At 40.1% G+C, this 144,179-nt stretch overlaps 2 protein-coding genes and 2 pseudogenes across 8 annotated transcripts; 2 read left to right on the top strand and 2 right to left on the bottom strand.

Annotated features, from left to right (window-relative positions):
- Positions 1-20,866: 20,866 nt before the first annotated feature.
- LOC132232443 (speedy protein C-like) lies at positions 20,867-21,881 on the bottom strand (annotated as a pseudogene).
- Positions 21,882-50,065: 28,184 nt separating this feature from the next.
- Positions 50,066-131,461, top strand: KIF2A (kinesin family member 2A). 5 transcript variants are annotated; one of them, XM_059694556.1, is made up of 21 exons: positions 50,066-50,198; positions 93,948-94,042; positions 94,698-94,817; positions 96,924-96,978; positions 98,219-98,284; positions 98,830-98,930; positions 103,078-103,173; positions 104,763-104,817; positions 105,153-105,315; positions 108,771-108,861; positions 108,996-109,059; positions 109,851-109,942; positions 110,305-110,447; positions 110,791-110,995; positions 111,734-111,844; positions 113,633-113,700; positions 116,971-117,084; positions 117,959-118,109; positions 120,200-120,301; positions 123,078-123,213; positions 125,916-131,461. In XM_059694556.1, exons 1-21 carry the CDS (start codon positions 50,135-50,137, stop codon positions 125,999-126,001), a joined length of 2,178 nt encoding a protein of 725 aa, XP_059550539.1. In that variant the 5' UTR covers positions 50,066-50,134; the 3' UTR covers positions 126,002-131,461. The 5 variants fall into 5 exon arrangements, with proteins under 5 accessions (XP_059550539.1, XP_059550538.1, XP_059550536.1 ...); XM_059694555.1 differs by having other exon boundaries at positions 98,812-98,930; XM_059694553.1 differs by having other exon boundaries at positions 98,219-98,341.
- LOC132232442 (ATP synthase-coupling factor 6, mitochondrial-like) lies at positions 99,752-100,242 on the top strand (annotated as a pseudogene).
- Positions 129,152-142,910, bottom strand: DIMT1 (DIM1 rRNA methyltransferase and ribosome maturation factor). Of its 3 annotated transcripts, XM_059694559.1 has the most exons (12): positions 142,699-142,910; positions 142,293-142,366; positions 141,069-141,155; positions 139,120-139,181; positions 138,943-139,036; positions 138,809-138,858; positions 135,494-135,617; positions 135,266-135,358; positions 133,905-133,969; positions 132,926-132,989; positions 131,317-131,423; positions 129,152-129,555 (listed from the first exon to the last, which is right to left on the bottom strand). In XM_059694559.1, exons 1-12 carry the CDS (start codon positions 142,772-142,774, stop codon positions 129,513-129,515), a joined length of 939 nt encoding a protein of 312 aa, XP_059550542.1. In that variant the 5' UTR covers positions 142,775-142,910; the 3' UTR covers positions 129,152-129,512. The 3 variants fall into 3 exon arrangements, with proteins under 3 accessions (XP_059550542.1, XP_059550543.1, XP_059550544.1); XM_059694560.1 differs by lacking the exon at positions 142,293-142,366 and having other exon boundaries at positions 142,699-142,903; XM_059694561.1 differs by lacking the exons at positions 138,809-138,858; positions 139,120-139,181; positions 141,069-141,155; positions 142,293-142,366; positions 142,699-142,910 and having other exon boundaries at positions 138,943-139,032.
- Positions 142,911-144,179: the final 1,269 nt, after the last annotated feature.

The following is a 144,179-nucleotide window of genomic DNA, read 5'->3' as shown; positions in this document are numbered from 1 at the left end:
TTGTGTGTGCTGTGTTTTTATACCACTGGCAGTAGAGTAGGTTTGTTTCACCACAAACAGGTAAATAATGCATTGTGCTACAATGTTATGACAGCTATGATGTCACTAGGTGTCAGAAATTTTTCATCTTCATTATAATATTATAGGACCACCTTCCTATATGCAGTCTGTTACTGACCGAGATGCTATACGTTTGTTACATCTTCAATTTCAAATAGCCACCTCTAGGGGATGCTGCTAAATACTTCACTGGTAATTCTCAGATTCTGAGTCACAAAATGCAGATTTCTAGACTGGATAGAATCAGAATCTTTGGTATGTGAGATTTGGAAGTTTGTCTTTTTTTAATATATTTTTATTGATTTCAGAGAGGAAGAGAGAGGGAGAGATAGAAACATCAATGATCAGAGAGAATCATGATTGGCTGCCTCCTGCACACCCCCTACTGGGGATTGAGCCCACAACCCAGGCATGTGCCCTTGACTGGAATCAAACCAGTCCATAGGTGAATGCTCTATCCACCGAGCCAAACTGACTAGGGCAGGAAATTTGTCTTTTTAGTAAGTTTCCTGAGTGAAATTAAGACAAGATAAGTTAAACAACGGTAATTAAACCCTTTTTAACTGGTATAATTTCCCTAAACTCCTTCCACAAAAGAAAATCCTTGTTTAGAAAACAAAATCATTCTGATTACAAAAGAGAGTGTGAACATCCACATTAAGTGTATCCATGCCAACCACTGTTCATACCTCTACTAATCACTGCCATCCCTTGGCTAGGTTATTGCAATAGCTTCCTAACCAGTCCCCTGGCTTCCATTTCACTGGAATCAAGTCTCCATGTAGCAGCCAGAGTGATCTTTTAAATCCAAATTTCTTGCCATGGCCTACAAGGCCTTCTGTGAACAGGTACCTGACTGCCCCTTCAGTCAGCTCCTCAGCACCAGAGAGGCCTTCCACCCTTGCTGCTCTTCAACAAACCTCGGCCCTTGAGCCTGCTGTTCCCTCTGCTCCTCCCCAGATCCTCTAGGCTGGCTGCTTCCCTTTTTCTTTCAGGTGCTGATCAAATGTCATCTCCTCAGAGAGGCTATTACTCACCACCTTTCATCAGTCCTGCCAGTGGTATCTGGGGGCCCAGGGAGGGACTAGGCTTCAGCAAGAGAGAGATTACTATAGGGCCTTTTGTAGTTACAAAGTGGGAACACAACATATGTTTGTTAAATAAATTAATAGATAACTTTACCCTAAATCTAGGTACAAAGTGGAAAAATATTAAGATATGAAATCTAGGTGCAAATTGAGGCCCTACTATTTTCAATTATTCAATGGCTTTTTAAATATGTTTTCATAACACTTAACTTTAACACAAGCAGCCCTTGTCTTGTTTCCTAGGAGTGATTTTCAGTAGGAGTTCGGGGAGAGACACATCCTTCTATAAAGGCTTTTCAAACATCAAGGTATTTATGAAGTTTAAACTGCATATTCAATATAATCACATTAATATTTTAATGTTTAGATAATATCTTTAATATTGATATAAACTACAGAAAACAGATTTCAACAAAATCATCTGGCACTGTCTAATCCTCCAATGTTAACAGGGGCCTTTTCCTGTAGTTAAAGATGTTTGGTGTATGGCCCTCCAGATCCATACTCCACCCTCATCTGCCTAGCTCAGGGGCCCAGGACACTGACCGTCACGGCCTGCATCATATGGGTTCCATTGACCTCTATCTTATTTGCGAGTTTGGCCAATAGGATCATCAGCAAGAGATAAGAGGATGAGAGAAAAGAGAGTGGGTTATTCATTCCCTGGCTTCCTCCCTGTGGTTCTGCTTTCCTTGATCAAAGGAACAAGAGGAGTCAGGCAGTTCTGCTAACATACAGTTCTCTCTGGGTTCTAGTAACTGTCCCCTCCTCTTGCCTCTCAGGCCTGGGGGTGGCAATGAATTCCTGCAGTTGCTAGCTCCAAGGTGTTTCCCTTAACCCTGCCTACACCTTTGTTAAAAGGTCCTTCATTAATCTTTCTTCTACCACTCTATTTGCATGAGCAATCTTTCCACTACCAGGACTCAGACTAATAGAGTTTGTTGTTGTTGTCTCTTTCTAGAGTTAAACACACCTACACTGCCTAAGTGACTATTTTTTAGCCTTTTTCCCTTATTGTCTCATTCCCCTAATTTCCTGAGCTATTCTCATCCACAATTCCAATAATGCTGACCTATGCTTCTGCCCAAGCCAACACCCTCAGAAAGTCTTATCATTCAATAGCTCTACAGGAAAGGTCTTGGCTTTTATTTTCTTTCAAATACTTATATTTTAAGCATGGAGAGCTTTTAAAAAGAATCAACTACTACAGCACCTGTCATCCTATTTATTCATAACACCCCATACGCGACACTGCCTTAGGCAAGACTGGTTGTGTGAGCATTTAACCAACAAATATCAGCAACTGGGAAGCCCAGAAATAGCAGCAGAGAGGACAAACAGGATGACTCAGTAAGCCTCTGAGTCAGATGCAGGGACTGGCCTTCCTTCTTAATTATGGGGCTCTAGACCCATTGTCTCTGAAGTCACCTAAGTTTCATCTAACAATCAGACACCCAGTTTCCTTTGAAGATGTGCAACCTTCCTCCTTGTACCCACCCTTAGAAATTAAAGTGCTTGGGCTGACAGGCCTCCTAGAAGAGTCTTTAGCAATTAACCAGTCAGAGATCAGCAGATGTTCCTGCTATTGGCTGGTTCTAGTTCTGGCTTTGGCACTCTCAATTTGTGGGACCTCAAATATGTCACTTCACCTTGCAAAATGTATCCCCTCTACCTAACTATAGGACTGTCAGGAAAATTTAAATCAGTTTGGCTAACTATATGACATTGTGGAAAAGCAAAACTATAGAGACAGGACAATGATCAGTGGTTGCCCAGAGGTCAGGGATCAACAGGTGAAGAACAAGGCATTTTAGCCCTAGTCAGCTTGGCTCAGTGGATAGAACACTGACCTGTGGACTGAAGGGTCATGGGTTCAATTCCGGTCAAGGGAACATGCCTGGGTTGTGGGCTCAATCCCAAGTAGGGGGCGTGCAGGAGGCAGCCAATCAAACTCATCATTGATATTTCTATCTCTCTCCCTCTTCTTTCCTCTCTTAAATCAATAAAAATATATATTTTTTTAAAAAAACAAGGCATTTTAGAGCAGTGAAACTATTCTGTATTTTGTAATGGTGGACACATGACATCATATATCTGTCAGAATTTTACAACCACAGAGTGAACCCTAATATAAACTATGGATTTTGTTTAATAATAATGTACCAATATTTGTTCAATAATTAAAATAAATAATACCACATTAATAAAAGATGTTAATGACAGGAGAAACTGCAGGGGGAGGGGAGGGTATATGGGAACCTTTGTACTTTCTCCACAATTTTTATGTAAATCTAAAACTGCTCTAAAGAATAAAGTCTTACTGTATTATCTCAATTATACGTGAAATCTAGGAGGAAAAGAAACCTCATAATACAAAGAACAAATTGGTGATTGCCAGAGGGAGGAGGCAGAGTAATGGGGTGGGTAAAATAAGTAAATCATGAGGATGTAATGTACAGTGTGGTGACTATCCTATCTAATAAAACAGTAATATGCAAATTGACCATCACTCCAACACATAAGATAGCTGCCCCCATGTGGTCAATGATGGCCACCCCCATGTGGACACAAGATGGCCGGCAGGGGAGGGCAGTTGTGGGTGATCAGGCCAGTAGGGGAGGGCAGTTGGGAGGGACCAGGCCTGAAAGGGAGAGTAGTTGGGGGCAACCAGGCCTGCAGAGAAGGACAGCTGGGGGGATCCAGGCATACAGGGGAAGACAGTTGGGGGGAACCAGGCTGGCAAGGAAGGGCAGTTAGGGGTAACCAGGCCAGCAGGGGAGAACAGTTAAGGGCAATCGGGCTGGCAGGGGAGTGGTTAGGGGGTGATCAGGCTGGCAGGCAGAAGCGGTTAGGGGCAATCAGGCAGGCAGGCAGGCAAGCAATTGGAAGCCAGCAGCCCTGGATTATGAGAGGGATGTCCGACTGCCCATTTAGGCCTGATCCCACTGGGCAGTGAGACATCCCTCGAGGAGTCCCAGATTGGAGAGGGTGCAGGCTGTGCTGAGGGACACACACACACACACACACACACTCCCATGCACGAATTTCATGCACCGGGCCTCTAGTAGTTAATAATACTGTATTGCATATTTGAAAATTGCGAAGAGAGTAAATCTTAAAAAAAGTGATATCACTAAAAAAATATTGATCAAGAAAAGTTCTCATCACAAGAAAAAAATGTAACTATGTATGGTGATGGATGTTAACTAAACTTGTGGTGATTATTTTGAAATATATGCAAATATGGAATCATTATGTTGTACTTCTGAAATTAATATACTCTTAAAGAAGTTACTTTCAAAAGTTTATTCCAAGGTCTGCTGAGAATCTATTCCGCATCAGTTTTTTATAGTCTGTGTGCCTATGAAGCTGGTCAAGATGAAGGGGAGGGTGGGACATCCATGGCAGTTTGTCTTCACTGCCGACCGAAAAGATTTCTACAAAATCCAACATCATGCTACAATGATTTCACCTTCATGAGACCACTCCTGTGAGAATTCTGCATCAAACACCTCTTTTAAATAGTCCAGGAAATTTTATTGCAAAATATTCCTCAGCACTTGTTCTTTAATTCTCTGCCATCCCATTCTCACTCTGCCCAATATTTAGCAGTCATGTTTCATTAAGGACACATTTTTCAGAGGTGTGAAAGCTATGAGAAGACTTAGGTCAGGATTAAGTTCAGTTAGGTTAAGAAGAAAATAATTCCTTCTTTTAAGCCAGAGAATGTCTAAAATAGACAAGGCTTCTTACAGTGTTGTGGGGAAGGAGGAGGTGGGAGGATGGCTCTTGCTAGAGCCTTATGAACATTATCTCTGATGCCCATCATAAATAACACTGAAAGGTGGGACTATAAGTTATAGAGAAGGAAAGAGCATCAGTGAGGTGACAGAACAGGGATTCAAAGTCAGGACAGAGGAAGCTATCTGGCCTTGCCAAGTAACTAGCTAGCTAATTTCAGCCAACTTATTCTTTAATAATGGTGACCAATTGCATTACCTCTCCTGGATAATACATGTTCTTTGACAAGAACCTTCAAAGCTTTTGACAAAGACCTTCAGTGTTCACTACATATGATTGTTAGAACTCTTTTCTAGGAGCTATTATTAGGCTTGTTATGAAAAAAAAAAAAGAGGTCCTATTGTCAAATAACTTGGAAATGCTAAACATGAGGAACTCCTTTGTGAACAGTTATGATGTATACTCACATGGTAAAGGTTCTGGGCAGCCTGCAGCTAAAAAGCTACTTAACCTAGTTTAACCCCAACGTCTACTAAATATACATGAACATTGAGCACTTCCTGTGATATGTTTATTAACATTTCCTTGACCACCAGTATGGGAAAAACTTGTTTAAAAAAAGTAACTAATGATGGAAGTTATAGCCACCCTGATATGATTATGAAAGAACCATTTTGGGAAAACAATCTCGTGTCAGTAGCTTTCCCACCTATCAATAGATGAATAGGGTGTACTCTCCACAAGGTAAAAATAAATATATTGCCCATGTCCTATGTCCATGATTCCCCTTATTGTTGTTTAGGTATTAAAAGTACTCTCAGCCAAGGAGCATTTAGAGGTTATTTCAAGTTTCTGGGGTAAAACTAAACTATTGTCAACTGGAAAACAAAGGTGTTTGAAGAGAGGATAGAACAGTCTGATGATAGAGAACAAAAAAAAGAAGCTGTGAATTTGACATCTCTTGTCTTCCTCCCATTCAGTATCTGAATATGTAGACAGAAGCATCTATGCAAGCATTTAAAGATCATCCCTAATGAATGATACCTGAAATTTGAACCACTTTGAATACAAACAGGATAGATCCTATTTGCACATAGGAGGAAGAAAAAACAGACAAAGGGAAAGACTTCTTTGCTATATCTAACTATAAATGGGTGTGGAAGCTTAAATCTTGGGAATCTAATAGTTGAGGTCACTTTTCAAAACTACTCTGTTTCAGAGACAGACAGTTTCAGTCACACAATTTAGCTAAAAAATGTGACTAAAGCAAGAAAGCAACCATTAGGTTTTTCAGAGGTTGAGAACATGTCCTGCCTGGGGACATACATGCATGCCCCTGTGCAGAGTGGGCCCCACAGCTGTCCAGTCTTGGTACAAGCCTTGTGGGGCATGGGGCCAAGAGGGTAGGCTGCTATGGGCAGAATGAGGCTGGGCTGCACTGGAATGAGCCACTCCTTCAGAGAGTCTAAATGAGGATGAAGAATTTCTGAACCAACTAGAGACCCAAAGCCATCCAAGAATAGTCCTGGAAGGGACAGGGACTTTTTAAGTTTCTTCAATAGCAATCCAGATTAGAATGCTATTACTAAGAAGGCCTTAGTTTCCCTTAGAAGAGCTCTGGTTTCCAAGTGGCCTTTCTTGCACAAAGAGGCATTCAATAAAAGTTTGTTGAATGAATGAGTATTAAGTTTAAATGTAGAGAAGAACATTAGGGTCGCAAGCATGAGTTGCCACAGGACAGAGAGATATCTCAGAAGCCAGAAGTGAGTGATTCATGAGAACACTAAGATACACAGAGTAGGACATTAGCCATGTAGGAAGATGACCATGCCCAGTGGTTATGAACATGGGCTCCAAGCAAGATAGACAAGTTGGAATCAGCCTCATCACTTACTAGCTGTGTGATCTTGGGTAAATGAATGACTTTGCTGATCCTTAGTTTCCTTACTATAAAGTGAAACTAGCTCATTTGGTGTTAAATACAATAACACACATAATACAGCCCTAGCTGGGTAGCTTAGTTGGTTAGAGTATCGTCCTGATACACCAAAGTTGCAGGTTCAGTCCGTGATCAGGGCACATACAAGAATTAACCCTCCAAAGGCAACAAAAATCTCAGACATATGCCGAAGCAATTTCTTCACTGATACAGCTCCTAGGGCACTTGAAACTAAAGAAAAAATGAACAAATGGGACTACATCAAAATAAAAAGCTTCTGCACAGCAAAAGAAACCATCAACAAAACAACGAGAAAACCCACTGTGTGGGAAAACATATTTGCCAATGTCATATCTGATAAGGGCCTAATCTCCAAAATTTATAGGGAACTCATACAACTTAACAAAAGGAAGATAAACAATCCAATCAAAAGATGGGCAAAGGACCTAAATAGACACCTTTCAAAAGAGGACATTCAGAAAGCCAAGAGACATATGAAAACATGCTCAAAGTCACTAATCATCCGAGATATGCAAATCAAAACAACAATGCGGTACCATCTCACACCTGTCAGAATGGCTATCATCAACAAATCAACAAACAAGTGCTGGCAAGGATGCGGAGAAAAAGGAACACTTGTGCACTGCTGGTGGGAATGCAGACTGGTGCAGCCACTATGGAAGACAGTATGGAGTTTCCTTAAAAAACTGAAAATGGGCCATAACCGGTTTGGCTCAGTGGATAGAGCGTCGGCCTGCAGACTGAAAGGTCCCAGGTTCGATTCCGGTCAAGGGCATGTACCTTGGTTGCGGGCACATCTCCAGTGGGGAGTGTGCAGGAGGCAGCTGATCAATGTTTCTCTCTCATCGATGTTTCTAACTCTCTATCTCTCTCCCTTCCTCTCTGTAAAAAATCAATAAAATATATTTAAAAAAAAAAAAAAAAAAACTGAAAATGGAACTCCCATTTGACCCTGAGATCCCACTTCTAGGAATATATCCCAAGAAACCGGAAACACCAATCAGAAAGGATATATGCACCCCTATGTTCATAGCAGCACAATTCACCATAGCTAAGATCTGGAAACAGCCTAAGTGCCCATCAGTAGACGAATGGATTAGAAAACTGTGGTACATCTACACGATGGAATACTATGCTGCTCTAAAAAGGAAGGAACTCTTACCATTTGCAACGTCATGGATGGAACTGGAGAGCATTATGCTAAGTGAAATAAGCCAGTCAATGAAGGAAAAATACCACATGATCTCACTCATTCATGGACAATAGAGACCATTATAAACTTTTGAACAATAATAGATACAGAGGCAGAGCTGCCTCAAACAGATTGTCAAACTGCAGCGGGAAGGCCGGGGAGGGTTGGGGGGCAGGAGGGAGGGGGGTAAGAGATCAACCGAAGGACTTGTATGCATGCATATAAGCATAACCAATGGACATAAGACACTGGGGGATAGGGGAGGCTAGGGGACTGTCTAGGGTGGGGGGGAAAAATGGACACATATGTAATACCCTTTGTAATACTTTAAGCAATAAAAAAAAAAAAAAAAAGAATCAACCCATGGCCAAAACCGGTTTGGCTCAGTGGATAGAGTGTCGGCCTGCGGACTGAAAGGTCCCAGGTTCGATTCCAGTCAAGGGCATGTACCTGGGTTGCGGGCACATCCCCAGTGGGGGATGTGCAGGAGGCGGCTGATCGATGTTTCTCTCTCATTGATGTTTCTGACTCTCTATCTCTCTCCCTTCCTCTCTGTAAAAAATCAATAAAAATATATTTAAAAAAAAAAAGAATCAACCTATGAAGAATGCATAAACAACAGGGACATCAAATAGATGTTTTTCTCTCTCAAATCAATAAATAAAAGTTAATAATACACATAACATACTTAGCATTGTGCTGGCCACAAAGTAAGGGCTCTATATGTTATAGTCATTATAAGAGTCAAATTTCTCTCCAGGATTAGGTTAGGAGATACAAAAATTGATAAGCAGGTAGGAAATGAGGAAGCAGAGAAAGTTAAATTCTCCTATGACCTGATTAAATGTCTATGGGAGAAGACAATCTCAGCAGGGTTGCATCAGGTAAACTGAGTGGGTCCCCCGCCTGTATTTGTGACAGAGTTTATGGCCTCAGCATGATATTGAACTGAGATGAGCAGAAGGTGTTGGAGGAATGTAAGGATGGGATGTGACTGAATTTGGGGTGGGTGGTTTGCTTTCCAGGAATTGTTTGGTTTTGGGGGAATAAAAGTGCCAAACTGTGATTTATCATGAAACTAGCATTTTAATCATTTTAAAATTTCTGTTATAGTTTTAAATACATTTCAGAAGTCCAGTCTTCACTTTTTACAATATGTCCTTCAAAACAGGGTTAGAAAACAGAAAAGAAGACACCAAATTCCTTCCCCAGGTGTTTGGAAAGACAAACTAGAGGTCCCTCTCCAAGCTTGGCTATCCCTCATTTCCCAGTGTCCTTTGTTCCTGTCTGCCACTCAGACACCCACCACAGCACTTTCAGGCTATAGGGCAAAAAAGAAAAGCTTGAAGATATTTTTATAGATTACAGTTTTCAGATCAATGGAATGGTTTTGAATGCATTTGCTTGCTAAGGAGAATTTTTATGAGAGGGAAATAAAAGAGCAATTAGTTCAAATTTCCCAAGACAGATGTTTTAAAGAAATCCAAGCCTTCTAAAATGCTACCAGAAAGCTTTTCTATTCTGAGAATGAAACAAAATTGTTGTTAGTTAAATGCTTAATGTTTATTATCACCAGTATATTAGTTTTAGAGCAAATTTACACTACATTGGTGTATATATCATTAGTGTCCCAAGTGTAGTCAAAGAAACAATAGGCCCATTTTATAGAAATAATTTTACTATTTTTTATCAGTTTAGAAACGTATTCAGTTATGTATATTTTTAAAATAATATTGTTGGGTATTTGGCCAAATGCAGGCAAAGTAATCTTTTATTTTTATTGAATTGATGGGAGTGACTTTGGTTAATAAAATTATATAGGTTTCACATGTACAATTCTATAATACATCATCTGTATATTGTATTGTGTTCTTACCACCCAAAGTCAAGTCAAGTCTCCTCTGTCACCACTTTTTCCCCCTTTACCTTCTACTACCTCTCCCCACCTCCTTTCTCTCTGCTAAGCACCATACTGTTGTCTGTATCCATGAGGTTGTTTTTTATGAGTTTTTGTGTGTGTGTTTCTTTTTTGTTTGTTTAATCCCTTCACCTATTTCACCCAGACCCCCAATACCCCTCCCCTCTGACAGCTGTCTGTCTGTTCTCTGTATCTATGAGTCTGTTTTTATTTTGTTTGTTTACACTCATTTTTAAATTTCAAGTCTAATGCCCTTTCCAGACTGTCAAGTTGCCTCTTCTAACAACTACAGTTTATTTTTGAACAACAGGGGTTTGAACTTTGAAGGTCCACTTACATTAGGATTTTTTTAAATAAATACAGTCACTCCTTATATCTGTAGGTTTCACGTCCAGATTCGACCAATCACAGATCAAAGCAGTATTTTCGTATTCCAAACCACAGATTCCCAATTAAGGACCAAAAACAGTTTTTGTTTTGCAGTGGGTTTAGTCTATGGATGCTAAGGAACAACCATTGAGTCAAAAGTTATATGAGGATTTTCTACTGCACAGGGATCAGTCCCCCTAACTTGGTTTTGTTCTAGGGTCAACTGTACACAACCTAATAATGCATAATTTCAGATAGGCAGGTACAGACAAACAAAGCAGAAATATAAGGCTGAGTATGAGAAGGCCTAAAGTTAGCAAATTAATGTGATTGATGTACCAAAGGAGAGGTGCATTTTCAGGAATAGAGATTGATGAGCAGTCATAGGTTATTCAAACTTTATGAGAACAATGGAGCTCTGGAGGCCAAGGCCTGCAGGAATGAAGGAGATGTGTGGTTACCACATGACTGGGGGTAGGGGTATGGCCAGCAGAGGCAGAGGACAATGCATGGCCACCTTGACAAAAAGTTGAGGCTCATATCTGACCCAATCAGAATCAAGAAACAGACCAATGCCTAAGGTAGGTGCCATTGGGAAGACCTAAGAACATTAGAAATTAAACACACTACATGATCTTTTCAAAAACTCTGGAAGAAAAGATGGAAAATATTATGGAAATGGATGCTGGTGATGGCTGAACAATAATGTAAATGTACTCAATGACACTGAACTGTACATTTAACAATGGCTAAAGTGGTAAATTTTATTATATGTATATTACCACATTTTTTTAAAAATCATGAGGTAGCCCTGGCTGGCATGGCTCAGTGATTTGAGCATCAGCCTGCACACCAAAGGGTCTTGGGTTTGATTCCTGGTCAAGGGCATATACCTGGGTTGCACATTCGATCCCTGGCCCCGGTTGGGGTGTGTGTGTGGGAGGCAACCAGTTGATATATCTCTCCCATATCGTTGTCTCCCTCTTTTCTCTCTCTCTCTCTCCCCACCCCTGCTCCCTCTCTCTCCCTCTCCCTTTCTCTTTCTCTCTCCTCCCTCCCCCATCCCACTCTCTCTAGAAAAATCAATGGAAAAAATATCCTCAGGTGAGGATTAAAAAAGAAAAAGAAAATCATGAGGTAATTCAGGTTGATGTAGTTTTCTCCACCAGAGGCAAATCCTTCTAGGTCAAAAAATAATCTGTTAAAGTAGTGGTTGCAGTGAAGGTAGGAGAAATATACTCCCCTAAGGGGACATTTTGCAATTTTGTGGATGTTTTGGTTTGCACAATGAATGAGCTATAATTGGTCAGATCCTGGGATTAGAAATGTCTAATGATATGTGGGTCAGTAATGCAAACAAAGAGCTGTCTCATGTCAGAGACAAGCTTTACATGTGTTCGTAGGTAAAAACCCTGTTTACAATGAACTTTATTTTATACATAAAACACAACGTATTTTTGAATGGTAAATGCACTGTATTTTCTCAGTATGCAACTAACATATAAATGCAAAAAAGAATGGATGTTGTCTCATAACTTCACATCACCAATGGCAATGCCACATGTGGTGTTTGAGTCATTAACACAACATCCTGTCAGTCTGCATTTGTAGCTGTAAACAGACGCTTTGATTCTATGTGTAAGTGCAAGCATCTGACTACAATGCCTATTTCTTTATGATAAATTACTGCCTTAAATTCTCTTTTATGTTACACTTAGAGCACCATTTTTTATAATTATGTATGAGGTTAGGTTATGTTATTTATTCATTTTATTTTAGAATAGAAGATATTTGCAATAGAAACAGGGTATTGAGACTGGTGAGCTGTATCTACATCCAGTCAAGATGTCTTAGAGTTCACAACTGGGGGTGATTTTCTAAATTTTTTGAGGGAATCTATGCATTCTGTTGTCTATAAAGAGACCACACACTGGCCTCTTATATCCTTTTGTGTTAATATCAAGAGTCTATCCTTGTCCAGAAATATCTCTTCCAAGTACTCTTTGTAATCTTCATTGGGGAAGAGGAATTTCGGATATTTGACTAGTAGATGCCTGACAAGACTGTAATTAGTAAGAATTCTGAGGAAGAGATCAATGATGAGTCCAAAAAGTAAAGTCTTTAATATATTGTCTAGTCCCAAGGGTTGCTTCTAAATTAAGTAAAAATTTAAAAGTATGTACGCAAAAGATTCCTTGTATACACATCAAAAAGAATCAAATGAACAAAATAAATTGACCAACAAAATAAGATCTGAAGCAGGAATGCATGGAACAGACTTACATAACTCAATGTGGGGTTGGGGGGAGGGGAGGTCAAGAAGAGATAAACTAAAGAATATATATATATATATATATATATATATATATATATATATATCCCATGGACATGGACAATAGGGTAGTGAAGACCTGGGGGTGGGTAGGGGCTGGGAGGAGAGAGGAAAGGCAGGGAGAGGGGGGAGGGGGGAGGGGGGAGGAAATGGGAGATATCTATAATACTATTAACAATTAAAAAAATTTAAAAAAGAAAAAAGAAGTTAAACTTAACTATGATAGTAGTTATTCACAAGCTTGATCAATGCCAAGGTTATTTTGAAGAGTTGATCACATTTTATGCTCTTTGGGGAGATACTGAAAAAGTCATGAGAGCAAAGGAATCCCATTAGGAAATGTGGTCTCTGTCCTTGTTAAAGATAGACAGTGACTCAATTCACAGAGAGTCTCCATACTACCTTTTATTTTAATATATTTTTATTTATTTCAGAGAGGAAGGGAGAGAGAGAGAGAGAGAGAGAGAGAAACATCAATGGTGAGAGAGAATCATTGATCAGCTGCCTCCTGCATGCCCACACTAGGGATCGAGCCGGCAACCCAGGCATGTGCCCTGACCAGGAATCAAACCATGACCTCCTGGCTCATAGGTCAAAGCTCAACCACTGAGCTATGCCAGATGGGCATCTATACTACCTTTTTAATAGCCATGCCAATTTCCTTTATAATTATTTTCCTCCAATGTACATTTATATCAGTTTGTTCTCTTACTTGAGAATTGAAAAGAACACTATATATTTCTTTCAGAGCACTTTAGAAACAACGGTTCTTTGTACAACCATTTTATAAAAAGAAAGCATGCCCAAATTTGATTTCATAATCTAAATTATGCTATGAAAAAACCAAAGGTTAATTAGTAAATTTAAATTCTAATTACTTTATTACTGTGTTGTTTATAAAAGTAAAAAGAAAAATGGAAACAACCGAAATGCACACAGCAAAAACACAGTTCAATAAAATACAGCACAAAAATGTAATACCATGTAGTCTCCAAAATGGTCTTATGGAATTATTAATGTTATGGAAAGATATGCAAGATATATTTGGTCATGAGAACATTACTCATATACATATGCTTAGAAAAAACCCTGAAAGTATATATTCCAAAATATTACAAGTCTTTGTAAGATTGTATTTGGGTAACAAAATATTATTTTGCTTGTCCTTATTTTCTAAATTTTCTGCATATATATATATATATATATATATATATATATATATGTATGTATATATATATATACATATATATACATATATATATATTGCTTTTGCAATAAAAAGAATAAGCTTTATAAAAATAAATAAATACATTTCGTTTTTTTGACAACAAGTATTTTCTCTGGAGCTGCCATATTTTTTCTAACACTACATAAGCAACTAGTCAGAGCTGAAAGGTAAAAAAGCTCATTTTCTTTATTAGTTACTCTTGGCAATCATTATTTGAATTGATTACCTCCCCCAAACTCCAAACTGGCTCTTCCCCTGGATTCCCTACTCATGATGAGTGGCACTACCCCGCTAGCTGCTCAAGAAGAACTTGTCTCCTTTAAGCCAAATCTAGTTGCCCACATCTGTCTAATGGTTTCTCCATAATAGCTCCCAATTCCTAACCCCCTCCTTTCCCATTCCTACCATCTTCTTGCCCCAGGACTGCAACAAGCACTATACTTAGCCATCCTGCCTCCAGTCTTGTCCTGACTTAAAGTTACCCACATTGCTGTCCTTTTTGAAATTCTTTACTGGTCATGTCATTCTCTGCTTAAGATCCTTTCGTAGCTCCCACCACCTTCAAGTGAAGGGATTTACAAAGCCCTTCAGATTTGGTCCTCGCTTACCTCTCCAGGCTCATTTCTCACTGCTTCTCTTAGTACTTCCTATCATAATGAGTTATCGCTATCCTTCCAAAATGCTCTTCTCTTGAACACAGGGATTCTTCTGCTTGAACCACTTTTCCTCGTTCCCTTCATTGATTCACTCTTTAGTCCTTCAAAGTGACCAACTATCTTCACTATCCTGTAAAGCATCTTCAGGCAGCAAGCTCTATGCAGGGGAGGTAAGCAACAAGCCCATCTCTTGTACCAGAAATCAGAGAGAGACGACTCTCGAGTCAAACCATCCTAGTTCTGTCTGCTGCCACTGCCTGTCCAGACTATGTGCTTTGGACAAGGTGTTTTAACCCCTGAGGCTCAGCTTCTCATCCAAACATGAGGATAAAACTACAACCTTATAAAGCTATTCTGAGATCAAACATGACTATGTATATAAAAGGCAAATACGCTCACCCCATGTTTTATCTAATTTTCTTTATATCTTGATCTGTGTTTTTCTTAAGCCAACCATCTTACTTCCTTTTGTAGAATGCAGCAGGATAGACATAAGTAAATAGATACCCAGGTGTAAAATTCCTCAGACTGTGTTATCTCTGCCAGGAAGTCTTCCTCAATGGCCCCTCCCCTCTGCCTGAGTCTCATTTAGAGGTTCTCCTATGTGCTCACCTATCATCTATGCACATCTCTATGACTGCAGGGCAAAACAATGACTTTCTTCTGTGGCCGCCTTTTCCACTCCCTTTCCTTGCAGGAAAGGTTCATGTCTCACTTTACTTGGCACCAGCAGATCTAGAGCAGTGCCTGACACATACCAAGCCCTCAATAGTAAATGTTTGTTGAAGGAATGAATAAATAGCCATTCACAACTCATGCATCTTACAACCCAATGAACTCTCTTAAGGTGCTTCCACAGGTACTTGCCTAGGGCAATTTTGGAATTTTTAGAAATCTCAGAAGGGTTCCCCGCCCTCCTACCAAGGGAAGATGTGTTTCAAGTTGACCCCTGTGCTCTTCCTTGTTCATGCCATTAATCCAAAGAAGGCCTGCCTTTCCTTTTTGCCACTGAAAACCTCTCCTCTTCCATAAATTGTTTTTCAGATTCTTCCAGTCCACTGTGATCTTTCATCCCTTGAACTCCTTTAACATCTAGGGCAGTGGTTCTCAACCTTCTGGTTCTTTAAATACAGTTCCTCATGTTGTGACCCAACCATAAAATTATTTTCGTTGCTACTTCATAACTGTAATGTTGCTACTGTTATGAATCGTAATGTAAATATCTGATATGCAGGATAATCTTAGGCGACCCCTGTGAAAGGGTCATTTGACCGCCAAAGGGGTTGCGACCCACAGGTTGAGAACCATTGATCTAGGGTCTATCCATACCATTAATCCGACAATCACCATATACTGCTAAGCACTTCTTTTATATTGTTGTATTCAACTGTTATTTCTTTTCAGTCTTATAGTTTAACTCTCTTGTGGTTATTTCTATTTCTCCAACAACAAAATAATATATTCCTTGTAGTAGCTGCCAAGTGTTGCTCATCATGGCCTTTCATGTAGTGTTTTGCATACATGTGCTCACAGATGTTTCTTAATGTCTCTCTGAAGACAGAGAGACTCCACTTAAGAAGTTGTAGCCTTTGTTGGCCACTTCCAAACAACCCTGACTCTCTGACCCTCTCCATCCATTCTCTTCATTTCTCTGCCTTTTCTCCCAGGGAAGTGAACACCTTTTCACTTTCTCATCAGGGCTCCTTTGCTATCTGGCTTCCACCTGGGTTCAGCTAATAGAAAGCACAGACAGGAGACCAATGGTAGGACAGAGTGGTAGGGAATTGCTTCCCTTGCTTTGCCAGTTTTGCTGTGTTCGAGTCCTTCCAAGGGTGTGGCTTCTCTAGGGTTGCCCCAGTCTGTCCTAAGGCTCTGCCTCTTAACTGGGCTCCCATTATATCATTTCCTTCCTTTGCCTTTTTAGGCCTGGTGCTTCAATATGCTTTGAGGACTCCCTTAACCCTGCCTGCACTTTGGTAAATAGTCCCTTCATTAAAATCTCTTCAAAACCCCAGAGAGTGTGCCATTTCTTGCTAGGATCATGACTGATACAAGAGTTTTCAGTTTAGCTGGGGAAGACTAGGGTAACCTTTTAAATTATCATTCAAACCAGGACATGTTTGAGAGTGAAAGGCGGCACTATTAATAATTGTATCATGAAAAATAATAATAATAATTGTATCATGTCCACAGGCATAATTCAGAACTGCCCCAGGCAACCTGGAATGAATGGATCCGAGGGAAGAGAGACAAAATTGTTCTAATGAAGAGATAAAACATTTCTAAAAGAGATAGCATTACTGGATAGCAAAAGATAAGTGCCCAAACAAACAAAGGGGATATCTGTAATACTTTCAACAATAAAGATAAATTAGAAAAAAAAAGATAAGTGCCAAAGGATAGAAGATGCTTTCAACACTATAGCCATTCCAAGACAGATCATTTCTCCTGGGGAAGACATCTGCAATCAGCATGATGCTCAGCACTCCTTCTCCAACTAAATGAAGTCACACAATCCATGTGTGCTTGGCCTGCTTTGTACATTTTCTCCAAGAAATTCCATTCCCAGTTTAGACCCCACCTCCATCCCTCACACACAGCCACATAACTCTCACCATTTTGTTAGCTTAGCTCTGGGTTTTTAGGGAAAGCAGATTAACTTAAATTTTAGCCAATTAGTCCTTATAAAAAGCATCAAACGCATTTCCAATTCAGCTATAAATCACTGTGAATGTCTAGTGTTTTTTATTCTTTAGACCATGTTTTAGCTTCATTTTGCAAAGATATCTGAAAGATAATTTATAAACGTTCTTTACAAACTCAAACATTCTTACTAATAACAGCATGAAGTATAAAAAGTAACCAAGAAACCTTTTTTTATGTGTATGTGTATATTTTGCCTCTTTAAACAAAGGACTGGACAATTAACAAATACTCTGAAACTTTGTCACCCTCAGTAAAGGGAATCTAGATTCATTGCTCCCCTACTTGTAGTTGATTCAAAGCCGCTTGGCAAGGAAGTATTTCTAATCCTCATGTTGCTAGTAGAAGCAAGTTGCTATGAGGCCCAGTATGTGACTTCGGGCTTGCCAAAAAAAACACCGCTTTGTTCAGGCATTTTCTACTAATGAGAATAGTTCATAAAAACACCCACACCCCTACCCAGGAGAGGGGAGACCATGTTGATTACTAGCAAGAATTTCTTTTCTCCTACGTCCCAAGCAGCCTATTCTGGTTAGGGTTAGACCAATGAAAGTTGGGTTGAAAGGGTCCTACAAGACAAAAATAAACAGGAGAGGGAGGAAAGCAGTAACTAGAGATAGAAAGCAGGCACAGAAGTTTAAAGAAAACGAAACAGATCCATTCAGACAGGTGGGAGTAAAGGGAAAAACAAAGTCAGCAAGACATATAAGAGATACCAGGCACACAGACAACCTCTTATACCACGCTGGCAAGCCATTAGATCTGAAAGGAGCAGTGTACATAGAGCAATTTTAGCAGAACAAGGTTCAGGCATGAGACAAGAAAAAGCTGCAGTGTGACTTTGAAAGCAGAAAAATTAGAGCTTACTTAAGTGGTTTTACGGATCTGTTCCATTTCAGGCCCTATTTAAATTCTTCTAAGACACTCTCAGCCTCCTGCTCACCTTTTTACCAGGAAGCTCTCCAGCTACTGTGCTGATGGAAGCAGAAGCTTTCTTTGCCCTGGTATACAGTACATGTAGTATTCTGTAGGAGGAAAGACAGTACTGGAAACTCCCTGATGCAAATTTATGGGTCCATATGGGGTGTAACATTCTATCAGCCTGTGAATTTTATAAACCACCCTAAGGCCCGAAATTAATCCTTCAATTATGGGCCATTGCCTGCTGTGCTTTGCAAGCATTATGTGAAATAGCTTATAACTAATTTTTCAAAGTCAGCAGATTATTATTTACCCATATGTTAACAATCAGTTTGAAGAGGCAGAAACTGTGTCAGCTACTCCATGAAAAACATACACCTACTCAAAAGTCTTCATTAGCAACATCTACATTGGCTTTTCCTTTTAAAATTATATTAACAATTTTATATTACATATTCATTGTCTATATATAAATACTTTTATAACATGTTATATAGCTATAGAAATTTATATTACAGTATAATAAATATAAAATTACATAAAATAATTCCTATCATCCTATCTAATAAAAGAGAAACATGGTAATTAGCATATGACCACTACCCTTCCCATTGGCTAATCAGGGCGATATGCAAATTAACTGCCAGCCAAGATGGCGGCCGGCAGCCAGACAGCTTAAAGCGAACATGAGGCTTGCTTGCTTCAGTGACGGAGGACTCCAACGTTCCCCGCCTGACGCTGCCGGCCTCTAAGCTGCAACTCTAAGCAACTATGTTACAAATATAGAAGCTAAACAAAACCCCAGAAACCTGCTTTAGTCTGCCAGGCTTCAGCCATCAGGATCGCAACATTGTTTCAAATACAGAAGGTAAACAAAGGCCAGAAACCTGCTTTCAGCAGCGGAGGCCTAAGAGCTGGAGCCAAGCCTCAGAGCTAAAGCTGGCCCAGAATAAAAAGAAAAGAAAAAGAAAAAAAGGAGCGGTTGGGAGCTTCAGTCACCCGCCAGCCTGAAAACAGCACTCAGCCCCTCACCCAGACTGGCCAGGCACCCCAGTGGGGACCCCAACCCTGAAGGGTGTGTGACCAGCTGCAAACAACCATCATCCCCTCATCCAGGCTGGCCAGGCACCCCAGTGGGGACCCCCACCCTGATCCAGGACACCCTTCAGGGCAAACCAGCTGGCCCCCACCCATGCACCAGGCCTCTATCCTATATAGTAAAAGGGTAATATGCCTCCCAGCACCGGGATCAGCAGAGCCGCGAGGCCTCCTGGCACCGGGATCAGCAAGACAGGGGACAGCACCCAAACCCCCTGATCGCCCTGCGGCTCTGTGTGTGACAGGGGGCGGGACCACAATCTCCCTATCCACCCTGCTCTGTTCATGACAGGGGAAGGCGCCCCTACCCCCTGATCAGCCCTGCTCTGTGCCTGATAGAGGGGAGCTCCCTAACCCCCTGATCGGCCCTGCTCTGTGTGTGACAGGGTGCGGCGCCCCAACGCCCCCCACGGGCCCTGCTCTGTGTGTGACGGGGTAGAGCCATAACCTCCCCATCGGCCCTGCCCTGAGTGTGACAGGCTGCGGCACCCCAACCCCCTGATCCGCCCTGCTCTGTGTGTGACAGGGGGCGGTGCCCCAACTCCCCTATCGGCCCTACTCTGAGTGACAGGGGGGAGCTCCTCAACCTCCTGATGAGCCCTGCTCTGTGTGTGACAGGGGGGAGCTCCCCAATCCCCTGATCGACCCCGCTCTGTGCGTGACAGGGGGTGGCGTCGTAACCCCCCAATCGGTCCTACCCTGAGCGTGACTGAGGGTCACATCACAACCTTCCAATCTGCCCTGCTCTGTGCATGACAGGGGGCGGCGCCCCAACTCCCCAATCAGCCCTGCTCTGAGCCTGACCAGGGGCTGCACCTAGGGATTGGGCCTGCCCTCTGCCACCCGGGAGCAGGCCTAAGCCAGCAGGTCGTTATCTCCCGAGGGGTCCCAGACTGCGAGAGGGCACAGGCCGGGCTGAGGGACCCTTCCCTCTGCTCCCCCCCCCCTGCGCCCCAGTGCACAAATTTTTGTGCACTGGGCCTCTAGTAAATATTATAATTGATATAAAATAATTTTAAATTATATATAAAATATGCATATAATAAATGTTATTTAGTATAAATTTATATGAATATAACTTTATAGTATGTACAATTTTGTGTTATATACATGTTTTTAATGCAAAGCCAATATAGATGCTGCTAATCTGTGTGAATGTGCTTTTTAGTAACCTACCATTACAATAGTTCATTGAAAAATAATTATTTTAAAGAAATTTTTTTAAGCCCCACCTGAGGATGTTTTTCATTGCTTTTAGAGAAAGAGAGAGAGAGAGAGAGAGAGAGAGAGAGAGAGAGAGAGAGAGAGAGAGAGGAAGAGAGAGAGAGACATTCATATGAGACAGAAACATTGATCAGTTGCCTCCAGTACACGCCCTGCCCAGAAATCAAATCTGCCACCTTTTGGTGTACAGGATGTTGCTCCAACCAACTGAGCTACACCTGCTATGGCTCACTTTTTTTATAACTTATTTGCATTCATCTTACAAACACAATTATGGAGGCTACTATGCAATAGGCACATATACAGCATAGTGCCTATTGCATAGTAGTTCAATTTGAGACAACTAGTTTCTTTCTTTTTTTTTTTTTTCTTTCTTTACAGTGGACATGAGTTTATTAGAGGGGGGCAGGGGCAGGGTGGGTGCAAGTTGCAGGTTGGGAGGAGGGGCAGGGGGCTTGGGCAGCACTGACAGCCTGCAGTCAACAAGACAGGAGGGCAGCGGGCCACAGGGCAGGCAGGCCAGCTGCTCTTCACCCTGCGAGCGTCCGTCCATCCGTCCATCCGTCTGGGCCTAGGGCACTGGCAGCGGCTCCGAGAGGATGTGAAGGGTGTAGGTGCCTGGCTCCAGAAGTAGCTGGGAGGGCAGGACCATGAGGAAGCCCCCAGCCCAGGGGTCTTCAGCCCCTGAGAGACAGGCCTGGGAAGGAGAGCCGTACCACTTGGGGTTTGGGGCAGGACTCTCGGGTAAGACAGGCAAGGGGTAGGGCTGGTGGGAGTAGTGACTATGGAGAGGGGGCGAGCCACAGAGGGAGCAGCGGGGTGGTGAGAAGCCGGGCCCCCGGGGAGGGTGATCCCGGCCTTTGAGTAGCTCCTGTGAGCCCCGCCGTGGTGGTTGCCCCGTTCCCGAGTCCAGGCCCAGTGGATGGCTCCATGGCCATGACCTTCTCACAGTGCCGGCGGCTCACTAAAGCCCGGAAGCCCATCCTCACCCACAACTTGTCCCTCTGGCGCAGGAAGTCTGCCACCTGATTGTGCCAGCCCTCGCCCAGGGCCCACGGGAAAATCATACATTTGGCTTCTTCCAGGTCCTCCTCCATATCGTTTGCAAGGTACAGTGCCAAGAACAGGTTGCTGCAGGTGTACTCGCTGAGCTTCAGGTTGGCGCGCCGGACGTAGACCAGCACCAAGGCCAGGAGGTATTTATCTGAAACCTGGAAACAAGGGTCTCTGGCGAGGAATTCCTGAGGCAGCTGTGTCCAGCAGGTGGAGGAAGGCCCGGGGCTCCAGGTGCTGGCCGCAGCCAGAGGCCCACTGCCGCCATCGTGACAGCTCCAGCCCCACAGCTTCACCCGGATGGCAACCTCCTGGGCAGGGGCTCGGGCTTTGCTCATCTCACAGAGGGTGGGGGCGGGTGGGGCGGGGCGGGGGCGGGTGGCCTGAGCTCAGGGGTTACCTACAGCGTCTAGTTTCTTTACAGTATGATAAATGCCTTGGTAGATATGTGCTCAGATGCCAAGAGAGGGGTGTCTGGGAATACTTTTCCAAAGGTGGTCTAAGCAGAAGCTGAGTTTTGAAGGATAAGAAAGAGCTAGTTGCCCTGACTGGTTTGGCTCAGTGGATAGAGCGGCGGCTGCAGACTCAAGGGTCCCAGGTTCAATTCCGGTCAAGGGCATGTGCCTTGGTTGCCGGCGCATCCCCAGTGGTGGGTGTGCAGGAGGCGGCTGATGGATGTTTCTCTCTCATCAATGTTTCTAGCTCTCTATCCCTTTCCCTTCCTCTCTGTAAAAAAATCAATAAAATATTTTTTTAAAAAAGAAAGAGCTAGTTGATGAGAAGATGAGAGGAAGCAGAAAGGGTATTTGTGCAGAGGCTAGAGGGAACTGTGTATTGCTAAGCCACTAGAGCAGTGATGGCGAACCTATGACACGCCAACTCATTTTTTTTTATTTTTCTTTGTTAAATGGCATTTAAATATATAAAATAAATATCAAAAATATCTTTGTTTTGCTATGGTTGCAAATATCAAAAAATTTCTATATGTGACATGACACCAAAGTTAGGGTTTTTCAAAATGCTGACACGCCGAGCTCAAAAGGTTCGCGGTCACTGCACTAGAGCATGGCTCTGCCTGATGCGTTTATACACAGGGCTCAGAGTAGACATTGAAGAATGACTGCCAATGAGACTAGAGGCAAGGTCCATATCATTAAAGACCTTGCACGCTAAGCTGGCAGTCATAGGAAGATTTTTATTTTTATTTTTGCAAGCCAGCCAGGAGAGTCATGAGATTTCAAGCACTGACAGTGCATGAGAGTAGGGGAAGAAAAGGATGAGTTTAAGGAGAAGACAATATTGGAGACTTTACAGCACCCATGAAAGAAGGGGTAAAAGACAGTGGAAAGAAAGAGGTGAAATGACTCAAGCTTTTTAGGAGGGAGAATCTAAGGTTTTAGGACTGCTTGGATATGACAAACTAGTGAGAAGAAGAAATCTAGAACATCTGTCAGAATTCAGGCTAAGATTATAGGGTGAATAGTCATGTTATTCATACAGGGCTATTGGAAGATGAACAAGTTGTCATTGTTGATTATTTTCATTTTGGAAGGAAGGATGTGAAGATAAAAACATTCCACTAGGAATGTTTTGAGAAACTATGACTCTAGACCTCAACAGCAAGGTCTAAACTGGAAATTCAAAAACTGGACATAACTAGCATTTGAGTGATTATGAAGCCAATGTAATAAGGTCTTCGAGGAAAAGTGAGTATAGGACAGAATCTTGGAGTGTACCACCATAAAGCAGGAAACAAGCACAGATGATAAAGTAGCAGCCAGAAACGCAGAAAGAAAAACATAGTCCAGTTTTTCTTTGAAATGAAATAGAGAAAAGGGCTCAAGGAGAGAGGGGCTTAGAGTGGCATATGCTACACTGAAATCAAGAAGGATAAAAAAAGCAGAAAAAGTGAGTATTGTTTTAGCAATGTATTTCAGTGTGTTGAAAAAAGTTAAGTTTCTATTAATGTGGCACTTTAGTACTGAAAATCACCACTGGACTTTAATTCAATATATATATTCAACTCTCAAAAATAGGATTGCTTTAAACAATTCCTTTTACATGGCGTCACAGGTTGGGTTCTCTAGCAGCAGATGCTGAGAAATGCCAAGCTAGAATCTGGGGTGTAAGATGTTTAAGAGAGGTCAACACTGAAAGGAAGGAGAGGGAGGAAGAATGTGTTCTATAGCAAGACTTGCCCCTGAGAATGTCTCATACCAGCTGATATGCCTGGGCCTTTGTACCTCCACCTCACTCAGTCACTCATGTGGACTACCCCCAGCAGGGCATTGAGTCAGGAGGTAGTTTCTATAGCTGAGTCAGATTCTGAAGGAGCAAGCAAGCTGAAGTGCTCTCTCATAGCTTGGCAACAAGCCCTTCCTTGAAAGGGGTCTGGGCAGCACACATTCATTCGAACCACATGTGGCTTGCAGTGTCTTTGGCCAAACATGTGAAGCAGAGCCTCATACAGCTATGATTACAGGTAGTTAAAGGATCCAACTATTGGATCTTTACCCCATATCACTATTATAAAGCTATTTCTCTGTCAATACAAACATGAAACAATTTTTGAAGGTAAAAAGATTAAATTATGGAACTACACTGTGGTTAGGTAAGAGTAAAAACCTGCACTATACAAAAATATCATAATCATATTTGCTTTTAGAATTAAGTCCTAGACATATTTTACATCTGAACAAGTAGAAAATAAATGAAATATAAGACAATAACGCAGTTAAGCTGTTCCAATAATATCTAAAACAAAGTATAGGTTACATAGGTTGACAGGAACAAGAATTAATAAAAGCTTTTTCAAAAAGTGCTCTGTAATTGGACAGCCCTGAGGAAATAGAATGAGGCGATCATATTTGGTTATATAGTGCATTTATAACATTTGACATCTCCTCTTTTGCAAAATAAATTTCCTCTGTGCCAGCTGTAATTAGGTGCTGAGATAAAGCTGCCTTAATATTCTGCATATTTGATCAGGGCTGCCAGCAGCTGTCAGTTCACTGGCTCTGTTCTCATGTACAATGAAAACATCGAAGACATCTGTGGCTTGCCCTAAAATTAATGCCAGAATTAGCCTTCTCTCCTTTATTGTGTAACCATCTTGGCTGTTTGCATAACTAACAAGGAACCTCCAGATATGGTTGCTGTATCTGTGAAGGAAAACTGAAAAGTAGCCAAATTGTCCTAGTGCCCAGCATAACGCTTCAGTGCATGGGGTTTGAAGTCACACAGACCTGGGATTCAGACTTCAGCTTTTACTATTTACTTGTGACTTAGGGCAAGTAATTTACACTCTCTCAGCCACAATGTCTTTTTTGGTAAAATGGGAATGATAATAAGGCCTACTTCATAGGATTGCTATAAAGAACAATAAAGAAAACCTATGTAAAGCACTTAGTGTATGCTCAGGGCTTAGTAAGCACTCATTAAGTGTTAGGAATCTTAATTCTTTTATCTAGTGCCCTTCCTAAGAAATAATAACTGCAGTGGCTACAGTGGTTCTCAACCTGTGGGTCATAAACAATGAAAATACATCCTGCATATCAGGTATTTACATTATGATTCATAACAGTAGCAAAATTACAGTTATGAAGTAGCAACGAAAATAATTTTATGGTTAGGGGTCACCATAACATGAGAAACTGTATGAAAGGGTTGCGGCATTAGGAAGGTTGAGAACCACTGCTTTAAAACATTCATTTTCTAGCTTCTGGTCAGGGTGGTAGAGTAGGTAAACGTGTGTGCATGCGCACGTGTGTGTGTGTGTGTGTGTGTGTGTGTGTGTATGGTGTTCCAAAAAATGTATACACACTTTAACAGCTGATAGCTCAATTGATGTTTCTTTCTTTTCAGATTTAACCCATTGGAATTAATAATGTATAATAAGTGTATACATTACTGGAATACCCTGTATATTTATGCATACACACATATATTAGGATTCTAGTCTTAACTTCTAATTTTTTTCTCACTAGGATTTAATAAATCCTCTGGCAGATATTGAGTAGGGATTAGTGTTTGGTCTAGTTCTCTTTTCTTTACTGGATAGTTTCTGCTGATTATTTCTTCTCTGCAGAAATAATTACTTACTTGAATTATAGTGGCTAATGCCATTGTAGAGAAAATCAATCAATTCCTGCTTTGGGTTGTTTTATTTTTTTCATCTGAATTTTGAACAAATTCAGACAAAGTCCTTGTCAACTGATTTCTAAGGACATTTCTGCAAATGTCTGCCACAGTGAGCTGCTGTGGTGGGTGGTTTCTGCCCATTCACTCAGCTTTACAGCTCTTGGTGCTCTGAGGGCTCCCTGCTACTAATGCTCTGTGCTATGATAGGGTGAGTTCTAAAGCCTGTTAGAGGTAAGAAGAGATGTACAACTTCTAGACTCAGTCCAAGCTGGAAAAGATTCTTCTGTTTGTATGTAGGCATTTCATGACACACTCTGAGGGGCACCATTGAACACATAGCATTTAACCACCTGGAATCCACAACATATCAGGCTAGCTTCCAAACATGGCATCAGAATCACCTAGAGAACTTTTTAACAAAATGCAGGCACCCTCTCACTCTAACCAACACTGTAAACCAATCATTTTCTTGACAATAATAATTTTTATATTTACCACTTAAACTTTTAATGTTATTGTAATTTAACAGTTTTAATTTTTCCAGATTTCACTTCAACTATTCCTTCATACCTATTTTATAAAAGAAATGCAAGAGATATTTTCATTCTCCTTGACCATTTGCATGTGCTATTAGTGAGAATGTAAGCTGATGTATACATTTTGTAGAACAAATGACAATAGATGTCAGCTTTAAGGTGTTTTAGGCCATTTAGGCTTAGTGATTCTCAAAATCCATCCTACAAAAATACTTACAGAAGAACATTACAGGTGTGTATTATTTAGGATAGACTAACCAATAAAGAATAACCTTAAAATCTCAGTGGTTCAATACAATAAATGTGCATTTTGTGCTAATATCACAGTCCTATGCAAGGGGGCTCTGCTCACAAAGTGATCCGAGATCTATCTGGCACTCCACCATTCTCCAGGTGCTTGGAGTCCCCTCCCTTAAACTGAAAGTTGAAGGAAGAGAGATTGCATTGAGGATGGTGCAGGAGACTTTTATAGACTAGGCCTCGTAGCAAACGTCACTTGAACTCACATTCTTTTGCCAGCACTTAATCATTACACCCTATCTACTTGGAAGAGAACCAGGGAAATACAGACTAGCTGTGTGCCCTGGAGAAAAAAAAACAAGGTATGGTGCACACTGCCATAAGGAAGTGGAGGGAGATGTTCACTGCAGTTTTACTTATGAAAGCAAAGACTGGAGAAAACCTAGGTATTCATAAACATAGGTTTGGTACCTTAGCTGTTTTGACTCAGTGGATAGAGCATCGGCCCGTGGACTGTCGGGTCCTGGGTTTGATTTCAGTCAAGGGCATATACTTCAGTTGCAGGCTCGATCCTCAGAATGAGAAGGCAACCAGTCGATGTGTGTTTCACACATCAATGTTTCTTTCTCTCTGTCTCTCCCCCTCCCTTCCATTCTCTCTAATAATCAATGGAAAAATATCCTCGGGTGATAATTAGCAACAAACATAGGTGTGGTCAGTCCATATTATAAAATATTAAGGCTGTGATTAAAAAGAAAGGGGTAACTATGTGTGTACTAATATATAATGTCCAAAACATAATCATGGGTGGAAAAAAGACAGTTGTATGATGGTAAGCCTGGTGTGGTTCAATTTTTATTACTTATAATATAACTGGGATGTAAATAGTCTAGCCTTGGGATAGGCCAGTGATGGTGAACCTTTTGAGCTCGGCGTGGCAGCATTTTGAAAAACCCTAACTTAACTCTGGTGCCGTGTCACATATAGAAATTTTTTGATATTTGCACCCATAGTAAAACAAAGACTTATATTTTTGATATTTATTTTATATATTTAAATGCCATTTAACAAAGAAAAATCAACCAAAAAAATGAGTTCACGTGTCACCTCTGACACGCGTGTCATAGGTTCGGCATCACTGGGTTAGGGTCTACTTAAAAAAAAAAATTAGCCCTGTTCACATAATGAAATGCTATGCAGTAAAAAGAATAAACAGCTCTATATATATACTAGTATAAAAATATCCCCACCAAGGGTCATTAAGAGAGAAATTCAAGACACTGATCAGTGGATAAAAAATGCTAACTTTTATGTAAAATGAAAAATATGTGTATTCACATATATTTGTATGCACAAAGAAGATAAAAACCCAGATAATGTTTTAGGGGAGGAAAACTCAGTGGGTGGGAAACAGGGAAATAAAACCTGGGTTAGGACAGGCACATATTTTATAATGATTAACCTTTTGTACCTTTTAAAATTTGAATTGACTAGGCAAAGTATATTTTTTTAAACTCCAGTCCTGTAAAAGGAGAGGTCAGGCAATTAGAAGAAGAAGGGGTAAATCAAAACCTTTGTTGTAGGCATGTTGACTTTGAGATTAGACAACCAAAGGGTGATGTCATGGAGCCGTTGGTCATACAAGTATGGATCTCAGGAGAGAAGTCTGAGCTAGAAATATAAATGTGGGAGTTTTCAGCATACAGATGATGTTTAAACTCAAGAGAATGGATGATATCACCTAGGGAGAGTGTAAATAAAGGAAAGAAAAGGGGAAAGACCAAGCTCAAGTTATTGCAAAATAACGCACAATCATGTCCAAATTTTGAAAATTGCCCAAAAGCACAAATAAGAAATAAAAATCATCTATAATCCTACTTTCTAGACATTAAATCTATTATCATTTTGTTATGTTTCCTTCCAGTCCTTTTTTCTCTGCATCTAAAAATATGTCATTATGAACCTCCTTGAATAAAAATCATAGTACATATTTGGAGATGAAATACAATCTTTACTGGAGTGTCTTGCAGACCATTAAAAGAGCATTCAATTTATATTCTGTAGAACATTTCTTTAAAATCCCTTTTTCCTACCTCTCCATCTTTCTCCCTGTCTCTCTCTGTGTCTCTCTCTGTGTCTCTCTCTGTGTCTCTCTCAGCTCTCTCTCTCCCTCTCTCTCTCTCTCTCTCTCACACACACACACACACACTCACACACACACCACAACAGCAGCAGCAACAATATAGTGACAGAACTCAAGAGTCCACTGCTTTCCGGAATACCCCAACCCTTCTTTTCCTTTGTATTCAGGGCTCTGGCAGTTTTTTCCATCCCTCCTCCTGCCTCCTAAAATGTATATATATTCATAAATAGCTGCACTGGAGATCTTCCATTGCCCTTCCAATCCCCTTCCCTAGCCTGTTCTGTGGCCTGGGAGGCTGACCTAAAAAGATGGTATCACCAGTCGCCTTTGCCTCTGGCTTCCTGTTGTGTCTGCGGATGCAGACCCTTGGCAGGAAGTTAGAAGAGAGGAAGGTGAGGTAAAGCTATTTTTTGCCTTGAATCCTCCATGCTGAGTTGTCAGCACCGGTTCCAGCAGTAGTCCCCACTCCTTGCCACATGAGGTCTAGGGAAGGTAACAGCTCCCAGTTGTCATTAACCCAGGGATACTTCTGCATCTCTTGTTAGTGGCTTTAAACCTTGCGCACCCCTTCATAAACAGTTCCTTAATTAAGCACTTCTCAATGACCCAGCATGAGTGTGCCATCTGTTTCCTGCCAGGACCCTGACACAAACAACTCAAGCTCCTTTAAGTTCTCTTTTAACTCTTTTAATTTTCTTCATCTCCAAAACCAAAGCCTGTTGTCTTCACTGCTTCTACTAGGACAGAAACTTGAACTCGAGGCTTGAATTAGAGCTATGTTCTTGATACCTGAATCTTGCCTAACCTTTTTCCTGACTCTACTCCCAAATCCTACTTAGACTAACGCTGCTCAACTCCCTAAGCCCTTAGCCTTGTTCTAGGATTCTCTACTAGAACAGATTTCTGCCCCCCAATTTTCCTGTCTGGCTCATTCCATTGTCCCCTGAGCCTCAGTTTAGAAACTACAATAATTCTCTTCTCAAACACCTTCTCTCTAGTGTTTAAATAGCTTTTTAAAAATCTGAATTTAACTTGATTTTCAATCCCTATTCATATTTGGCCTTTTTTTTTTTTTCTTGAGCAGCTTCCATTTGGAGATACATGGAGTATTTTCATATTTTCCTTGCTGTAATGGTCATGACATAATGTCACTAAATCATCTCTGCCATTTCTAGAATAGTCTTATCTAAAAAAAAAAAAAATAGAATACTCTCATCTGCCCCAACCCTGATTCAGCAACCTAACTTTTTAATAAGCCATTTTATTTTGAGCTGTTATAATTTCAAAGTAGTCACTGAAAATTGAATATATATTTTTCAAAAATAAGGAAGTATCCTTATGTCTCTTTACTATAAAATATTTTTAGAAATGATAAATACTATGTATGTATGTGGCTGTCTCCTAATTTGTGAAGGTTTCTGAAGAGAGCTGAGGTTTACAGTAGTTCTCTGGCACAGTTCCATTTGACTGTCCCTAAAACAAAGGGGGGCAGGAACCAATCACATCTCATCTGTGATTCTCCTGCAAAACTTGCCTCGCCTCTTCTGGAAGCTCGACATCAAATAACAAACTAAGGCCCCATTCAACTTTGGTTCAGTAGACTCATATTCCATTATCTCTCCCTCCTACATAGGAGCAAGATTGAGTTACTCATTAATTTTTAAGGGGATTTCCTAAGAGACACCAGGAAAGATTTGCTAGTGATGGGGGCTGACAACTATGGAAGTACTAACAAGGGAAGCCATAAAATCTCTTCCCTGGGAGTCTTTATGAAAAGCAAAATCAAATGGGTGTTGTTGAGAAGCAGTATTAGGAGGAGGTGGGAAACTTGAAAGAGGTGAGGTGTCATCTGATTCTATGATTTTGTAGTAACAGATGGACTACTAATTAAAAACAAGAAGCAGCAATCAATTAACAGAGTTGGTGGTTCCTGCATTCCCTGGGTCCTTTAACCACAGATTTATGCTAACTACATTCTCACCTTCTTCAAGCTTAATAAAATTTCCACCTGAGTTGCAGTGCAGTATTCACTATTATACAAATAGGAACTTGCTCTTTAATATCTGATAGTAACCTATTTCCCTCCTCCCATGTACTTTCGATCTCTGGTAGCACACAAAGATTTTTGATGTGGGTAGAATGTAGGATGTGGCTCTTTATTACACAAGTTATTACTCTTTATTACCCTCTGCTCAACCTCTACCCCTCTTGTATAGGAAAGTACAAGGCATGAATATAGCTTGCCCACATCTCTTATTAATTCAAAACAGAATTCAGCTTGACACAAACAGTTTCCGTAATTGACCTCTCCATACAATTTACTGTATTAATCACATGCTAGTAATTACATCACTGGATGGCAATCAAATTGTTGCCATCCAGTAGACATAGCAGCAATCTTTATCTTTACCTGTGAAATCAAATATTTTTTCACTTACATGTTTTATAGGTTTACCATCATTACTATGTACAAATGCCCACATAGGACCATATATCTGGGTTTTTTTTAAGGAAATTTGTTGTTATAGGAAAGATGATTTTAAACTATTTAAGTAAAAATGTTATATAAGGCAAAATATGTATATGCTTTGAAAAGAAATCAGAGTATAAGTAAAAATGTTTTATAATAGTTGAATTTCAAAAGCCAGGTAACTGCTGGAGAAGAATCAGGTAAGCCTCAAGTGCTGTGGACCAGAAACATCTGTGCCCCTCTCTCTCCAGAGCCCTTAACCAGAACTCCTTCCAGTGCCACGACAGTGATGTGTGGTGATATTTATTTGTTGTACACTGAGATTTTTGAATTTTTAAATTCACAGTAACCAAATAACATTTCATTATTGAGCATTAGTATATGCCAAACACTGTTCTAAGTGCTTTCCTTGTTTTAGCTCATTTAAGACTCATAACAACCCCATGAAATACCACTAGTGTTTTTTAAATATATTTTTATTGATTTTAGGGAGGAAGGGAGAGGGAGAGAGAGATAGAAACATCAAATGATGAGAGAGGATCACTGATCAGCTGCCTCCTGCATGCCCCACTGGGGATCGAGCCCAAAACCCAGACATGTGCCCTGACCAGAAATCAAACCATGACCTCCTGGTTCATAGGTTGACACGCAACCGAGTCACAATGGCCAGGCGAAATACCCCTAATATTATCTCCATATTACAATGAGGAAAGAGGATCAGAGAGATGAGTAACTTCAAAGGCACAAGAAAGGGAGTAGTGAAGCCAGGATTTGCACCATCCAAGGTCCAGGTAAGCTTTTATTATCTGAGGGGGCTTTTGTATACAGAAAAGCATATTTACAATTGCCTACATTTTGGTTCATATTCATTATATTAAAATATAAATTTTAAAATGCTTTTCTTTATAAATTTTATATCAGATAAGAGCAATCACTATACTTCTTTGATTAATGCTGAAATATCTCTTAAATTAATAGCTCAAACGCATATATATATATTCTGCATTAAGTTTTTCCCCCAAGAACAATGGAAATAACTTAATTTGCTTTGTAGTGTAGCTTTTCCCAAAATAAAGGCACTATCTGTTACTTTCAGAGATAAGTTTATGCCTCATTCCTTAGAAAGTAAAAAATGCCTACAACTATGAAATGGCAAATCTTTACAGCTGCCACACCCATTAAGTTTTCTCCCCAAACTACCATTTTAAACACCCCATTATACCACAACACGCTCTTGCCTAAATTTGAAACCTTTTGAAATTAAGTTTGCCCTAACCGGCTTGGCTCAGTGGATAGAGCGTGGGCCTGCAGACTGAAGAGTCCCAGGTTTGATTCTGGTCAAGGGCATGTACCTTGGTTGCAAGCACATCCCCAGTAGGGGGTGTACAGGAGGCAACTAATCGATGTTTCTCTCTCATCAATGTTTCTAACTCTCTATCCCTCTCCCTTCCTCTCTGTAAAAAATTAATAAAATATGTTTTTTTAAAAATTAAGCTCGATTTAAGAGGGGGTAAATGCAGGATGTTATTATCTATCTTTGATGACATAAAGAGTTGATACTGCCCAGCTGGTGTGGCTCAGTGGTTAAGTGTCAACCTATGAACCAGGTAGCCACGGTTCGATTCTTGGTCAGGGCACAGGCCTGGGTTGGGGACTTGATCCCCATGGTGGGGTATGCAGGAAACAGAGCAGCCAATCAATGATTCTCTATCATCATTGATGTTTCAATCTCTCTCTCCATCTCCCTTCCTCTCTGAAATCAATAAAAATACATTACATTTTTAAAAAAATAGTTGATACCCATGCCCAGGCTTTATACCAAAGGACATCTTCAAGATGGAAGTCTTGAAATATGAAACTATTTCCAACTCACCAATAATACCCACAAACTTTTCCCCATTAAGTAGGCTAAACATTTCCAGAGTGAAGGCTCTAGTTCACTGCCTCCTTGATACCGCTATTACCTAGGCCCCTGGGCATTTTCTTAGTGAATGGCACTATGGTGGCCACAAATGGAGTTGTCTGCCTAGATCCTCTTCTCTGGAAATTGATCTCTAGCCTTGGATTGTTTCCCAGAAGCCAAGTCTGTGTTATATAACCTTGCAGCCCTGGCAACAGTTTCTTGGACTGGGGGCACTGATTCCAAGTGGGTCAGCTGGACTCTCTTAGAATTAGGAGAGAAAGAGAATGTCTCTCCATGTAGCTGAACCTGAAATATGCAAATTTGGAGGCTGTGGGTCAGCCATGAATTGTCTATCCCTTGTAGGTTGGCAGACAAGGAAGCCCATCTACACAAAGACATGTGAAACTTATGTTCAGAGAAGAGAAATGCTTCCTGCATTCCTACAACAGTTACATTCCTGGCTTTGGGTTCTGTGGGTCACCCCTTGAAGCCTTACAATAAATTGTTTTGGGGGGCTTAAGTTAACTCATAAGAGTTTTTGCTACTTGCAACTATTCTTTTTTTTACTTACAACTGTTCTACCTGGAAGAGTGCCACTAGCGATGCACTTGCTTGCCTTGACTCCACTCTCTCCTTTACACCCCAACCCAAAAGTCAAGAAGTTCAATCCATTTTAACTTTTTATATCGATTCAGTCTACTGCTCCTCTCTATCATCACTTATACATCTTAATTCAAGGTGCAAAACTTGAAGTCATATAGACCTAAGTTCAAGTCCCAGCCCTGCCATCTACTAACTGTGTAACATTAAGTTACTGAACCTTCCTAAAATGGGGATTAATAGTAGTATTTACCTCATGACATAGCTGTAAGGATTGAACAATAGTGCATATAACAAAATGGGGCTGGGGATCGAAACTGCAACCCAGGTACAGTACATGCCCTTGACTGGAATCAAACCCACGACACTTTGGGTGCACAGGCTGGCACTCTAACCACTGAGAAACACCAGCCAGGGCTCCATGTTTATTTTAATGACTAAAATAATGTACATACAAAAGGACTTTTGCTTTATTACACTATATCTAAAGTTAATTTCATTTAATTCAGGTCTTCAAAAGGTAGGAAAATATTTATATTTATTAGAGGCCCGGTGCACAAAATTTATGCAAGGGGAGGTCCCCTCAGCTAAGCCTGCACCCTCTCCAATCCAGGACCCCTTGGGGGATTGGGCCTAAACTGGCAGTTGGACATCCCTCTCACAATCCTGGACTGCAGGCTCCTAATCACTCACCTGCCTGCCTGCCTGGTCGCCCCTAACTGCCCCCCCCCGCCGCCAGCCTGATCGCCCCTCACTGCCTCTGCGTGCCAGCCTGATTGCTCACTGCCCCCCCTGCCAGCCTGGTTGCCCCTAACTGTCCCCTCCCTGCCGGCCTGGTTGCTCCTAACTGCCCCCCCACCAGCCTGGTCACCCCTTACTGCCCCCCTGCCACCCTGGTTGCCCCCAATGGCCCCACCTGCTGGCCTTGTCACCCCCAACTGTTCCCCCTGCCGGCCTGGTCACCCCACGCAGCCCGCTGTTCAGTCTTTTGGTCGTCCCTCACTAACCCTCCTACCGGCTTGGTCGTAGGCAGCCTTCTTGTGAGGTTGTGAGGGTTAATTTGCATATCACCTCTTTATTCTATAGGATATTTATAATGGACCTGATGTATCAGGTACTCTAACTTTTTACATACATGTTTTATTTAATTTTGATGTTCTGAAAGTTATAAAAATGAGTTATACTGTAAGAAAATAATTTATCTTAAATGCAAATTCAGATGATAAAAATATTGAAAAATGTGCTGAATGTTAACAGATAAGCATCATGTTTAATAACTAAATTTAATTTGCTTCAATCCAAGAAGAAGAAATAAAGTTAATCTCATTCTTTAAAAACTTGACTAGTAGGCAAGTCACTTGGCCTAAATAAAGAGAATATAATTTTTCCTACATAATGTTTTATGTTGAGTCCTGAGAATGCCTCTGCAACCATTTGTGTCTTATCTAACCAAAAAAAAAAAGTTTGAGAGTGCAATTTTATTGTAGTAGTAAAATAAAGACTCAGGAATATTTTAAAATAGAAAAATATCTTTAGTTGAGTATGTTGATTATACTGCTACTATTGGTATTTCCTAATCCTATTTCCCCCATCCATATGCTTCTTCAGTGTACATTTTCTGTTAAAATTGAGGGTCAAAGAAAATCACACTTCTGGTTCCTTCTGATAGTGTGAACCCAAAATAGCAGCCAAAGAAGGCAAACATCTGTGAAGGCTTAGTCATAGCATTTACTCACTAGTGATACCTCCAGAAGTGCCATTATTTTTATTCTCAGAAAAAAAATTTACATGCTTCTTTAGCATCTTGACCAACAACCTCTAACAACCAAAGCAATCTTCCAGGCAAACAATGTGTGCAGAAAAATAACCCCCTCCTCAAAATTTGAAGTGGGAGATAATGCATGCATCCAAAGGATATGGAAATACACTAGTATAGGCATCAATCAATAAAAAATGGGATATAAAAATCAGATTTTCAAATTCAAAATATTTTACAGTAGTATTTTAAGGCAAAGACCTACTTTCACTGAATATAATCATATGTAGTAATGTAAATGTTGTTTTCATGAGGTAAATGTCACTAGTTAAGTGTGACATATTAATATTTAAATTAACAATCCACTGTTGTGAAAAAGTTCTGTCTTAAAACAGTTTTGTTGATTGTCCTAAAACATTGAGGGAAAGCACTGACTGTCCCATCACAGTTTCCAGCAATATCACAATGCCCATGATATCCATTCATTCATCCACCATTAAACAATATGGTAAGCCAGGTGGCTTAGTTGGCTGGAGCATCAACTTGTACACCAAAAGATATGGGGTCAATCCCCAGTCAGGGTGCATACAGGAAGCAACCCATCAATGTTTCTCTCTCATATCGATGTTTTTCTCTTTCTCTTCCTTCCTCTCTCTCTAAAAATCAATAAAAACATATCCGTGGGTAAGGATTAAAAAAATATTTTAATAAGAAAAAAAAACATTACGGTATTCTGAGAAGGGTCCATAGACTTCATCAGAGTGTCAAAAGGGCTGGACACAAAAAAATGTTAAGAACCCATGGATAAAAGAATGTATTATTCTGGCCTATTTATATTTATTCAACTAACAAATATTTATTAGAACTTACTTTGTTCTATGAACAAAGTCCTAATCAAAAATATTTTGAATGAATTTTGGGGAATGCGTTTAGAGAGGAAACATAGAACATAGTAAAGTATTAATTTAAACCACAATATAAATGGGACAAAAATAATGACACAAGGAAAGCCATAAATTTAGGGACAAATCCATTTGAAGGATTTCTTAGCACTATGTAATTTGTTACTGCTAAGCTCTGACTACTATATAATCAGGCTGACAAATGACTACTACTGGGCAGGTCCAAACAAGTAAATTCTAGTTCTGTTTAGGATTCTGTCTCCCCATCTTTGTACAGTCTTACAAGTTAATGGTCCTACCTCCCTTTGGGTTGTCTGTCCCTCTGTTCGTCTGAAAAAGCTTTATAATTTTTCTCTTCTAAACTACAAACACTGCATGGAGTAATTACCCAGAAGCTTAGAGCACATTTACTTTGTTTATGGGGCATTTTAAAATATTATATTCACGAGGGTAGAAAACACACAGATTTTAGAAAATGTGTGGCATTTTGATAATAATATATCTGAAAAGAAAGATAGAAAAATGTAAATCTGCCAAAATTCATAGAACTCAGTTTTAGGAGTTGACCACTGATTATTTAAAAGAAATAGAATCATAATTATAATGGAAAGTAAACATTGGTATTAATGAGTTTGAATCGAGATTATATCAAAATTTGAACTTCAAAGCAGAAACCAAGTGAATGAATGACAAGTCTGAAGATGAAAGCTAACCCTTGATGGAAAGAGCTAACGGCATAACAGTGGTTCTCAACCTTCTGGCCCTTTAAATACAGTTCCTCATGTTGTGCCCCAACCATACAATTATTTTCGTTGCTACTTCATAACTGTAATGTTGCTACTGTTATGAATCTTAATGTAAATATCTGATATGCAGGATGGTCTTAGGCGACCCCTTGAAAGGGTCGTTTGACCACCAACGGGGTCACTACCCACAGGTTGAGAACCTCTGGCATAATATCTAGTCCTAGCAATGTGAAAAGGCATGAAGCCCAGAAACATAGTAGCAACAGAAAAAAAGGAACAAGCCAACTCAACAGACAGTGGAGGAGGTTGGCATATGCTTCCTCCTCCCTCAGCCCACACAAAGGCAAGAATGAGCAGAGAACACCAGTGCAGCTGAGATCATGTTTTCCTGGTTCTTAATGTTATCTTAATGTGGTCTAAAAGATGGTGAATGCAGTACGTGATAAGTAATAAAACTGAATGTTTACCTTTGGGGACATTGAAGAAGTGATCTAAGAATAGTCTTCATTCTTCCCAGTCCCCCCACTACACACACATAAAATGTCCCTACTAATCAGAAGCCATTCACCTAATAGTAACTTCAGGTTTGAATGTCCCTTCTCTGATAGTAGCAGTCAAGGTCTTTGGAAGGTGATTAAGTCATGAAGGCAGAGCCCCTATACATGGAATTAGTGCCTTTATAAAAGAGGCCCAAGAAATCTCCATTGCCCCTTCTGCCATGTGAGGTTACAGCAAAAAGGCAGACATCTAAGAAGCCATCTTTCACCAGAAACCAAATTTGCCAGCACCTTTATCTTGGACTTGCCAGCCTTCAGAACTCTCAGAAATAAATTTCTGTTGTTTATAAGCTACTCAAACTCTGGCATTTTTTTATAGCAGCCCCAATAGACTAAGTTACATTTTACAGAGATAACTTCACTCTGATCATAATTTCTCTTCCTTTTAAAAACTAGATCAGGAACATATTCTTCTACACTTTCACATTCAATAGTTTTGTTTTCTATTTTACCATAATAACAACATTTGTAATGACAGTCTTTACACCTTTGAGAGATGCTTTCTTTTCTGCCAAAGTACACAAAACAAATAAAAGTAGCATCAAAAAGCATTCAAATTTAAACATAGGCATTACACTTCCAGATGCTGATGTCAGTTGTCAGTTATTAGCAAATCTACTACTGTTGTCATCAAAATCTTGGAAGGAGGTAGGTGCTATAAAAGCCACATGAATCCTCCTTCATGGCTAAATAAAGTAGTTAAAACTGTAATCTATAGTTTATCTCCTCAGAAACCTTCTTCAACACATCAGCAAAGGAAATTAAAATATTAATTAAATCCTTTCATTAGATGTAGCCATGAAGACAATGCTTTCATGCTACCCAGATAATCCTATCTAATAAAAGAAAAACATGGTAATTAGCATACGTCCGCTACCCTTCCCACTGGCTAATCAGCAAGATATGCAAATTAACTGCCAGCCAAGATGGTGGCCGGCAGCCAGGCAGCTTGAAACTAACATGAGGCTTGCTTGCTTCAGTGATGGAGGACTCCAACATTCCCCGCCTGCCTTGCCGGCCTCTGAGCTTGCAGTTTGAAACATTATTACAAATATAGAAGCTAAACAAAACCCCAGAAACCTGCTTTCAGCCCACCAGGATCTCAGAGCTGGAGTTGATACAGTGTTTCAATTATAGAACCCAGAGAACCAAGATGGCGGCATAGGTTAACGCCGGAGTTTGCTGCTTTGAACAACTACTTCAAAAGTGAAACCAAAAAACGGAAGGGACATCACCCAGAACCACAGGAACGCTGGCTGAGTGGAAGTCCTACAACTAGTAGGAAAGAGAAACGCACACGGACACTCAGAGGAGGCGCAGTGCTGAAGTCAAATTCTGAGGTGCGGAGTGCGCGGAGCGGGCTGGCGGCGGAGGGCGCGGTTGGCGTTTTCAATCAGGAGGGAGTCGCAGACTCTGAGCTCCAGATCCGGACGAGTCTTTAGGGACCCAGACTCAAACGGGAGAAGCGGGACTGTCTGGCTTCGGTCAGAGGGAGTGCAGCTTTCTCTCCGAGCTTTGCAGCGGGTGCTGGGACTCAGAGAGGCAGAGCCCCTGGGGACAGGACTGAGAGCCGCCATAACTGCTCTCTCCAGCCCACCCTGTTGATCCTGTTCGACCCGCCCTGCCCAAGCCCTGCACAGAGGCATTTGCGGGATAGCCTCAGGCAAAGGCTAGATTAGCACCTCCCTAGAGGACAGAAGTTCTCTCACTGCTGACACGGCTGATTCTCATAGCCACTTGGCCTGGAGGTCAAACCCTCCCTGGAATTAGCTACAACAATCAAGATTTATCTATAAGACTGCGAACAAAGACCACTAGGGGGTGCACCAAGGAAGCATAACAAAATGCGGAGACAAAGAAACAGGACAAAATTGTCAATGGAAGATATAGAGTTCAGAACCACACTTTTAAGGTCTCTCAAGAACTGTTTAGAAGCTGCCGATAAACTTAATGAGATCTACACGAAAACTAATAAGACCCTCGATCTTATATTGGGGAACCAACTAGAAATTAAGCATACACGGATTGAAATAACGAATATTATACAGACGCCCGACAGCAGACCAGAGGAGCGCAAGAATCAAGTCAATGATTTCAAATGCGAGGAAGCAAAAAACATCCAACCGGAAAAGCAAAATGAAAAAAGAATCCAAAAATGCGAGGATAGTGTAAGGAGCCTCTGGGACAGCTTCAAGCGTACCAACATCCGAATTATAGGGGTGCCAGAAGATGAGAGAGAGCAAGATATTGAAAACCTATTTGAAGAAATAATGACAGAAAACTTCCCCCACCTGGTGAAAGAAATGGACTTACAGGTCCAAGAAGCGCGGAGAACCCCAAACAAAAGGAATCCAAAGAGGACCACACCAAGACACATCATCATTAAAATGCCAAGAGCAAAAGATAAAGAGAGAATCTTAAAAACAGCAAGAGAAAGAAACTCAGTTACCTTCAAGGGAATACCCATACGACTGTCAGCTGATTTCTCAACAGAAACTTTGCAGGCCAGAAGGGAGTGGCAAGAAATATTCAAAGTGATGAATACCAAGAACCTACAACCAAGATTACTTTATCCAGCAAAGCTATCATTCAGAATTGAAGGTCAGATAAAGAGCTTCACAGATAAGGAAAAGCTAAAGGAGTTCATCACCACCAAACCAGGATTATATGAAATGCTGAAAGGTATCCTTTAAGAAGAGGAAGAGGAAGAAAAAGGTAAAGATACAAATTATGAACAACAAATATGCATCTATCAACAAGTGAATCTAAGAATCAAGTGAATAAATAATCTGATGAACAGAATGAACTGTTGATTATAATAGAATCAGGGACATAGAAAGGGAATGGACTGACTATTCTTGGGGGGGAAAGGGGTGTGGGAGATGTGGGAAGAGACTGGACAAAAATCGTGCACCTATGGATGAGGACAGTGGGTGGGGAGTGAGGGCGGAGGGTGGGGTGGGAACTGGGAGGAGGGGAGTTATGGGGGGGGAAAAAAGAGGAACAAATGTAATAATCTGAACAATAAAGATTTAATTTAAAAAAAAAAATTATAGAACCCAAACAAACCAGATACCTGCTTTCAGCAGCAGAGGCCTCAGAGCTGGAGCCAGAGCTAAAGCTGGCCCAGAATTAAAAAAAAGAAAAGAAAAAGAAAAAAAGGAGCAGTTGGGAGTTTCAGTCACCCGCCAGCCTGAAAACAGCCCTCAGCCCCTCACCCAGACTGGCCAGGCACCCCAGTGGGGACCCCAACCCTGAAGGGTGTGTGACCAGCTGCAAACAGCCATCATCCCCTCACCCAGGCTGGTCAGGCACCCCAGTGGGGACCCCAACCCTGAAGGGTGTGTGACCAGCTGCAAACAACCATCATCCTCTCACCCAGGCTGGCCAGGCACCCCAGTGGGGAACCCCACCCTGATCCAGGACACCCTTCAAGGCAAACCAGCCGGCCCCCACCTGTGTACCAGGCCTCTATCCTATATAGTAAAAGGGTAATATGCCTCCCAGCACCGGGATCAGCGGAGCTGAGAGGCCTCCCGGCACCAGGATCAGCGTGACAGGGGACAGTGCCCAAACCTCCTGATCGCCCTGCGGCTCTGTGTGTGACAGGGGGCGGGGCCACAACCTCCCTATCTGTCCTGCTCTGTTCGTGACAGGAGAAGGCGCCCCTACCCCCTGATCAGCCCTGCTCTGTGCCTGATAGAAGGGAGCTCCTCAACCCCCTGATCGCCCTGCGGCTCTGTATGTGACAGGGTTCGGCGCCTCAACCCCCTGATCGGCCCTGCTGTGTGTGTGACAGGGTGTGGCGCCCCAAGCCCCTGCCCCCTACGGGCCCTGCTCTGTGTGTGATGGGGTAGAGCCATAACCTCCCCATCAGCCCTGCCCTGAGTGTGACAGTGGCGGCGCACCAACCCCCTGATCGGCCCTGCTCTGTGGGTGATAGAGGGCGGCGCCCCTACCCCCTGATCCGCCCTGCTCTGTGCGTGACAGGGTACGGAGCCCCAACCACCCTGATGGGCCCTGCTCTGTGAGTGACAGGGGGCAGCGCCCCAACCCCCTGATTGGCCCTGCTCTGTACATGACAGGGGGTGGCGCCGCAACCTCCCCATTGACCCTGCCTTGAGTGTGACAGGGGGCGGTGCCCCTACCCCCCAATCGGCCCTACCCTGAGCATGACTGAGGGTGGCATCGCAACCTCCCAATCCACCGTGCTCTGTGCATGACAGGGGGCGGCACCCCAACTCCCCAATCGGCCCTGCTCTGAGCCCGACCAGGGGCTGCACCTAGGGATTGGGCCTGCCCTCTGCCACCCGGGAGCAGGCCTAAGCCAGCAGGTCGTTATCTCCCAAGGGGTCCCAGACTGCGAGAGGGCACAGGCCGGGCTGAGGGAACCCCCCTCCCCCGCCCCGAGTGCACAAATTTTTGTGCACCAGGCCTCTAGTCTATAATAATAAAAGTGTAATATGCTAATTAGACCAAACAGCCAAATGACCTTCCAGACACCTTCCGGACGACCTTCCGGACAAAGCCACGGAGGCAAGCCACAGAGGCAAGCCAACGCAGCTGCAAGGACCTAGCCCCTTGCATGAATTTTGTGTATTGGGCCTCTAGTGTTGTAATAAAATGAATAGAACATGAGAAATGTTACCCTATCTCACAGCAAGCTTCCAACCAGGCATAATCAATTGGTCTTATTAAGAGTGGGCACCTGGCCCTAACCGGTTTGGCTCAGTGGATATAGCGTCGGCCTGTGGACGGAAAGGTCCCAGGTTCGATTCTGGCCAAGGGCATGTACCTTGGTTGCGGGCACATCCCCATTAGGGAGTGTGCAGGAGGCAGCTGGCCGATGTTTCTCTCTCATCGATATTTCTAACTCTCTATCCCTCTTTCTTCCTCTCTGTAAAAAAATCAATAAAATATATTAAAAAAAAAAAAAGAGTGGGCACCTGACCTTAAATGGGTCTATTGGTCTCTTTCTCAGGAATTTTAAAACTGGAACTGAGAGGAACAGATCCCTAAATTACCCCCAAGAGTCTCACCTTCCAACACTGAAGGGGGCTAACTTGTATAACTATATTAAAGAAAAACAGTATTATTTCCATGTCTAGGTCATAGAAAATGTTACAGATTTATAATGCTGTATATAAATTATACTTTAATAAAAATTTAAAACTAAAAATAAGTAGAATAATAAAATTTCAAAATAAATTACAGCTTCTGTCTTGTTCCTTTAATCACTCACTCTGTTTTTTGTAGGGGATTTTAATACTCATCCGAGAATATTTTTCCATTGATTTTTAGAGAGAGGGAAAGACAGAGAGAAACATCCATGTGAGAGAAACATATTGATTGGTTGCCTCCTCCACGGGCTTGGCCAGGGAGGAGGCTGCAACCCAGGTACATGCCCTTGACTGGGATCAAACCCAGGACCCTTCAGTCCACAGGCCCACGCTCTATCCACTGAACCAAACCGGCTATGGCTAATCACTCATTCTAGAGGAAGCCAGATAACATGTCATGAGAACACTTAGACATCCCTATGAACATGTCCACATTGTATGAAACTGAGACCTCCTATCAACAACCAGTATTAACTTAGCAGGCAGATAAATGAGTCCCCTTGGAAGTGAATCCTTCCGCCTAGTCAAGCCTTTAGATGACTGCAGCTCCAGCTGACATCTTGAATGTAACTTCATCAGAGATCCCTCCAGCCTCTGCCCAAGATAGAACCACTCAGCTAAGCTATCCCTAAATTCCTGTTGCTGTCCCAGGCCACTAAGAATAAAGGCTACATAATCTAGCTTTCCTTGATTAGGTTCTAATAATAGACTACGAGCAGAAATAGTGCATATAACTACCAGAACATTCCCTTTTCCTTCTTTCTCTTTTTCTAGCTGGTTAGAATGCTGGAATTAGACCAACCTTCATGGACCACAGATGACCTGGGGCATGCCAAAGGGATTAATACCTAGATGTACTTTCTAGCAATTCCTTCAATGAAGGCTGTTGGGAGTGATGTCAGTAGACAGCCCACCACTCTAAGCAACTTCAACTACAGAGAGCCACCTTGATCAAGGTCATAGCCATTCCTGGTGGCCTACATCTGATGACTGTTTTAGCCTAGCTCAAGACAATTCTGAGAGATTGGCCATGGCTATCACAGCTTGGCTATCCCTCTGCTTACTCCTCCTCAAACCAACCAGACGAGCCTTTGTGTGGCTGCTTCTCAGGCTGCAATGTTCTTTATCCACATATTCATTGAGCTAAACTCCATCTTATCCTTCTGGTCTTTGTTCAAAACTCACTACCTCTGCCCAGCTGGCATGGTTCAGTGGTTGAGCATCAACCTATGAACCAGGAGGTCATGGTTCGATTCTCAGGGCACATGCCTGAGTTGCAGGCTCAGTCCCCAGTGGGGGGCATGCAGGAGGCAGCAGATCAATTATTCTCTCTCATCATTGATGTTTCTATCTCTCTTTTCCCCTCTCTTCCTTCCTCTCTGAAATTAATAAAAATGTATTGAAAAGAAACCTCACTACCTCAATGAGCCTTGCCCTGACTATCTTACTTAATCTTGTAGACTATCTGTCCTACCAACACTCCTGATCCTCCTCCTCCTGCTCTACTTATTTTGTTTTTATATTATTTCTCCTCTAGTAGGATATAAGGTCCTAATAGCATGGAAAAAGGGATCTTCGTTTTGGACACTGATGCATCCTACACACCTACAATAATGCCTGGCACATAGCAGGTCAGAAATGTTTGTTGAGTTGGTGAATAAATGTATAATTTTCAAGGAGAATTTTGCAGATATTCACTGTTCAGGACCCTCAATTCCAAAAATAGTTTGTAAATAATTCTTTGATAGCAGATTCGCTGTGTATTATATAGTCGATATTATCTAATAAGAAAAAAATTGGTCAGATATTTTTAGGACGTACCCTAAACCAGTCAGTCCTTTTATAGTTTATATTCATTAGCATTTTTACACACACACCTCTAAATATCATGATGCCTTAATCAATGATTCTCTCTCATCATTGATGTTTCAATCTCTCTCTCCCTCTCCCTTCCTCTCTGAAATCAATAAAAATATATATTTTAAATAAATAAATAAATAAATAAATAAATAAATAAATAAATATCATGATGCCTTATTTTCCAGGTAAACCCTGTGATTTCTGTTTCAAAGAGATGGTCATTGAAAAGAGTGATGTTCCCCAGAATAGGAAACTTAGAAAAAGCAAACCTGAAATTCTCAAGTGTGGTGATTCAGGGCAGCTTGCTGGGTTACATGACAGGGTATGGTTACTTCTAACAGGAACTGTCTGTTCTCAAGTACAATTCATTGCAACTAAGTTGTTGGAAACTTTGTTTTGTTTCATATTACCAGCTTCTGAAAGAGGTCAGTATTTGTGAGGTTTCAAGAAGTTTCCTCTGAAGTCAGCATTCCAATAAAACATGAACTAGATCAACTCAGCACCCATGGAGTTGGCCTGAGGACTTATTTCTGTAGCTCTGAAATCTCAGGGGGCTTTCCTCTCCTGGGCAAGTTCCCACTTTTTCACCATTTATCTTAATAGTTAGTAAAGGTTATCTAAATGTCACCATGTGATTAGAAAGGTAGTCATGAGATTATGCTTGAGCATGATTCCAACCAATGATTTTTTATTTTAAAAGTTTTTTTTAAATACTTGTAAGTTTTAAGCTTTAAAAATTAAAAAAACAGATAAATTGAAAGAGTTTTATTATAAGTATGACTTTTAATCCCAGAACTACTTTAAAAGATTAGTAATTAAGCTTTTGGGACTGCATCTGGGTTCTCAAAATTCTAAATGCTCTTGTTCTCTAAAAGAATTAGTTTTCTCATTTCTCTAATAAGCAATATTATAAGAGCATCTAAAATCTTGACAGTAAAGATAAAAAAAATACTTGTAAGTAAAAAATATCATTGGACTATGAATAAAATATTTATTTTTATTTATTAACTAATTATTAGTTATTAATAAGGGATGGTGGGAGTACAGATGATAATTGTATTACTCCTCTTGTTTTGGTGGTATGTTGATAACTTCAAGGGGAAAGGTACATACTCCATCATAAGTTCTTTCGTTACTCCTGAGGCAATGTTGCCTTCAATCAATCTACCCCTCACTCACTCAGGCTCTGTGAAGCAAGCAGAGTTCACAATGTAATTTTAAAACATTAGACTTAAGCCCTGACCAGTTTGGCTCAGTGGCTAGAGCATCGGCCTGTAGACTGAAGAGTCCCAGGTTTGATTCCGGTCAAGGGCATGTACCTTGGTTGTGGGCACATCCTCAGTAGGGAGTGTGCAGGAGGCAGCTGATTGATGTTTCTCTCTCATCGGTGTTTCTAACTCTCTATCCCTCTCCCTTCCTCTCTGTAAAAAATCAATAAAATATATTTTCCAAAAAAAAACACATTAGACTTAAGTTCCAAATGGAGTTTATCTTTAGGCAGCTTTTCTATCCCCTTGCAGCAAATAATAAAGATTCATTAAGGGAAAGATTGCCATCTTTAAAAATGTATTAAGAATCAAGTTTTTAAAACCTCAGTGAACCTCCTTTTGATAATTTTACCAGCCTCCAACTGGTTTTCAATGAAACTGATTAGCATCATCAGAAAGCCAGTGAAGGAAAACATTGGAAGCTGTATTTTCTTTCTTGCTCTTATCTTTAGCCAAGTCTCCCTCTCAATTAGAGCCTCAAGGAAGATTCTCTTGCTTCTTCTATCTACCATCTCTTGGTATCTTGATGTTAATTATTTTCTTAAACTCCTTGGCATGTAATACAAACGTTACTTATCTCTTGGCCCCAGTAGGAAGTCTTTTTCATAAATCATATATAGCTCTTCGGCCTATTCATTAGAAGCATATTGCCCCTCACAAACCAGCTTCTTGAATATCCCTCAAGTGGATGTGTGTTGCACTGCCCAGATCCACCTTTATGACCAAGACACTCATTTCCATGGTTGCAGGAGTTTTGGCTACTGAGGGCTCACAACTCAATTCTCCCTCAGGGATTGCTCACCACCCAAGGAAGCTGCCTCATCCAAGGCCCACTCCTCTTCCCCAAGGGGTGCCCATATGCAAAAAGTGGCCATGAGCAAGATACAATTGTCCCCTCTTCTCAACTTAAGACAAGTCTGAAAGAACATCCTAGCTCTAAAGCTACCCATGGAATTCACAGAGGCCTTTGTTGTCCCTGCCGCACAGGTCAACTTCTCCTGCCCAGTCCTGCTTCTTTACTATCCCAAAGGTGTCGATCCCAAAGACACTTCACAGTGGATTGCCTACATGCTAATCTCTGCTTCAGAGGCTGCTTCCTAGGAAGCCTAACCTGTGAGAATTCTTTTGGTCCTATTCAAACCACCACTTTCTGTTATCATTTAATAATCTCAAATTTTGGTGGTGACTTAAATAGTCATGGTAGACTAACTTCTGTAATAATTCCAAAATGTTAGTGGTTTAACACAACAAAATGTGCTTCTTACTCATTTTGTGGTGCATTGAAGTTCAATGGAGAGAGGAGCAGTTGTTTAGGGATCCAGACTCCATCCAGTTTTTGGCTCAACTCTTTTCTAGGAGTCTTGTCCTGCTGCTGAGAGATAAGGAAAGAAAATAAGAAAATGCATGGAAGGTTTGATGGCTTGAAAGGGTACAATTAATTCTACTAACATTCCATTGGCCAGAATGCAATCATATGGCCACACTAAGTCAAGGGAGGCTGATGATACCTAGCAGTCTTTGCCACTCATTTATGGAATACTTGTGATTTTCAAATATTTCCTTTCCATGACAGGTGACATCTTTGTATCACCCTTCAACTTGTAAAGACTGAAAACTCTACCTCTATTAAAGATTTTAAAAAGAGTCATGATCCCACCACTTGAAAAAAAGTCAATGTAGTTTTGTGTGTGTTATGTAAGCGTCTGTGAATATCTTCAACAAATAAAAGCTTTTTAAAAAAGAAAATCATAATATCATTATCAGACCTAATAAAATTGATAATTACTTGCTATTTCTAATATTCAGTATGTGTACACATTCATCTGGTTGTTCTTCAACAGTCTTTTTCTGAAGGTTTTTAAATTCCTGGACAGTTACTGATAGATATGTCATAGTTGCAGCAACTGGCCATGTCAATGTTCCACCTAAACCACCTTCCTAAAACGTCTGTGGGATCTATTTACTCCTCTTTGAACTACTCTGATTTTGTCACAGTTATAGCCAGGCCATTTTCAAAACCATAAACTAAACCTTCTTGGATTCTCTGAGGCCAGCTGGTAGTTTGTGCTTTCTTTTCAACAGATAGTCTTAATCCATTTTCTTAATAATCACCCTTTCAACCATGGTACTACCTAGTCCTTCAATTGCAACTCTTACAAATGCCACAAGGCTTGTGGCCACTCCTGCTATAGTTCCTTCAGGACTAATGTGATTTACAGGAAACTGCTTCTATACTCTCAGAAAAATAAATCACTTCTTTAAAAAATTCCCCAGTTCAAAAACACAGACGTTTACTCAATAGCTTGTTTCAAATAGCACCTGTGCCTTCAGGTTATAGTTTGGATGCTATATAAAACTGTGGTACATTTACACTATGGGATACTATGCAGCAATAAAAAAGAAGGACCTCTTACCCTTTGAAACAGCATGGAGGGACCTGGAGAGTATTGTGCTAAGTGAAATAAGCCAGGCAGAGAAAGAAAAGTATCGCATGATCTCACTCTTATGTGGAATCTAATGAACAAAATAAACTGATGGCCCAGTCCGCATGGCTCAGTGGTTGAGCTTCGACCTATGAACCAGGAAGTCACGGTTCGATTCCCGGTCAGGGCTTGATTTCTTTGCACTCTTTAAATAATTTGCAAGCAAATAGATGCTTTATACCTCAGTCACAGAAACATAAGAGAATGAATTCTACTGGACTGGAAACTCAGAGTTCAGATAAAACTCCTAAGATTTTTAAAAACTGAAAAATAAAAACTTGGTTTGGTCAACCCCTATTTTGAAAGAGGACCTGAAGTGACATTTACAGTAATGTCATTTCTGGAATGTGAAAGAAGTTATTTTCTCAGTTGTCTTGCCAGTGCCTGTCTGTTTTTTCCACAGAAGTTATTCCTACTTTAGGATGAAGAAAGTGTTCTTTTGACAAGTATGCCTTCAGTGTTTAAATTACAGATGCAACATTAGCCTTTCAACTATTTTTTTTTTTAGTCTACTTGACTTGATCACTTATATTAGGCTGAAAACTCCAGGTTGTGTGCACTTAACACACATACATATCCAGTTTCCCGTTTCATATTTTTAAAAGTGTCTATTTTTTCGTTATTATTACAGAGATATTAACAATGACTAGAGAAAGTAAGGCCCAAAAAGTGTGCTTCCGCCTATCAAGTCCCAACCCTGGAAAGAAAAGGCACAGCGTGTTGGTTTTTGCACGGTGGTGTCAACAGTTTCCATGGTCCCCGTCCGCATGGACTTCCAGCTGGGGAGTCTTGCTCTCCACGTGATGTGATCAAACTGGTCAAGTGACTCTGAAGAAAAGGCACATACCTCGGTGTCAACCTCAGTGTCTGCCCTCGGTCCTTGAGTCACAGTTATGGCTTTATGGGCCAGGGGCAAACAGTCAGGAACCCTACGGCAGAGGCAGGAGCCCAGCCACGGAGGCACCGCACGTGGAGCAGTAGAGGCTGCGCCACCACTTTGCGAGTGTCCAGGAGTATAAAGCCCGGCCAGGAAGAAGCGGGTCATCCCTCCGTGTTTCTTCCCTTCGTCCATCACTGGGTGGGAAACCTGGCTCAGCTACGGGGCTGGTCGCCTCTAAGAGCCAACAGAGCGACGCGAGGATGAAACTGCGCCCGTGCGGTCAACTGGTCGGCCCCTACGCCCCGACATTCGTATCCCTTAGCCCCCTGCTCCACTGGGAGAGCCCTGGAACCACAGGCCCTGACCCATTCCCGCAAGAGCGCCAATGCCTGGAGGCCGCGGAGCGGGGAAGGCCGCGGCGCGCGGGCGGCCGCCCCTTCCAGACCGCGCGCTAAAATCAAATTCGACGCCGGCTCGTTGGGGGCCGGGCCGCGCGCGCTCCGCTCCCGCCTCCGCCGGCCCAGCGGCGGCCGCCGCCCGCCGGCCCACCAGTCCCGCCGCGGCGCTGGGCGGGGCCGCCCTGAGGCAGCCGGGAAAGGCCCGCCGAGGAGGAAGAGGCGCGGAGGCGCGCTCTGCGCAGGCGCGCGGTGCCCCGCCCCCCCCCCCCCCCCCCCGCGTCGGCTTAAGGCGGGCGGCGCGGGCCCTCCCACTCTTCCCCGCGCCTCCCGACGCCCCTACCCCGGCTTCACCCCGACGTCCCGGCGTGCGCGTCTTCCCGCCGGCCCGCAGGACCCGGGCCTCCGCCTGCCTGCCGGCCCGCCCGCCCGCCGCTGCGCCTCGCGGCCCCCGCTCGCGTTCACGCTGTCGCCAGGGCCAGCGCGGCCGCGGGCAACCGCTCCCCCTCCCGCACCCACCCCGCCCCCTCCCCGCCTTTTCCGCCCTCCCGTCCCCCTCCCCCGACCCGCGGCCGCTGCTCCAGATGAGGTGATGGCAACGGCCAACTTCGGCAAGATCCAGATCGGCATTTACGTGGAGATCAAGCGGAGCGATGGTGAGCGGCGCCGCCGCCCGGGCCGCCCGGGTCCGGCAGTCGGGTGTGCGGCCGAGGGACGCGGGCGCCGGCCGCCGGCCGCCCCATTGATTGCTCCGCCGGGCTGTGGGGGCGGGAAGGCGGCGGCCGCGGCGCTTTTGTGTGTGGCGTGTGTGCTAGTGAGGTCGGCGCGGGGTGCACCGTCAGTGCCGCCGCAGTGCCGAGGGCTGGGGGCGGGGGGCTGGGCCGGGGGAGGCCGGCGCGGAAGGCCCGGGTGTCGCGGGCCGAGTCTTTGGGGGCGCGGTGCCGGGTCCCGGGCCGGGGCCCCCTCGCTTCTCCCGCGATCTCCATCCTCCCCGGGGACTCCAGTCCGGGGTGGGGATAGGGCTGCGGTCTCGGTGCGGGATGACCCACCCTCGCGCTTCACCCGGTTCTTCTCATTTTCCGGCCTCGTCTCCGAGGCATGGGGGTTGGGGAGGGCGCGGAGGCGAGTGACCTCAGTATTTAGGGGACCCCGTGGGGCCGGGGCCGAGGCCGAGAGAGGAGGCCAGCCCCGTGGGTTTGAACTGCGGTGTGGTGGTCAGCGCTCCGCGGCGTTCGTTTCCCGAACAGGCCTCCCGTTTCGCTAGTCCCTCCCGTGGAAGAAGGATGCGGAGAGTGTCGTGCTCGGCCATGAATAAGGGTGGGGAGCCGGGGAAAGTATTCCATGAGCTTCTCATGCGAGGACTCCTGACGGGGTGGGGGTGGGGGTGGGAGACTGGGTGCGGGTGCTTTCACCCCTCGGGAGAGGGAACCCGGGGGGAGTGTAAGGCCGGGTGCAGGTACCTGCCGGGTTAGAGGGAAACCAAGGCCTAGGCTCCTGCATCTTCCTGTGGGCTCCTCTTGGGAACGGGTTTTCTGTCACCGGCGCGGGCTGGGGCGTGAGACGCCGGCCAGGCCTGGAAGTCGTTTCCGTTGCCGAGGAGGGGACGCAGAGGAAGAATTGGAGGTGTGCGGTGCTCCTGGCTCCGTCTGTCTCAGACCCGTGCTTTTAATTCACGGCTTATTGTTCACTAGCCCGGTCCGTGGTCATGTTGCTGTCACATCCCCACCCTCTTGGTTTCTACCAAGTTTGACCAAGTTATGTGAAACTAGATTGATTTTTTAACCAGGTATTTGTGATGTATTGGAAGACCGATACAGTTAACGATTTTTTTCCCTTGGTCATATTTGAGATAGTTTGTATTAACGACTGGGAGCATCATTATCCTGTATGTGAAAAGATCAGTTATACCACTTAGAGCTTTAGAAGTTACCAGTGACGGGAGTGAGAAAGCGATGTTTCCTTTAGTTGGGTTGGGGTTTCTTTATATCACTGTCTTCACATGACTTTCCTTAAGCGGTGCTGTTACTGTCATTTCTTAGGTGAACGTGGGCTCACTGTATACCAGCGGAAGTAAGAGACGGAATATTATTTAAAATTTTGGAGTGGCCCTGGCTGGTTTGACTCAGTGGATGGAGCCTTGGCTGCTCACTGAAGGGTCCCAGACTAGATTCCAGTCAGTCAAGGGCTCAGGGCCTGGTTGCGGGCTCCATCCCCAGTTGCGGGGGTGCCCAGGCAGCCTGTGATTCTCTCTCATCATTGATGTTTCTCTCTCTCTCCCTCTCCCTTCCTCTCTGAAATCAATAAAAATATATTTAAAGTAAAATAAAACTTTGGAGTTAATAAAATGTGTGAGTTCTTTACATTCTAAGTCTTTCACTATTCAGCGGTTCTCAACCTGTGGGTCGCGGCCCCTTTGGCGGTAGAACGACCCTTTCACAGGGGTCGCCTAAGACCATCCTACATATCAGATATTTACATTACGATTCATAACAGTAGCAACATTACAGTTATGAAGTAGCAACGAAAATAATTTTATGGTTGGGGCACAACATGAGGAACTGTATTTAAAGGGCCAGAAGGTTGAGAAACACCGTTAGGTGTTTATTTAACATCTATTAGAAAAAAGCAAACAGGATCATGACATTTGGAAGGGTGGGGGGGGGGGGAGATCTGGACTAATGTCTTTTTACTTAAACGTATGGAACTTGAAACAATTTTGGTTCCCTTAGGGTTCTAGGATAGAGGCTTGTAATACTCTTTCAGCCTTCATCTTCTACCTTCACTGGAAACTCAGGCATGTACGAGCTTTGTGTTCGTACATAAGTGCTAGTAACCTGAAGTCAGATTTCAAAACAGTTTGCCCATGAGAAATAATGGAAGTCATTACAGTGTGTATTATTGTAACCTATAGTCATGTACATCTTTGTGCACCTCAGATGCATGATGGTATTTGATGGGAGGTAAAAATTAAGTAGAGAACTGGAAGAGAATGATTATTTGCATTGGATGGTAATGTTTCACAGTGGAAATTGATTTTGGGGCGACTCCCCTTAAGCTTTGCCTTTTTCACTTTAAAGAAACTGTTTTGTTTCCTCTTTTAAATAGCAGATCTGTATTGGGCAAAAACACTAGTGGTTATTGTAACAAAAATAAACTTTGTAGTTGGGTGAGCACTATTGCCATTGTGTGATTGCATGAGACAATGGAAATCACTAGTGAAGAAGGGCTGCTATTAACTGGTGACTTGATGCTTGCTAATGGTGATCTTTGTCCTTGTTTTAGAGTACGCTTTTCCCATCTGTGATGCTCTTTATTAATAAAACATATTCCAAGGGCAAACAGGTAAACTAAAATGGATTTATTCCTATCTTTCAAGACATTGCTCAAAACTAATCCCAGTAAGTCTTCACTAGTTACTAAAACCAGATGGCCAGTTAGCCTTTGAATCCTAAATCATTTTGTATCACTCATGAAACAGCATATTTCCTTAAGTATTAATATTTTGGTTTATTTATCCTTTTTTTTAAATATATTTTATTGATTTTTTACAGAGCAGAAGGGAAAGGGATAGAGAGTTAGAAACATCGATGAGAGAGACGCATCGATCAGCTGCCTCCTGCACACCCCTTACTGGGGATGTGCCCGCAACCAAGGTACATGCCCTTGACCGGAATCAAACCTGGGACCCTTCAGTCCGCAGGCTGACGCTCTATCCAGTGAGCCAAACCAGCCAGGGCTGGTTTATTTATCTTAATATTGTTTCAAACTGCACTAGAGAAGGGATGGAGTGGAGAATGCCATAGAAAGATGGCAGGCTACCCACACTCATTTCAAACAGTGTGTTATAGGATTAAAATACTAATTGATTCTTAAATTCCCTGAATTCATTTGTGTATCTCCCATGTGCCTAGCAGAGTTCTTTGCATGTAGTTTTTTAGTAAATCATTCATTATTGGGTTTTTGGTTTTCAAATATTTTTTAAATAATATTTTTTTATTGATTTCAGAACGGAATGCAGAGGGAAAGAAAGAGAAATATCAATGATGAGAGTCACTGATCGGCTGCCTCCTGCGCACCCCATACCTGGGATCGAGCTGGGCATCCAACATTATTTTAATTCAGATAAACTCTTATAAGGAAGTGAAATCCTCCATGTATGCTCATCCTGTGTTGCCACCTCCCTGCTCTAGCCCCCCACACCCCATACAGGCCTTTTAGTTCAGAATCCCAAGAGTTGGCTGAAATTGAGTGATCTGATAAGGTGAATCTGACTTATGGTATTTTAAGGTTAGATGTGACGGAGGTTAGGTTTGGACTTCTGAGATTGCTCCCAGATACAGGAGATAACATGGTATGAAATGAGACTGATTTCTGGAAATGGACACTCATGCATAATTTCTTTTCTTATATATGACTTCCTAGTATCTTTATGATTCAATTCCTTTTTAGAATCCAGTGACTAAAACCTAAATTACAATATTAACTATTGTGTGGCAAGATAGTCTTTATTGGGAAATTTTAAACTGCACTATTAAAACATTTTTTAAATGTTCCACAGTAGCTGTGACTATCCTTTTGGGACTAGAGGAGGGATGAGAAATGTTTTGAATTTTTAGAAGCTTTAATTAAGATGGGATTGTTCTTGGGCTCTCTTAGTCACAGTATTGACATATGTGATCTGAAGAGAATAATAGACTATTTCAACAAGAAAGGTCCTTGGAGTTAATCTAGTTCTTTTATAAATGTGGAAACTCAGTCCCAAGTAACCGTAAGTGACTTTCCAAGATTTATACAGAAACCAGACTACCAAGAATTGCTACAGTAAAGAGAATTCTCAGTTATTTGGGAACTACTATATAGCTTTCTACAGTCCAATCAAGATGTAGGAAATTGCTTCTCATTCATGGAAAAGCCACCAGAGAGCAGTTTTATAGAGGCCAATTGGAATAATCTGATAAAAAGTGGTGTGGTATGGTTAGAAGGTCACAAAACCCAAAATTGTGGGAGGAAAATACTCCTCTTTAAACATTCCTTAATTAAACATTGGTGAAAAGAGTGCTTTGATTAAGCACCTGAAATCCACAGGAAATTAAAGATTCCAAAGGACTCATTGAAGATCGTGGCACATAGGACAGGCAATCTTTAGAAAAGATTTTAAATGCCCTTCTCTACCTACTTTGCCACATTTATTCTTCTGCTAATTCATCTTTACAAATCATTATATGGGCTTTTAGAGAATAGATTTTATGAATTTAGTTAATAAATAAACCATTAAGCAATATAGTTGTTTAGGGACAGTTACGTTATTGATGATGATGGAGTGAGTGGAATGGGGGAATTTGTGGATTAATAATTTCCTTTTACATGATGGATCCATATATGTATTTGTTAGGCCTTCATAGTTTTTCAAACACGTTATCTAATTGGATCCTCATCGAAACAATATGAGATAAGCAGGGTAGGAAGCTGGTAGATTCATCATTATACAAGTTCATCTAAGGTTGAATTATTTGCCAAGATGAATTGATTAATAAAGGGCATAGCCTGGACCAAAGACTAATAAGTACATTCACTCCTAGCTCTCTCTTTAAGTGCAGGCAAATGTTTACTGTTGATGATATGAAGTTATATACTATTGTTTTTATTTGTTTTTTAATCCTCACCTTGAGCATATGCTCTGTTGATGAGAGAGACAGACATCAATGTGAGAGAAACATTGATCAGTTGCCTCTTGTTCACGCCAGGAACTCATAACCTAGGTTTGTGCCCGGACTGGGAACCAAACCCACAACCTTTTAGCTGTACAGAATGACTCTCCAATCAACTGAGCCACCAAGTCAGGGCCTTTTGTTTTGTTTTTTGAGATACAAAAGCTCCTGTAGTAAAATTATTTTTTCCTACTACCACCAGAGGCTCAGAAAACCTACAGTAGATAACATTGCTTAAAATTTGCCAAATTGGTGAGACAAACTGAATTCTGACTATAAGAATTGAGATTCAGCAAAGTTCTCAGCCTTTAAAGCTCTTTTCAATTATCAGCCATTAGTTGCTTCCAGAATTGCCACAGAAAACTAGGAATCTGTATTCATTACTCAGTCGCTTTATTCTCATGACAAAAATTTTGGAACTCTAGTGAAAGGTTGGCTATGTATCAACTTGTTTTATGTGTCATAATTTTAAAACTGGAAAAAAATAGCAAAGAGCCAGTTAAACCCGTGTCTGTTCAACCAGGGAACAAGGCGTGAGTGTGGAAAATCCAGTATTCTTTGAGAGATCATCGGGACCCATTCTTTCTAGTCACAAGTATATCATTAAAATTACATGAATCTTTTGCAAAGCTTAATGTTTTTATTCAGCTCTCTCTTTGATTTTAACGCTTCTGTCCTATAACCTAAAGTAATCTTTGAAAGTGTTTGTTTTGAGATCATAGTTATGATCTTAATAGATATAATTTTTAAGCCCTGGATAAAACTAATTTTCACTTTTCTGGTCCAGTTGTGGAGCAAGTATAGTTTAGGTTGCCCTTCCATCACATACCAACTCTTTTGATAAAAGTAATACTAATGTTATTATAGTACCTGAGTGAAAATAGACATTAGAATTTCACCATATTAAACATTTAGGTGCTTGATTACACATAGTTCATGCTGTGCCATGTATTTAATATAGAAAGCTATATAAATTCAAGTTCATGGTCATTGGGATTTGTGTAGTGAAAATTTAAAACAAAATGTATCATTTCATTGTTGATTAACCTTAAGTTTTGTTACTATCTCCTGAGAGTAAAATGAGGACAGAAGTGTCCCTTTTAAAAGTCATGCTTTTACGGCTAATCTCCTCCTGAGGCTTTTTCATTTTTCATACTACTTATTTTTCTCACTACCCTCAGCAATCAAGTTTGCAGTCAAATGGGCATTTACTTGGGGTGTGAGTAAGGGTATTTTGGTGAATAGACCTTAAATGATTGTACCATATCACAAAATTATGGGATCTCATAGTTCTGTTTTCTTACTGCACATTTAATTAAATGAAGTTTTATTAACAGCCTATTACATAATCAGGTATTCTGACAGGTGTTGGAGATACAAAAAAAGAATAAGGCACACACAATTTCTGCCCTCAAAAGCAACTGAATAAATGATGGATTCATACTGCCATTCTCTGTGTACATCATTATTACTTTCCTCTTTAGGTTAGGCTCTTTAGTTCTGAAGTTATGACATGTCTTCTGGATAGCAAATATATGCCATACATGCTGTCCCTTTTACCTCCTCTACCCGTGATCAGTATTCATTATTTCTCATGGTGTGCTTTCCAGATGAACCCACATTCAGCCTCAGAATTTTTAACCATTTGTACGCCATAAGCGTCAGTAGACGCAAGCAGCGGACCTTTTTTAATTAAATTCAAAGTATCATGGCAGTTAACTGGTTAATATAATTACTGCCAGTCCTGGTAGCCCCTGTCAGTCAATTGAAATTGGCCTTATTTGTCATTACCGGTCTATTTTCTATTCTCTAATACCCATTTGAGTTTTAACTTTATAATGTTTAATCTTTGTTTTGATAGCTACGGTAAAGGAAAAGGTTTATTCAGTTCTAAGTTTCTGGCAGACCAGCCACTGGCAGCAGGTTTCTCCCTAGATAATCCTGGGTTAGGGTGCTTGTAAACACAGGGACCAAGGAAAGCAGAGCATGAAAACAGATTCAGCCAGCTGCTGGTGCTTCTGTGTAACTTGGAAACAACCTCCCCACATAGGGCGGCCGAGGGACTAAAAGAATCAGACACCACCCTGGGCTCTCTTTTAGTTACTTTCAAAGACTTTTTCTCAAGGTTTTTATTGATTTTGGCGTGAATTTTAACCAGATTTCACCTATATAAAATTTTTTAGAGGAAAGACAGGATGATGATGGGACATACTTATGGTAAAATTTTCTGTGTCTACATGGGTCAAATAATGACCCTTTTTTTATTGTAAACTTTTGTTTTGTTTTTGTTGATCCTCACCCAAGGATATTTTTTCCATTGCAAGAGAGAGTAAAAGGGGGAGGGGGGAGGGGAGGGGGAGAGAGGAACATCAATGTGAGAGAGACACATTGATTGGTTGCCTCCTGCACACCTCTGACTGGGAATTGAACCCTCGACCCTTTGGTGCACAGGCCAACACTCTAACCACTGAGGCCATACTGGCCAGGGCTGATTATAACTCTTGGCCAGAAGCTGTTTACTCAGCCTCATCCAGATAACTTCCATACTACCACTTGTATCTTCCATACTACCACTTGAATTTTGTTTCTTTCTTAAAAAGTGAATCCAGGTGTTACTCTTAATCCCTGAAGGACTATAACATTTGTGCCCTGATAAGCCAGTTGCTTTGCTATATGAATAATATGCAGTATCATGTTTGATTTTCCACACAAGAAAATGAGAAACCTGTAAGATCGATGGTATCGTCCCGATTTTACAGAAGAGGAACGTCCTATGCTAGAGTATATAAACTATTATATAGTGTTTAAGTCTTATGAAGGCCCATATCAGGTATTTAAATTATATGCATTAGTCAAGGCTATGTGGTAAGTGTATTTTAGGGGTGTGGGATATGGATATATTTAGAGAACATATTGAAAAAGTGTAGTTGTGGGAGTTCTGTTTCTAGTCTGGATAGGGTTAGTAGGGGCTGCTCATTCAGAATTACCTGTGGGGCTTTGAAAAAAAAAAAAAGCAACCGCCTATCTATCACCACCAATACCTGAATTCTTTGCCTAGAGATTGTTAATTGGTCTGAAATGGAGCCCAGAGGTCAGTATTTTATTTTAAAACACCTCATATACTAGTGATTCCAGTGTGCATCCACGGTTCTGATCCATTATTTTAGAAAAAGTAGGAACTCCTAACAGTGATATGACAAGACTTCTTGGAGAGTGAATTTTAAATGGTCGGAGGAAGATGACCTGTAGATTATTTGGGGGGTGAAGGGCGGAGAAAGGAGGCATTCCATGCATGTGGCACGTGTTGGGAGGTCCCTGAGCTGGAAATGGGGGGCTCGTCAAGTAAAGGGCATTTAAAATAGGCAGACAGGAGGTGATAGATGAGGAAAATAAGGAAGGAGGGATAATCTAGGGCACCTTACTAAAGACTTGGAAACAAAGGTAAGGTGTAAGGCATCTTGGAATTAATTTCTAGGACACTTGGAAACTGCTGTAGCACTTAATCTCCTAAAAGCAGTAATAGGAGTTAGCTAGTGCTTAGAGATAGATTAGAGGGAGAGTAGTACTGAAAATGAGAGCTAGCAAGGGTAAGATTGCATCAGTCTAGGAGAGTGAGCAACATTTAAGGAACTAGTGAGATACAGAACACTGCTAACAGAATTGATGCTATATGGTGATATATCACTTATGCTGAATAAAGGACATATGTGTTGAAAGGAATGGATTTAACATTTGGAGAGTCTGAGTGTAGGTTATAAAGTCTCTTCAGTTCTGTTTAATCAAGCTAATCCTATTCATAGAGGGCTGTAGATCCTGTGTACAATGTAATATCAAAGAGCATCCAACTCAGGCTGCATATAGTTTTTGCCACTAAAATCTTAAAAGTAATGAGTTTAAGGTATGAGTCACTACCAGTAAATGTTTACATGTAGATTTGGAATTTACTTAAACTGGAGCTACCTGCTTTGTCTGCTTAAGAAGACGCAGTTATAGTGTATTAGCCAAGATCCTCTCCGAAGTCTTGGAAAGGAGTGGAAAGGAAAAACAGAGTACTTAAAGGATCTGGCTTCAGCTCTTTAAGGGATGGCATGTTTTGATTCTAGAAATGCAATTGTTCTCATTTAACTTTCCTTTGCTCTTATTTTTGGCCTGGTTTTTTTTCTGCCCTGGCTTTTGTCTTCCATTTTCATCCTCAAGATTCTGAACGTCATTTCAGTGTTTAGAATCTCTTAAGTGATATTTGCGTTTTAGGATTTCAGAAGGGGTGAGGGATAGTAGACAGAGCACAGTGGATTTTTAGGTGGTGAAATTATTCTGTATGATGCTGTAATGGTTGGATACATGTTATACATGTATCCCAAACTTTAGGTTGTTCGAAGTCAGAGCTACACTTGAAATAATGGACCAATTAATAACAAGAATTTGTAATACTTTAAGAATGAGAATCAACCATGAAGAGTTTCAGTTAAGGTAAATTTCTTCACTTTTGTTATGTTTATTCTACTAGTTAATAAGAGAAATTTAGGGTTTGCTGACAAAATTATATTAAATGAGCTGTATTGCAGTGAGAGGATTCATTCTATTTCTTTTTTTTTTTAATATATTTTATTGATTTTTTACAGAGAGGAAGGGAGAGAGCTAGAGAGTTAGAAACATCGATGATGAGAGAAACATCGATCAGCTGCCTCCTGCACATCTTCCACTGGGGATATGCCAGCAACCCAGGCACATGCCCCTGACCGGAATCGAACCTGGGACCCTTCAGTCCGCAGGCCGACGCTCTGTCCACTGAGCCAAACCGGTTTCGGCTATTCTATTTCTTTACTTTGGTCCATGGACATTTGAGTTTATAGTTCAGTTGCCAAGACAAATGTCCAAGCAGTTTGTTTAGAAGCTTCATCCTTGAGATCATCCAGGGTTGAATTTATCTGAACAAGAGTTTATCTTGTTTTAGTTAAACTATAGGGAATTCCTGCTGGAAGATAGGCATATGAAGTCTTATTATGTTGGGAGTGCAAACAGCATTCCAATTTTTTTTTAAGTTTAAATTTTAACCTATAGTTTACTATGGACTACTGCAGAAAAATGTATATAGTGATTTACCTATATGACTTTTAGGAAATGAGAACAAATTAGAGGCCCTAATTTGAAAGTCTTAGAATTTAACTACAGACAGCTCACTGATTAAATACTGCTATTGGAGAAAACTTGCTTATATTTTTACAATGAGAAAATTGACTTGTCCAAGGTCACCCATAAAGTAGAAAATACATTATAGCATAGATTGTCTGCCTCTAAACTCAATTTTCTTTAGGATTCTTTGTGTACTGTGGATGTTCCAGACATTGGAAGTCAGTACATTACTTAAATAATGCTTTCATTTTTCTTTCTGTGGTATAGATTGCTTTCGGGCATTTGCTGCATGACCATTGTGTGTCCCTTTATCCCATGCCTTTATAGGAATAAATGTAGGAATTTTTTGTAGAAAAGGCTACTGTATCAGTTGCAATATCAAAAATCTGTTTCACTCGATGCAAGTGCTCTGTGGCTCTATAATTTATTTTGAAAAGAAATTCTGGTCTTTTCCAGTCTCTCTGCCATTGCGTAAGTTTAGCCCCTCCTTGCTTACAAGCCTTTTAAAATTTAGACAAGTACTTATGCTCTCAAGTGAAAGAATGTTTATTAGATGAGCAGCTATATTGTCAGGAAAATATAACAGATTATAGCAACTTGCTAGGAGGTCCTCTGGTTTAATTGATCAATTTGGGCCTCTCTAGACTGAGTGATCTTTATTTTTGCAAAAACTCTTGTATGAAATTGTTCTTGGGATAATATATGGGTTGCATTTTTACTCCCTGCCGGGGTCCAACCCCAGCAGGTTCAGGGGTTCCCAAAGGTGTGGACGGAGTCGGCGAAGAAGGAAGGACACGGAGGCAGTGTTCAGTTGATCAGCAGCCTAGCCAGGATCTCTAGCCAGGATCTCCAGCCAAGTTCTGGTCTGGATCTCCAGAGAGGTTCTGCTCAGGATCTCCAGAGAGGTTCTGTCCAGGTTCTCCAGTCAGGTTCAGTCACCAGGTTCTAGTCAGGCTCTCCTGCCAATCTCCGCAGTCAGGTTCAGTCCAGGATCCCCTGCCATGCTCTCTCGCCAGGCTTTGCCTCCAAGCTCCGAGGCCAGTCCCTGTCCAGGATCCTCCGGCATGCTCTCGCCAGCGAAGTTCTTCTGTCTCTAGAGAACGTTCTGTGTAGGTTCTGTGCCTAGGCTCTGTCTCTCTTGGTCCTGTCTTCCAAGCCCTGTGTTCTCAGTTCTGTGTTCTGAGTTCTGTCTATTTCTGTCTTGTTACAACTGTATTTATACCAGTTGATTCAATCCTATCAATCTCTATTACAAAGGTTAGGGCGTTTCTTATCTCCATTCCAGGGAGAAAAGATTATGTAGTTTAAGCATGATTGTTCGTAGTTAAAGGGATCAATTACCCGCCTGGCACTTAGTTGAGGGGTTTTATTCCCTCCCTAACTTCAGGGGGAAATCCCTACCTGGGGATTCAACCTTTCTCGGAGAGGTGACTTTGGTTAAAACACAGCGCCAAGAAGGTGAGCAAACATATTAAGAACCATATGCCATATATGCCAGGTCCCTTGAAACAGCAAGGATGGACCGGCTCCTGGCAAATTCCCCCTTTTTTATTTTTTAAAAGCAAGCATTAAAAAGAAAAACCTCAAATGCTCTCTTATATCCATTTTAAGAGAAGGATTGGCGCTTTCTGCTATTACCTGAGTCCTGATCTATCACCCCAGGGAGAGCTCGCCAATCCTGCACTTTCCCAGGATAGAAAGGCTGCAGTGGGGTTAAGGATAAGGCTCCTTGGGCCTACCTTCTCCCATGCCATTACATTTACCTTTCCTTCCTCAGAAAAGCATGGACATACTTCTTGTATAAAACGTTCTGTCTGACTGGGAGTAACCTTAATTCCTCTGCTAGCAAGCACATATGTTAAAAGATCAATACGGAGTCTTTTTTCTTTAGACTCAGTATGGCACATCTTCTTAATCTAAAGATCAATACAGAGTCTTCTTTCTTTGGACTCAGTATGGCACATCTTCTCAATCTAAGTTCTGTACTATCCACCTTTTTACCCTACTTATCCTCTATAGGGGGGTCTGTAGCACCCTGGTGGAGTCCTATCCGTCCCGAGTGTGGGGGTTCTCAATGGGGGGGGGCTTACCTAGGGGAATCCTTTTCCAGGTGTTCCCAAAGGTGTGGACAGAGTCGGTGAAGACTATCCACCCTCTTCCTGCGGTGGAGTCCTATCCGTCCCAAGTGCGGGGCGCTTACCTAGGGGTCCCTGTTCGGGCGCCAGATGCCGGGGTCCAACCCCAGCAGGTCCAGGGGTTCCCAAAGGCGTAGACGGAGTCGGCGAAGAAGGAAGGGCACGGAGACAGCGTTCAGTTGATCAGCAGCCTAGCCAGGATCTCTAGCCCGGATCTCCAGAGAGGTTCTGCTTCGGATCTCCAGCGAGGTTCTGTAGCCATGTTCCCTCGCTAGGTTCTCCAGCCAGGTTCTGTCCAGACTCTCCAGTCAGGTTCAGTGTCCAGGTTCCAGTCAGGTTCTCCTGCCAATCTCTGTAGTCAGGTTCAGTCCAGGATCCCTTGCCATGTTCTCCCGCTAGGCTCTGTCTCTAGGCTCTGAGGCCAGTCCCTCTCCAGGATCCTCCGGCATGCTCTCTCCAGCGAAGTTCTTCTGTCTCTAGGCTCCGTGTAGGTTCTGTCTTCTTGATTCTGTTCTAAGTTCTGAGAGTTTCTGTCTTGTTACAACTGTATTTATACCAGTTGATTCAATCCTATCAATCTCTATTACAAAGGTTAGGGCGTTTCTTATCTCCATTCCAGGGAGAAAAGATTATGTAGTTTAAGCATGATTGTTCGTAGTTAAAGGGATTAATTACCCGCCTGGCACTTAGTTGAGGGGTTTTATTCCCTCCCTAACTTCAGGGGAAATCCCTACCTGGGGATTCAACCTTTCTCGGAGAGGTGACTTTGGTTAAAACACAGCGCCAAGAAGGTGAGCAAACATATTAAGAACCGTATGCCATATATGCCAGGTCCCTTGAAACAGCAAGGATGGACCGGCTCCCGGCAAATTCCCCCTTTTTTATTTTTTAAAAGCAAGCATTAAAAAGAAAAACCTGAAACGCTCTCTTGTATCCATTTTAAGAGTAGGATTGGCGCTTTCTGCTATTACCTGAGTCCTGATCTATCACCCCAGGGAGAGCTTGCCAATCCTGCACTTTCCCAGGGTGGAAAGGCTGCAGTGGGGTTAAGGATAAGGCTCCTTGGGCCTACCTTCTCCCATGCCTCTACATTTACCTTTCCGGCACCTTTCCTTCCTCAGAAAAGCATGGACGTATTTCTTGTATAAAATGTTCTGTCTGACTGGGAGTAACCTTAATTCCTCTGCTAACAAGCATATATGTTAAAAGATCAATACGGAGTCTTTTTTCTTTAGACTCAGTATGGCACATCTTCTTAATCTAAAGATCAATACAGAGTCTTCTTTCTTTGGACTCAGTATGGCACATCTTCTCAATCTAAGAATCAATACAGAGTCTTCTTTCTTTGGACTCAGTATGGCACATCTTCTCAATCTAAGTTCTGTACTATCCACCTTCTCACCCTACTTATCCTCTATAGGGGGGTCTGTAGCACCCTGGTGGAGTCCTATCCGTCCCGAGTGTGGGGTTCTCAATGGGGGGGGGGGCTTACCTAAGGGAATCCTGTTCCAGGGGTTCCCAAAGGTGTGGACGGAGTCGGCAAAGACTATCCACCCTCTTCCTACGGTGGAGTCCGATCCGTCCCGAGTGCAGGGCGCTTACCTAGGGGTCCCTGTTCGGGCGCCAGATGCCGGGGTCCAGCCCCAGCAGGTCCAGGGGTCCCCAAAGGCATGGACGGAGTCGGCGAAGAAGGAATGACACGGAGACAGGGTTCAGTTGATCAGCAGCCTAGCCAGGATCTCTAGCCCGGATCTCCAGCGAGGTTCTGTAGCCATGTTCCCTCGCTAGGTTCTCCAGCCAGGTTCTGTCCAGGCTCTCCAGTCAGGTTCAGTGTCCAGGTTCCAGTCAGGTTCTCCTGCCAATCTCTGTAGTCAGGTTCAGTCCAGGATCCCTTGCCATGTTCTCCCGCTAGGCTCTGTCTCTAGGCTCCGAGGCCAGTCCCTCTCCAGGATCCTCGGGCATGCTCTCGCCAGCGAAGTTCTTCTGTCTCTAGAGAACGTTCTGTGTAGGTTCTGTGCCTAGGCTCTGTCTCTCTTGGTCCTGTCTTCCAAGCCCTGTGTTCTCAGTTCTGTGTTCTGAGTTCTGTCTGTTTCTGTCTTGTTACAACTGTATTTATACCAGTTGATTCAATCCTATCAATCTCTATTACAAAGGTTAGGGCGTTTCTTATCTCCATTCCAGGGAGAAAAGATTATGTAGTTTAAGCATGATTGTTCGTAGTTAAAGGGATTAATTACCTGCCTGGCACTTAGTTGAGGGGTTTTATTCCCTCCCTAACTTCAGGGGAAATCCCTACCTGGGGATTCAACCTTTCTCAGAGAGGTGACTTTGGTTAAAACACAGCGCCAAGAAGGTGAGCAAACATATTAAGAACCATATGCCATATATGCCAGGTCCCTTGAAACAGCAAGGATGGACCGGCTCCCGGCAACTCCCCACACCCATTATAGCTGATATTAAGAGTTGACCCACCCTGACCAGTTTGGTTCAGTGGATAGAGCGTCAGCCTGCAGACTGAAGGCTCCCGGGTTCTGTTCCGGTCAAGGGCATGAGCCTTGGATGCAGGCACATCCCCAGTAGGGAGTGTGCAGGAGGCAGCTGATCGATGTTTCTCCTCATCGATGTTTCTAACTCTCTATCCCTCTCCCTTCCTCTCTGTAAAAAATCAATAAAATATATATATTTTTTAAAAAGAGTTGACTGCAAACAATATGGCCCTAAGTACGTGTATGTGTATATGTGTTCTTTGTATGGTGTTTGGGTGTAGTTGTGTTTGTTTGTTTTTCCATTTTGTTTCTATTCACCCGAGGATATTTTTTCCATTGATTTTTAGAGAGAGTGAAAGGGAGAGGGTGAGACAGAAAGAAACATTGAAGTGAGAGACACACATGGATTGGTTGCCTACCACATGCCCCATCCATGGCCCGAGCCTGCAACCAAGGTACATGCTCTTGACTGGAATCGAACCTGGGACCCTTCGTTCCTCAGGCTGACGCTGTATCCACTGAGCCAAACCAGTGAGGGTTGGGTGTAGTTTTATTAAGAGTCATATGATACCTTTAACCTTACATGCTCTTTTGGGTTTCATGAAGAGCCATTTCTTAACTAAAAGTAAGTAAAAGTAGGTGCTTCTTTCTCCATTCTCTAAATGTTGGTGTTCTTCAGGGCTTGTCTTAACTTCTCACACAGTATTCTCTCTCTAAATGCTTCTCTTCGGCCCAGTCTGGCTGCATACATGTACTGTGTGTAATCCCTTGGATGTCACATACCTCAAATTTAGCATGTCTAATATTGAACTCATTACTCACTCCCCTGAATCTACTTCATTATCTCTCATCACTTTTACCCTATTGCCCAAATTAACCTAGATGTCTTCGTTGACTCCTTGTCCTCTCTTAGTCTTGTATCCTATCATGAGGTACTCTAAATTCAACTGCTCAAGTACTTCAGTCCATACACTTTTTCCATCCCTCTTCTATAGCTTTGGTCAGGCTAGCATTATATCTTGCCTGTACTGTTGCAACAAATTCTTAATAGGTCTCTCCACCTTTGGTTGATTGCCCTTTCAGAATAACTTTTCAGACATATAAATCTGACCTCCTGAACGCCTGCTTAAATAAACATTTTGATTATTTCCTCTACCTCTATTGCTTTTTGGATAAAGCCCAACTCTAATATAGCTTACTTTAGACCCTAAACAAGCTGACCCCCCTCTCCAGTCTCATTTCTTGCCAATTATTTGAGGCACTCCAGACAGACACACTGAAGTCTTCTTAGAACACTCCACTTCTACCTAACCTAACTAACTGCTGTTGCTCCCTTTTGCCTCTGTTAAACATTCCATCCTTCTTTGATTCCTAGACCAGGATGGTTCCCCTACTCTGTGTTCTCTGAATCTCCTCTGTTTACTCTGTCAGAACACTTACAGGATTGTATTATCGGTTTAATTGTCTCTGTTTAGACTCAAGTTCCATTGTATTCCCAGCGCCTAGCACAGGAGCTCTACATGCTTAATAATCTATGTGCTTAAATGAACTTCTAGCTGATTGATTGAACTTCTATAAAGTTGCAAAAGGGTATATATTAGAAAGTCTCTATCCTACCCCTGTCCTCCAGCCACCTGGTTCTTCTCCTAACAGATATCATTATTACCAGGTTCTTGCATATTTGTGCAGAGATGTTTGTTTTGCATTTTTAAGCAAATGTGTATTTGTGTATATGTATCTATGTAATAGAGATATGTGTAAACATATAACTTTCCCTACAGATGGCATATTGTACACAGGTGCTCTTTAATTTTTATTTCATTTAATAACTATCTTAGAGAACCTTTGAGTACATAAGTAATAGCCTCATTGTTTTTCATAACTGCATTTTATTAGTGATTAAATATATAATTTAGATTGTGCTCAATCTATAGCTACTATAAGTCAATACTGTATTGAAGAATCTTGAACTGTTGTCATTTCTTATGTACATGACTATATATGTAGGATAAAGTCCTAGAAATGAATTGCTGGGTCAGGGAATTGTATATTTTTAATTTTTATAGATCTTGCCAGTTTGCTTCCATAGAGAGTGTGTTACCTTCCTATCTGCAAAAATGTCTGTTTCCTCATATCCTGGTCCACACAGTATGCAACATATGTTTTTGAGATTTGCTAGCTTGGATTATGGAGTTCATACTGTGCCTGTAGAATGTTGTGTGTTTTTTCTGAAGTTAAATAGCCTATAAAAGATAACATGTTTAACTTATAAAATGATTATGAGGTCCAGACATACAATTAAAACTTTTTTAAATATGTTTTTATTAATTTCAGAGAGGAAGGGAGAGGGGGAGAGAGAAAAAAACATTAATGATGAGAGAGAATCATTGATTGGCTATCTTCTGCACAGCCCTGACTGGGGATCCAGCCTGCATCCAGGGCATGTGCCCTGACCAGGAATTGAACTGTGACCTCCTGGTTCGTAGGTCGACGCTCAACCACACTGAGCCACACTGGTTGGGCTAATGAAAACCTTTTAAGTTCTGGTTTTGATAACCAGTATAGAAAAACAAGATGGCTTGTGTTATATCTGGTTGAGAAGAGAAAGATTTCTTTTAATTTTAAAATTTTTGAAAAATAAACATTATAGGTTTTAACTTAATAAATTTGAACAAACTACTAATGGATTGGGATTTCTTAAACTCTGAACACAGTTAAATTATGCTGATGATTATTTCCCTATATTTCTATCATTTTGTCGTTGGTTAACTCACTTAAGAAGATTCCTTTGTTATTGAGGCCAGAATTGATTAACTTAATCTCTTAAAGTCAGTTATTTCTCTGTTCTTTAAACGTTCTATATTTCCTTAATTTCTAGAAAATTATTTAAAACACTGGCCTTTTATTGGAAGGGTGATTGGATAAGAGTAATATATGTGTATTGTTTGTGTGTTCATTCAACCAATATGTTTTGAGTACTTTAGTTTGAGTACTTTAGGCAATGCACTAGGTATTGAGGATACAGCAGTGGGGGGGGGGGGGGGGGGACAACACAGAAAAACAGACCAAAAATTTGTGTCTGTATGGAGTTTTCATTTTTATAGAGGAAGCGGAAGGTACACACTATGTCACCCAATAATTTGTTCTTTGATTAATGGAAATAAATCAAATCAGCATATTTGTAGTTGAAGAGAGAAAGCCAGAGGAATGAGAAGAGACTTAAAATAAAGAACAAGGGGAGATTATCAGTGTATCAAGATTTTGGAGGACATAGAACAGCTAATTTTTTTAAATTGATTTTTAGAGAGAGGGAGGGAGGGAGAAAAACATCGATTGGTTGCCTCCTGCTTGGGATCAAGCCTGCAACCCGAGATATGCCCTGACCTTGTACCCTTACCAAGGATTTAACCGGCAACCTTTTTGTGGGCAGGACAATGCCCAACCAACCAAGCCACACCAGCCAGGGTGGAACAGATAATTCCTAACATGACCTTTCAATGCTTTATATGAACAGGTTCTTGCCTTTACTGTCTCATCTTACACACTTACCCCCTTGCTCCCAGGCCTTGCTGACCTTTTGTTTTAGTTTTAACCCAAGTGTATGTTTGTTAATTTTTAGAGCAAGAGAGAGGAGGAGGGGAGAGACTCCCATATACAAGGAACAGAACTTTCAGCCTTTTGGTGCACTGGACGATGCTTCAACCGAGCCACTCAACTAGGGCTCACTGCCCACCCCCCCTTTTTTTTAGTGACTTTCCTACTTAAGAGCTTTCACACAGATTGTGCCCTTCACCTAAAACTTTCTTCTTGCCCACTCTCCCTGACTACATTTTTGCACTTAGTTCTCAGCTTCAGTATTATTTCTGCTCTTGTTCAGAGGAGTCTTTCCTGGCTCTTATATCAAAATTTGATCTCTCCTCTTACTCTCTTTTAGTACACTACATTTCCTTAATAAATGTTGTCACACTTTGTAAGTACAGATGCTCCTCAATTTAGGATGATGTTATAGCCCAGTAAACCCATTATAAGTTGAAAATATTGTAAGTCTAAAATGCATTTAGACTTAAAATACACTAGAGGCCCACCGCCTCGCCACGCACGCAGCCCCTCCCACCTTGAAGACAGTTGTGGACAGAGATAAGAATAGTTCCCTGCCCTAACCTTTCCTTCTCGGGAGCACTTAAATTGACCTTCATTGTAAGAGGAAAATTGAACAGAGCAACACTTGTTCCCATGAAGAAATCATATGCAACACTTACTTGTTCCCTTGAAGAAATCATATGACGTTCAGCAGGTGCCTATAAAAACCCGACCACAGTGTTTTTATAATAGAGATAACCTACCGAACATCATAGCTTAACCTAGCTTACCTTAAATGTGCTCAGAACACTTATTGGGATGCAACCCCATCAAAAGTCAAAAGGCATCTGTAATTGCCTTTCTCTACTCAGCAGAAGCAGAAGACACAGACAGTGTGTTATATACATGATGACATGCAAAAGCACAAAACACAATATTCAGAAAACACTGGCCATATGACTAACAGCTGTGGTCACTGCCACCGCCCAGCCTCATGAGAGAATATCATACTGCACATTGCTAGACCAGGAAAAGATCAAAATTCAAAGTACATTTATACTTAATGTGAATCGCTTTCACACCATCATAAAGTTAAAAATAAAAATCTAAATCAGACCAATGTAAGTTGGGGATCAACTGTATACACTTATGTCTTATTTTATTTTATACTAGAGGCTCAGTGCACAAAATTTGTGCACAGGGGGGCGGGGTACCTCAGCCTGGCCTGCACCCTCTCGCAATCCGGGACCACTGGCTCCTAACTGCTTGCCTGCCTGCCTGATAGCCCCTAACCCCTCTGCCTGCCTGCCTGATTGCCCCTAACCACTCTCCTGCCTGCCTGATCACCCTAACCACTCGCTTGCCTGCCTGATCACCCCTAACTGCCTCTGCCTCACCCCCCCTCCCCACCCACCCACCATGGCAGCCACCTCTGCCTCGCCCCCACTGCTGCAGCTTCGTCTGGAAGGACATCTGGAATGACATCCGGAAGGTCATTCAGCTGTTTGGTCTAATTAGCATATTATGCTTTTATTATAGATTTTTGAAGGCATAGACTAGATCTGTTTGGTTCTTTATATATAAATCTAGCTTTTAATATGGTGCCTGGCACATGGCAAGCATTCATTGAATAGTGAATGAATGAATGGTGAACTTACCACCAGCAATGAATATATTACCCAGATCCCACATCTTTAACAATTTAGGCTTTTAAAGACCTTTTCAGCCCGGCTGGTGTTGCTTAGTGGTTGAGCATTGGCCTATGAATTGGGAGGTCACAGTTCAATTCCCAGTAGGGGCACAGGCCCAGGTTGTGGGCTTGATCCCAGGTAGGGAGCATGCAGGAGGTGACCTATCAATTCTCTTTCATCATTGATGTTTCTGTCTCTCCCTCTTTCTTCCTCTTTGAAATCAATAAAAACATGTTTTAAAAAAAGAAGAATTGGTAAATCTAGAGACAGAACATAGATTAGTGATTGCTTAAAATGGGGGTGGGGTTGGCATGAATCAGAGAGTGATAGCTAAAGGATAATGGGGCATCTTTTTGAGGTGATATAAAAATGCCTGTGGTGATGGTTGCAAATATCTGTGAATATACTAAAAATCATTAAATTGTATCCTTTAAATGGATAAATTGTATGTTACATACATTATATCTCAATAAAGTTGTTTTTTTAAAAAAACCTTTTCATAGGCAGAAATGATGAATTGTTTTTTAAATTTGCACTATTACTAGTAAAGGTGAATTTTTTTTCTTTTTTTTTTGTCAAATACAGTACTTTTTGTCTATCTCCTCCTTTTAAAAACTGTTTCCTTGGACTTGATGTACCTTGTTTTTTGAGGTCTCATCCTATTTCTTGAACTATTCTTAATCTCCTAAATTCTTGTTCCTTGTCTACCTCTTAAATGTTAGTGTTTCCCAGAGTTCTGTCTTTGGTCCTTTTCTATTTCCCTGTGTTCTCCCTAGTTACTGTGACCTATGTTTTTTTAATTGAGGTATAATTCACATAAAATTCACCCTGTATAGGCAACAAAAGCAAAAGTAAACAAGTGGGGCTACATCAGACTAAAAAGCTTCTACACAGCAAAGAAAACCATCAGCAAAGTGAAAAGGCAGCCTACCAAATGGGAGAAAATATTTGCAAATAATACATCTGACGAGTGGTTAATATCCAAAATATATAAAGAACTCCTGGCTCACCATTATTGTCTCCTACTCTATTCCTATCATATTTCTTGGTAATTGCAACATTCATGTATAGATGACCCTTTCAGTCCCTTGGCCTTTTAGAACTTTGAACTTCTTTCCTTCCTTTCTTTCAGTGATCTTGCTGCAACTTGGCCTTAGCTCACTATATCCTGATATCTCCATGTGGTGTCTCCATAATCTGTTTTAAGCATCTCATTTTTCAGTCACCACTCTGTCTTTCCAGCATATTTCTTCTTTTTTTTTTTTTTTAAATATATTTTATTGATTTTTTACAGAGAGGAAGGGAGAGAGATAGAGAGTTAGAAACATCGATGAGAGAGAAACATCGATCAGCTGCCTCCTGCACATCTCCCACTGGGGATATGCCCGCAACCCTGGTACATGCCCTTGACCGGAATCGAACCTGGGACCTTTCGGTCTGCAGGCCGTTGCTCTATCCAATGAGCCAAACTGGTTTCGGCAGCATATTTCTTCTTGTACCCTGATTCCACTAATCTTTTGACTTCATCAGGATTTATAATCCTACTACTTTTTATTGGTACTTACTCCCCTCATAGCCTCACTTGCTTCCTTATGAACTTTGCTTGTATACTTTCTCTACTACCTTGCTCCTTTCTTGATTGGCAAAACTCCTTCCTCGTATCCTATCTAATAAAAGAGAAACATGGTAATTGGCGTACGACCGCTACCCTTCCCATTGGCTAATCAGGGCGATATGCAAATTAACTGCCAGCCAAGATGGCGGCTGGCAGCCAGGCAGCTTGAAACTAACGTGAGGCTTCCTTGCTTCAGTGACGGAGGACTCCAACGTTCCGCGCCTGCCTTGCCGGCCTCTGAGCTGCTAAGAAACATTGTAACAAATATAGAAGCTAAACAAAACCCCAGAAACCTGCTTTCAGCGAGCTGGGATCTCAGAGCTGGAGTTATACATTGTTTCGATTATAGAACCTAAACAAAGCAGATACCTTCTTTCAGCAGCAGAGGCCTCAGACCTGGAGCCAGAGCTAAAGCTGGCCCAGAATAAAAAAAAAAAAAGAAAAAAGAAAAAAATGAGTAGTTGGGAGCTTCAGTCCCAGCGTGAAAACAGCCCTCAACCCCTCACCCAGACTGGCCAGGCACCCCAGTGGGGACCCCCACCCTGAAGGGTGTGTGACCAGCTGCAAACAGCCATCATCCCCTCACCCAGGCTGGCCAGGCACCCCAGTGGGGACCCCCAGCCTGATCCAGGACACCCTTCAGGGCAAACGAGCCGGCCCCCACCCGTGCACCAGGCCTCTATCCTATATAGTAAAAGGGTAATATGCCTCCCAGCACCGGGATCAGCGGAGCTGTGAGGCCTCCCGGCACCGGGATCAATGTGACAGGGATCAGCACCCAAACCCCCTGATCGCCCTGCGGCTCTGTGTGTGATAGGGGGCGGAGCCACAACCTCCCTATCCGCCCTGCTCTGTTCGTGACAGGGGAAGGCACCCCAACCCCCTGATCGGCCCTGCTCTGTGCCTGATAGGGGCGAGCTCCCCAACCCCCTGATCACCCTGCAGCTCTGTGTGTGACGGGGCGGGGCCACAACCTCCCTATCCGCCCTGCTCTGTTCGTGACAGGGGAAGGCGCCCCAACCCCCTGATCGGCCCTGCTCTGTGCCTGATAGGGGGGAGCTCCCCAACCCCCTGATGGGCCCTGCTCTGTGAGTGACAGGGGAGAGCTCCCCAACCCCCTGATTGGCCCTGCTCTGTGCGTGACGGGTTGGCGCCGCAACCTCCCCATCAACCCTGCCTTGAGTGTGACGGGTCGGTGCCCCAACCCCCCAATCGGCCCTACCCCGAGCATGACTAAAGGTGGCATCGCAACCTCCCAATCCGCCCTGCTCTGTGCACGACAGGGAGTGGCGTCCCAACTCCCCAATCGGCCCTGCTCTGAGCCTGACCAGGGGCTGCACCTAGAGATTGGGCCTGCCCTCTGCTACCCAGGAGCAGGCCTAAGCCAGCAGGGCGTTATCCCCCGAGGGGTCCCAGACTGCGAGAGGGCACAGGCCAGGCTGAGGCACTCCCCTTCCCCCCCGAGTGCACAAATTTTTGTGCACCAGGCCTCTAGTCCTATATAATAAAGAGCTAATATGCAATGGTCGTCACGCCCTCATGCCAGGGCTGGAGGAACTGAAGCCGCACCCTCCCCCTGGCGGGGCTTGATGGGGGACCTGAAGCTGTGCCCCCCACCTGGTGCCAGGCCGAGGTACCTGAGGCTGCGTCTCCTGCTTGGTTGGGCTTGACGGGGATGGGGCCAGCTGGGTCTGGGTCTCGCCCAATGGGGGTGGGGGCTGGCCTGGTCTGGGTCTCCTGAGATTTCGAAGCAGGTGCAGGTGGGCGAGGACTTGACTCTGGGTCCCGCAGCACGCCCCAGACTCTGACAGGAGCGAGATTTTCATATACATTTACTAATTTTCTTTCATCTCTGACACTTCTATTATAGGGAAAGGGCAAATAGCAATATTAAAGTATTTCCTCTAGCCCTATCTGGTTTGGTTCAGTGGATAGAGCGTCGGCCTGCGGACTGGAAGGTCCCAGCTTCGATTCCCGTCAAGGGCATGTACCTTGGTTGCGGGCACATCCCCAGTAGGAGGTGTGCAAGAGGCAGCTGATCGAAGTTTCTCTCTCATCGATGTTTCTAACTCTCTATCCTTCTCCCTTCATCTCTGTAAAAAATCAATAAAATATATTAAAAAAAATAATTTCCTCTAATCCCCTTTTAATGTGCACGAATTTCGTGCACTGGGCCACTAGCATATTGTATAAAATCACTCCTTAATGTATTATAAACCTTCTCACCCTTTCTTGATTGTTTAAAATTGATTGGAGTAGGGTGGGTTTATAATTATGCTGGCTAATCATAATTTAAATTCGTGGCTACTTTCCTTGAGTGGGCAGTCATATCTTTGGCCCATTCACTTTTTCCTAGCTGACTGTTGTCACAAAATTCTTTGTTTATTTGCTCACTCAGCAAATGACCTTGCTTGTCATTTTAGCACTGAGAAATAGAAGCAATCAGAAGAGAACTTCTACAAGTCTACCACATCTACCCAAGTACCAGTATCTGCATCTGTAATTCGGCCTTTCTTACTCTGGCATGGATAAACTCTTTCTGTTCCTTTTTTAGATCAATTGTCTCCACTTGTACACTAGATTTTGTCTTCTTTCACCTGCCCAAAGTTACCACTTCATTTGTTCTGTCTTTGTGCTCCTTCGTCAGTATGTTCTTTATTGAATCACTTTCATCAATATACTGGAACGCTATTATTTCTTTCAACTAAACAAAATGAAACAAAAATCCTTGATTCCACTTTCTCTTTTAGGCATTGCTCTTAAATTTTACTTGATCTGTAAATAACATTTGACAGAGTTAAGTCACGCTCTCTTCCTTGAAATAACTTCTTTGCTTGGCTTCTAGGACTCTGCCTCTCCTAATTTTTCTCTTTCTCTGGCAACTTCTTTATCTGTGCTGGTAACTCATTATCTCCCTGACCTCTGTACATTGTAAACCAGGACTTCCACCTTCATTCTCTTGATCGCATTCACTTTCATTGCCTTACTACTATCTATATCTAGTTCTCAGACTCTTAAGATTTTATCTATGCCTGTAGCAGTTTTATTTTTAATGTTTACGTGTACTAGTAAGTATCATTATTATCTGGCTTAGTCATTTCTCCTTTCTTTTCTGGTGACAAGATACTTTTTTAGAATATGTGTATTTGAAAATCACTTATGATGTGTTTATAACATCCTTTAAGGTTTCCAGGGAAGCATTCTGTCTCATTATCCTGGAAGACATGAAAGGTAGGCTACTAGCCTCTTTATCAATGAGATGTGTTGTTTTGTGTTTTTCTTTTTAAGATTCTATATTATAAGTCTGCTTGGTATCAGTACTACATCAGCAACTTTTACTAAACACTTACTGCATCCAGTCACCTAAATTCAGGCCTAAAATTCCCTAGGGTAGTGGTCGGTAAACTGTGGCTCGCGAGCCACATGCGGCTCTTTGGTCCCTTGAGTGTGGCTCTTCCACAAAATACCGACTTCTGCGCATGGGCCACGAAGTTTCAATTACACTGTACATGCGCACCCGCATGTGGTATTTTGTGGAAGAGCCACACTCAAGGAGCCAAAGAGCCGCATGTGGCTCGCGAGCCGCAGTTTGCCGACCACTGTCCTAGGATATTAGAAGGGTAGCTGAAAACCAACTAGAATGGCCAAACATTTTTATAATGTTTTTCTTTTCAGCTTTCTGAGTTATGTTTAAATTTTGTAAATACATATACAAGACTACATTGTGTGGGATACTGCTGTTGAAAAACATTCTAAAAGATCCTTATCTCTTTTTTAGGATGTATTTAGCATACGAGAAGATAACTACAAACAGCTATGAAAGGATCACACAGTGCAGCTGTATTGCTTTGGAATTCCCTTTTGAGTAAATAAGAATTTAAGCCAGGGAGCAGTTAGATAGCATCGCATTAATATATCTAGCAGAACATCTGTAAAAGGCGGTTTTCAGAACTTATTTCTCGACCAGTGAATAAAGATACATTTCAGATCTCCTGTTACCTAGGGCAGTGGTCAGCAAACTCATTAGTCAACAGAGCCAAATATAAACAGTACAACGATTGAAATTTCTTTTGAGAGCCAAATTTTTTAAACTTGAACTATATAGGTAGGTACATTCAACTTTAAATTCACGGTTTTCGTCTTCCATTTTCCTTTGCTTCTTCTTTGTAGCCATCTCAAACAGGGAACCTAATATAATGTTTCAATTTATAATAATAAAGCCACCAACACAAAAGAATTACAATTCTTAAATTGATGGGAAAAATACCTACTGGATTTGCAGCTGGTTGGAAAAATACAGGTAACTTTATGCTTTGAGTAGGTACTTTTGTCACCCGCACTAACCACTGCACAATGAGACTGCTGACTGACTGGCTCACTCAAGCGACTCCCCCGCGCTGCGTATCCCGCGGCCCGCCTGCGCTGCCTCCCATCGGCGGACCGACCAACACCCCCACTTTTTCTAAAGCCACTTCAAAATAGACTCGCCCAGGCCGAAAATCAACTTCTGCACACTGTACATGCGTGCCCGCACATGGTATTTTGTGAAAGAGCCACACAAGGGGCCAAAGAGCCGCAGTTTGCCGACCACTGACCTAGGGGAATGTAGATATGAAGAATGGCCTTTTAATTTAAATGTGTTGCGATTTAGTTGATAAACTTAGTTTTTTTTTTAAAAATATGAAATTCTTAATGCTTTTTTTTTCCCTTTTCAGTATTTCAACTGGAATCCTAATCATATAACTCACCATGATTTTAGAAATTCAGTTTTTATGTTCTTTTTCACTAGTGGTGTTGAACAGTTTTTAATCCTCTCTTTCCCCACCCCCAAATACACAGAATAATATCAAGAAACAAGTGATGTAAAACTTTATAATGGGATCATAGCCCTTTATGACATTTTTCCTTACTACTTTTGTGTACATTTAGAATGGAAATTTTGTAAATAGCTGCACAATGAGTCCTTCTAAATGATAATTCTACTAAATTGTTAGTGTGCAGTGTTGCCGGGGTCCAACCCCAGCAGGTCCAGGGGTCCCCAAAGGTGTGGACGGAGTCGGCGAAGAAGGAATGACACGGAGGCAGCATTCAGTTGATCAGCAGCCTAGCCAGGATCTCTAGCCCGGATCTCCAGCCAAGTTCTGGTCTGGATCTCCAGAGAGGTTCTGCTTAGGATCTCCAGAGAGGTTCTGTCCAGGTTCTCCAGTCAGGTTCAGTCACCAGGTTCTAGTCAGGCTCTCCTGCCAATCTCCGCAGTCAGGTTCAGTCCAGGATCCTCCAGCATGCTCTCTCCAGCGAAGTTCTTCTGTCTCTAGAGAACGTTCTGTGTAGGTTCTGTGCCTAGGCTCTGTCTCTCTTGGTCCTGTCTTCCAAGCCCTGTGACTTGCTGTCTTGTTACATCTGTATTTATACCAGTTGATTCAATCCTATCAATCTCTATTACAAAGGTTAGGGCGTTTCTTATCTCCATTCCAGGGAGTAAAGATTATGTAGCTTAAGCATGATTGTTCGTAGCTAAAGTGATTAATTACCCGCCTGGCACTTAGTTGAGGGGTTTTATTCCCTCCCTAACTTCAGGGGAAAATACCTACCTGGGGAAACAACCTTTCTCAGAGAGGAGACCTTGGTTAAAACACGTAGTGCCAAGAAGGTGAGCAAACATTTTAAGAACAGTATGCCATATATGCCAGGTCCTTTGAAACAGCAAGGATGGACCGGCTCCCGGCACAGTGTTATTCAGTTATCACTGAAACCCTAAAAAGATCCAGTTTCCCTGTCACCCCAAAGAAACTGAGCAGTATTAATTTTTCAGATCCACTTCAAAACAATGAACAGAGGAGGTAAGATTTTGAAAACTAGTTTACAATATGAATGAAATTTGTCTCTTCTTAAAATATATATACTTCTATTGATTTCAGAGAGGAAGGGAGAGGGAGAGAAAGAGAAACATCAATGATAAAAATGAATCATTGATTGGCTGCCTCCTGCACGCCCCTTTACTGGGGATTGAGCCTGCAACCCGTGCATGTGCCCTTGACTGGAATCGTACCTAGGACCCTTCAGTCCACAGACTGCCGCTCTGTCCACTGAGACAAACTAGCTAGGGCAAGTTTGTCTCATTTTTAAGTTCTATTTTCTTTATGAAAATTCGTAGCTGTCTCATACTCATTTTTTTCTTTTTGTGTCACAATTCCAGCTCTGTGCTTACAATCTAAGAAAGGAAATGTTACAACCTAAAATTTACTTATAAACAGTAACATCTTAAATGTGATAAACTAAAACAAAAAAGTCTCTATGTTTGGCAAAGTAACATTCCCCAGGGATTTACTAAACAGCAACAGCACTGTTACCAGTGTCAGCTGAGGCATTACTTAATGTCCTCCTCTAACAGCTTCTTGTTCCACCAAAGTTACTGAAGAAGGTGTGACACCTTCATAGTCTTCATTAAGGATTCTTTTCATCGCTGCTTAGATTACCTAACAAAACCTGGATATCAGAGTTTGGGAGTTTGACTTCTGTTGGATCTCCTGTAATAATTCTTGGATCTCCTGTAATAATCTCCAACAAATCACCAAATTCTTTTCTGTCCTCATTTACTGGTTAGTGGCATCTAGGAACAGATTGACATTTACCATTTGAGAAAATATAAATATTAAATTATAAACCACTTTGAGGTAGTTGGCAAGAAAGAAAAGTTGTATGAATATTACTGTGTATTTAGCAGTGTTTTTTATAATAGTGTTTTTTGATTGTCATATTTAGTCTTTCTATTTTAAAGCAGCATTTTGACAATATCCATTTTCCTAACTTTTTTCCATTGGATATTTTTGTGTTCCCAAAGGGACGTCCTTTTAGAATTCTTTTTTAATAAGTTAAGAAAAGAATTGTATCTGGTTTAAAACAGGTTTAAAACAAACCTCCTTAGACAACAAAGCTAATTAACATGTTTTGCCATGACTACTTGGAAAGATGCACTCAAATTTTTGAATTTGTATTCTGCACTGGTACTTGTTTCTTACAACTAAATATACAATTGAGCCCTAACCGGTTTGGCTCAGTGGATAGAGCGTCAGCCTGCGGACTGAAAGGTCCCAGGTTCGATTCCGGCCAAGGGCATGTACCTTGGTTGTGGGCACATCCCCAGTAGGAAGTGTGCAAGAGGCAGCTAATCGATGTTTCTCTCTCATTGATGTTTCTGACTCTCTATCCCTATCCCTTCCTCTCTGTGAAAAATTAATAAAATATATTTTAAAAAATAAATATACAATTGACTTATTTTACTAGAATTAGTATTTCATTGAAATTTTAAAGAAAAACAAAGAAACCTGTTTATTTTAATCAATCACATGATATGAAGTCTCAAAAGTTTTGAAGTTATGTTTCTGATAATTTATCAAACTATCTAGTTTGGTGAGTACTTACTTTTGGGGAGGGGTTACTTTGTAAGTTATATAAATATCTAACCACTATGCTGTACACCTGCAACTAATGTAATATTGAATGTCAACTGTAATTGAAAGAAATTCAAATAAAAAAATAATTTATCAAAATTCCCTTCTAGTAGGAACTTACTTGGAAGAAAGTGCTTCTTTTAGATATTTGTTTGCCAGCTACTTGGAATAGCATATATATTTTACTCACCCTCTGGAAATAAACATTATTCTGCCAAGCATTTGTTCTGAATGTTAGTTTATAATTCAGAGTAATATTTATATCTTTAGTCTTCTGATGAGAATAGATATTGATGTTTCTTTTCCTTAATCCTTGCTTGTGAAGGCATAAAAGGAGAAAACTAGATTTTAGTACTATTTTTTTAAAAGTCAATAAAAAAGAGCATTCAAATTATGCAACAATATTCTGATTGAAAATTGAGGTGACTAGAGCTTTTAGATATATTTGAGAATGATATATTTTAATTTGTTAGCATAGAAACTGGATTTTTGTATTAGTTTTCATTACATGGCTATATACACATAAATGATCAGTGACTTACTCGTTGCTTCAGTGACTTACAAATTTTAAATAGATATTTAGGTAATAACATTTATAAAGCATTAATTTTTGTCATCTTTTAAAATTTATTAAACTTTAAACAAAAACAGATTTTATCAACCTTAAGGAGTTTGGAAATCACCATTATAAGCAATCTTAGAATTCAAGTTCTGTTTTTACTAATTGTTATAGTTGTTTTATTCATACATGATTTGGTTTTGAAAATTTTATTAAGGTGTTAACTATTTTAGAAGTTTCAAAAGAAAATTTAAAATACCTCAAGAAGAACTGAAAATTTTTACTTTAAGGGAAGACCTGACCCATGTATGCTTGTCTATATTTCAACTATATGGTAATTAGAAATAGAAAAAAACATGGAGTTTGTAATTCTAGGTATGTAAGAAACAGCAGCAACCTTTTTTAGGGTCTGAAAATAATTGATTGTTGCTTTTTCATATTTTTCCTAATATTCTACCACTGTATCCTTTTAATAAAATATATATACTTATTAGCATTTTAATACTCAAAATGTTATGTTATTAGTGTTAATGGCTGTTTTATTTTGGCTCTTCTGCATTTGCAACCAAGTTATACTTTATATGCTAGACAAGGTTTATGCCAGCCTAATTGGTTGCTGGCATTTCTTAGCCTCACAGCTGCTGTGAATTCAGCTGTGAACTAGGAAACATATAATAGGATCCTGTTTTCAAAGACCAAAAGACAATTGTCAGCATGTAAAACTTGTTTTTGACAGCTCAGTAAATATATGAGATTTTATGGCAAGTTAAATAGCACCAATAGCAATCTTAAGTAACCATTTTAATTTTAAAGGTTAGAAAGCCCATAAATATAGAATTCATATATTTGTTATTTTGGGTCACTGTGGCAGAGGTGGCTTGAAATCACATTTAAGTTATCTTGACATCTAAATTTGGGGTGAAATTTACATTTCTCTTACTTGAACCGAATGAAATTGCCATTTTTAGGTTAAAATGGTCAATCTTTTCTTAGAATTACTATGGTTCTCATATTGTTTGATTATATTTAAAAGTCTATTTTCAATAGCAGAAACCTATGATTATCCTATTTTTATTTTTAAATGTGTTTTTTAAATATATTGTATTGGTTTCAGAGAGGAAAGGAGAAGAGGAAGAGAGATAGAAACATAAATGATGAGAATCATTGATTGGCTTCCTCCTGCACACCCCCTACTGGGGATCAAGCCCACCATGTCCCCTGACCAGGAATCAAATTATGACCTCCTAGTTCATGGGTTGACACTCACCCACTAAGCCACAACAGCTGGACAATAGTGTTGATTTTATTTAATAGTGAGAATTTATAGTTTTCAAATCTGACTCTCATTTTCTATTAATACAACGGGCCCAGTGCACAAAGTTCGTGCATGGGTAGGGTCCTTAGCGGCTGCCGGCTGGGGCCTCCCTTAGTTCTGCGCCACCCCCTGGTGGTCAGCATGTGTCATAGCTAGTGATCGAACAAACTCCCAGTTGGTCAAACTCCTGAGGACTTTACGTATTAGGCTTTTTTATAGATAGATGACATATGATTTAAAGATGCATTGGACTTCTGGCTAAAATAGTACAGTGAAGTTTATATATTGGCATCTTTCTGCCTCAGATACATAAAAGAAAGCAAAAAGGCATAGCTGAGCTCAAGAACAAAATATCACCAGGGAACAGAAATCAATCGGAAATACTAAGGGCTGGGCAGAGCTGAGCAGGCAAAGTCTGCAAAAGTTTGACTCTAGGATGATAGGGGTACCAGAAAAAATAAAAAAGAATCAGAAAATCAGGTTCATTGAAGACAAAGATGCCAATAAAAAAATTGCTGCTTGTTTTCTCCCTGGAGCTAGATTTATACAAATTTTCCTCCAAGGGAGGCAGTCCAGTGCAATTAAAGTAGAAATACAGGGGTGATAATCACTGAGTACTGGAGAAGTCATAACAATTATTTGTGGCTTTATTTAACCTGAAATGGCTTCTCAATTTTAGAAATCATTAACAGGATACCTAGAGATAAAGGAAATTAGAAAATAGTTTGAATTGAATAATAATAATACTACATACACAATGTGTAAGATGCTGCTAAAGCATTTCTTGAAGAGAAATGAGTAGTTTAAATGCTTATGAAGAAAAAAGGATAAAGATGAGGGATCCATCTTAAGAATTTAAAAATATATCAAAATCTCTAAGTTGAAAGAAATACTAGTAAGAGCAGTAATTCAGTATTTAATAACACAATAAAAGGTCTCAATGAAACCAAGTGTTTATCTTGGAAAGGATAAAATTGACAGATCTTAAGTGAGATTTATTAAGAAAAAAAGTTGAAAAATTAGGAATGAAAAAGTGATTGTCATTACAGATGCCCCAGGCATTCAGTATAATTATGGACAACTTTATGACCCAAATGTAAATCTTAAAAAAAAAAAGTGAAATTATTAAAACAGTTAAGAATAGAAAACTACAATAATCCCATAGTTATTAGGGAAATTAAATCTTTTCACAAATAAAACCCAAAGCCAAGATGGTTTTAACCAATTCCTACCAAACCAAGGTTCAATTAGTTCCAATTTTGCACTAACGATTCCAGAATAAGATTGGTATGAGAAAGGAAAACTGCTTGCCAAGATTACTCTTGATTAATGATGTAAAAGTCCAAAACAAAATAATTCAATGCAATTCCAATAAAAATCCTAACAGAGTGAGTGTGAGTGTGTGTGTGTGTGTGTGTGTGTGTGTGTGTGTGTGTGTGTGTGTGTGTGTGTGTTTTAGATTATTTGATTTTTGGAACTTGACAAGATGGTTATAAAATTTATACAGACATGCAAAAAATTAAGAATATCAAACTTTCAATGAATAAATTGGCAGGAAGGCTTATTTTACCAGATAGCAAGACTTATTACAAAGCCATAATAATTAAGGCAATATAATATTGGTTCAGGAATAGAGAAGTAGACTTATGCTTGCATGTTTGAAATTTGACAGGTAATGTTGCAAATAGATGAAGGAAGGGCTTTTCAGGATGTGGCTCTGGAACATCTTGTTTTCCATGGAAGGGGGAAATGGAAATTGTGTTACCATTCTCAAAGATAAAAATGACAGTGGATTACAGTCTTGAATATAAAAAGTTTTGTAAAACTTTAGAAGAAACTAGCTTAATGACCTGAGTCTTGGAAGAATTTTGTGACATAAAAAGCCAGAATTGAGAAATACATATTTGACTTCAGTAAAATTAAGAACTTCAGGTCATCAAAAGATGACATAAAGGAAGTGAAAAGATAAGCCACAACTTTGGAGAAAATATTTGCATTTCTAATTAGGTATTAAGTTAATACCAAGACTACATAGAGAAGTTATGTAGAAAAGACAAAAACACACACAAGGCTTGAATGACCAACAAAAAGAAAATAGGCAAAACTTCATTAAGTTAGAGAGATTAGAACCACAATATGAGTTATTAACTGACAAATATTAATATTGTGGATGCAAAGTAATTGCTAGTGGAACTATAAATCATGCCGAAACCGGTTTGGCTCAGTGGATAGAGCGTCGGCCTGCGGACTGAAGGGTCCCGGGTTCGATTCCGGTCAAGGGCATGTACCTGGGTTGCGGGCACTTCCCCAGTGGGGGATGTGCAGGAGGCAGCTGATAGATGTTTCTCTCTTGTCGATGTTTCTGACTCTGTCTCTCTCCCTTCCTCTCTGTAAAAAATCAATAAAATATATTTTTTTAAAAAAATAAAAAATAAAAAAAAGTAAATCATTATAGGCACAACTAGTATAGGAAACATTGTGGCACTAATTAGAAGTTATATGTTTGTACTCTACATTTCTTCTCTTATATATTCCAGAGAAATTTTGCATATTTGTATCAGTTCACATGTATAAAAATACCTACAGCACCTTTGTTCCAAAATAGCAGAAACACGACAAATGTCCATCAGCAGAAGAATTTTGGCATATTCATATGTACTGAAAATGAGTGAACTATGGTTATATACAACATAAATGCATCTTTGAAAAGTAGTGTTGTCAACTTACACCATAGACAAAAATAAACTCAAAATGGTTAAAGGACTTAAATGTAAGATGGGAAACCATAAAAATCTTAGAAGACTCCATAGGCAGCAAAATATCAGACATACGTCATGGCAGTATCTTTACTGATACAGCTCCTAGCCGTGGTCGGCAAACTGCGGCTCGTGAGCCACATGCGGCTCTTTGGCCCCTTGAGTGTGGCTCTTCCACAGAATACCACGTGTGGGCGCGCACGTACAGTGCAATTGAAACTTCGTGGCCCAGAGACACTTTTCGAAAGAGGACATACAGAAGGCTGAGAGATATGAAAACATGCTCAAAGTCACTAATCATCCAAGAGATGCAAATCAAAACGACAGTGAGGTACCATGTCACATCTATCAGAATGGCTTTCGTCAACAAACGACAGCTGATGGGAATGCAGACTGGTGCAACCACTGTGGAAAACAGTATGGAGTGTCCTCAAAAAGTTAAAATTGGAACTCCCATTTGACTCAGTGATCCCATTTCTAGGACTATATCCCAAGAAAGCAAAAACACCAATCAGAAAGGATATATGCACCCCTATGTTCATAGCAGCACAGTTTACAATAGCTAAGATTTGGAAACAGCTTAAGTGCCCATCAGCAGATGAGTGGATTAGAAAACTGTGGTACATCTACACAATGGAACACTATGCTGCGGTAAAAAAGAAGGAACTTTTACCATTTGCAACAGCATGGATGGAACTGGAGAGTATTAAGCTAAGCGAAATAAGCCAGTTGGAGAAAGATAAATATCACATGATCTCACTCATAGTGGGATATAATGAACAACATAAACTGATGAACAAAAATAAATCCAGAGACAAGGTAACACTGAACAGACCAACCTCAGAGAGAAGGCGGGGGCGGGGGGGGCAGTTATAGATCAATCAAAGGACTTGTATGCCTGCATATTAGCAGAACCAATGGACACAGACACTGGGGCAGTAAGGGCTTGTCCTGGGGGGGGGTAGGGGGGAAGTGGAAGGGGGGTTCAATCGGGGGAAAAGACATATGTAATACTTTAAACAATAAAAAAAAGAAAAATAGTGTTGTGCAAGTCTTAAAGTACTGTCAGCTAAAAGTAGGCAAACTCTTTACATTTTTGTGTGTTACGTTTATAAGTGGTAAAACTGCAAAGAAAAGCCACTGAATAATTATCTATACTATTAAAAGGGTAATATGCTAATTAGACCAGGTTGACCGGACATCTTCCGGTTGTCCGGTCCTCCTTCCTGACAAAGCCATGGTGGTGGGGGCCAAGGCAGAGGCGGTTAGGGGCAATCAGGCCAGCAGGGAGAGGGGTTAGGGGCGATCAAGCAGGCAGGGGAGGGTGGTTAGGGGTGATCAGGCTGCAGACAGTGGTTAGGGCCACTAGTCTCAACAGGTAGTGACCCTTCTGGTGGAAGGGGAAGGAGATTCATTTAAGGAGGGGACATAATGGGGTGCAGAGGTATTGTTTTTTAACTTGGTGGTAGTGGATACACAGGTGTCCTATTTTTTTTTTTTTTTTTACTGTAGAAGTATTTATGATATAATTCACAATAAGGTATATAGGGAATCAGAGTCGAAGGGCATTGTTAGTGAGGATGAAGTACAGGAATTTTCTCAAGCCAGAAAAATGGGGTGGTATTTGGAGGGCCATATGGAAAGATAGTCTCAGATTCTAGGGAAAGATATGTCCAATCCTGATTTGTCTCTGAGATGTAGTTCTATATCTGTAGTTGTCTTACTAATACCTGTGCATGATTCCTATTAACAACTGAGACTTAGGATAAAGTATCTTAATGTTCTCCTATTAGTATCATTTTCCCAGTCGTCCAAGCTCAAACCTTTTCTATTATATCTGTGTTAACACTAATCTTTTCCTTTGAAAAATCTCATGTAGATCTGTTCCTCTTTATTTTATTATTTAACACCTTTGTTAATGGGTGCTTACTCTTTGACTTTTGAAAAAAAATCAAATTGTAAATTTTTATTACAATTAAAAATGAGGTATTTGAGTATATTTTAATTGAACCATATATACAACAGTTGGTTTTAAAAACTTTAAAGGCATATTGGGGAAAGTCAGGCTTAAAAATTTTTTTTTAGAGACATCTTTTGGTAAAAATAATAAAAATTCCATGCTGCATAGTACTGCAGATATTTCTGCTAATCTGATCCAGTGGGAAAAAGCAATTAATCACCTAAGATTTCATTCAGCTCCAGACCTTTTATTCATTTCTTATTGACAGAATTTTATATTTATTTCTTCTAGAATGAATAAACTGGACCATGATGGCGATAAGTCAACAGTTTCTCTGTCCTCCCTTGCCAAACTTCTAGAGTTTAGTCTTAACTGGTGGACCTTGCCAAACTTCTAGAGTTTAGTCTTAACTGGTGGACCAGCTGCTTTTAACTCTGCTGCTTGTAGCTTAAGGTTTTCTGAGTGTCTTCATTGGTAATTGAAGTTGTGGAAGTACCAGTGTTGAGAATATTGCTGATGCTGTGTGTTCTCTCTTTGATTTTCTTTTTCCTCTTCATTGCTAATTTCTCTAGGCTGTTTTTGGAATTTAAGGTCCCTGTGAAATTGTGACCTATAGTCCTAATACAGATTTTGTCCCTCTGGTTTGCCTTTTCTCACACACCTAGTTATCAGTGCACTATGTCACCCCTCCCTCCTTAGGTAATTGAGATATTGTGGTAGATGCTTAACTGTAGGAATGGTGGTGTTCATCTTGCCTTTTGGTATATGCATACACTCCCCATTTTTGTTATTTTGGTATTCTATTGGTAATTGCATGAAAACCCCTACCTGTATTCCTTTCTTCAACAACCTCAACCACAGTCTCTTTATGTCCTCCTGGAAGTTAATCTCTTTGGTAGTCTGGTGTAGTCTTCTTTGGAGTCATTTCCTAATGATGGAATTATATCAATATCATATTAAACCATTTCACCTTTCCCCAAACCTTTGTTGTAATCTTGTCCCCACTAGTGGGTATTACTGTTGTGAGGTTGCCAGGGGTGGGGGTAGGGGTGTCGGGGGAGAGTGGCTGCTGGGCCTCAGCCTCACTACTCATGCTGTGAGGTGGTAGTAAAGGTGGGGCTTGATGCAAGCAGTGGTAGCTCCTCTTATATAGTGACTAGAGGCCCGGTGCACAAAAATTTGTGCACTCGGGGGGGAGGGGGGCTCCCTCAGCCCGGCCTGTGCACTCTCGAAGTCTGGGACCCCTCGGGAGATAACAACCTGCTGGCTTAGGCCTGCTCCCGGGTGGCAGAGGGCAGGCCCAATCCCTAGGTGCAGCCCCTGGTCGGGCTCAGAGCAGGGCTGATTGGGGAGTTGGGGCTCCGTACCCTGTCACGCACAGAGCAGGGTCAGTCAGGGGTTTGGGGAGCTCCCCCCTGTCATGCACAGAGCAGGGCCGATCAGGGGGTTGAGGAGCTGCCCCCTGTCACTCACAGAGTAGGGCCGATAGGGGAGTTGGGGCACCGCCCCCTGTCACACTCAGGGCAGGGCGGATCAGGGGGTTGGGGCGCCGCCCTCTATCACCCACAGAGCAGGGCCAATCAGGGGGTTGGGGCGCTGCCACTGTCACACTCAGGGCAGGGCTGATGGGGAGGTTATGGCTCTACCCCATCACACTCAGGGCAGGGCCCGTGGGAGGGTGGGGGGTTGGGGCGCCGCCCTCTATCACCCACAGAGCAGGGCCGATCAGATGGTGGTGGTTGGGGCACCGCCACTCTCACACTCAGGGCAGGGCCGATGGGGAGGTTATGGCTCTACCCCATCACACACAGAGCAGGGCCCGTGGGGGGCGGGGGGGGTTGGGGCGCCACACCCTGTCACACACAGAGCAGGGCCGATCAGGGGGTTGAGGCGCCGCACCCTGTCATACACAGAGCCGCAGGGCGATCAGGGGGTTGGGGAGCTCCCCCCTATCAGGCACAGAGCAGGGCTGATCAGGGGGTTGGGGCGCCTTCCCCTGTCACGAACAGAGCAGGGCGGATAGGGAGGTTGTGGCCCCGCCCCCTGTCACGCTGATCCCGGTGCCGTGAGGCCTCGCGGCTCCACTGATCCCGGTGCTGGGAGGCATATTACCCTTTTACTATATAGGATAGAGGCCTGGTGCATGGGTGGGGCTGGCTGGTTTGCCCTGAAGGGTGTCTTGGATCAGCGTGGGGGTCCCCACTGGGGTGCCGGGCCAGCCTGGGTGAGGGGATGATGGCTGTTTGCAGCTGGTCACACACCCTTCAGGGTGGGGGTCCCCACTGGGGTGCCTGGCCAGTCTGGGTGAGGGGCTGAGGGCTGTTTTTAGGCCGACTGAAGCTCCCAACTGCTCCTTTTTTTCTTCTTATTCTGGGCCAGCTTTAGCTCTGGCTCCAGCTCTGAGGCCTCTGCTGCTGAAAGAAGGTATCTGCTTTGTTTCGGTTCTATAATCGAAACAATGTATAACTCCAGCTCTGAGATTCCAGCTCGCTGAAAGCAGATGTCTGGGGGTTTGTTTAGCTTCTATATTTGTTACACTGTTTCTTCAACTGCAAGCTCAGAGGCCGGCAAGGCAGGCGGGAACGTTGGAGTCCTCCGTCACTGAAGCAAGCAAGCCTCATGTTAGTTTCAAGCTGCCTGGCTGCCAGCCGCCATCTTCGCTGGCAGTTAATTTTCATATCTCGCTGATTAGCCAATGGGAAGAGTAGCGGTCGTACGCCAATTACCATGTTTCTCTTTTATTATATAGGATGGTGGCCAGGAGGGCAGCTCATGTCTCTGCTGTCCATTCTCTACTTTCCAATTAAACTCAGTCTTTCTCTTTTTCATATCCAATGACAACACTGTAGATGCACTGCTTGGATCTCCCTTTAAGAAAGAACTTCTTTAGCCCTAGCCAGTTTGGCTTAGTGGATAGAGTGTTGGCCTGCAGACTGAAGGGTCCCAGGTTCAATTCCAGTCAAGGGCACATGCCAGGGTTGCGGCCTCGACTCCCAGTAGGGGGCGTGCAGGAGGCAGCCGATCAATGATTTTCTCTCATCATTGATGTTTCTGTCTCTCCCTCTCCCTTCCTCTCTGAAATCAATAAACAATATTAAGGGAGGAAGGGAGGGAGGGAGGGAGAGAGCGAGAGAGAGGGGAGAACTTCTTTAGCTCCAGGAAGTGCATTTAGCTGACAGACTTCAGCTGTTAATACCTTTAGGCTCCTTAGCTTTTTTAAAAATAATTTATTATTAAAAGTATTACAGATGTCCCATTTTCCCCCATTGATGTCTTCCCTCCTGACTCCCCCAGGCCTTCACTACATACTACTTAGCTTTTGAATTGAGGTCTTGCTTTTCCTGGGAGTCCTTAGCCAGTGACTGAGCACCCTGTGGGTACTAGGATATTTCTCTTTTGGCTCAGTGTGGGACTCCTCCAATCAGCAGTCTTTGCTCTGGAGCTCCTTGCTGGATTGGCCAAGACTTTGTCACATCTGTATCTAGGTCTGAGGCTCTCTCTGCGCAAACCTGCATTTATATCTGTTGGTAATTGCATGGAAACACCATCTGTACTCCTTTCTTCAACAACCTCCACAGGTTTCAGATCTCAATCATGATCTGAAAGTCATCCATGCCCAGTCCTATTTCTTCCTTCTCTTAACTTTCACAATAAACCTCTTATCCTGTCTCAACATCTGTTTCCCAGAGGACCCAACTGATCCATAATACATAGCACTTCTACTGGTTATTTACTTAATTTCTGTCCAAATCAAATTGCAGTATTTATTTAATTTTTAAAGCCCCCCTTTTGTGTCATCCCAGTACCTTCCAGCTCATCATTTTCCTCCCTCCAAACATCTGCCTTTCCTCTAAAGTCTGCTTACCTCGGTAAATGGCACCACTCTCTACTCTTTTGCATTTACATTTTGCCTTTCACATTTAAGTTCTTGATCTATCTAGAACTTTTGAGGGGTGACAGAGTGGGAGAGTATTGTTTGAGATAGGGATCAGGCAGCAAAATGGAGAATTACCAATCAAGGATGAATGAGATCACAGAAGAAATGAGTGGTCAGATCATGTAGGGGTTTGTTATAGGTCACAAAAAGATCATTGGAAGAACTTCGGTTTTTACTCTTGTGTGAGATGGGGAGCCACTAGAAAGTTTTGACCAAAGGGGTATAATATAATCTGACTTAGTTTTTACTAGAAATGTATAGGCTTTCTATGGAGAATAGACATAAGGGCACATCGGGTAGAAGCAAGGAAACTGACAAGTTGGGAGAGAATCTAGGCTCGAGGCATGGGTGGCTTGCACCAAGTTGCTTGCAGAGGAATCAGCAAGAATTGATTGTCTGGGGCTAAGACTTGGGCATCATCATTTTATTTTGAAAAAGCTCCCTAGGAGTTTCTGATGTACAATGAGGTTTGAGAATCTATGCTACAGTTTATAAATGGTTTCAGGGGTGTTTCACATAGGCTTCTTCATCAGCTTAATATAGGGAAGTCGAGAAGCATAGTGATAATAGCAGCTTTTGCATCTGAACAGGGTTCAAATCTATGCTGATCAGGTACTTATGAGGTTCAGTTTCCTCATTTTAAAAATGGAGATATAGACCTAGCCAGTTTGGCTCAGTGGATAGAGTGTCAGCCTGCGGACTACAGGGTCCCAGGTTCGATTCTGGTCAAGGGGCATGTACCTTGGTTGTGGGCACATCCCTGGTGGAGGGTGTGCAGGAGGCAGCTGACTGATGTTTCTCTCTCATGGATGTTTCTAACTCTCTATCCCTCTCCCTTCTCTGTAAAAAATAAAAATAAAATATATTATTAAAAAATGGAGATATACACTTCATAGGTATGTTTATTACATTTAATGTACCATTATAGATTAAATGAGCTCTTCCGTGTCATACATGCTTATTAGAAAGTAGTTTAAAGAAAGATCTGGCCTATAAAATTGGTAAAAAATTTTAAGCTAATGTTCAGTTTCCATGAGGATATGGAGGAATAGGGTCCCATTGTTGGTGGGAAGGTAAATAGAGGGCAGTTTTAGAATATCAATTTCAATTTATTTGACACATTAATTCTGCTTGTAGAAATTTTATTTATGGAAACATTCCACACCTGTGTACAGATACTCAATGTAATGTATTTTAATGGCAAACATTTGAAAAATTTTTTAATTTCGCTTAGTAAAGAAATAATTAAATTGTAATAAATTTCTTTTATGGAATGCTATACAATTATTTAAATTATGTTGGTCTGTCATTGAAATATTGCCAGTATATATTTTAGTTTTTGAAAAAGAACCACCAATATATGACTTGAAAGTATTTATATCTTCAATACTTGAATTTTTGAAACAAGATTATATTTACTCTTCAGATTTTTATGTGAAACCATATAGGAAATATATTGATTGTAAGTAATATCATATTTAACAATACTTATAAAATTATTAGTGTTCATGTTTCTTTATGCTTTGTTTTTTCCAATGATATTATGTATTATATACCAGAGGTATTTTTCAGCTATTTAAAGAAATACAAATTATCCTAAGGTAAAATATAGATGTTCTAAGGACTTTATTTAGGGAATACATATGAAAATTTGATATGTATTCTGTAATATGTTCAGCATTTTATTAGATAACTAGAGGCCTGGTGCATGAAATTTGTGCACTGCGGGGGGGGGGTGTCCTTCAGCCTAGCCTGCACCCTCTCCAATCTGGGACTCCTCGAGGGATGGATCAGGCCTAAACAGGCAGTCGGACACCCCTCTCACAATCCGGGACTGCTGGCTCTCAACCGCTCGCCTGCCTGATTGCCCCTAACTGCTTCTGCCTGCCAGCCTGATCACCCCCTAACCACTCCCCTGCCAGCCTGATCAATGCCTAACTGCTCCCCTGCCAGCCCAATCACCCCCAACTGCCCTCCCCTGCTGGCCCAGTTGCCCCCAACTGCCCTCCCCTGCCAGCCATCTTGTGGCTGTGGGCGCCTCCATCTTTGAGGGCAGGGCAGTCAATTAGCATATTCCCTCCTTATTGGCTGTGGGCATCGCCATCTTTGCAACGGCGTGAGGGTAAATTAGCATATTCCCTCTTTATTAGATAGCATATTAAAGATGCAGCTGGGTAATAGTTCCTATCCATACTTGACTAATAATCAAATGAGTGAGTATGGTGAAAGCAGATGGAATAAGTAAAATATATAATTGTATGTGTATATATGTATATATGTATATATACTAGTATATGTATATATGCAGTTGACCCTTAAACAACATAGGTTTGAACTACACAGATTCACTTATACATAGATTTTTTTTTTTTCCCCATTAAATACTTGCACTGTTTCTAAGTTACAGATTTTGGTATCCAAAGTTTGGGAACCAATACTCTACAGGTACCAAGGGACAACTAGGTTTAAAAGTGACAATCAATAGGTATTAAATAAGCTATGATAAACAATGGAATATTATGTAATAATTTAAAATAATTACGAAGGCCCTGGACATTACACTCAGTGGTTAGAGCAGGGGGTGGGCAAACTTTTTGACTCGAGGGCCACAATGGGTTCTTAAACTGGACCGGAGGGCCGGAACAAAAGCATGGATGGAGTGTTTGTGTGAACTAATATAAATTCAAAGTGAACATCATTACATAAAAGGGTACGGTCTTTTTTTTTTTTTTTTTAGTTTTATTCATTTCAAATGGGCCGGATCCGGCCCGCGGGCCGTAGTTTGCCCACGGCTGGGTTAGAGTGTCTGCCCACGCATCAAAGGCTCACAGGTTCAGTTCCAGCTGTAGGGTTGTATCTGGTTGTGGGTTCACTCCTGGCCATGTCTGGGAGTGTGTGGGAGGCAATTAATCGATGTGTCTTTCTCACATCAGTGTTTCTCTCTCACATCCATGTTCCTCTCTCTCTTTCTCTCTCTCTCTCTCTCTCTCTCTCTCTCTCTCTCTCTCTCTTTCTCTCTCTCTCTCTCTCTCTCTCTCTCTCTCTCTCTCTCTCTCTCTCTCTCTCTCCTCTCCTTCCTCCCTTCCTCCCTTCCTTCCTTCCTCCCTTCCATTTTCTTTGAAAGCAATGCAGGGGGCGGGAGGGGTATTTTCAGGTGAAGATTAAAAATAATAATAATAATTACTTAGATGCATAGTTATTAACAGATAAGATCCACACCTATTAAGAGAGGGAAAACCAGTTTAATACATAAAATATAATGTTCTTCCTTCACACGGTAAATACTAGAGTTAGCAGAGAAAATAAGGAGTAGAATTGATTTTGGTAGGCCACATGCAGAAAAAGAGCATTTTAGATTAGTATTTCCCAACCTTTTTGGACTCTGATTTCTTTTCTCAAATTTATATTAATATCATTAATTTGTATAATATGATAATGATTTTAAGTAAAAAGTATTTTGCATTAGTATAGTACTAAAAGTTGCTTTAAGAATTTCTATTCTATGTTCAACAGAGTCATTGTTGACTTACATAGTAAGGAAACTTTTTAGTAATTATAACAATTTAGCCCTGGCTGGTTTGGCTCAGTGGATAGAGCGTTGGCCTGTGGACGCAAGGGTCCTAGGTTCGATTCCGGTCAAGAGCATATACTTTGGTTGCGGACACATCCCTGGTGGGGAGTGTGCAGGAGGCAGCTGATCGATGTTTCTCTCTCATCGATGTTTCTAACTCTCTATCCCTCTCCCTTCCTCTCTGTAAAAAAATCAATAAAATATATATATTTTTTACAAATAACTATTTAACAGTATAAAATTTCAGGTATTCTATGCCATGGTGTAACCATTTGTCGTGTATGCTGAAAATAAGTGTAATCCAATTTCTTGAGTTCCTGGTTTTGACAAGTAGCAGATTGATTTGCCACTCAATGTTCATTCCCTAATCCCAAAAGTGTGTGGGAAATGCCTTGTAAGAAAAGCAATATGATAGTCTTACTAGTTTGTAAATTATAAAATTGTGTTTGACAGTGTTAGGCATTCTATAATTTATGACATTTTAAAAAATTGTGTTTTATCCTTCTTAGGCCGAATACATCAAGCAATGGTAACATCTTTAAATGAAGATAATGAAAGTGTGACTGTTGAGTGGATAGAAAATGGAGATACAAAAGGCAAAGAGGTAAGATCAATCACTGAATTAAATCTTATTTTTAGTCCAATTATTACATTTTTTAATATAAAGCAAAACAGAAAAGCGCGTAGTTTTTATATAGTACGTGTGTCATTCCTTAAACATTCAACTGGTTTAAAAAAATTTACTCAGAGAAAGGTAGATTTCGCCTGTATATCTTATGTGATTGGACATATAATTAAGACCACAAAATTCAATCTTAAGAGAGATTTCTGCCTTAGCTGGTGTGCCTCAGTGGTCAGCCTGTACACCAAAAGGTCTCGGATTTGATTCCTGGTCAAAGGCATGTACCAGGGTTGCAGGTTCGATCCCTGGCCCTCATTGGGGTACACGTGGGAGGCAACATGTTGCTCTCATATTGATGTTTCTGTCTCATCAGTTTGTCTCTCTCTCACATCAGTGTTTCTGTCTCCCTTCCTCCCTCCCTTCCACTCTAAAAATCAATGGTAAAAAATAGCTTCAGGTGAGGATTAACAAAAAAAAAGATTCTTTAAATATATGTGGGTTATAATTTTAGATAATCTAGCTTTTGAAGTAGTACCATTCATTAAGCTAAAATTATTTAACTTCTCGGTAAGTTTCTTTGAAAAATAAGGTCTTAATTGTCAAAATACACTGAAAATACATGTGGTTTTTAAAACAGATTGACTTGGAGAGCATCTTTTCACTTAACCCTGACCTTGTACCTGATGAAGAAATTGAACCCAGTCCAGAAACACCTCCACCTCCCACATCCTCAGCCAAAGTAAACAAAATTGTAAAGGTTAGTGATGAAAATTCAGAGCTGTGTGTGTGTGTGTGTGTGTGTGTGTGTGTGTGTGTGTGTGTGTGTGTGTTTGGTTTGAAATTGGCATGCTGTGGGAGTATTTTTTAAGTATTTGTTTTTTTAAAAAAAACAATGCTTTCTGCCATTCAAATGCATATATATACACACTCCACATATTTTCAAGGATTGATGTTGTCTAATTCACAATTACAACAATCTGTAATAATAAAAGTGTAATATTCTAATTAGACTGTACATCCTTTCAGAAGACCTTCCAGAGGAAGCCGGGACTACAAGGGAAGTCAGTGCCAGCAGCCGGGGGAAAGAAGGCCTACTCTTGCACGAATTTCATGCACTGGGCCTCTAGTCATAAAATAAAATCCTTGCCCAGCAGGCATGATTTAATGGTTGAGCTTCAACCTGAACCAGGAGGTCACGGTTCAAGTACAGTCAGTGCACATGTCTGGGTTGCGGGCTTGATCCCCGTGTGGAGTGTGCCAGAGGCAGCTGATCCATGATTGTCTCTCATCATTGATGTTTCTATCTTTCTCTCTCCTTCCTGCTCTGACATCAATTTTTAAAAATATTTTTTAAAAATCCTATAAACTCCTTGCCTGGTTAGGGTCTTTCCTAAGACTTATAGCTTCTCAGGAGTTACAGGTCAAAACAATTTGTTTATCAGTATTTGTTGAATGAATACAAATGACTTTGATATGATAAAGAAGGAAGGACTGTTTTTATTCATAATAAAGTGTTACTCCAGTTATCTTATCAGTGAAGATAACTTTAAAATATGCTATATCCTCTCCAACAGTTTTATCTTTATAAAAAAAAAAGTCATGTTATTTTTATTATTTTAAAAGATAATTTCTTTACATTGCTATTGAAATTTCTCACTGTTAAAATTTTGGGTCAAAATACAACTCTTGTTAAAGTAGGTAGTCCTTCAAAGTTGTTGAATCTACAGTTTTTTGTGTTCGACCCAACAGGCATTTGTTGATTTTTCTACCATGTTGATTTTGTCACCTACAAAGATGAATGTGACATGGTTTTAACCCTATTGGAACTCGCTTTCAGCAAGACATACATAGAAGCTTAACAATTATCATCAAAACCTGCTTTTTAAATCATGCATATGAACATATGGCAGATTTTCAGTTCATATGATTTCAGCATATTGAGAGTCACTGCTTAGAGGTCATTAGTTACCATTTGTAAACAGACTTTTTCTTATTTGGCTTCACAACCTGAAGGATCTTCATAGTTGACACTTCTGGATCTGTCATAAGCAACATTTGCAGTGCCTTAGAATCACCTGGAAATTTTTTTAAATTACTGATTCCTAGACCTGCTCTAAGAGATTGTTTTATCTAAAGGAAGAACTCTAGTATTAATACCTTTTTAAAAATACCCATGTGATTTGAATGTACAGTTAGCGTTGAGAACCACTGCATTATTTCGCTTCTTTTTTTTTTTTTTAAGGTAAATAAAATGAAGGTCTTGGTAAATAAATAATAGGACCAAAAAATTGCTTCCCTAATCTATGCAGTCTTTGAAAGTCTATGAAATCTTTTAGTATAACTAACTGTTCATCTCATGGTATTTTGATCCTTGAGCTTAACAATGGGCTGTAAGTTGTCTAAAATTAGTATTTCATTAATTTCCCCCTGACATCCAAAGATGAAATGTGTTACATAGTTTTGGCAGGATAGCATGATGATTAAAAGTGCACCCTTGAATGAAATTACTTAACTTTTCTTTGCTTCAGTCTCCTTGTCTATGAAACTGGAATAGCAATAATAATAACTCATAGGGTTGTTGTGAAGATTAAGTAAATTTTGTTATGAAGATTAAGTGAATTAATACATGTAAAATCCATAGAGCAGTACCTGGCTCATTATTTCTGAATATTTTGGGGGTAAAAAATACTCATAAACTTGAATATTAATAGCAGTAATTCATTAGAAGATTATTTTCAGTTTTTCTTCATTTAGTTTTAAATTATTGTATGTCTGCCTAGGTTTGTTTAATTAAAGGAAACTGATTATGATATATTGATGAGGACTAAAGAGAGAAAGTTAAATGAACATTTCTCTTTTATAGAATCGACGGACTGTGGCTTCTATTAAGAATGACCCTCCTCCAAGAGATAATAGAGGTAAAGTAAAAAATTACTAATTTTGCCTATTGGTCCTGACAAGGTAAATCAAAACTAAATATTACCCTTGAAGCATTGTTCTTAGTCTGCTGAGATCCTGCTCCCAGGCATGTTTGTTTGGCTCAAATAAATTCTAATAAACTAATAGAAATGTTCTTTAAAAAAAGGCAAATATTACCCTTGACTTTATTATTTATTTAAACTTTACATGGCTAATTTTAAGATCGGTATCTTCTTGATTTCCTAATATAATATTGATAATATAAAAAATTTATAAATTTACAAAACTCCATGATATATGCAATATTTGATTCATCTAATTTACCCAATAATTTTTCAGATTTGAGTAGTGTTGTGACAAAGAAGGGAATGAGGAAGTAGTCTGTTGATTAATTTCACAAAATTTTGACATTTTATATAATTTTTTGGCTAACAGGCTTCCAAAAAGGGTCATGGGTATCTTTGGAGTCAGCTTAAAAAAAAGTTGAACAGGTATAAATTTTAGTTAATGGCAGGTCTTTCATATATTTTCAGCCAGGAAGTATAAAGCATAGTTAATTTCTTATTTACTAATTGGTAGTTCAGAATGGTACTTTCTAATAGTGATGTTTCTCTCTATGTATGGATGAGTGAGGAAGGATGGGCATAGGTATTAGAGGAGAGATCGGAAGTAGAGGGAAAGTTCTGTACTATGCACACTATCCTTTGAGTCTTGTGAAAATTTATATATCTTTGTAAAATGTAACAGTTATATTTAATGTATAATGTTTTTTTCCACATTTATAGCATTCACAGTAAGAAACTCTCTGCTTAAGATTTGTGTATTCAAGGAGCAAATAATTGGATTTGGAATATAGGGAGGGTTAAAGGACTTAAGTTTTTACTTTCCGTAGTTCTGAAGTTTTCAAAATGAGAATGCATTTAAAATTTATATTTTGTACACTTATATTTTTAAATGATTATTAAAAATTAAGTTTGGCTTTTATTCAGATTGAGTTTTATAGTTAAAACTACAGTGATGGCACCTAAGTCTGCACATATACTGAAAACCTCTTAGCTTATCAGTTTATTGAATATAATTATTATATATTCTGTTTATGTGCACATAAGTAGAAAAACTGACAATTTGCTAATGCAACTTTTAAGTTATCAGTTCTTTTCAGTTACCTCTGTTCCTTTAACCAAGGTTCACCTTTATTAATTTTCTGTTCTGAATTTAAAATTTTTGTTTTACTTACAGTGGTTGGTTCTGCACGTGCACGACCTAGTCAACTTCCTGAACAGTCATCTTCTGCACAACAGAATGGTAGTGTTTCAGATATATCTCCAGTTCAAGCTGCAAAAAAGGAATTTGGACCTCCTTGTATGTAAATCATGTATCAAGGATTCAGTCATTTTAGGCATACATGTATTCTCTCTTGGTCATCTTTATATATCCCCAAATGGTAAACAGTCTAATTGCGAACTTGATTACAGATTTCACTTTACCACTGTGGAAAAAATTTAAGTATTTCAGTTGCTTTGAATTTTAAATTCTGGGCAGATGATAATTTGACATCTTTATAGAAGAAATTCTTATGCTTCTTGCTTCAAAGATCTGTGATTCTAAACCAAGAGATGACATGTATCAATACGTTAGAGTCATTTTTCTTGACTCTTATTTGTATATTGTCCTGTTCCTAGTTTTGTTAAAGCAGCTCATTAACTAAAGTTCATGTAGTTGTTATAGGCATGCTTTGTCACTGTGTACTTTTATTTTAGTATGTGATGAAATTACACATAAAATTGTGTGTATAAGTACAATACTCTAAAAAGAAATCTATACTTCTACAGCTCATCTTTTTCTTTCAGCACGTAGAAAATCTAATTGTGTGAAAGAAGTAGAAAAATTACAAGAAAAACGAGAGAAAAGGAGACTACAACAACAAGAACTTAGAGAAAAAAGAGCCCAGGTTTGTAACCTGAAACATATTTTGTATATGTACCAACTGAAGGTCAGACTGTGTCAGTGAAAGTGAGTGACTTAGGAAAAAATAGTTGAGGCGTTCATTTAAAGATTTCAGTATAGTTCTTTAATTGATATTGAGGAATAATATAAACTCTTGTGAAAATAAGTTATAACAGATTTTACTACATGTACTTCTCACATTTTAGTGATTATGTGTTAGTCCTAAAGTTTGTTCCATTTTTAATAAGCTATTGTGTTACAGAATTCTAATATAAGAATAATGGGTTTTGACTTTTTAAAAATACCTAAAACACCGGTTTCGGCTAAAACTACATTTGGAAGAACATTCAGGTAAAGCACATGATTACATTATGAATTTTATTATTATTTTTCCATGGTCAATAATAAGGTCAACATAACACATTGAAAGTGGGGAAATTTCTTGTGTTTTGATTTTTACTAGATATTGAGAGTGTTACTGTGTTGTGCCCCTCTTGTGTTACCGATAGCAAAACTTTATTAGCATCGGAAAAATTGCATAGAGAACTGATCTTTTATCTCTTTACAAGTCTCTCACATTAAAAATTCTGTTATTATACGTAAAACTCCTCCCTTGTGCTTATATGATATACTCAGAACTTGTTTCCTGTAATAAAACATTAGGATTTTTTTTTTTAGGAGTATTTTCAAGTGCCCTTAAGGGCATTTGAAAACAATTTTTACTCATAAAGATGTTATGTTTGGGAATTGTAGAACCAGCATAATATTCACCCTGAGTAAATCAGCTTCTTTCTGAAGGTGATCTGAGAATGACCAGTTGGGTTTTGAAATAAATAATACACAAAAGAGCTAGATCTGGGCTCTGGCAGCTCGGGGCTGAGTGCAAGTAACAGTCACAATGATTCTTCAGAGGCTCTTCAGGTTCTCTTCTGTCATTCAATCTGCAATCTCAGTCCATTTGAGGAGGAATATTGGTGTTACTGCAGTGGCATTTAATAAGGAACTTGATCCTGTACAGAAACTCTTCGTGGACAAGATTAGAGAATATAAAATTAAGTGACAGTCATCTGGAGGGGCTGTTGATGCTGGTCCAGAGTATCAGCAAGACATGGAGAGGGAGCTTTTTAAGCTTAAGCAAATGTATGGTAAGGTAGACATGAATATGTTCCCAGACTCCAAATTTGAAGTCCTGGAAAAACCCCAGTCCTGAAGAAATGTAAAATTTATCTGGTCATGTGTCCTAGATAAGTTGTATAACTGATCAGTATCAGAAGTAACGTACATTTCAACAACTGTCAAATATTCTTTTATTCTGATTCCAAAAAATTATTTGGTGATTGGGGGGGGGGGCGCGGGGGGGGGGCGGGGCTAGATCTACTGATACTTAGCACAGATGCCACCTGGTGTCTCCTGTGGTTACTTCATAATATTTTCACATAGCTTTGTGGTATCTTAATTTGCACTTTACATAGTACTTCTCAGTTGACATAGCTGGTTAATATTATTTCCTAGGAGTAAGTTTCATTAACAGTTTTTTTAAGTTTAATTATATTCCAAGAAAATCTGCATATGTTGTATGAAAAATGTGATTTCTGAGAATGTTCAATAATTTATTACTCATGGCTGGGAGAGGCTATTATTAACTACTAGTGGCCCAGTGCACGAAATTCGTGCACAGGGGGTGGGTGTTCCTCAGCCCGGCCTGCACCCTCTTCAATCTGGGACCCCTCGAAGGATGTTCTACTGCTGGTTTACAGGGATTGGGACTAAACCGACAGTCGGACATCCCTCTCACAGTACAGGACTGCTGGCTCCTAACCGCTCACCTGCCTGCCTGCCTGATTGCCCCTAACCACTCTGCCTGCCGGCCTGATCACCCCAACTGACCCCCACTGACAGCCTGCTCGCCCCCAACTGGCTCCCCTGCTGGTCTGCTCACCCCCAACTGCCTCCCCCCTACCCTCCGCCGGCCTAATCACCCCCAACGCACCACCACCACCACCACCGGCCTGATCACCCACAACTGCCCTCCCCTCTTGGCCTCTAACCACCTCTACATCGGCCCCACCACCATGGCTTTGTCCAGAAGAATGTCCGGAAGGTCTCCTGGAAGGTCTCCCAGTCTAATTATCATAATACCCTTTTATTAGTATAGAGGCCTGGTGCACGGGTGAGGGCTGGCTGGTTTGCCCTGAAGGGCGTCCCGGATCAGGGTGGGGGGTTGCTTTGGTGTGTGGGGCGGCCTGGGCGAGGAGCCTGTGGTGGTTTGCAGGCCAGCCACGCCCCCATGGGGTGAGGGTACCCGCTGCGGGGGGCGTTGCCAGTCTGGGTGAGGGGCTGAGGGCTGTTTTCAAGCTGGCTACACCTGCTTCAGGCCGGGGGTTCCTGCTGGGGTGCTTGGCCAGCCTGGGTGAAGGACTGATGGCTGTTTGCAGGCTGGCCATGCCCCCCAGAGGGAACCCTCACCCCATGGGGGCATGGCCAGCCTGGGTAAGGGGCTGAGGGCCATTTTCAGGCTGGCCATGCCTGCCGGCAACCCAGGCCCCCAGCCCCTCCTTTTTTTTTCCCAGCCCCTCCTTGAGTGGAGGCCAGGGCTGGCTGGAAGCCTGGGTCGCCCTGACCCAGGCTCCCAGCCACTCCTTCAGCGGCAGCCAGGGCAGGCGGAAGCTTGGCTTTCTCCATCACCGGGAGCAACCCAAGCCTCCTCCTGCTCACTCCAGCTCTGTGGCTGCTGCCATCTTTGTTGGGTTAATTTGCATACTCACCATGATTGGTGGGTGGTGTAGCGGAGTGATGGCCAATTTACATATTTCTTTTATTAGTGTAGATTACTATTTACTATATGTTAATCTGAATTTCCTCAGTTTTGAAGCAAAAATGTAAATTGCAGTTGTTAAGTTTTTCTCCAGGGCTGAGTAACCAAAGAAAGAGAGGCTGCCAACTCCATCATTATATAAAGAGTTTATTGCCTGGTCATGTGGCTCAGTGGTTGAGTGTCAACCTATGAACCAGGAGGTCGTGGTTCGATCCCCAGTTAGGGCACAGGCCACAGGGGGTTGCAGGCTCAATCCCCAGTGTGAGGCGTGTAGGAGGCAGCCAATCAATGATTCTCTCTCCTCACTGATGTTTCTCCCTCACCCTCTCCCATCCTCTCTGAAATTAGTGAAAATATATACTTTTTTGAAAAAGCCTTTATTAAGGGAATTTACATGTACGTGAGGTGGCCTTAGTTGGTGGCAAGAAGACTTGGATATCCGTCATGTGGCAGGCGCTAAGGTGTTATATAGGACAGGGCTGGATGGATAAGGGTCCTGGGGTGTAACTTGCCCCAGGTGAGGAGGAAATGCCTTACATACTTCCCCAGGGCAGCGTGCCTGGGGCATAGGGGAGAAGTCAGTTTCTGAGAGGATTTAAGGGAAGCATCATTCTTCTGGCCTATGTCTAGCAGGATCTATTTGGATCTAGCAGGAGGTACAGCAGCAGTCAGGCAAGGTCAGGAAGTGGTTGTGTCATAGAACAGTCCCTCCTCCATAGCAATCAGTATCCAATAATTTGAATATTAACGATTTTAAAAATTATCTTGGCTTTTGATTTCTTTAAATTCTATATCCTATTGATTTGGAAGTGTTTTACCTTGCCTTAGTTGTGTTGTGTTTTTTTTTAAAGAGAGCCAGCAAAAATAGAAAATTAACTTAAATGAATCCATATTTCTATTTTGCTGAATCACTGGATTAAGAATTGGGAAGAAGAATCTAATTAAATGAATATTTCTAGAATTTCAGCTTTTCTAGAGATGAGTGTACTATTTCTCTTTTGCTCCATTTTCTAAGAATAATTAAGGTATATGTATAGCAGATGAATTTTTGAATTATGTCAAGGGTGGCTTTAATAAGGAATGTTTGGTTTACAATTAACAATATGTGTAGACCTACAACATTGTATTTTTAATTTAAAAGTGATTCCTAAGCATATGACTAGTCATAACTGAAACTAAAGTATATCACGTCTTCAGTTTGAGTCTGAGCTGAGCTAGGGCAAGTGACATAATCTGTTAGTTTAATTTTAATTTTCAAACTATATATAGCACCAATGCAACAAATGCTGTATTACTATAATTATAATAAATGATGATTCTCTTTGTCTTCTTGTAGGATGTTGATGCTACAAACCCAAATTATGAAATTATGTGTATGATCAGAGATTTTAGAGGAAGTTTGGATTATAGACCATTAACAACAGCAGATCCTGTAAGTTTTTTTTGTAAATCATTGCTCTGGATCTCTGTACTCAAATAAAAACATGTTTGATTCCAACTAAATTAACATTGTATTTACTAGATAAATTTTCCTTTCTTATGTGCCCATTTCCTACATTTTAAGAAAAATCAAGAAATCATCCACATTTATGCCTCTCTTCCATAATTGATTGTATCAGACATGCTTCCCACAGAGATGTCCATTTCAAAGCAAAGCCTTCCCTGTCTTTGGTAGGACAGAACAATAATTAAAGGACTTAAATCTGAACACCCAATTTCCTTTATTTCCTCTTTGGTTTGTGCTATAGATCCCACTGTCCAACTTATTTTAATGTTATTTTGGCTTTATAAGTGATGGTTGTTGAGGACTGCAATAGACCAGAAATTTAGTGCTCAAAAAGTATTCTGTCTTATTACTCAATTCATTTCCTATTGAAGAAATAAGAATTTATTGGACAGGGAATGTTTTTGTAATTGGTACTTATGAAAAATAATCCATCGGACCTAGCATATACAGAATGTAGTATTGGGTACACAAAACACATTTGTGTTGAGCAGGTGTATTATATAGGATTTAATAGTTGTTCATAACATTTACATCCCATATATTTGGGTACCTTTCCCTGTGGGTACCCTTCCTTGCTACCCTTACCTTTGTGTAACTTCCTGTCTCTGAGCTCATACTTTAGGAAAGGGATTAGCAAACTTTTTCTGAAAAGGGCCTGATGGCAAATATTTTTGGCTTTATGAACCATATGATATGGTATTTGTCACAACTACTCAATTCTGCTTTTTTTTTTTTTTTTCCTTTTTACCATTTTTCTTTTTTTTATTTTTTATTTTTTTTTTTATTGCTTAAAGTATTACAAAGGGTATTACATATGTATCCATTTTATCCCCCAGCCCTAGACAGTCCCCTAGCCTCCCCTATCCCCCAGTGTCTTATGTCCATTGGTTATGCTTATATGCATGCATACAAGTCCTTTAGTTGACAATTCTGCTTTTGTAGTATGAAAGCAGCCATAGACAACATAAATGAATGGGTATGACTGTTCTAGTAAAACATTACAAAAGGAGGTAGTAGGCTGGATTAATCCTGCAGGCCATACTTTGCTAATCCCTGCATTGTAATAATTATTTTTAAAAGGAAAGTATTGGGAACATAAATTTTATGAAAAGTATTTATGTGTAAGAATTGGCATATTCCAATTATTTTGCTCAATAATCTCCTGGGAATCATGTTATCTTGTCTATATAGTTACCTTTTCCAACAAGTTTCCCTATAAGCTACCTGAAAATACACCACTTGCTTTTTTTTTATATAGCACATCTTAAAGTTAATAAGGCAGCTTCTTAACATGAACTTAATGCTCTACAAGGTTATTAATGGTTTACCATACAACAGAAAAAATAAGGGAGTCTCCATTGAAATGTGTGCAAGTTAATTTGTGGGGTTTTTTTAAGCTTATCCTATTTATGCCATACATAAATTTCTAAAATCTCTGAAGGAAATGTTGTAAAATTGACTTCATTGTTTTACATAACACTGATAATCACTGAAATATAATATTTTCTTTCTAGATTGACGAACATAGGATATGTGTTTGTGTAAGGAAACGACCACTCAATAAAAAAGGTATGATGTTTATTGAGTTGTAATAAGGTTGATTTTATCCTGTTTGTAATAGCAGAAAATCAAATTGGTTGGGGACAGTTCAGTGTAAATTATTTTATTTGTATATAACCTTTCTGCAGATTTCTATGGTTAATCTATTGATTTGTTACTACTGTATGAAATGTTGCCATTTCTGGTTCTTGCTTTAAGAAATCTTGATTTTTTTTACTTTGTTATTGAAATATTCTTGAGTGGATAAGAACTCACTACTTATATTTGAAGAACTCATTACTTTTTTGTACATTAATGCAAATTCTGTAAAGTTTCTGGGCATTGATTTTCATTTGTTCTTTTAGAAACTCAAATGAAAGATCTTGACGTAATTACAATCCCTAGTAAAGATGTTGTGATGGTACATGAACCAAAACAAAAGGTAGATTTAACACGGTACCTAGAAAACCAAACATTTCGTTTTGATTATGCCTTTGATGACTCAGCTCCTAATGAAATGGTTTACAGGTAGGTAGATTTGTTTTAAATTAGAATTTTGTTCTCACATCATGTGCTTATTATTATTACCCTGAAACATATTGATCTTGGTATATCTCTCCAGAGTTGTTAACATGCTTTTGTATTCTGAGTTTAAATAAAGAAGAATATATAATAAACATTGTAATAACGATTAACACTTGGTCTCTTTAGTGCTTCCCCAAACCATAGTTTCCATTACTGATTAACATATGCATATCACACATGTATATGGATAGGAAATTTATAAAAAATGTTGACATTTTTGTACCTCTGAGAATGGGAAGTAATTAGAGGAGGACTTTTTTTAAATTTCTATACTATAAAGAAATGTGAAATATTTATTATACAACTAGTCTAATTTGTCTAAATATTTAGCTTGTACCACCACTTCAGGGGGAAAATGTGCTGTAAATCTACTTGCATTTATCTAATTTCTATCGTCTTTAAGCTTTGGGATAGTTTTAATACATGAAATTCTTGTATGTTAACATATTCAACTTATAAGCAGCTCAAATTTAATATATAATATATTGATATCTCAAACTTTTATGCCAAATTTGGATTTTCATATAGGCTTTGTAAACATTCACCTCTAATTATTGTAACAGGTTAGTTTAGCAGCTTTGTTATTTCAAACTAACAATTTATTTTAATGCTATTTTCAGTGACCTTTTACTTTATAAATATGATTACAAACAGAAAATTAAAGAGTTGTTCTGGCCAGTTAGCTCAGTTGTCTAGAGCATCATCCCAAAACATTAAGGTTGCAGGTTTGATCCCCTGTCAAGGCACATACAAGAAGCAACCAATGATTGCATAAATTAAGTGGAAAAACAATTGATAGTTCTCTCTCTCTCTTTCCCTTCCTCCTTCTCCCCTTTCTTTCTCTCTCTCTAAAAATCAATGAATTAATATATTTTTTAAAAAGAATTATTAAGTGTCTTAAGAATTGAAGATGTTATAAATGATATAGTGTTGAAACCAACTCCATTGGCCTTAAGCTGGCAAACTGGAAGTTTAGTTGTAAAGAAAGAGGACAAAATTAAAGGACATGTGAATACTAGACAGAATTTTTTTTTTTTAATTCTGGGGTACATCTGTAATACTGTCAACAATTAACAATTATAAACTGTATATTTTTTACCTTTTCTGAGAATAGAGTCTACTGCCCCCTTCTTCCATTCCTGCCTATAAAATATGTCTGTTTGCCTTTTATAGTCATTTTCAAGAAATCATTATAAATAAAGATGTTTTTGTATATGCCAGGTTTAGTAAACATTCTCTGTTTTCACCTGTATTTATGCTTCTTAACTACCAATATTAATTCTACTCCCTTTCTCTTAATCTTAACTTTATGGATTGAGGAGTTAGACCTTTTCTTGCCTAATCAGGCTCATTTCTAGAACTTTTCCTGCTCCTTTTTTATGTTCTCCAGTTGTGCCTTTAAGAAAAATATATCAGTGGGACTAAGGGGGGAAGGAAGTGGAGGGGTTCATCTGTAATACTGTCAACAAAAAAATTGTTTTAAAAAATTAATTAAAAACATCAGAGTTGTATATAGTATTTTATATGTATTATTTTGAAGTCTATATAAAAAGTATATTTGTTTCCTATTATACCTCTTAGTGCTCTTAGACCTTTTAGTGCTCTGCTCAATAAAATATTTCTTGACCTTCCTACCTTTTAATTTTAACTCTGGTGGTGATTATACTCATAGGTTTGAAAAATCCATATCATAATGTTTTGGCATCCCTTTTTTAATTTTAATATATTTTTGTTGATTTCAGAGAGGAGAAGGGATAGGGAGAGAGAGATGGAAACATCAATGAGAGAGAATCATTGATTGGCTGCCTCCTGCACAACCCACAATGGGGATCAAGCTCTCAACCAGGGCATATGCCCTGACTGGGGATTTTGAACCATGACCTCCTGGTTCATAGGTCAATGCTCTCAACACTGAGCCATGCAGGCCAGACTAGCATCCTTTTCTTGAATCAAGACTATCAACTCAGAACTTAATGTCTTATAAGCATAATTTATTTTTACTTGTCCACATTCAATGAAATATTATTTTTCTGCTTGTTTAGATAGTCTAAGATAATTGCTATATATAAAAGCCTAAGTGACTGTTCAACCAGTCACTATGACGTGCATTGACCACCAGGGGGCAGACGCTCCCTGGTGGTCAGTGTGCTCCCACAGCGGGAGCGCCGCTCAGCTGACTGGTGGGCGCCAGACGCTGGGCTCACTGGGCTCACGGCTGGCGAGCACAGCTGCAGTGGCGCAAGCTTCTCCTGTGGACACTCCCTGCGCACGTCTTCCCCCCACCCCCCAATCCGTACCAGGACCGACATTGGTATCAGGACTGATGGCATGAGCCCACAGCCACATCCACTGGTATCGCCCTAGGACAGGGGCATGGAGACCACAGCGGAGTGGCAGCGAGCCTACCAAGCGGTGGCAGCGGCAGGTGCAGCAGGGCTGAGATGAGCAGGAACGGCGCAGCGCCTGGCCTGGGCTCAGGCTCCTCCCCGGCCACCTGCCACTTTGTGCACTACTACATCCCTTGGGGATGTAGGACTGCCGGTTTCAGCCAATCCCTGCAGGCCAGGCTGAGGGTCCCCACCAGTGCACGAATCTGTGCACCAGGCATCTAGTATAAGAATAACTCTGTTTTGTGTACTCACAACTTTTTTGTATGTAAACCTACTTTTGCCCCACCTGGTATATAACAAAAAACAAAACAGCCCTGTATGTTTTACTTATCTGGCTAATGTTACCATCTTTTGTTATTTTTTTAAACTTTCCTATGGTCTTCTATATATATATATATATAGCTCAGTTACCATTAGATTTTATTGTCCATCATTATTGTGATCATTATTTATTATGGAACTAGGGGCCCTGTGCACTAAAATTCGTGCACTTGGGGGCAGCCCGGCCTGCGCCCTCTTGCAGTCCAGGAGCCCTCGGGTGGTTGCCTCTACGGGAGGCAACCAGGGGGGCCAATGAGGAGATGGCACCGGCCAGTGAAGGGCCGGCCCTGCCCACCCCCAATCTCCCCTCCGCCGCTGCTGGTTGCCGCTGCCCTCCCCCCCACCCCCCTAATTGCTGTCCCCTCCGTCTGCCCGCTGGCATGCGCCTTGGCTGGCCTGGCACTGCCTGCTCACCTGCCCCGCCCCCGCCAACCGATTGTTCTGCCTTTTGGTCAATTTGCATATTGCACTTTTATTATATAGGATTATTGCTTGAAATTATTCTTTAAAGAGCCTTAATACTAGGGTATAGTTATTTAAATTTTTAAACAAATCAATTAGTCTCAATTGTGGCCTAGTTTATTTGTTGGAAATCTTGGTATACATTAAGACTATATTACTTTTATTTCTTCTTTGCTTAATTTAAATATTGAATGCACATTCTGACTGGTGCATATTATTTTTAAGGTTTACAGCTAGACCACTAGTGGAAACTATATTCGAAAGGGGAATGGCTACATGCTTTGCTTATGGCCAGACTGGAAGTGGAAAAACTCATGTAAGTAATTTATTATAGTTACATCCTGGTATGAAGCTAGTTTATTTTTTTTGTAGCTTAATACTTAGACCTAAATTCTTAAGATTCATTCCTGAATAATGTCTGTTATTCTTTACTTTCTTTTTAACATATAGACTATGGGAGGTGACTTTTCAGGAAAAAACCAAGATTGTTCTAAAGGAATTTATGCACTAGCAGGTAAATATGTTTTGTGGGGTTTTTTTGTTTGTTTGTTTTTGCATATCATTTGTAATATTCTTCTTGAATATTATTCAGGTGGCTTTGAAATAAGACTTGGACATGTTGTCCAGGAATTAAAGGGTAACTATAATACTATATTTACTGTGTATTATGTCAATTTTAGGTTATCAGACTACTTGAAAGAACTCTGCATTTGGGGAAGAAATCTTGATTATATTTATATCATTATAATCTGTCACATTGTTGGAGCTTACTATTTTTTGTTGAATAATGATTTGTGAAAAGCTTCCATTTGGAATGGTTATGAGAACAACTTCATAAGGATAGAGAGTGTCCTTTTATTAAATAATGAAAGAGAGTGACATCTAAACCTTAAGTGTAAAAATAAATTACAACTGTCTTTTGTAACATTGATGTTTACTTTAGTCTTCACTTTTTTTAAAATATATTTTTATTGATTTTTTACAGAGAGGAAGGGAGAGGGATAGAGAGTTAGAAACATCGATGAGAGAGAAGCATCAATCAGCTGCCTCCTGCACACTCCCTACTGGGGATGTGCCTGCAACCAAGGTACATGCCCCTGACTGGAATCGAACCTGGGACTCTTTAGTCCCCAGGCCGACGCTCTATCCAGTGAGCCAAACCGGCTAGGGCTAGTCTTCATTTTTATTATTGATGTTATTATTGTAAGTAAAGATTAACTCTAAAAAATAGAAATTTTGAAATGCTTTTTAAAAATAATATTTGTTGCATCTTAACAAATTTTCTCCATGTGAAATTTTTAATAGCTCGAGATGTCTTTTTAATGCTAAAGAAGCCAAACTATAAGAAGTTAGAACTTCAAGTTTATGCAACCTTTTTTGAAATTTATAGTGGAAAGGTAAGTGGAAACTTAAAAAAAAAATTTGTTTTTTAAATTGTGATTAAATTATGCATAACAAAATTTATTATTTTAACCATTTTTAAGTATACAAATTCAATGGCATGTACATTTTACATTGTGCAAAAATGGCATGTACATTTTACAATGTGCAACCATTGCCACCACATCACTTTTATATGTATTTGGATTGGAATACTATGTTAGAATTTTGTTGAGATTTCTTTTAATTCCCTTTGAAATTTTTCAACTCAAATATTGAGCATTTTATTTTCTGAAATGGTTTTCAGACTTTGAATGACTAATTTTTATAGAGCTGATTCTTTAAAGTTAGTTTTCAACTTGAAAAAAAATTTTTTTAGGTGTTCGACTTGCTAAACAGGAAAACAAAATTAAGAGTGCTGGAAGATGGAAAACAGCAGGTTCAAGTGGTAGGATTACAGGAACGGGAGGTCAAATGTGTTGAAGATGTACTGAAACTCATTGACATAGGTAACAGCTGCAGGTAAATCTTATTTTAATTAAGAAAGGGAAACTTAATTTTATAATCAGTTTTATATAATTTGGTTATAACAAAAACAAAGCAAGGATGTTATTCAGTGCATCTTAGAAGTAAAAATCATTATTCACAAAAACTTTTGTTGTTACATGTAACTGAGTGATGTCTATTCTATAGATAACATACTAGAAGTATGCCAGATTAAATTGTTCAAATGTTGTTAATTCACAATGTCTCCTTTGTAATAAATGATGAAAACTGGATAGTTGTTTTTGTTTTGTTTTTAATGAAAATACTGTGGTTTGAACATAAAGTATTTATGTATCAAATGTCCTCAATCAAATTGTAGAACATCCGGGCAAACATCTGCAAATGCACATTCATCTCGGAGCCATGCAGTGTTTCAGATTATACTTAGAAGGAAAGGAAAACTACATGGCAAATTTTCTCTCATTGATTTGGCTGGAAATGAAAGAGGAGCTGATACTTCCAGTGCAGATAGGCAAACTAGGCTTGAAGGTGCTGAAATTAATAAAAGCCTTTTAGCACTCAAGGTAAATAAAATCTATTTAATTGTGAAAGTCTTTTACTTTTTATTTTAATTATATTTACTCTGCTACAAAACAATAGTACTTGTTTTGTCTAATAATAAGTAGGAGAGGTTATTAAAATTTCGTTTTATATTTGCAGATACAGATTTATATTATACCCAGAAATTTTCTTTACACCCATTATTATTAGGATGCATAAAAAATCTGTTGTTGGCTGGCCAATCCCAAAGCTTCTTAGAGAGATTCCAAAGGGCCCTAATCAGTCATATTTTCGTGGAATTGGGCAAGGACCCACAAAACTGAATGAAGAAATAGTTTCTCAGAAAAATGTGGAATTGCTTTCGAAAAGTTAGGCCAGTATTATAGCTCTTTCTTGACTAGGAAAGCAAAGATCAGCAAAACTACAAGAAAGCATTGTGTTTTTTCTCTTGTAGTGTCACTTTAAAAGTTTATTTTTATAGATAATGTTACTTCTTGTCACTTCTAAACACTAGTCATAGTCTCCAGAAGAACTTTTTGAAATAACAGTCCATTGGTTGTTATTTTTTTGTTTTTTTATTTCACTTTCTTGAGTTAGGATTTATGGCAACATCTTTACCATGCTGTAAACCTGTTAGTAGCATTTTCAAAGCTGATCAGACCTTAAATATTAGAATTATAGTAAGAGAACTTCTAAACGTATTAAGGTAAATACTCTTTATAAGAAACCTAATCTCTGAAACTTGCTTTCTTAATTTTCAGGAGTGCATCAGAGCCTTAGGTAGAAATAAACCTCATACTCCTTTCCGAGCAAGTAAGCTCACTCAGGTGTTAAGAGATTCATTCATAGGTGAAAACTCTCGTACCTGTATGGTAAGTTTATGGGTTTATTTTTATTATTTTTTTATTCGTTCATTTGGTTTTTTTGTTCTGTTTTATTTTTTTTAATCCTCGCTTGAGGATATTTTTCCCATTGATTTTCAGAGCGAGTAAAATGGAAGGAAGGGGCTAAATAGGAGGCAGGGGGAAAAGAGAGAGAGGGAGAGAGAAATATTGATGTGAGAGAGACATATCTATTGGTTGTTTGCCTCACATGCCCTGACCGGGGTTGGGGATTGAACCTGCATCTCAGGTACCTGTGCCCTTGACCAGAAATCAAACCCACAGGCCGATTCTCTAACCAACTAGCTACACTGGCCAGGGCTATTTCTTTTATTTTAATATCGAATGAACAATTATATCTGTGGAAAAATTATAATATACACTAATGACAATCATTTAAACCCTTCTGTTGTGAGAGAGATAGGATACTTAAGATGTGGTCCCTGACAGGCTGAGGATTATAGTGCAGTTATAATGCATTCTACAATTCTAATATCTGAGTCTTCTTGAGGTTGGTCTCCATTGAGTTCTATTTTCCTTGAGTATGGGTTACATTTTTTATTCATATTCTAGTAATTTTGGATTATGTAATTTTTATTATGGATGAATATCTTATAGACACTCTGGATTCTGTTATACTCCTCTCAAAATTATTGATTATTTTGTTGTTGTATATCAGGAAATTAACTTAGCTGAACTTACTCTAAACTCGTCTCCCCTGCTGTGGGCAGCAACTAAAATTAAAATCTCTGTTTACCTCTTTTAGACTCGACTGTGTGGTTGGAGTCAGCATTGTGCATACCTAGGTTAGGAGTCAGCCAGAGATCTTAACAAATTTTGCTTATAAATAAGCTTTCCAAAGTGACTGGGCAGTTTATATGCATAATTTGAGTTTCTCCCTCTGTAGCTGTCTCTTCTGGGACAAGCTTCACTTTCCAGCAGCTATGATCCCCACCTCCTAACTTTTGTTTTTTAGTTTCTTAACTCTGTTTCTAATGAAGTTTTAGTTGTCCTGTGTGACAACAGCAGGGCTTGTTCTTAGGCAATAAAGCTATGAAAGAGGGGTGGTGGGGAAGTCATTCAATGTTACTCCCTTCTTCTAGGTGTTGACCTCCATTTTCTACCTGATTTTGATCACTTTCTGGTGCATTCAGAGACCTGTTTATATTTTGAAAAGAGTTTATAATTATTATCTGATTGTGGGCATAAGATAGCAAGTAATCTTGGAGTTCACATATTATTAATAAATACATACAGGGTGAGGCAAATGTAAGTTTACAGTTAGTATAAAAAATAATACAATCCTATATAATAAAAGGCTAATATGCAAATTGACTGAACAGCAGAATGACCGGTCACTATGATGTGCACTGACCACCAGCAGGCAGACGCTCAATGCAGGAGCTGCCTCCCGGTCGTCAGTGTACTCCCACAGGGGGAGCGCTGCTCAGCCAGAAGTCAGGCTCATGGCTGGTGAGCACAGTGGCAGTGGTGGGAGCCTCTCCTACCTCCACAGCAGCACTAAGGATGCCCAACTGCCAGCTTAGGCCAGCTCCCCATGGGCCTCCTGCGAGAGGGCACAGGCTGGGCTGAGGGCCCTTTCCCCTCCTCGAGTTCATGAATTTCATGCACTGGGCCTCCAGTAATAAATAATAGTACAAGAATAAACTGTTTCATATACTCACAACTTTAAACCTACATTTGCCCCACCCTGTATATTAGTATCACTGTCTTCATCATTTATAACATCTTATTTACCTTTGCATTTTTCCCCCATAGATTGCCACAATCTCTCCAGGAATGGCATCCTGTGAAAATACTCTTAATACATTAAGATATGCAAATAGGTATGAGAAATGATTATCCATTTTGAAATATGAGGGAAATAGAGCAGCATATGATTTGACTTAATATCTGATAGTGTAACGCTTATTACATTTTTTTCAATTTTCAAAAAAAATTTTGCATGATACTTAGAATCATTTTGTCAAGTTATCAAAATAATTGGAAATATGTTGTATAATTTGGGGAGAGATTTATATTTTTAGTAGAATTGGTCTTACTATGCTAGAACACAATCATGTTTTTTCATTTAACCAAGTTAGATTTCATAATATTTTTCTACATTTGAATCATGCAAATAATTTCTAGTGTGTTAAAACTCTACCAGGGGCTAATATGTATTTCTTAAATTGTTTTGCTATATGCTGAAAATTATTTCTGATAATATTAAATGTTATATGTACATGGGGAATATAGAGTTTCAAGTAAGTAGTGATAGCACAGTTCTTTCTGGTGTCTTATACGGGTTACATTTTATTAATATCAGTAGTGTTACAAACTTTAGGTAACAATATTTATAGATGAAATGACAAAAAAGCATTATAGACTACTAAAATATTATTTCTTATAATCGTGAAATGCCCTTGAAATTTTGGATTATGATGGGCATATTTATTTTTGTTCCATAGATTATTCCCATTGCACTTGTTTTGAATGAGTATAGTTTTAAATTTTTATCACATACTGCATTTGTGATTTTAAACCTAGAGATAAAATTCCTCTGTATTCCATTTCTAGTGTTAAGATTCTTTTAGTTTTGCTGAATACAAATTTTATTTTTAATCTTTTATTAAAATGTGAAATACATATGCATACAGAAAAGTGCCCAAAACGTAAGAGAATAATTTAATGAGTACTTATAAAATGAAATTCCTGTCATTAGACTGGGAAAGAAAACATTCCCAGCCCCCCAGAAAGTTCCCCATGTGTCCCTTACTGATCACAAATCCTAATAACATGCCCAAATTCATTAATGTCTACCCCAAAGCAGCAATTGATTGCTCTGGCTTCTATGGAACATTTTTCTTGTTTTATTTTTTTCTCTCTTTTTTAAAAATTGTTTTACTTCCTATGAATTTAACCATGAACAACATAGGTAGCTGTGTTTGAACTTTACATAAATGATATCGTACACTTTGTTCTTTTATATCTTGCTTTTGCTTCAGCTGAAGAAATGTTTTTAAATCATAGTAAAAACATTGGAAAGTATAAACCTATTGACCTTTTGTAAAAAGATATTAACACATTGCATCCTGTGACCAGTAGTTTTATTGCTAGCTTTACCCAGTGGCCAGATAAGTTTCTATTGAACGAGTACAAAAAAATGTTTTACATAAATGTTAAAGGCACTCTTTAAAATTAAATACCCATTGCATTTTGAAGTTATTTCTTAAATGTTCTTACAATCTAATATCTTTTTAAAGTATGATACTTTGTAAAACACTGTGTAATATGAAGCGAGAATTCTCATGATCCATCCACAGTGTGTTAAGATATAATAGCTTCTTAAATATAACTTTATTTCTAAATTTATTTCCCTTTTAAACTTTAAATTATGAACTTATAGCTGCAAACTTTATAAGATTTTTATTTGATCCTTACAATAAATATTTTTGGTATTGTGGGGGTTCAATCATTAATTTAAAATGCCTCTTATTTCAAAATTGTTTGTGGGAGAGATGAGGAATGGCTTTGTATAGTAGAATATTGCCATGTTGTATAATTAAAACAAATAAAAACCCTCTGTGTGTTCAGACTTCTGGCTGTAAAAGAATCCCCCTAATGTGAAAATGCCCTGTCTGGCCATTACTCTAGTTTATTTGGGTTCAAATAAAATGTTTTAATTTATTATAATGTAATTCATTTGCAACATGACTAACCAGCTGAGACAAAGAATTCTGCCTCTTATTTCCAAATCGCTGTGAATAAAGATTTTTCAACCTCCCTTGATAGTTCTCATTGGAGAGAGATAAATAATTGCTGCATTTAATAGTGGTTAGGTTGAGCAAGAGGAAAAGAGTGTTTAGGGTATCTAAATTAGGAGATTCTTAAGAGAATAAGAAATGGGGTTGGGAGTAAAAAGAGTCAAGTAGTATTAGAAATCTAGATTTGTCAGCGGGTGTAGTAAATAAGCTTTCCAAAGTGACTATAAAAGATAAAAGACAGATGAATCCAATATTGAATCTTTGGTATAGACATTACCGATAGCAAAGAATGATTGTAGGTAGAAATGTATTGGTTTGATATACATTACATTATTAGTTTGATAATAATTGCTTTTGCCCTATAAAAACAGTAATTTCATTTAGTTCAACCTAAAATAGTGAGAGAAACAGAATATGGTTAGTATATGAAGCGTTTAATATAAGATTTATAGTAAAAGCTAAGTTAGAACCTCAATTATGATTATTCTCATTAAATGACATTGGGTAAGATACTTTATTACTCTGAGCCATTTCTCATCTGTAAAATGCAATAATGTCACAAGATTATCTTAAGTATTAAATAATATAATACCTATAAATTACTAATAATACCTGATATATAGGAAGTATTTAATAAATATTACCTACTACTGTGAAATGGGATTGACTGAAAAAGAACATAGGGAATCACAAAAATTGTGTCAGAAAAGCCTAAATTTGGTTAAATATAATCTAGAGACATTAGCAAAAGCAATTTAAATTCCATTACTAAAGGCTTTTCTCAACCAGCGTTCTTCATCTGAATCACCAAACACAAAATTATTTGAGTGACTATTATCTCAATTTATACCAAGGATGCTTCATAGCTGATACCATTCAATAGGTATAGGAGAAATTAGTTAATTTGTTACAAACAATGGATGTCATTAGGACTTAATTGTCTTGTGTTTAGTTTGAAAAGACTGCAAGAATGTTGAGGCCTCATTAATGCTATTAAACAAAATATGCATGGTATTGATTACACAAGGAAATTAGATTGAGTAGCCATGTAGTTAAATAAAGGACATTTCAGATTTATTGAGGGTCTAGTTAAACTTCTAGAAAGGGTCATGAGAAAAGGGGGAAATATACCAGAAAAGGAAGGACTATGTAGTAGGGAATCTGTAGGACAGAGGGATTTTTAAATCTTAAAATGGATTATTTTTTAAATATTCTAATGCATTAAGTCATTACAGTGTTGATATCTTTTGCTAAACAAATTAAACTGAATACTAAATGAAAGTTTGAAATATTCATTGCTGTCTTTACAAGAGCATTTTATTTTAATCTGTTGCTCTTTTGGTGCTGCAGAGTAAAGGAGTTTGGAATTAGTCCATCAGACATTCCCTTCTCACAGGGTAGTGGCAGTCGCCCTGATCTCTCTCCTTCTTATGAGTATGACGACTTTTCTCCTTCGATTACCAGGTCTAGTTCATTCTATACATAAGATATTTATTTTAATAGTTTCTTTTGAATTGTGCTGTGTATAAATATTTCATTTATATTTTTTTTGTCCTGAGCCATTTTATTTTTCATTTTGTTTGGCAGGTGGTGGTTGTAACTGCATGATCTTGATTTACATGTACTTTATTAATTTATTTGCTTTAAAATGTTGATTTAGAATTCAGGCTTCTTATTTTGACTCATATTTTTAAGGGTGATGTCATCTTTGCACATCTATTAAAAATTAATTGTCTTATTTAAAATGAAAAGTTTACCTTTATTCTGTATGCTATTGTAAATTTCCTTATGTGCAAGGAAATAAGGGCCCTCTTGACTTAGAAAGTATACACAAGCCTGTAAATTTAAGTATAATGGGTAAACTTTTTTTAAATGATGGAACTAATTTACATTTTATAGTATACAGTAGAATAAGGTTATTTCACATGTAGCTATTTAAATTGTGCATTAGAACTACCAAAAATCTGTAACATATATTAAATTCTCTGATTTTGGCAAAGATTCATTTATTGATCTCAGTGCCATTGTTAGCATTTTTCTGTTCATATAATTTGAACAGCAGTCTCTTACTTTGAAATACTGATTCACATACTTTACTAATTCTCACTTATTATGTACAATAATTACATTAGAAGTAATTGTATCGTTACCTAAATAAATTTTGTAAGGTTAAACATTCCTTTAGGGCTTCCACAGACTTCAGGTAAATTTGATCTGCAAAACTGACATCATCAATCTTAATATGTTAAATTTAATTGTTTATATTGAATAAATTGGTATTTTGGTTTTTTTCTATGTAAGTCTTTATTAATTTTAGATGCCTCTTATGTGTTTACAGGGTAAAAGAACTGACTGTGGATCCAACTGCTGCTGGTGATGTTCGTCCAATAATGCACCATCCACCAAATCAGATTGATGACTTAGAGGCACAGTGGGGTGTGGGGAGTTCCCCGCAGAGAGATGATCTAAAACTTCTGTGTGAACAAAATGTGAGTGATTTAACATAGTTGTAATTATCTAATTTAGTTCATTTCATCATAGCAGAACTTGATAATTGAAGTCTAAATTAGGGATCAGCAAACTATAGGCATACTTAATTTATTGTGCTTCACTTGATTACACTTCTCAGATGGTATTTTTTTATAAATTGAAGACAAGACCCTCACCAGCAAAAAGATTAGGACTTCCTTTATTGAGATATTCGCTTTATTGAAATGGTCTGGAATTGAACCTGCAATATCTTCACAGTGTGTCTGTACAGGCTATGAGCCAGCCATCTGTTTTTATAAATGAAGTTTTATTGAAACATGGCTATGCTCATTCATTTATGGGTTATCTGACTACTTTCTTACCTCAACAAAAATGGTATAGCTCACAAGTTCAAAATATGTACTATCTGGCCCTTTAAGAAAGTTTGCTGACCTCTGATCTACACTTTATTTTTCTCGGATTTTATACTGTTATTAAAATTTGGGAATTTTTAAAGTAACATAGGGAAAAATAAGTTTAAGAATTATACTTACATTAAACATATATAAAGCTTAAAAACAAAATTAACTATGGTTAAATGAGTATGTATTAAAAGGATGCATGAGCAAAAATCAAACCTGGTGCCCAGCCGGTGTGGGTCAGTGATTGACCATAGACCTATGAACCAGGATACAGTTCAATTTCCTGTTAGAGTACATGCACAGGTTGTGGGCTTGGTCCCTGTTGGAACCATGCAGGAGGCAGCAATCAATGATTCTCATCATTGATGTTTCTGTCTCTCCTTCCTTCCTTTCTGAAATCAATAAAAATATAGTTTAAAAATATAGTTTAAAAAAAATATGGATTATACATTTAAAAAGTGAAGTTAAACAACTATATAAATAACTTTTTATATCTCACAAACAGTAAGGAATCCCTCAATATATTAAAGTAACTATGTGAAAATGTGTATTTTTTGTGTCTTTTTACTTCTTTACACTTTTGTCTTTATACAGTGGGCATATTTTTTTTTTTAATATATTTTCTTGATTTTTTACAGAGAGGAAGGGAGAGAGATACAGAGCTAGAAACATCGATGAGAGAGAAACATTGATCAGCTGCCTCCTGCACACCCCCTACTGGGGATGTGCCTGCAACTAAGGTACATGCCCTTGACCGGAATCGAACCTGGGACCCTTCAGTCCCCAGGCCAATGTTCTATCCAGTGAGCCAAACTGGCTAGGGCAGTGGGCACATATTTTTATAATATTTTTTTAATAACTGGGAAATCAAATTTTTAAATTATGAAATGTTACTAAACATTTCAAACATACAGAAAGCAATCAGATTTAACAAATGATAGCATTTTGACAGGGTTGATTTTTTTTTTTTTTTTTTTTTTAAGAATTGAGACCTTCAGAATACCAATTTGATAGTCACAGTCATGAAAAACATTATATATCTCTCTTTTGATGAAAAGAAATTTAAAGACATATATATGACTTAAATTGTTAGTGAAAATTAAACAATACTGAGGAAATATTTCAGTATATTTATAGTCTGCAATAAAGATTTTTGAAACGTTGTGCTATTCCAAAAGTGATTGCTTTGGGGTGGGGAGGGGCTGTAATTTTGCATTAAAGTGCCTGGACTCAGTGAAAATTATCCTTTACTGATATACTTAAGTTTGGGATGTCTTTTTGAGTGTTACATTAAGTATTTTTACCCATAAAAAGAAATTTTGGCCCTAGCCAGTTTGGCTCAGTGGATTGAGTGTCCGCCTGCGGACTAAAAGGTCCCTGGTTCTATTCTGCTTAAGGGCACATTCCCGGGTTTCAGGCTCGATCCACAGTAGGGGGCGTGCAGGAGGCAGCCGATCAATGATTCTCTCTCATCATTGACGTTTCTATCTCCTTCCTTCCTCTCTGAAATCAATAAAAATATATTAAACATTTTAAAAAAAGGAATTGTGGCTTTGCTTTTTATGGTATATTTTAGGAGTTTTCCTCTGTTTCTGAATACATTTTTCTAAATGACATAGAAAAACTGCTTTTTAAGTTACATTTAAAAATATAAACTCTGTTATAATTTTTAAACTTTTTATTTTAAGGAAGAAGAGGTTTCTCCACAATTGTTTACTTTCCACGAAGCTGTCTCACAAATGGTAGAAATGGAAGAACAAGTTGTAGAAGATCACAGGGCAGTGTTCCAGGTAAAGTAAGATAGGACCTTTCATCAAAATGTTTCTTTAGAAAAATTAACTAAAAACTCTAACAATTTTTAACTCTCACAGAAATCTAAAAAAAAATACTTGTTTGTGTGTGTGCAGGTATATATATATTTGTAGCACATATGATAGGGCAAATTTTGAATACAAAATTTGAACGGTGGTTACAAATAACCTTTCTTTAAAGGTCTAGTTTATTTACTACCATTCTCCCATTTTATTTGCTTTTGTCAGTTGTCCATTTTTAGAAAAGGATTGAACTTCTGCCCTCCAATACCCCTTTTTTTCATGTTAGTTGAGTATATTGGAGTGTCTTCATGTCAGGACAGCAGAAAGGAAAAAATTCTTCTAAAGATTATGAGAGCAGTTGAGGAGGTGTCAGTCTTCGTAGAAAGGGAGGGACAGTAACTGCTCTGACAGCTGTCAATGGCAGATGAGTGAGGGGTGGCAGTAGGTTCTTAGGTACAGTATTCATTTCACTGTGTGTTCAACCTTTTACAAACACTTTTACTGTCTGATCATCCTTTGCTTCCCCCCACACCCCTTTAAACTAGAAAATAGCCTTGCAGATGATACCTATGAGGAGGTGATGGGAAAGTGAAGAGAACATTTCATATCGTTATGGAAGACTGTATAGTCAGCTTGCCTTCCCCACCCCACCCTCACCCTGCCTTTCTGGAGTACTATAAATACCTTCTGAGAAAAAGTGAACAATAGCTTAGTGTCTCCCTATCAACCTGTATTCCTTCTCTGATGTTGAAGAAATCTTCTCTAAACAAGTATTAATGTTTCTTTCTAGGCCATTCAAGTGCCTGGATGAAGGGCTCAAAAATATAAAAAAACTTTATAATTTTAGAACAGGTTATACATTATTAAAACTGTTACAGTTTTAGTCAAACCTTTATCATAAGAATCTGTAGAGGTCTATGTGTTTAGATTTAATTAAGAAAGGACCCTTGTAATTCTAAGAAAATTGTGCCCTTTTGGAGCAAGGTGTCCCATAAAAACCATTTCCCATTGTGCCACTTTATGTTGAATTCTAAAAGTTTGTTTGATTTATTGGCAGAACTGTGTGTTCTGACTTTCAAGCCAATATTTTTATAATTCCATTTACTGTCCCTTTGTACTGTGATCTGTCATTTCTCAAAATAAGGTTTTGTTTTTTAAAAATTAAGTATATAGTAGCCGGGACCGGTTTGGCTCAGTGGGTAGAGCGTCGGCCTGCGGACTGAAGGGTCCCAGGTTCGATTCCGGTCAGGGGCATGTACCTGGGTTGCCGGCACATCCCCGTTGGGGGGGGTGCAGGAGGCGGCTGATCGATGTTTCTCTCTCATCGATGTTTCTGACTCTCTGTCTCTCTCCCTTCCTCTCTGTGGAAAATCAATAAAATATATTTAAAAAAAAAAAAAAAAAAAAATTAAGTATATAGCTGAAGGAAAAACAAATACTGGGTGTGTGTTTTAATTGACACATATACAGTTTTCTAATAGTTAACTATATCTAGGTTAACCAGTTCTGCCTGTGACACATAGTCTAGTTATAATTAGCCATTAAATTGCATTGATATTTGGAAAATTGAAATTATGTGTACTCTAACAATCTAGAAAGTATCCTTTTTTATATCCAAAAATTCTAATTTGGAAGATCTGGTAGTGTTATAAATTCTTATGATTCATGACATTGCTAGAAGATAAACTCATAAATTCCACATATCTAAAATCAGTTAAGAATGAGGGGTTTCCTTGAAGTATTTATGAAGGGTGAATAACTACCATTTAGTGGTTCATTTGACTCTTCTAAGATTGGCTATCCATTGGTTCTTAGAGTCAAAATAATTTGAAAAACTAGTGTTTTGAATTTAGACCTCTTTGGCCCAACTGTGAGGCCCCAATGTATATGTTAATTCCAGATGATTTACAAGTTCTAGGCTACCATAGATGTCATTAGATTGCTCATTAGCTTTCTTACATCCATTTTTTCCCTGTTTTAGGGATAGCTATTGAGGTTTTGAGACTTACTCTACTCATTGATATTTACGTGCTTGATTAATTCCATTCCATCCTCTCACCACCACCGCCTCCCCCCCCCCAAAAAAAAAGAGAAAAAACACACATACACATACAAGGTAGAATAAAAGTAGAAAAAAAAAAAAAGCCATTTTACTTTGTCTATCATATTTGTATTTGAATCTAGAAATATTTTCTTTTTTTAAATTTTTTATTGATTAAGTTATTACATATGTGTCCTTATCCCCACTAGAAATATTTTCTTTTAAATATATTTTATTGATTTTTTTACAGAGAGGAAGGGAGAGAGATAGAGAGTCAGAAACATCGATGAGAGAGAAACATCGATCAGCCGCCTCCTGCACATCTCCCACCGTGGATGTGCCCGCAACCCAGGCACATGCCCCTGACCGGAATCGAACCTGGAACCCTTCAGTCCGCAGGCCGACGCTCTATCCACTGAGCCAAACCGGCTTCGGCTAGAAATATTTCTTTTCTTTTTTTTTTTTTCTTTTTTTTTTTTCTTTTTTTTTTTTTTAATTTTTTTACCATCCCCCCACCCACCTCCACGCCCCCACCTCCCTCCCCTAGAAATATTTCTTAATGTCACTCTGTATATAAAGATGTTTTATGGTACTATTTTAGAGAATACCATCTTGAGTGTGTTTGATGATATTTAACATATGTAAAATTTGTAAATTAGTTTCTGTCTTACAAAGAGGCTTACTGGATTAATGGAATTTTTGTCCTTTTAGGAATCTATTCGATGGTTAGAAGATGAAAAGGCCCTTCTGGAGATGACTGAAGAAGTAGACTATGATGTAGATTCATATGCTACACAACTTGAAGCTATTCTTGAGCAAAAAATAGACATTTTAACTGAGCTGCGGGGTAATTCTTTTTTCATTTTAATGTTTGAAATCTGCTTAATGCAAGAGAGCATCTGAAGTGAAAATTATGGGCAACACTTAACATCTTTTTAGAGGTATATAGGCACACCAACCATTCTGTTTTTTGAAAAAGAAACATGGAGTACCATTTCAAGTGCTCTCTAGTCTTTTTTCTTTCAGTCTTTTGAGAAAATAAGATTAAAGGGAAAATATATTTTAAGAAATTTATAAATTTTATAGACCCATTAGTCATTTTAGTTTGGTAGGCCAGTGCTTTTCAGAATTGTTTTCCTTGGATTAGATCTATTCAGGGTCATCTTTCTATAGCCACCTATATATCTTCTATGCATCTTATGTCATGTTTTTCCTTTGAACTCTTGTTTTGAAAAAGAGGAAGATTTCTAGAAGTATGTGGCTTATTCACATGTAATGTCTGCTTGGCTTTTTAATTAGTTTATCTGCAGCTTCATATATGCATTTATATACTGTATGTGCTAGGTTTTTAGGCATTGGCAAATTAACTGTCTCCATTTATATCTGAGTGGGCATCAGTGTGTACATGCAGTGCAACATAAAATCAGATTGAAATTGCTAGTTTTTAGTACCAAATAAGCTGCTTAATTTTTAAAAATAGGTCCTTTGTGAAGTTGGTTATTTGACATCATATCCTACAAGAGGCCCGGTTCACAAATTAGAACATGGGTAGATTCCCTAGGCCTGGCCTGCTGGAGCCAGCCCTTGGCCCCTTGGGAAAGGGACCGTGCCCACCACCACCAACCCCCGGTTCCTTGTCCCAGTCCGGGGCCCATAGGCCCCATCACCACCCCACAGTTCCCTACCTCCCCCCACCCCTCTCTTGCCGCCACGCAACCGCGGCGGGTGGGCCCCCTGGGAAGGGAGAGGACAAGAGTGAGACAAACCCTTGTGTCGAGGGCTGACTCTTAATAGGTCGCAGCATGGGAGCTGCTCTGCTACATAAGAAACCCTGACCCCAAAGCAGGTCGTCTACGAATGGTTTAGCACCAGGGGCCGATGGGGGCCAGCGGCTGGGGGAGGGACCACAGGCAGTTGGCTGTCAATGGGAGGTTGGCTGTGGGAGCACACTGACCACCAAGGGGCAGCTCCTGCGTTGAGCATCTGCCCCTGGTGGTCAGTGCGCGTCATAGTGACTGGTCAGCCTGTCGTTCTGGTTGTTCAGTCCTAATGGTTGCTGAAGCTTTTATATATATAGATGGAGTCAGCATTTCCCCAACTTCAGTTGTGCAAATGTAGGGTTTCTAAAATTTACTTTTGTTTTTCATACTCTTCATGTTCACGCCTTGATTTAAAGTGTTTTGATCATTTTTCTAATCTTCCATAATTCATAAGCAGCTTTTCTATATGAATTTTATTCAAAAAATAGAGCATAATGCATTCAAGGTTTTTTTTTTCTGTTTATATGTAGCTTTTAACTTAGTTGACTTCTTTCCCTTAATTCTCTCATTCATGTATATAAAGCATATCTATAACTTTTAAGAAATTATCTAGTTATGTATTATTCAGTTTTTTCTTAAAAATGTTTTCTCGTCCAGGCATAATTTTGGTATTAAGAAGTTTAAGAGCCATTATATTAGCAGCCAACAGATACAGAAATCCTTAATTTTCTGTCTAAATTTTAGAAAAGTCAGCTTTTTAAAAACATCATTGTATTTCTGAAGGAAAGAATTTGCAGCTTCCTTTTCTTCTGAAGACTATTTTAAGTTGGATAATTCTGTTGAGGGGTGCTGTCCTGTGCATTGCACAGTGCTTACCAGTATCCTGGTCTCCAGACTAGATGACAGTAGCACTACTCCAGTTGTGGCAATCAAAAATTTCTGTAGGAATTACCAAATGTCCCCAGAGTAGGAGGGTGGGGCTAAAATCACCCTGGTTGCCCTAACCGGTTTGGCTCAGTGGATAGAGCGTCGGCCTGGGGACTGAAGGGTCCCAGGTTCGATTCCGGTCAAGGGGCATGTACCTTGGTTGCAGGCACATCCCCAGTAGAAGGTGTGCAGGAGGCAGCTGATCGATGTTTCTCTCTCATCGATGTTTCTAACTCTCTATCTCTCTCCCTTCCTCTGTAAAAAATCAATAAAATACATAAAAATAAAATCACCCTGCTTGAGAACCATTGTTATAGGAAGATGCCTCTGCCAATTTACTTACCTATTTTTTATTCTTAAATGACTCTGAGTCAGTATATGGTAGACGGGTAATAGAATTTTAAGACCAAGAAATGCATTATCCCTTAATCCCCTTCCCTAGCCACTATTTCTTAAGAGATAAAATAGTCTTTGGGAGTAGAAATTTTCTAACATTGAGAGAAGAAATGTCTGCTTTACAGTTTAATAAGATTCATAGTGTTCCTTTTGGACATAACTGTACATATTTTACACACATATAAAGCCTGTCTACACTCCAAAAGGAATACAAATTAAAATTGAACACTGTAAAAAATGCCAAACAGAAACCTGTTGACAATAGCAAAAGCAGGTATTTCTAGGAATCTATAATGAAACTGCTGCTATAGTTGAGCATTGTATTTAGTTTTTGGGCAACAAAAAAACCAAAGGAAAACCCTTGAGTTAAGATTACGAAATAAGTGAGCCAACTTGATACCCATGAAGTTGTATACTGTGTTGCCTGTGATGTAATACTTACTCCCTGTTCTTTTCTTTTTCCAAGATAAAGTGAAATCTTTTCGTGCAGCTCTACAAGAAGAAGAACAGGCCAGCAAGCAAATCAACCCTAAGAGACCCCGTGCCCTTTAAGTTGGCATTTGCTGCTAAAGGATCCCCAGGACCCTCACTGTTTTAACATACAAGGTTCAGCTGTAAGGGCCATTTGGAAGTTTGAAATTTTAAGTGTCTGTGGAAAATGTCTTGTCCCTTCACCTGAATGACATTTCAGTTTTGTGAAACACAACTTTGTCTACAAAATGCTTCTAGTCCAGAAGGCACAACCAAGATTTGGTAATAGTGAAGCATTTTGTTTCATTTACCCAAATAGTGATTTACTTTTGGAGATCCTTACCAATTTTATTTTCTATATGATGAAGTAAGATTGTGGACTTGATCCAGGGGTGAGTAGTAGGGGGAAGCCACAGCATTTCCTTTTAACTCGGTTCAATTTTCGTAGCAAGACTGAGCAGTTTTAAATCCTTTGTGTGCATGCATACCTCATCTGTGATTGTACATACCGTGCCACTCTTAGGGACAGCTGTGCTCACCCCTTTCTGCTTTGTGCCTTGACTAAGGCTATTGACCCTGAATTTCTGATGCACAGCCAAGTTAAATTACATTCCTTATTTGTCATTGTAAATTACCTTTATTGTGTGTACATTTTTACTGTATTTGAGACATTTTTTGTGTGTTGCTAGTTAATTTTGCAGGATGTGCCATATCATTGAATGGAACTAAAGTCTGTGACAGTGGACATAGCTGCTGGACCACTCCATCTTATATGTAAAGAAATCTGGAATTATGGTTTTAAAACTTTTAACATGTGGATATAATTTTCTTAGCATTTTCTTTGTAAAGAAAATATAAACTAGTTGATGTATAATAAAAAGTAATGGAATTCTGAGAAGAGTTTTATCTTAGGATAATACATATATATGCAGTGTGTTCCAGTGTGTTATTAACAAGACTAATAGTGCAATTTGCTCCTTACCAATACCATTACTTAAGTTGAAGTGTCCATTAGCATCCCAAAAGGTACCTTTTAAATGTACTGTTAAAGGAAATTGGCTTCTGATGCATGAACATTTACATAATACATTGGAAGTAGTCCATAATAGAACTGTTAGTTTAAGCCAAGTATAGACAGTACATAAATCCCTTGAAAGTGAATTAAGCTAACAAGAGTTGACTTTGCTTTAAAAGGCAGATCTAACCCAAGCTCCGTCCATTACCTAATGTATGATGTTTCACCATTATTTGGTGAGAACCACCAAATTCTCACCAATAAATTGGTCTAGGCCTGTGCTACTTTTTAAATGGTAGCATTTATTTTTACAGATTGCTACTCCAAGGAAGAAAACTGGCTACTTCTCATGTAAATATTTTGTTAAACAATTTATATATCTCTCTAGGACATTTCCCTCAGCTCCTAGGAGAATCCAGGAGTGTATTAACAACAAAAAATCTCCCAAGGATATCTTGTTTTGACTTACTCTAGGAAAGTAATAGCTCATTCCTTTGAGCCACAGGGAAGCTATGAATACTAGTAGAGTCACATGAGCCAGATTCACTACTTCACTTCAGACAACTCAGAGGGTAGTTGTGGGAAATCCGAATACCATGGTGAAATGCTCCTCTGTAAACTTGAAATCTAGAACAAATGTAGATTTTTCACAATGTGCTTATTAATAAATGGAATCTATGGAATGAGTTTAGAGATAATTTTCTTCAATGTAATCACCTTTGTTTTGGAAGGGACTGAGGTTTTCTTGCAGCTGTAAGATATGTCCTATTTGTGTTTATTTCAAAGAGAAGAGGAAGAATGGAGAACTATTGACCTTGCAGAGGCTGTTTAGAAAGGTAGTTTTTGAGCCTAACCAACGTTCAAAGGACAATAAAAAGGTTTGAGTTTTCTTGTAAAGCACAACAGATTAGTCTTATTTAAAATAGATGGATACTATCTCTAGAAGGTCCCCTTATATTTAAATGTGCTGCTTTATTCTATAATGGCTTCATTCTGATCAGTAATCAAGGTATATAAAAAATCAGTACACCAGAAAAGATCTTGGTAGTATAATCCAGTACTTCAGTTTTACAGATAGGGAAACTAAGAACCAGAAAAGGGACTCAGCAGTTACTAGGGTGTAGAGGAAAAGCTGAATGAATAAACCTTAGAATTTTCCTGTAAGAATAGAAACAGTACAAGTGAATTTTGCAAAGTAAAGTTTTTTGATATTTAAAAAAGCTACACAAGTATAATATAACAAAAGTGGCTTGATACAGCTATTTTAAAAAAATTTGGATCTGAATTAAACATTCTTTACTTTCTCAGACTTGAAAGCTGATATTCCTATTAATAAGTAACAAAAAATACATTATTTTCATTATATAGGAATGCTTAATATCATTTTGAAGCCATATTTGAAAAATAATCTGTTTAAGTAAACAAATTAACTTCCTTTCTAGGTTTACTCAGTGTACTTTTGTTAAAATAATTTGAAACACTTCTGTTAAGGTAGGCATAAAAAAATGAAGATATTTTTATTTCCTTATATAAATAACCAGCTATTATATATAATTCTTTATTAAAGGACATTAACAATTAATATTGATAATGATTTAGACATAGTAACTAATTAAGATATGGTTGTGACATCTATTGAAATTATCATCCTTACATTTTAAATAGATTATAGGTAAGCATAAAGTATATAAAAGAGTGCTGGAAATTTTCATTATCCAGAAGTTATAGGAGGAATACTGGGAGCCTGTTCTTGTGGGAAAATTACTGTTTGAGTTTTGTTTTGAATTTGATGGGCAGATATTTTAAATGAAGTTTTGATTTCTAAAACCTCTGGAAATTTTCTTAAAACTATTACTATCTCCCCAAGAAAAAACATGCAATCTTATAATTCATTTCACATTCTAGTTGAGCATCCTTATTTTACAGGTAAGGAATCATGCCCAGAAGTAATGTCTGGCACCACATGGTCTCAGGAGCAGACTCAAGCTTACCCAGAACCCTGATGTAACTGTGATGTTACAGGATAAGTAAAGGGGTAGGTAGGCAGTGATAGAAGTTATATAGGATAAACACAGAGAGAGAAACAATTAAAATATAATAAAATTGTTTTACTGTACATATGAATAATAATAAATGATATGGGGAATATGTGACTCAGTTAAGCATATTTAACTTTATACCTGAAGAATAAAGGACTAAAGAGTTGAAGGCCTAAATTGGTCTTCACAGTAATATATAACATAGACAATAGAGTAACATCTTTATACAACAACCTGTTAGAAATGAAGTTTAAGTGTCAAGTTGTGTCTATGGCTCTTGAAAATTATCATGTATAGACTGGACCCTGCCCTGTGTTAAATATTAAAAACAAACCGAAAAGAAAAAAAAACTTGGGAACTTAAAATTGACTTAAGTACCTTAGAAATTTGGACTAATTACTAGTAATAATAACATTAAATCAAAAATAGTCAAGCACAGTGTTCCAGTGGAGGAAAAGCATACATATCTTCTCAAATTATTAAAAATATATAATTCAAGTTTCTTTTCTTGAGTTTGAAAATTCTGTTTTCCAGATACCTAAGAAAAATGGATACCTTCTGCATTGAATCCATGTAACAATCTGAAAAGAGCCAAAGTGAGATGGTATTAAAAAACTAATCTGTAGCACATAACAATCAGTGCATATAGTTCCTATACCATGAATTCTAAAACATGAACACATCAGCAAACCTATGAAGCCCACCCACTTGGAACACTAGTCATTAAAGAAACATTCGCCAACTAAATGTATAAGACCCATCTTTTTAATACTTCTTTTTGTCATAGCCTTTATGTCTTAAATTATGAATTTGACTAAAAGTATCATAGACCTCTACTATCCCAGACCTAAGAGCTCATTAGCGATGGTTTCAACATGGTAAGTGATTAAGAAGACTGGAAGAAATTTGGTGAGAATGAAAGAAAATAAGAGGAAATATTTCTATTTAGACCGGAGATTAGTTTTAGGATGGCTAGTAGGAACAGGTCAAGATGGGTTAGAATGTCTAAAAAAGGAAGCTAGGTATTTATGAGTAATATTTAACTATTAGGATTAACATTGAATAAAGACTCAGTAGTATTACTAACCTGCCAATAGAAAATGTAAACCCTACTTGTCTTAGTTATATAGAACTGTGTTTCCAGCTTAGAAAAGTCAAAAAAATGACTTTTGTAACCATCTACCCTTGTTGTTTCTTTATTCGGCCCCTAGACCAGTGCTCGGCAAACGGCGGCTCGCGAGCCACATGCGGCTCTTTGGCCCCTTGAGTGTGGCTTTTCCACAAAATACCAGCTCTTCCACATAATATTGACTTCTGCCCGTGGGCCACGAAGTTTCAATCGCACTGTGCGTGCGTGCCCGCACGTGGTATTTTGTGGAAGAGCCACACTCAAGAGGCCAAAGAGCCGCATGTGGCTCACGAGCCTCAGTTTGCTGACCATGGCCCTAGACCATCGAAGCTTTAAAAATGAATTAGCTAAAGAGGCAAAAATTTCTATATTAAGTGATGGTTTATGAGGAAACGAAAGTGTTATTGATTAAAAACAGTGAGTAGAGGTTAATAATTACCTGGGTAACTGAAGCCTTACTCTATTTTCACGAGACTTGTATAATTCAAGGAAAATAAATTTTGGTGTACATTGCCCAGATAATTACAAAACAAGTAACTATATTACTAAAGCAATTATAAATGATAACCAGATATGATTGTAACAAACTATTTCATGCTTAGGGTCTATTTAACAATAGCTATGCCCAATAAAGAAAAAAGTGAGAGCCCTAGCTGGTTTGGCTCAGTGGAAAGAGCGCTGGCCTGGGGACTAAAGGTTCCCAGGTTCGATTCCAGTCAAGGGCACATGCCTGGTTGCGGGCTCGATCCCCAGTAGGAAGCATGCAGAAGGCAGCCAATCAATAATTCTCACTCATCATTGATGTTTCTATCTCTCCCTCTCTCTTCCTCTCTGAAATCAATTAAGAAATATATTTTTTTATAAAAGGAAAGAAAAAAGTGAGATCCAACTACATGTCTTAGGGTTCTTCCGCCCACAGTAGGTTATGAATAGAGAGTTAGAGAAGGGAGTTAAAGGGGAGGAGCATACACACCACAACACACTGACACAGGCATCTCCGGCTAGGACTGTTACTTACTCCTGTTCTTAAAATGTTCATTCTGCTGCAGCTAACTAGCCTCCATCTTCTACACCAAATACCATTCTACGCCTTGGAAGTGCTATGCAATAACTCCCAGGTAGCACTTTACACCGCTTAAAAGCCTTTAAATCTCTAATCTTAAGGTGTCACAGAAAGAAATGTAAACACTTAGGAAAAGAAAAATGTAATTACCTGATGAAGTCATCTATGTCCATGGAACGGGCCCGCTTGTCACTAAAACCTGTGCTGGTTAGGATTTGCTGTATTTTATCTGCTATGCTGAAATCTTCTGGTATTATCTATCAAGATTCAGAATAAATGAACAACATATCTTTAATGAAGTCACCTTGACTCTACTTCTTTTTAGTTCAGTAAGTCATAAAATAGTTACCATCTGTCCATTACTTGCATCTCTCTAAGTGATTAATCTTTAGCACATACCAAATACTTGGAAGTCCTCCAATGAATGAATCAAGAATATTGTCCTTGCCGAAACCGGTTTGGCTCAGTGGATAGAGCGTCGGCCTGCGGACTGAAAGGTCCCAGGTTCGATTCCGGTCAAGGGCATGTACCTGGGTTGCGGGCACATCCCCAGTAGGAGATGTGCAGGAGGCGGCTGGTCGATGTTTCTCTCTCATCGATGTTTCTGACTATCTCTCTCCCTTCCTCTCTGTAAAAAAATCAATAAAACATATTTAAAAAAAAAATATTGTCCTCTTTTTAAAAAATTCTATCAGTTTCAGCTTTTCATAACAAAATAATTGGAGCTGAAACTAAATTTTAAAGCAATTGTTACTCTTTTTAAAACAACTCACATTTTCTTGGCACCAATCTCATTTTTCCAGCTTAATTTTTTTCTAAGAGATGGCCTCCAACCCTTAAGAAATATTAAATATATCAGACTTTACATATTTTATCCAAAGATTTTTCTTAATCCAGCTTAATATTTTCTTAAGCAATGTTTAATGATTTTGTCTATAAAAGAAAATGGAGGTAGCAATGTGATACCTTAAGCCATAGGAGTCCAAAAATAGAATGGGAATTTGCTTTTTTCTATCCTGTTTAATTAATTAGAAAGAACTAATAAATAAATAGTCATTACATATGGACACTAGGGGCCCAGTGCAAGAATTTGTGCATGGGTGGGGTCTGGCCAGCTCGCCCCTTACCAGGCCAATCAAGGCTAGCCAGCAGGGGGGAGGGGCTGCAGGAAGTTGGCTGGCCAGCCCCGTCTCCATCAGGCCGGTTGGACAGCCGCAGTGCACGTCATAGTGACCAGTCATTCTAGTCGCTTGGCTTTTATATACAGATGTTTATGTGTGCTCACAGACACAAAATTGCTTAAAGAAAATGTTGCACAGATAATGATTAAGAGGCATGAGGCTCACAACCAGAAATATGCTATTCAGTCTACTTTATCCTAATCAATTTCTAGGTATTGACATTTAAAATTTATAATTGCTATATGAGCAACAGACAAGAAGGGATGGTCACAATTATTTTAAGCTGAGCAAACTGCACATGCCTACACCTTTGAGGAAATTATGACTCAGTTGAATCTATGGCTGAAACAGCTATCAGTAATTAAAGAAGATACAGTGAAGTAACAGATTTCTCAGATCTGTTCCACAAAATATACATGAGCACTGACTTGTTAAAGTTGTGGTAGTTATACATTGCTTGTGATCTTTTAAGGATCTTATGGAATGTACAAAATTAAAGAACCTTGATGAAAAGGAATAAGAAATAGAGGGATATTTTAAAACACAACAAATTGAAATCACAAACATTTTCTGCTTACAGTATTATGGACCGAACAGTGAATTCTGTAGTTTTTTTCCAATAACTGCTGTACTGCACTTGACCTGTAGCATAAATGACATTAGTATTATTATTCCAAAATTAGAGATTATCAATAATTTCCTTTTATTATCAGATAAAAAATGTTTCACATGGTGAAATTAATAAACTAAAAAAGGTACTGAATACTTAAAACTTATGAAACAACCACAAACTACAGTTATATTTAAAAAGTAAAGCCCTAATAAACATCTCCAATTCTTAACACATTAAGCGCCAAGCCTGTTTTGTCTTCCTTTCCATTTCAATAACTGGTGACTGACATGGCGCTTAACATGTTAAGGGAATTCCAGACTCTCCACAAAACATCACCTAAAAAAAAAGAAAAGAAAATCTAGCCAGGCTGATGTTGCTCAGTAGTTGAGTATCAAGCTGTGAACCAGGAGGTCACGGTTCGATTCCCAGTCAGGGTACATGCCAGGGGCTTTGGGCTTGATCCCCAGTGGGGGGTGTGCAGGAGACAGCCAATCGATTCTCTCTCATCACTGATGTTTCTCTCCCTCTCTGAAATTAATATATTTAAATATATATATATATATAATTAAACCTTTCACCTCTCTTGTACCCCAAAATGCTATTACATTTTTCCAAGTAAATAAAATTAAATGAATCTTACACAAATGTGGAAGGGGTCCCTCATCACTATTTTTCCAAGGAAAAAGTAGGGAGATATGTAGTCAGTTTTGTTTTTTCCCCGTATTGCCAATAAACCTGATCTAATTCCCAACTCTAGGAACTTTCTTCATTAAATTCTTCTGCCTCCCAAAGTACAAAGTCAGTTAAAAAGGTAAAGTGTGTCTGGACATGGGCAGTCATTATGCTTAGGATATACATGTTCAGGAAAAGGACAAAATTCTAGCAGTTAGCCCAGTGTCTGGAGCATTGGTCCTTCATACATTATGAATCAGTAAAATACTTACTTAAATGCAGCAGACAGTGTCTTGTTTTTCCTAACAAAGGTGATCCTTACTAGGCCATCCCATTCCTGAAAGAAAAGATGAATATTTTCTTACAAAATGTCAAACTTCTTTTCTAGGCCTGCTAGGTATTATTGTGTCTCCTAACATATAAACCTGGAACGAACCTTCTGGAGTGATGAAAATGTTCTATACCTTGATGTGGCTGACACATGCAAAAGTAAGATGTATACTTTTTTTTAACTTCTGTACACCTCACTGAATATTTTAACCTCAATTCCAAAAAATACATTATTCCACATCTGAACAAAGAACAATATAGTATTTTGGCACCTAAAGTGTCATATGCCATCTGTCATTTTCAAAAAAACATGATTCACGGATACATGCAAAAAAATAAAACTAGACCACTTACACCATACACAAATTAGACCACTTACACCATACACAAAAATAAACTCAAAATGAATAAAGGACTGAAACGTAAGACAGGAAACCATAAAAATCTTAGAGGAATCCACAGGCAGCAAAATCTCAGACATGCTGAAGCAGTATCTTCACCAATACAGCTCCTAGGGTAATGGAAACTAAAGATAAAATAAACAAATGGGACTACATCAAAATAAAAAGCTTCTGGCACAACAAAAGAAACCATCAACAAAACAACAAGAAAGCCCACTGCATGGAAGAACATATTTGCCAATGTTATCTCCAATAAGGGTTTAGTCTCCAACATTTACAGGGAACTCATACAACCTAACAAAAGGAAGATAACCCAGTCAAAAAATGTGCAACGGACCTAAATAAATACTTTTCGAAAGAGGACATAAGGAAGGCCAAGAGACATATGAAAACATGTTCAAAGTCACTAATCATCCAAGAGATTGATAAGCCACTCCATTTACCACCAGTTATTGACCACACAAGCATGTTTTTATCCAAAGTGGTTGCAGTAAGGTTTTATATCAAGGGATCTGGTTTCCTTCCCTTTTAAATCACAAAAATAAGAATTTTGATTAAAAGGTGTTTCCCATACATAATATTATTCTAACAACTATTTTCACCTCATCTTGTTTTCCAAGTCTTATTCAAATAGAAAGTTTTCTATACCTATAATCCTCAACAAAATGCAATGGGATTCTCATCTTTTTACATTTTGTGAACATTTTCCATGTGCTTTTGTGGTCTTCACAACTGTCTTGAGTCAAATTATTCCATCTACTCTGTCACAGGATGTATCATAATTAACATTTTCCTGTTAGGACATTTAGGTTGACTCAGTATTTTTCTGCTGTTACAGACACACATCTCCCAGCTTGGACATTTTTTTTCCTTCACTGAATGACCTAGCATTTTAACCTCACCTGAAAATTGATAGGTGGTGGCGGATTCTTAGGTTCTATTCTTACAACACTGGATTCCACCTTGGGTGGTGGTCTGAAGTTATTCTTTCCAACCTATTAATCAGAAAATGTTTCAGTAGTCATCTCAAAAATAACTAAATTAGTAATCAAATATGCTCTCCTCACAGACAGCACAGCTAGATACCAGAGGATGAGTTAAGTCACATTAGTTCAATAATAGTCACTTACTTTCATTAAATGGTCCACACGGGCTAACAGCTGTGTATTAATTGAGAGTCTGCAGTATAACTTATCTCCAGGTTTTGCAACCAGTCTGAGAGCAAATTCTCTTTGAAACATAAGTATAGCACATCTGAAAAGACAACAAAAAGGAATAAGGAAAATGGTGACTTTCAACTATTAATATATTTGAACTTCAACAGATTTTCTTGAGCAGGAAACAGAGCAAAGCAACACCTGCAGTTCATGACAATTCGTCTACCTGGTTAGAAGATAGGAGAACACCAGCCTTAGCTTTGTATCACAAAATGACCCAGTTGGCTTTTTTCATTTTATAATGGCTATACCTCTCACCCCTTGCCAATGTAAGTCCTCAATGATCAAATGAAAAAGTATTTCAGATCAGCACCAATCTATCTCACCCCTTCTAGGAAAACAAAACCCAAAAAACTAAATTGGCTCAGTAGATAAATTATATTCATGGGGTAGCAAACACCCTTATGGAAGAGCTGAGGCAGGTTGTGAAATCAGTGTCCTGATTTAGCAGATTAAGGAATATAGTTTGTTGTTTTTTCTAATTCAGCAAGCAATGGCAGGCTTTTGGAGGTTCTTGAACAGAAAATGACCATCTTCAAAGGTAGGTTTTAACTCAAACTTTTTTGAATGTAAGTCACAGTAAGAAGTACATTTGACATTGCCACCCATGCCACAAATATCTGTATGTGTATGTGCCTATGTAACTTAAACAAAAGTTTTGTAAAACTATAATCACCTGGGCCACATGCACTTAAGACCCTCTGATATATTCCATTCCATATCATTAAAAAAATAAAAAAGACAATCATGACCCACTGAATTTATTTTATAACCACTAAGGGGTTTTTGGCTTGCAGTTTGAAAATGATTGGTATAGATTATCCTAGAAACACTTTAGGAAGCCACTGCAATTGTGTAGACATCTATCCTGTATAATAAAAGCCTAATATGCTAAGTGTCCGGTCATCTGTTCAACCAATCCAAGTGTAATATGCTAATGATATGCTAAGGCCGCTCAACCTCTTGCTATGACATGCACTGACCACAAGGGGGCAGACGCTCAGACTGGTAGGTTAGCTTACAGCTGGGGTCCAGCCGATTGGGACTGAGCAAGATGATCCAGACACGCCCTGGAGCCTCCCACGGTCCCTCCCTAACTGGCCAAATTCTACGTCCCTCCCTGGCCCCGATGGGGTCCCTCGGCCTTGCCTGCGCCCTCTCGCAATCTGGGAGCCCTCAGGGGATGTCAGAGAGCCAGTTTTGGCCCGATCCCGGAGGCCAGGCCAAGGGACCCCACTGGTGCACAAATTCATGCACTGGGTCTCTAGTCCATATATATATATATTTTTTTCTATCTAATAATAGACAAACATGGTAATTAACCATACCTCCGCTATGCTACCCATTGGCTAATCAGGGCAATATGCAAATTAACTGCCAACCAAGATGGTGGGCAGCCAGGCAGCTAAAGCGAACATGAGGTTTGGTTGCTCCAGTAATGGAGGAAGCCAAGGTTCCCCACCTGCCGCAGCCCAGCTCTGAGCTGCACTCTAAGCAACAATGTATCAATTATAGAAGCTAAACAAACCCTAGATACCTGCTTTCAGCCATCCGGCAACAGAGCTGGAGCCGCAACTAAGTTTCAATTACAGAAGGTAAATAAATCCAAGTAAAAAAAGAAAAAAAGGAGAGACTGGGAGCTTCAGTTGCAGGCTTGACCTGCCTGAAAACGGCCCTCAGCCCCTCATCCAGGCTGGCCAGGCACCCCAGTGGGGACCCCCACCCTGAAGGGGGTGCAGGCAGCCTGAAAACAGCCATCAGCCCCTCACCCGGGCTGGCCAGGCACCCAAGCGGGACCCCCACCCTGATCCGGGACACCATTCAGGGCAAACCAGCTGGCCCCCACCTGTGCACCAGGCCTCTATCCTATATAGTAAAAGGGTAATATGCAAACTGACACTAACAGCAGAAAGATGGGAATGACTGGTCACTGTGACACACACTGACCACCAGGGGGAGACGCTCAATGAAGGAGCTGCCCTCTGGTGGTCAGTGAGCTCCCACATGGAGGAGCTCTGCTTAGCCACAAGCCAGGCTGACGGCTGCTAGTACAGCGGTGGTGGTGGGAGCCTCTCCTACCTCCTCAGCAGCGCTAAGGATGTCTGACTGCAGCTTAGGTCTGCTCCCCGCTGGCAAGTGGACATCCCCCGAGGACTGCCGGGCTGCCAGAGGGATGTCTGATTGCCAGCTTAGGTCCAATCTCCTGGGTAGCAGGCCTCAGCCAGCAGATGGTCATCCCCTGAGGGGTCCCAGACTGTGAGAGGGCACAGTCCGGGCTGAGGGACCTCCCCACCCCCAAGTGCACAAATTTTTGTGCACCGGGCCTCTAATCTACATATAAAAGCCTAAGCGACCAAACAACCATTTGACTGGTCGCTATGATGTGCACTGACCACCAGGAGGCAGATGCTCAATGCAGGAGCTGCCCTCTGGTGGTCAGTGCACTCCCATAGCTGGAGCACTGGTCAGCTGACTGAGGGGGGCCACCACAGCAGCACCCTACTGAGCAGCGGCAGGCGCAGCAGGGCCAGGATGAGCGGGAGTAGCATGGTACCCAGCCTAGGCTCCTCTCCAGCCACTTGCTGCTTCACACACTACTACATGCCTCGGGGGAACCAGCAGTCTGACATCCCCTGAGGGGTCCCGGATTGCAAGAGGGTGCAGGCCAGGCTGAGGGTGAGGGCCACTGGTGCATGGGGCCTCTAGTAAGATAACAAAAAATCTAACCTGAGGATGAGAAACTAGGGAAAAGTTGCTGATCTCAGAAGCAGGGTTTACACCACACCTCCCCTAATAACTCAAATACAAAAAGAGAGGAAGACCTCCACAGAAATTGATATTTTCTACCAAACTATCCAGTCGTTTTTCAACTGAATTAACTCTCTTTACAAAAAAAAGTTTTAATTGATTTTTTTTTAGAGAAAGACAAAGATAGAAACATTGATCACAGAGAAACATCAACCGCTGCCTCCTACAAGCCCCCTACTAGGGATCGAGCCAAAAACCCAGGCATGTGCCCTGACTGGGAATTGAACCAGGGACCTCTTGGTACATGGGATGTTGCTCAATCCACTAAGCCACACAGGCCAGGCAATTTAATTAACTTTCATCTTTAGCTGTGTTCATGACCTAATCTGTCAATTTTTCTTGTTGAAAATGTCAATTTTTCTTGTTGAAACTGTCAATTTTTCTACTTGTTTTACAGTCACTTTGGTGTTTGTCACAAACCTGAAAAAAGGTCGATGCAGCAACAACTTGAAGACAAAAGGAGAAGAGATCTGTAAAAGAATTAATTAGTTATTTCTGGGAAAGACACACCAGAGAACATTTAATATAATGTTCCCAACAATCTGAAAACATACCTGATAAGGCAAATTTGCTACACAAGCATCGAAGAATGGCAAATCTGTTTTCAACACATCACCCACCAATACTTGAAGTTTGCTGGCCAGAGGTCTGATAATAAAAAAAACAAAAACTTAAAAAGAATATTGTCTTATGAGATTGAAATGCACTTTAATTCCATTATGAATACTCACGTGCCCTGAACTCTTTTGTGCAGTTCAGCTACTAGCCTTGGGTCAAGTTCACAGGCAATTACCTAAATTAAAAAATAATAATTATGGAATATAAAGCTCTTCTTATCTTAATAGTAACTCTTACATGATTTACATGAACTAAATTTCTTTTTTCCAATTCTACTACCAATGTTCTTTCAATTGTTCCCTACCATTTCAAACAATGGAAAACACCACCCAGAAAGGTGGTCAGCTAGAGAGTACTACACAAATAATGGACAGAATTATGTTCATTTGGCTCCATGTTTGTAACTGAACAGAGGATGAAAAAAATACACAAAAGTCTGTGTAGTAAATGTTCTAGACCAGTGGTCGGCAAACTGCGGCTCGGCAAACCACGGCTCGCGAGCCACATGCGGCTTTTTGGCCCCTTGAGTGCGGCTCTTCCACAAAATACCGACTTCTGCGCATGGGCCATGAAGTTTCAATCGCACTGTATGTGCGTGCCCGCACGTGGTATTTTGTGGAAGAGCCACACTCAAGAGGCCAAAGAGCCGCATGTGGCTCACAAGCCGTGGTTTGCCAACCACTGTTCTAGACAGACGCACACAAAGACAACTGCTCCTAGAATGAGTATATCATTTCTTTCATCTATTAAGTTCAGAGTACACAGCATAGATAATTTCTGAATGTAAAGGGATACCAGGTAAGGCTGAAATTGTCATTTTAACTCACGATCAGCTGAGGTTTAATGACTTCCAGGAAGACCAAGTCTGCAGACTAGATACATGTGCTGCTTAGTCTATCTGACTTTCAGTTCCTTTCTCCAGCTTTCCCTGTGCCCTATAGAGTGATGCAGCCCCCTCCCTTGCCTTAGATTTCTAGCTGGGATTAGCCAATGAAAGGAACCAGCATTGTAGGGCACAAGGACAGAGGATGAGTGTTTCCTAATGCCCGCCCATGCCTTTCAGGTGTTCTGGCAGTGGCTGTGTTCCACGTTCAATGACTCAATAACACAGTTCCCTCCTCTTGTCCCTAAGTCCTCTGAACTGTTACCTGCTGTTGCTAGTCCCTGGGTCTTTCACTAATGCTTACTGGTTCCCTTTAACCCCATTTCCACACATTTTATAAGTAGTCTCTTCACTAAAGTCTCTTCAAATAAGTGCCTTAAAATGTGCTACCTACTTCTACCCGAGGACAGAACAATCGTTCCATTTAATACGAAACTGGGTCAGCCAAGAGACAAAGAAGACACCAGCAGTGGCCAGGTGGTACCCCAAAGTCAGGGGCCTGTGTTCTAGCTCTTTAGGTTCCAAAGCTCTAGGTTCCAATAACTCCAACTTCCTTCCTTGGTTTCCCTGAGCCTAGAGGTGATAACTGCTTTTTGCAATTATTATTCTTGGGTTACTTCAATGTTCTCATTTTATTCTTTTAGTCCTGTAACAACCATGTAACCAATTCCCTGTACTAATTTCCCTGTATTGAAATATCTTATGTGGTTTCTGTTCTCCTGACTGATACAGCCCACATTTTCTTTCAATCCCTTTAAAAGAATTAAGATATAGTTGACATATAACATTATATCAGTTTCAGGCATACAACATAATATGTATACATTACAAGATAAGTCTAGTTAACATCCATTACCACACAGTCACAATTTTTTTTTTGTTTTATGATTAAAACTTTTTTAAGATCTACTCTCTTAGCAACTTTCAAATACACAGTACAGTATTGTCAACTATAATCACCATGCTGTCCGTTACATTCCCAGGACTTATTTTATAATTGGAAGCTTGTACCTTTTGACCACCTGTACCCATTCACCCATGTTTTCTAAGATAAAATTTCTAGCAAAGGATTAAGAGTTACTGTTAAAATAATAGCAATTAATTAAAATATTTATATTTATAAACCACCTGAGCTTACTCATATAGTCATTTCTGACACCAAACATGAAATCCTTTTACCTTTTTTGCCTTTTCTAGCAACTTAACAGTCATATTGCCAGTTCCAGGTCCAACTTCCAGCACCACATCAGTTGGTCTTAAGGCAGCCTGCAAGCAAACACAACCACATTAGCTTCCCTGACCACATAATTTACACCTGAATATCTTTGCTAGAAAGCACTCTGTTAAGACATTTTATTCTAACTCAATTTTTAGGAGTTTCTTCATGGTCTATATGCTTAACAAAATTATCTAACATTTGGTGCAAGTGGAAATCTAACACTTTTCCTAACTTGGGACAATAGTTAGGAGTCAGAAACCCAGAATAGCAGTTCTTTCTGGGGTTGGCATTTTGCTTTCTACCTTGGAAATGATTTCAATAGCATCTTGCTACCAACTCTGCTATCAATAAATTCAAACTGGGAAGGACTATATATACAGTAATGATCTTGCCAGAGAATCATAGTGCGCTGTACCAGGATTTCTCAATTCTCAACATATGTTTGTTTTCAGGGATGCGGGAGTACCCACAAACTGTGCAAATAGTGGATGTTTGTATGCACACAGCTGCAGTATTCTGGATCCATAGCTATTATCAGATGCTCAAAGGAATCCATGAGCCAAAAATGTTAAAAAGCTAGGCCAACCCTCATTTTGCAAATAACAAGTAGTCAAGATGAGGTCCTTTAATTAAATGTAGTGCTTCCTACTGCTCCAGGATGCCCCCTTTGTGGCCATGAAAGTCATTTGCACCTCCTATATCTCATGTCCTAGCATCATCCCCAATCATCTGAAACAATAGAGAACATCGATAACACATACCGGAGGAACGCTCCAAAGAGTTTATATGTGGAACTGCATTGTATCATATAAGTTTTTCTGGGGGAACAAACTTCCTAAGATCTCTGTTTAGACATATCTTTAGCCTCTGAAGTAAATAAAAACTAACAGTCATGGGTGGTGCCTAGAAAAAGTGACTGGGGAATAATAATAATCTGGAATTGAACAAATGTCCAGCTATGAAGTAAATAATCTATACAAAGAAAAAGAATTCGGAACCAGTAGAAATCCAGATCCACAGAATTAAAGCAAATCATGGCAAAGGCAGCTTGTGAAAACTAGAAAATTCTTCAGTTCATTCAACAAGTCTTTAAAGAGCATCTACTTTGTGCCAGACATCCTCTGTGCGCTCAAATATTCCTAACAGTAATTACTTAATAACTCCCTTTCCTTTTCCACACCCACCTTATCGATAATGCTGTTAACAATAAGAGGATTTTTCAAAATGTGCTGCCCAATCCCCGTGTTGAACATGAGTCCTGAAAGAAAACACGAAACAGCCTTAATTTTCCAACTACTATTAGGCATTAGAAGACGGTCGCAGAGAAGAAGGCACCTGAGAAGAGGGCGAAGATTTCTGCGCCAACGAGACGCAGCAAACGTCACCCCTGGAGCCCGGCCTGACGCTCAGCCCGTAACTTCTGCGGGAAAGGAAGCCGGAGACAGCGCGCAGGGCCTGCGGCCCGCGCCCCCGGAGTCCCAGGACCTGAGATCTCACTGCCCCGGCCCAGAGCTCGGGCCAGGCGCCGGCCTCAGCTCCCGCCGGCAGACCCGACCCGACCCGACCTCAGCTCCCGCGGGGTGGACCCACCTCCCGCGCTCTTCAGCTCCCGGCCCTGCTGCCGCTCGCGGCGCCGGCCGCTCGCCCCAGACTTGATCTTGGGCATTTCTGCAGGCAGCGGGCGCACAGGCCCAGGAAGTCGGCGAGGACCAGAGCCCGCTACCCCAGTCACGGCACCACGTGGGAACCGCCGGCCGCGCCACCGCACCACTCCCAGCCCCCTTGGGGAGGGGAGGGGAGGGGAGGGGAGAGGAGGGGAGGGGAGGGGAGAGGCGCGGGCCCGCCCCCGGTTCGCTCTGGGCTCCGCCCCCAGGAAGAGGGCCGGCCTTGGAGCCCAGGGGCCGCCGGGCATTGTAGTCATGAGCTAGGAAAGCCTAACCGTGGAAGCCTACAGATCCCAGAAGACACCGCGCTACCGATTCTGAAAGTTTGGATTGGCTAGGCTTGGTCTGGGCATGGCCTGTCGCCCCAATGAGCACAGTTGGTTAGCTAGTTTTGGTATGGTAATCCCCATGGTTAAATAGGTTTTGGTATGGTACTCTGGGCATTGTGGAGGTTTAAATTCTATAATGCGATTAGGCCTGGTGGAGGCTTTATAGAAGCCAGGTTCTGGGATCGCGGATGTCCAAAGAAGGTTTCTTTCTGTCATTGTCTCTCCTGTTTCCCAGAACAGGTTGGGATGGAAACCCAGGATGTTGGGTTGAGGAATTTGCTCCTCTGGGGGAGTGACTTCTCTACTTCCGCTTTGGAAAGCAATCCCGAGAGTAGAATGTAGTAAGTGTCTAGTTCCACTAGGGCAGCGGTTCTCAACCTTTGGGGGTCGAACGACCCTTTCACAGGAGTCGCCTAAGACTATCGGAAAACATATATAATTACATATTGTTTCTGTGATTAATCACTATGCTCTAATTGCATTCAATTTGTAACAATGAAAATACAGTTCCTCGTGTGGTGGTGACCCCCAACCATAAAATTATTTTCATTGCTACTTCATAACTGTAATTTTGCTACTGTTATGAATCGTAATGTAAATATCTGATATGCAGGTAGTTGTTTTCCCCTGTGTTAAAGCACAGCAAAGGAAGACCAAGGCTTGGGAATACACAAAATTAACCCTGTCTGTTGTGCCTACCAGACTAATGGCTTTAGTTTTGTTTTTGTTTTTTAATATATTTAATTGATTTTTTACAGAGAGGAAGGGAGAGAGATAGAGAGAGTTAGAAACATCGATGAGAGAGAAACATCGATCAGCCGCCTCCTGCGCATCTCCTATTGGGGATGTGCCCGCAACCCAGGTACATGCCCTTGATCGGAATCGAACCTGGGACCTTTCAGTCCGCAGGCCGACGCCCTATCCACTGAGCCAAACCGGTTTTGGCAGGCTTAAGTTTTTAATGTTTCTGTGTGTACCCTGTTTCCTTGAAGAAGTTTTCTTCTGTCATGACCAAAGCTGACTCTTCCCTGCGCAATTAATTTTGTGTATTCCTAATCCTTGGTCTTTCTTCGCTGTG

The sequence above is a fragment of the Myotis daubentonii genome, chromosome 4 (assembly GCF_963259705.1).
Source record: "Myotis daubentonii chromosome 4, mMyoDau2.1, whole genome shotgun sequence".
NCBI classification, from domain to species: Eukaryota; Metazoa; Chordata; class Mammalia; order Chiroptera; family Vespertilionidae; genus Myotis; species Myotis daubentonii.
This window is presented reverse-complemented; position numbering and strand designations above follow the sequence as displayed.

What these genes read in the sequence shown, in the direction of transcription:
- KIF2A (XM_059694553.1), top strand. Translation starts at nt 50,135, where the DNA reads ATGGCAACGGCCAACTTCGGCAAGATCCAGATCGGCATTTACGTGGAG. An exon ending in AAAGGAATTTGGACCTCCTT is followed by an intron (nt 98,342 to 98,829) that starts GTATGTAAATCA and finishes TTTTTCTTTCAG; the next exon opens with CACGTAGAAAATCTAATTGT. An exon ending in ACGACCACTCAATAAAAAAG is followed by an intron (nt 104,818 to 105,152) that starts GTATGATGTTTA and finishes TTGTTCTTTTAG; the next exon opens with AAACTCAAATGAAAGATCTT.
- DIMT1 (XM_059694559.1), bottom strand. Translation starts at nt 142,774, where the DNA reads ATGCCCAAGATCAAGTCTGGGGCGAGCGGCCGGCGCCGCGAGCGGCAG. An exon ending in ACACTGTCTGCTGCATTTAA is followed by an intron (nt 132,990 to 133,904) that starts GTAAGTATTTTA and finishes TTTATGCTACAG; the next exon opens with GTCAAGTGCAGTACAGCAGT. An exon ending in GACATAGATGACTTCATCAG is followed by an intron (nt 129,556 to 131,316) that starts GTAATTACATTT and finishes GGCTCTTTTCAG; the next exon opens with ATTGTTACATGGATTCAATG.